At 46.2% G+C, this 142,628-nt stretch overlaps 3 protein-coding genes across 3 annotated transcripts in view; 1 reads left to right on the top strand and 2 right to left on the bottom strand.

Moving 5' to 3' along the window:
* Positions 1-31,970: 31,970 nt before the first annotated feature.
* Positions 31,971-105,931, bottom strand: LOC140362372 (mirror-image polydactyly gene 1 protein-like). Its single transcript, XM_072448469.1, has 14 exons — positions 105,669-105,931; positions 100,365-100,474; positions 73,946-74,159; positions 65,980-66,014; positions 65,727-65,904; positions 63,879-63,981; positions 63,595-63,700; positions 55,995-56,127; positions 47,091-47,130; positions 46,379-46,549; positions 42,856-42,900; positions 36,265-36,359; positions 34,039-34,197; positions 31,971-32,773 (listed from the first exon to the last, which is right to left on the bottom strand). Exons 1-14 carry the CDS (start codon positions 105,749-105,751, stop codon positions 32,707-32,709), a joined length of 1,539 nt encoding a protein of 512 aa, XP_072304570.1. The 5' UTR covers positions 105,752-105,931; the 3' UTR covers positions 31,971-32,706.
* A 1,009-nt stretch (positions 105,932-106,940) lies between these two features.
* Positions 106,941-119,314, bottom strand: LOC140362373 (glutaredoxin-like protein C5orf63 homolog). Its single transcript, XM_072448470.1, has 4 exons — positions 119,245-119,314; positions 109,175-109,250; positions 108,900-108,956; positions 106,941-107,196 (listed from the first exon to the last, which is right to left on the bottom strand). The coding sequence occupies exons 2-4, from the start codon at positions 109,244-109,246 to the stop codon at positions 107,029-107,031; spliced, it is 297 nt and encodes a 98-aa protein (XP_072304571.1). The 5' UTR covers positions 109,247-109,250; positions 119,245-119,314; the 3' UTR covers positions 106,941-107,028.
* Positions 119,315-126,518: 7,204 nt separating this feature from the next.
* The window catches only part of traf3 (TNF receptor-associated factor 3), a 63,631-nt gene continuing 47,521 nt past the window's right edge, over positions 126,519-142,628 (top strand). Inside the window, exon 1 of the mRNA XM_072448467.1 lies at positions 126,519-126,816. The gene's annotated coding sequence lies outside the window, so the exon portion shown is untranslated. The remainder of the gene's footprint in view (positions 126,817-142,628) is intronic.

Raw genomic sequence — 142,628 nt, 5'->3', positions numbered from 1 at the left:
TCCTGCTTTAGACCTGCTTTAGTCCTGCTTTAGTCCTGCTTTAGTCCTGCTTTAGACCTGCTTTAGTCCTGCTTTAGTCCTGCTTTAGTCCTGCTTTAGTCCTGCTTTAGACCTGCTTTGGTCCTGCTTTGGTCCTGCTTTAGTCCTGCTTTAGACCTGCTTTAGTCCTGCTTTAGTCCTGCTTTAGACCTGCTTTAGTCCTGCTTTAGTCCTGCTTTAGTCTTACTTTAGTCCTGCTTTAGTCTTTAGTCTTACTTTAGTCCTGCTTTAGTCTTACTTTAGACCTGCTTTAGTCCTGCTTTAGTCCTGCTTTAGACCTTCTTTAGTCCTGCTTTAGACCTGCTTTAGTCCTGCTTTAGTCCTGCTTTAGTCCTGCTTTAGTCCTGCTTTAGACCTGCTTTAGTCCTGCTTTAGTCCTGCTTTAGTCCTGCTTTAGTCCTGCTTTAGACCTTCTTTAGTCCTGCTTTAGACCTGCTTTAGTCCTGCTTTAGTCCTGCTTTAGTCCTGCTTTAGACCTTCTTTAATTCTGCTTTAGTCCTGCTTTAGTCCTGCTTTAGTCCTGCTTTAGTCCTGCTTTAGTCCTGCTTTAGTCTTACTTTAGTCCTGCTTTAGTCTTTAGTCTTACTTTAGTCCTGCTTTAGTCCTGCTTTAGACCTGCTTTAGTCCTGCTTTAGTCCTGCTTTATTCCTGCTTTGGTCCTGCTTTAGTCCTGCTTTAGACCTGCTTTAGTCCTGCTTTAGTCCTGCTTTAGTCCTGCTTTAGTCCTGCTTTAGTCCTGCTTTAGTCTTACTTTAGTCCTGCTTTAGTCTTACTTTTGACCTGCTTTAGTCCTGCTTTAGTCCTGCTTTAGTCTTACTTTAGTCCTGCTTTAGTCTTACTTTAGACCTGCTTTAGTCCTGCTTTAGTCTTACTTTAGTCCTGCTTTAGTCTTACTTTAGACCTGCTTTAGACCTGCTTTAGTCCTGCTTTAGTCCTGCTTTAGTTCTGCTTTAGTTCTGCTTTAGACCTGCTTTAGTCCTGCTTTAGTCCTGCTTTAGTCCTGCTTTAGTCCTGCTTTAGTCCTGCTTTAGTCCTGCTTTAGACCTGCTTTAGACCTGCTTTAGTCCTGCTTTAGTCCTGCTTTAGACCTGCTTTAGTCCTGCTTTAGAGCTGCTTTAGTCCTGCTTTAGGCCTGGTTTAGTCCTGCTTTAGACCTGCTTTAGACCTGCTTTAGACCTGCTTTAGTCTTACTTTAGACCTGCTTTAGGCCTGGTTTAGGCCTGGTTTAGTGCTGGTTTGAACATGGTTTAGTCCTGGTTTAGTCCTGCTTTAGTCCTGCTTTAGTCTTACTTTAGACCTGCTTTAGTCCTGCTTTAGTCCTGCTTTAGTCCTGATTTAGTCCTGCTTTAGTCCTGCTTTAGTCCTGCTTTAGTCTTACTTTAGTCCTGCTTTAGTCCTGCTTTAGTCCTGCTTTAGTCTTACTTTAGTCCTGCTTTAGTCCTGCTTTAGACCTGCTTTAGTCCTGCTTTAGTCCTGCTTTAGTCCTGCTTTAGTCCTGCTTTAGTCTTACTTTAGTCCTGCTTTAGTCTTACTTTAGTCCTGCTTTAGTCTTACTTTAGACCTGCTTTAGTCCTGCTTTAGTCCTGCTTTAGTCCTGCTTTAGTCCTGCTTTAGTCCTGCTTTAGTCTTACTTTAGTCCTGCTTTAGTCTTTAGTCTTACTTTAGTCCTGCTTTAGACCTGCTTTAGTCCTGCTTTAGTCCTGCTTTAGTCTTACTTAAGTCCTGCTTTAGTCTTTAGTCTTACTTTAGTCCTGCTTTAGTCCTGCTTTAGTCTTACTTTAGTCCTGCTTTAGTCTTACTTTAGACCTGCTTTAGTCCTGCTTTAGTCCTGCTTTAGTCCTGCTTTAGTCCTGCTTTAGTCCTGCTTTAGTCCTGCTTTAGTCTTACTTTAGTCCTGCTTTAGTCTTTAGTCTTACTTTAGTCCTGCTTTAGTCCTGCTTTAGACCTGCTTTAGTCCTGCTTTAGTCCTGCTTTAGTCCTGCTTTAGTCTTACTTAAGTCCTGCTTTAGTCTTTAGTCTTACTTTAGTCCTGCTTTAGTCCTGCTTTAGTCCTGCTTTAGTCCTGCTTTAGTCCTGCTTTAGTCCTGCTTTAGTCTTACTTTAGTCCTGCTTTAGTCTTACTTTAGACCTGCTTTAGTCCTGCTTTAGTCCTGCTTTAGTCCTGCTTTAGTTCTGCTTTAGTTCTGCTTTAGACCTGCTTTAGTCCTGCTTTAGTCCTGCTTTAGTCCTGCTTTAGTCCTGCTTTAGTCCTGCTTTAGACCTGCTTTAGACCTGCTTTAGACCTGCTTTAGTCTTACTTTAGACCTGCTTTAGGCCTGGTTTAGGCCTGGTTTAGTGCTGGTTTGGACCTGGTTTAGTCCTGGTTTGAACATGGTTTAGTCCTGGTTTAGTCCTGCTTTAGTCCTGCTTTAGTCTTACTTTAGACCTGCTTTAGTCCTGCTTTAGTCCTGCTTTAGTCCTGCTTTAGTCTTACTTTAGTCTTACTTTAGTCCTGCTTTAGTCCTGCTTTAGTCTTACTTTAGTCCTGCTTTAGTCTTTAGTCTTACTTTAGTCCTGCTTTAGTCCTGCTTTAGACCTGCTTTAGTCCTGCTTTAGACCTGCTTTAGTCCTGCTTTAGTCTTACTTTAGTCCTGCTTTAGTCTTACTTTTGACCTGCTTTAGTCCTGCTTTAGTCTTACTTTAGTCCTGCTTTAGTCTTACTTTAGACCTGCTTTAGTCCTGCTTTAGTCCTGCTTTAGACCTGCTTTAGTCCTGCTTTAGTCCTGCTTTAGTCCTGCTTTAGTCCTGCTTTAGTCTTTAGTCTTACTTTAGTCCTGCTTTAGTCCTGCTTTAGACCTGCTTTAGTCCTGCTTTAGTCCTGCTTTAGACCTGCTTTAGTCCTGCTTTAGTCCTGCTTTAGTCCTGCTTTAGTCCTGCTTTAGTCTTTAGTCTTACTTTAGTCCTGCTTTAGTCCTGCTTTAGACCTGCTTTAGTCCTGCTTTAGACCTGCTTTAGTCCTGCTTTAGTCCTGCTTTAGTCCTGCTTTGGTCCTGCTTTAGTCCTGCTTTAGTCTTACTTTTGACCTGCTTTAGTCCTGCTTTAGTCTTACTTTAGTCCTGCTTTAGTCTTACTTTAGACCTGCTTTAGTCCTGCTTTAGTCCTGCTTTAGTTCTGCTTTAGTCCTGCTTTAGTCCTGCTTTAGACCTGCTTTAGTCCTGCTTTAGTCCTGCTTTGGTCCTGCTTTAGTCCTGCTTTAGTCTTACTTTTGACCTGCTTTAGTCCTGCTTTAGTCCTGCTTTAGTCCTGCTTTGGTCCTGCTTTAGTCCTGCTTTAGTCTTACTTTTGACCTGCTTTAGTCCTGCTTTAGTCCTGCTTTAGTCTTACTTTAGTCCTGCTTTAGTCTTACTTTAGACCTGCTTTAGTCCTGCTTTAGTCCTGCTTTAGTCCTGCTTTAGTTCTGCTTTAGTTCTGCTTTAGACCTGCTTTAGTCCTGCTTTAGTCCTGCTTTAGTCCTGCTTTAGTCCTGCTTTAGTCCTGCTTTAGACCTGCTTTAGACCTGCTTTAGTCCTGCTTTAGTCCTGCTTTAGACCTGCTTTAGACCTGCTTTAGACCTGCTTTAGTCCTGGTTTAGGCCTGGTTTAGTGCTGGTTTGGACCTGGTTTAGTCCTGGTTTGAACATGGTTTAGTCCTGGTTTAGTCCTGCTTTAGTCCTGCTTTAGTCTTACTTTAGACCTGCTTTAGTCCTGGTTTAGTCCTGGTTTAGTCCTGCTTTAGTCCTGCTTTAGACCTGCTTTAGTCCTGCTTTAGACCTGCTTTAGTCCTGCTTTAGTCCTGCTTTAGTCCTGCTTTAGTCCTGGTTTAGACCTGGCTTAGTCCTGGTTTAGTCCTGGTTTAGTCCTGGTTTAGACCTGGCTTAGTCCTGGTTTAGACCTGGTTTAGTCCTGGTTTAGACCTGGCTTAGTCCTGGTTTAGTCCTGGTTTAGTCCTGGCTTAGTCCTGGCTTAGTCCTGGTTTAGTCCTGCTTTAGTCTTACTTTAGACCTGCTTTAGACCTGCTTTAGTCCTGCTTTAGTCCTGCTTTAGACCTGCTTTAGACCTGCTTTAGGCCTGGTTTAGTGCTGGTTTGGACCTGGTTTAGTCCTGGTTTGAACATGGTTTAGTCCTGGTTTAGTCCTGGTTTAGTCCTGCTTTGGACCTGCTTTAGAGCTGCTTTAGTCCTGCTTTAGTCCTGCTTTAGTCCCGCTTTAGTCCCGCTTTAGTCCTACTTTAGACCTGCTTTAGAGCTGCTTTAGTCCTGCTTTAGTCCTACTTTAGACCTGCTTTAGAGCTGCTTTAGTCCTGCTTTAGTCCTGCTTTAGTCCCGCTTTAGTCCCGCTTTAGTCCTACTTTAGACCTGCTTTAGAGCTGCTTTAGTCCTGCTTTAGTCCTACTTTAGACCTGCTTTAGAGCTGCTTTAGTCCTGCTTTAGTCCCGCTTTAGTCCTGCTTTAGTCCCGCTTTAGTCCCGCTTTAGTCCTACTTTAGACCTGCTTTAGAGCTGCTTTAGTCCTGCTTTAGTCCCGCTTTAGTCCCGCTTTAGTCCTACTTTAGACCTGCTTTAGAGCTGCTTTAGTCCTGCTTTAGTCCTACTTTAGACCTGCTTTAGAGCTGCTTTAGTCCCGCTTTAGACCTGCTTTAGTCCTGCTTTACTCCTGCTTTAGTCCTACTTTAGTCCTGCTTTAGTCCCGCTTTAGACCTGCTTTAGTCCTGCTTTAGACCTGCTTTAGTCCTGCTTTAGTCCTGCTTTAGACCTGCTTTAGAGCTGCTTTAGTCCTGCTTTAGTCCTGCTTTAGACCTGCTTTAGAGCTGCTTTAGTCCTACTTTAGACCTGCTTTAGAGCTGCTTTAGTCCTACTTTAGACCTGCTTTAGAGCTGCTTTAGTCCTGCTTTAGTCCTGCTTTAGACCTGCTTTAGTCCTGCTTTAGACCTGCTTTAGAGCTGCTTTAGTCCTACTTTAGACCTGCTTTAGTCCTGCTTTAGTCCTGCTTTAGAGCTGCTTTAGTCCTGCTTTAGTCCTGCTTTAGTCCTGCTTTGGTCCTGCTTTAGTCCTACTTTAGTCCTGCTTTAGTCCTGCTTTAGTCCTGCTTTAGTCCCGCTTTAGTCCTGCTTTAGTCCCGCTTTAGACCCGCTTTAGTCCTGCTTTAGTCCTGCTTTAGTCCTGCTTTAGACCTGCTTTAGTCCTGCTTTAGTCCTGCTTTAGTCCTGCTTTAGACCTGCTTTAGTCCTGCTTTAGACCTGCTTTAGTCCTGCTTTGGTCCTGCTTTAGTCCTGCTTTAGTCTTACTTTTGACCTGCTTTAGTCCTGCTTTAGTCCTGCTTTAGTCTTACTTTTGACCTGCTTTAGTCCTGCTTTAGTCCTGCTTTAGTCTTACTTTAGACCTGCTTTAGACCTGCTTTAGTTCTGCTTTAGTCCTGCTTTAGTCCTGCTTTAGTTCTGCTTTAGTCCTGCTTTAGTCCTGCTTTAGTCCTGCTTTAGACCTGCTTTAGTCCTGCTTTAGTTCTGCTTTAGTCCTGCTTTAGTCCTGCTTTAGTCCTGCTTTAGTTCTGCTTTAGTTCTGCTTTAGACCTGCTTTAGTCCTGCTTTAGTCCTGCTTTAGTCCTGCTTTAGTCCTGCTTTAGTCCTGCTTTAGACCTGCTTTAGACCTGCTTTAGTCCTGCTTTAGTCCTGCTTTAGACCTGCTTTAGACCTGCTTTAGACCTGCTTTAGTCCTGGTTTAGGCCTGGTTTAGTGCTGGTTTGGACCTGGTTTAGTCCTGGTTTGAACATGGTTTAGTCCTGGTTTAGTCCTGCTTTAGTCCTGCTTTAGTCTTACTTTAGACCTGCTTTAGTCCTGGTTTAGTCCTGGTTTAGTCCTGCTTTAGTCCTGCTTTAGTCCTGCTTTAGACCTGCTTTAGTCCTGCTTTAGTCCTGCTTTAGTCCTGCTTTAGTCCTGCTTTAGACCTGCTTTAGTCCTGCTTTAGTCCTGCTTTAGTCCTGCTTTAGTCCTGGTTTAGACCTGGCTTAGTCCTGGTTTAGTCCTGGTTTAGTCCTGGTTTAGACCTGGCTTAGTCCTGGTTTAGACCTGGTTTAGTCCTGGTTTAGACCTGGCTTAGTCCTGGTTTAGTCCTGGTTTAGTCCTGGTTTGGACCTGGCTTAGTCCTGGTTGAGTCCTGGCTTAGTCCTGGCTTAGTCCTGGTTTAGTCCTGCTTTAGTCTTACTTTAGACCTGCTTTAGACCTGCTTTAGTCCTGCTTTAGTCCTGCTTTAGACCTGCTTTAGACCTGCTTTAGGCCTGGTTTAGTGCTGGTTTGGACCTGGTTTAGTCCTGGTTTGAACATGGTTTAGTCCTGGTTTAGTCCTGGTTTAGTCCTGCTTTGGACCTGCTTTAGAGCTGCTTTAGTCCTGCTTTAGTCCTGCTTTAGTCCCGCTTTAGTCCCGCTTTAGTCCTACTTTAGACCTGCTTTAGAGCTGCTTTAGTCCTGCTTTAGTCCTACTTTAGACCTGCTTTAGAGCTGCTTTAGTCCTGCTTTAGTCCTGCTTTAGTCCCGCTTTAGTCCCGCTTTAGTCCTACTTTAGACCTGCTTTAGAGCTGCTTTAGTCCTGCTTTAGTCCTACTTTAGACCTGCTTTAGAGCTGCTTTAGTCCTGCTTTAGTCCCGCTTTAGTCCTGCTTTAGTCCTGCTTTAGTCCTGCTTTAGTCCTACTTTAGACCTGCTTTAGAGCTGCTTTAGTCCTGCTTTAGTCCCGCTTTAGTCCCGCTTTAGTCCTACTTTAGACCTGCTTTAGAGCTGCTTTAGTCCTGCTTTAGTCCTACTTTAGACCTGCTTTAGAGCTGCTTTAGTCCCGCTTTAGACCTGCTTTAGTCCTGCTTTACTCCTGCTTTAGTCCTACTTTAGTCCTGCTTTAGTCCCGCTTTAGACCTGCTTTAGTCCTGCTTTAGACCTGCTTTAGTCCTGCTTTAGTCCTGCTTTAGACCTGCTTTAGAGCTGCTTTAGTCCTGCTTTAGTCCTGCTTTAGACCTGCTTTAGAGCTGCTTTAGTCCTACTTTAGACCTGCTTTAGAGCTGCTTTAGTCCTACTTTAGACCTGCTTTAGAGCTGCTTTAGTCCTGCTTTAGTCCTGCTTTAGACCTGCTTTAGTCCTGCTTTAGACCTGCTTTAGAGCTGCTTTAGTCCTACTTTAGACCTGCTTTAGTCCTGCTTTAGTCCTGCTTTAGAGCTGCTTTAGTCCTGCTTTAGTCCTGCTTTAGTCCTGCTTTGGTCCTGCTTTAGTCCTACTTTAGTCCTGCTTTAGTCCTGCTTTAGTCCTGCTTTAGTCCCGCTTTAGTCCTGCTTTAGTCCCGCTTTAGACCCGCTTTAGTCCTGCTTTAGTCCTGCTTTAGTCCTGCTTTAGACCTGCTTTGGTCCTGCTTTAGTCCTGCTTTAGTCTTACTTTTGACCTGCTTTAGTCCTGCTTTAGTCCTGCTTTAGTCTTACTTTTGACCTGCTTTAGTCCTGCTTTAGTCCTGCTTTAGTCTTACTTTAGACCTGCTTTAGACCTGCTTTAGTTCTGCTTTAGTCCTGCTTTAGTCCTGCTTTAGTTCTGCTTTAGTCCTGCTTTAGTCCTGCTTTAGACCTGCTTTAGTCCTGCTTTAGTTCTGCTTTAGTCCTGCTTTAGTTCTGCTTTAGTTCTGCTTTAGACCTGCTTTAGTCCTGCTTTAGTCCTGCTTTAGTCCTGCTTTAGTCCTGCTTTAGTCCTGCTTTAGACCTGCTTTAGACCTGCTTTAGTCCTGCTTTAGTCCTGCTTTAGACCTGCTTTAGACCTGCTTTAGACCTGCTTTAGTCCTGGTTTAGGCCTGGTTTAGTGCTGGTTTGGACCTGGTTTAGTCCTGGTTTGAACATGGTTTAGTCCTGGTTTAGTCCTGCTTTAGTCCTGCTTTAGTCTTACTTTAGACCTGCTTTAGTCCTGGTTTAGTCCTGGTTTAGTGCTGGTTTGGACCTGGTTTAATCCTGCTTTAGTCCTGCTTTAGTTCTGCTTTAGTCCAGCTTTAGTTCTGCTTTAGTCCTGCTTTAGTCCTGCTTTAGTCCTGCTTTAGACCTGCTTTAGTCCTGCTTTAGTCCTGCTTTAGTCCTGTTTTAGTCCTGGTTTAGACCTGGCTTAGTCCTGGTTTAGTCCTGGTTTAGTCCTGGTTTAGACCTGGCTTAGTCCTGGTTTAGACCTGGTTTAGTCCTGGTTTAGACCTGGCTTAGTCCTGGTTTAGTCCTGGTTTAGTCCTGGTTTGGACCTGGCTTAGTCCTGGTTGAGTCCTGGCTTAGTCCTGGCTTAGTCCTGGTTTAGTCCTGCTTTAGTCTTACTTTAGACCTGCTTTAGACCTGCTTTAGTCCTGCTTTAGTCCTGCTTTAGTCCTGCTTTAGTCCTGCTTTAGACCTGCTTTAGTCCTGCTTTAGACCTCCTTTAGACCTCCTTTAGAGCTGTTTTAGACCTGCTTTAGTCCTGCTTTAGAGCTGCTTTAGTCCTGCTTTAGAGCTGCTTTAGACCTGCTTTAGTCCTGCTTTAGACCTGCTTTAGACCTGCTTTAGACCTGCTTTAGTCCTGGTTTAGACCTGCTTTAGTCCTGCTTTAGTCCTGCTCTAGACCTGCTTTAGTCCTGCTCTAGACCTCCTTTAGACCTCCTTTAGAGCTGTTTTAGACCTGCTTTAGTCCTGCTTTAGACCTGCTTTAGACCTGCTTTAGACCTGCTTTAGTCCTGGTTTAGACCTGCTTTAGTCCTGCTTTAGTCCTGCTCTAGACCTGCTTTAGTCCTGCTCTAGACCTGCTTTAGACCTGCTTTAGACCTGCTTTAGTCCTGCTTTAGTCCTGCTTTAGTCCTGCTCTAGACCTGCTTTAGTCCTGCTTTAGTCCTGCTTTAGTCCTGCTTTAGACCTGCTTTAGACCTGCTTTAAACCTGCTTTAGACCTGCTTTAGTCCTGCTTTAGTCCTGCTTTAGTCCTGCTTTAGTCCTGCTTTAGACCTGCTTTAGACCTGCTTTAAACCTGCTTTAGTCCTGCTTTAGTCCTGCTTTAGTCCTGCTTTAGTCCTGCTTTAGTCCTGCTTTAGTCCTGCATTAGTCCTGCTTTAGTCCTGCTTTAGACCTGCTTTAGACCTGCTTTAAACCTGCTTTAGACCTGCTTTAGTCCTGCTTTAGTCCTGCTTTAGTCCTGCTTTAGTCCTGCTTTAGACCTGCTTTAGACCTGCTTTAAACCTGCTTTAGTCCTGCTTTAGTCCTGCTTTAGTCCTGCTTTAGTCCTGCTTTAGTCCTGCTTTAGTCCTGCATTAGTCCTGCTTTAGTCCTGCTTTAGTCCTGCTTTAGACCTGCTTTAGTCCTGCTTTAGTCCTGCTTTAGTCCTGCTTTAGTCCTGCTTTAGTTCTGCTTTAGTCCTGCTTTAGTTCTGGTTTAGTCCTGCTTTCGACCTGCTTTAGTCCTGGTTTAGACCTGGCTTAGTCCTGGTTTAGTCCTGGTTTAGTCCTGGTTTTGACCTGGTTTAGTCCTGGTTTAGTTCTGCTTTAGTCCTGCTTTAGTTCTGGTTTAGTCCTGCTTTCGACCTGCTTTAGTCCTGGTTTAGTCCTGGTTTAGTCCTGGTTTTGACCTGCTTTAGTCCTGCTTTAGTTCTGCTTTAGTCCTGCTTTAGTTCTGGTTTAGTCCTGCTTTCGACCTGCTTTAGTCCTGGTTTAGACCTGGCTTAGTCCTGGTTTAGTCCTGGTTTAGTCCTGGTTTTGACCTGGTTTAGTCCTGGTTTAGACCTGGTTTAGTCCTGGCTTAGTCCTGGTTTAGACCTGGTTTAGACCTGGTTTAGTCCTGGTTTAGTCCTGGTTTAGTCCTGGTTTTGACCTGGTTTAGTCCTGGTTTAGACCTGGTTTAGTCCTGGTTTAGACCTGGTTTAGTCCTGGCTTAGTCCTGGTTTATTCCTGGTTTAGACCTGGTTTAGTCCTGGTTTAGTCCTGGCTTAGTCCTGGTTTTGACCTTGTTTAGTCCTGGTTTAGTCCTGGTTTTTACCTGGTTTAGTCCTGGTTTAGAACTAGTTTAGTCCTGGTTTAGTCCTGGTTTTGACCTGGTTTAGTCCTGGTTTAGACCTGGTTTAGTCCTGGCTTAGTCCTGGTTTAGTCCTGGTTTAGTCCTGGTTTAGACCTGGTTTAGTCCTGGTTTAGACCTGGTTTAGTCCTGGTTTAGTCCTAGTTCAGACCTGGTTCAGACCTGGTTTTGACCTGGTTTAGTCCTGGTTTAGTCCTGGTTTTGACCTGGTTTAGTCTTGGTTTAGACCTGGTTTAGTCCTGGCTTAGTCCTGGTTTAGTCCTGGTTTAGTCCTGGTTTTGACCTGGTTTAGTCCTGGTTTAGACCTGGTTTAGTCCTGGTTTAGTCCTGGTTTTGACCTGGTTTAGTCCTGGCTTAGTCCTGGCTTAGTCCTGGCTTAGTCCTGGTTTAGTCCTGGTTCAGACCTGGTTCGGACCTGGTTTAGACCTGGTTTAGTCCTGGTTTAGTCCTGGTTTAGTCCTGGTTTAGTCCAGGTTTAGTCCTGGTTCAGACGTGGTTTAGACCTGGTTTAGTCCTGGTTTAGTCTTGGTTTAGTCCTGGTTTAGTCCTGGTTCAGACCTGGTTTAGACCTGGTTTAGTCCTGGTTTAGACCTGGTTTAGTCCTGGTTTAGTCCTGGTTCAGACCTGGTTTAGTCCTGGTTTAGTCCTGGTTCAGACCTGGTTTAGACCTGGTTTAGACCTGGTTTAGTCCTGGTTTAGACCTGGTTTAGTCCTGGTTTAGTCCTGGTTCAGACCTGGTTTAGACCTGGTTTAGTCCTGGTTTAGTCCTGGTTTAGTCCTGGTTTAGTCCTGGTTCAGACCTGGTTTAGACCTGGTTTAGTCCTGGTTTAGTCCTGGTTTAGTCCTGGTTTAGTCCTGGTTCAGACCTGGTTTAGACCTGGTTTAGTCCTGGCTTAGTCCTGGTTTAGTCCTGGTTTAGTCCTGGTTTAGACCTGGTTTAGTCCTGGTTTAGACCTGGTTTAGTCCTGGTTTAGTCCTAGTTCAGACCTGGTTCAGACCTGGTTTTGACCTGGTTTAGTCCTGGTTTAGTCCTGGTTTTGACCTGGTTTAGTCCTGGCTTAGTCCTGGTTTAGTCCTGGTTTAGTCCTGGTTTTGACCTGGTTTAGTCCTGGTTTAGACCTGGTTTTGACCTGGCTTAGTCCTGGTTTAGTCCTGGTTTAGTCCTGGTTTTGACCTGGTTTAGTCCTGGCTTAGTCCTGGCTTAGTCCTGGCTTAGTCCTGGCTTAGTCCTGGTTTAGTCCTGGTTTTGACCTGGCTTAGTCCTGGTTTAGTCCTGGTTTAGTCCTGGTTTTGACCTGGTTTAGTCCTGGCTTAGTCCTGGCTTAGTCCTGGCTTAGTCCTGGCTTAGACCTGGTTCAGACCTGGTTTAGTCCTGGTTCAGACCTGGTTCGGACCTGGTTTAGACCTGGTTTAGTCCTGGTTTAGTCCTGGTTTAGTCCTGGTTTAGTCCAGGTTTAGTCCTGGTTCAGACCTGGTTTAGACCTGGTTTAGTCCTGGTTTAGACCTGGTTTAGTCCTGGTTTAGTCCTGGTTCAGACCTGGTTTAGTCCTGGTTTAGTCCTGGTTCAGACCTGGTTTAGACCTGGTTTAGACCTGGTTTAGTCCTGGTTTAGACCTGGTTTAGTCCTGGTTTAGTTCTGGTTCAGACCTGGTTTAGTCCTGGTTTAGTCCTGGTTCAGACCTGGTTTAGACCTGGTTTAGACCTGGTTTAGTCCTGGTTTAGTCCTGCTTTAGTCCCGCTTTAGTCCCGCTTTAGTCCTACTTTAGACCTGCTTTAGAGCTGCTTTAGTCCTGCTTTAGTCCCGCTTTAGTCCTACTTTAGACCTGCTTTAGAGCTGCTTTAGTCCTGCTTTAGTCCTACTTTAGACCTGCTTTAGAGCTGCTTTAGTCCTGCTTTAGTCCTGCTTTAGTCCCGCTTTAGTCCCGCTTTAGTCCTACTTTAGACCTGCTTTAGAGCTGCTTTAGTCCTGCTTTAGTCCTACTTTAGACCTGCTTTAGAGCTGCTTTAGTCCTGCTTTAGTCCCGCTTTAGTCCTGCTTTAGTCCTGCTTTAGTCCTGCTTTAGTCCTACTTTAGACCTGCTTTAGAGCTGCTTTAGTCCTGCTTTAGTCCCGCTTTAGTCCCGCTTTAGTCCTACTTTAGACCTGCTTTAGAGCTGCTTTAGTCCTGCTTTAGTCCTACTTTAGACCTGCTTTAGAGCTGCTTTAGTCCCGCTTTAGACCTGCTTTAGTCCTGCTTTACTCCTGCTTTAGTCCTACTTTAGTCCTGCTTTAGTCCCGCTTTAGACCTGCTTTAGTCCTGCTTTAGACCTGCTTTAGTCCTGCTTTAGTCCTGCTTTAGACCTGCTTTAGAGCTGCTTTAGTCCTGCTTTAGTCCTGCTTTAGACCTGCTTTAGAGCTGCTTTAGTCCTACTTTAGACCTGCTTTAGAGCTGCTTTAGTCCTACTTTAGACCTGCTTTAGAGCTGCTTTAGTCCTGCTTTAGTCCTGCTTTAGACCTGCTTTAGTCCTGCTTTAGACCTGCTTTAGAGCTGCTTTAGTCCTACTTTAGACCTGCTTTAGTCCTGCTTTAGTCCTGCTTTAGAGCTGCTTTAGTCCTGCTTTAGTCCTGCTTTAGTCCTGCTTTGGTCCTGCTTTAGTCCTACTTTAGTCCTGCTTTAGTCCTGCTTTAGTCCTGCTTTAGTCCCGCTTTAGTCCTGCTTTAGTCCCGCTTTAGACCCGCTTTAGTCCTGCTTTAGTCCTGCTTTAGTCCTGCTTTAGACCTGCTTTAGTCCTGCTTTAGACCTGCTTTAGTCCTGCTTTGGTCCTGCTTTAGTCCTGCTTTAGTCTTACTTTTGACCTGCTTTAGTCCTGCTTTAGTCCTGCTTTAGTCTTACTTTTGACCTGCTTTAGTCCTGCTTTAGTCCTGCTTTAGTCTTACTTTAGACCTGCTTTAGACCTGCTTTAGTTCTGCTTTAGTCCTGCTTTAGTCCTGCTTTAGTTCTGCTTTAGTCCTGCTTTAGTCCTGCTTTAGACCTGCTTTAGTCCTGCTTTAGTTCTGCTTTAGTCCTGCTTTAGTTCTGCTTTAGTTCTGCTTTAGACCTGCTTTAGTCCTGCTTTAGTCCTGCTTTAGTCCTGCTTTAGTCCTGCTTTAGTCCTGCTTTAGACCTGCTTTAGACCTGCTTTAGTCCTGCTTTAGTCCTGCTTTAGACCTGCTTTAGACCTGCTTTAGACCTGCTTTAGTCCTGGTTTAGGCCTGGTTTAGTGCTGGTTTGGACCTGGTTTAGTCCTGGTTTGAACATGGTTTAGTCCTGGTTTAGTCCTGCTTTAGTCCTGCTTTAGTCTTACTTTAGACCTGCTTTAGTCCTGGTTTAGTCCTGGTTTAGTGCTGGTTTGGACCTGGTTTAATCCTGCTTTAGTCCTGCTTTAGTTCTGCTTTAGTCCAGCTTTAGTTCTGCTTTAGTCCTGCTTTAGTCCTGCTTTAGTCCTGCTTTAGACCTGCTTTAGTCCTGCTTTAGTCCTGCTTTAGTCCTGTTTTAGTCCTGGTTTAGACCTGGCTTAGTCCTGGTTTAGTCCTGGTTTAGTCCTGGTTTAGACCTGGCTTAGTCCTGGTTTAGACCTGGTTTAGTCCTGGTTTAGACCTGGCTTAGTCCTGGTTTAGTCCTGGTTTAGTCCTGGTTTGGACCTGGCTTAGTCCTGGTTGAGTCCTGGCTTAGTCCTGGCTTAGTCCTGGTTTAGTCCTGCTTTAGTCTTACTTTAGACCTGCTTTAGACCTGCTTTAGTCCTGCTTTAGTCCTGCTTTAGTCCTGCTTTAGTCCTGCTTTAGACCTGCTTTAGTCCTGCTTTAGACCTCCTTTAGACCTCCTTTAGAGCTGTTTTAGACCTGCTTTAGTCCTGCTTTAGAGCTGCTTTAGTCCTGCTTTAGAGCTGCTTTAGACCTGCTTTAGTCCTGCTTTAGACCTGCTTTAGACCTGCTTTAGACCTGCTTTAGTCCTGGTTTAGACCTGCTTTAGTCCTGCTTTAGTCCTGCTCTAGACCTGCTTTAGTCCTGCTCTAGACCTCCTTTAGACCTCCTTTAGAGCTGTTTTAGACCTGCTTTAGTCCTGCTTTAGACCTGCTTTAGACCTGCTTTAGACCTGCTTTAGTCCTGGTTTAGACCTGCTTTAGTCCTGCTTTAGTCCTGCTCTAGACCTGCTTTAGTCCTGCTCTAGACCTGCTTTAGACCTGCTTTAGACCTGCTTTAGTCCTGCTTTAGTCCTGCTTTAGTCCTGCTCTAGACCTGCTTTAGTCCTGCTTTAGTCCTGCTTTAGTCCTGCTTTAGACCTGCTTTAGACCTGCTTTAAACCTGCTTTAGACCTGCTTTAGTCCTGCTTTAGTCCTGCTTTAGTCCTGCTTTAGTCCTGCTTTAGACCTGCTTTAGACCTGCTTTAAACCTGCTTTAGTCCTGCTTTAGTCCTGCTTTAGTCCTGCTTTAGTCCTGCTTTAGTCCTGCTTTAGTCCTGCATTAGTCCTGCTTTAGTCCTGCTTTAGTCCTGCTTTAGACCTGCTTTAGACCTGCTTTAGTCCTGCTTTAGTCCTGCTTTAGTCCTGCTTTAGTCCTGCTTTAGTTCTGCTTTAGTCCTGCTTTAGTTCTGGTTTAGTCCTGCTTTCGACCTGCTTTAGTCCTGGTTTAGACCTGGCTTAGTCCTGGTTTAGTCCTGGTTTAGTCCTGGTTTTGACCTGGTTTAGTCCTGGTTTAGTTCTGCTTTAGTCCTGCTTTAGTTCTGGTTTAGTCCTGCTTTCGACCTGCTTTAGTCCTGGTTTAGTCCTGGTTTAGTCCTGGTTTTGACCTGCTTTAGTCCTGCTTTAGTTCTGCTTTAGTCCTGCTTTAGTTCTGGTTTAGTCCTGCTTTCGACCTGCTTTAGTCCTGGTTTAGACCTGGCTTAGTCCTGGTTTAGTCCTGGTTTAGTCCTGGTTTTGACCTGGTTTAGTCCTGGTTTAGACCTGGTTTAGTCCTGGCTTAGTCCTGGTTTAGACCTGGTTTAGACCTGGTTTAGTCCTGGTTTAGTCCTGGTTTAGTCCTGGTTTTGACCTGGTTTAGTCCTGGTTTAGACCTGGTTTAGTCCTGGTTTAGACCTGGTTTAGTCCTGGCTTAGTCCTGGTTTATTCCTGGTTTAGACCTGGTTTAGTCCTGGTTTAGTCCTGGCTTAGTCCTGGTTTTGACCTTGTTTAGTCCTGGTTTAGTCCTGGTTTTTACCTGGTTTAGTCCTGGTTTAGAACTAGTTTAGTCCTGGTTTAGTCCTGGTTTTGACCTGGTTTAGTCCTGGTTTAGACCTGGTTTAGTCCTGGCTTAGTCCTGGTTTAGTCCTGGTTTAGTCCTGGTTTAGACCTGGTTTAGTCCTGGTTTAGACCTGGTTTAGTCCTGGTTTAGTCCTAGTTCAGACCTGGTTCAGACCTGGTTTTGACCTGGTTTAGTCCTGGTTTAGTCCTGGTTTTGACCTGGTTTAGTCTTGGTTTAGACCTGGTTTAGTCCTGGCTTAGTCCTGGTTTAGTCCTGGTTTAGTCCTGGTTTTGACCTGGTTTAGTCCTGGTTTAGACCTGGTTTAGTCCTGGTTTAGTCCTGGTTTTGACCTGGTTTAGTCCTGGCTTAGTCCTGGCTTAGTCCTGGCTTAGTCCTGGTTTAGTCCTGGTTCAGACCTGGTTCGGACCTGGTTTAGACCTGGTTTAGTCCTGGTTTAGTCCTGGTTTAGTCCTGGTTTAGTCCAGGTTTAGTCCTGGTTCAGACGTGGTTTAGACCTGGTTTAGTCCTGGTTTAGTCTTGGTTTAGTCCTGGTTTAGTCCTGGTTCAGACCTGGTTTAGACCTGGTTTAGTCCTGGTTTAGACCTGGTTTAGTCCTGGTTTAGTCCTGGTTCAGACCTGGTTTAGTCCTGGTTTAGTCCTGGTTCAGACCTGGTTTAGACCTGGTTTAGACCTGGTTTAGTCCTGGTTTAGACCTGGTTTAGTCCTGGTTTAGTCCTGGTTCAGACCTGGTTTAGACCTGGTTTAGTCCTGGTTTAGTCCTGGTTTAGTCCTGGTTTAGTCCTGGTTCAGACCTGGTTTAGACCTGGTTTAGTCCTGGTTTAGTCCTGGTTTAGTCCTGGTTTAGTCCTGGTTCAGACCTGGTTTAGACCTGGTTTAGTCCTGGCTTAGTCCTGGTTTAGTCCTGGTTTAGTCCTGGTTTAGACCTGGTTTAGTCCTGGTTTAGACCTGGTTTAGTCCTGGTTTAGTCCTAGTTCAGACCTGGTTCAGACCTGGTTTTGACCTGGTTTAGTCCTGGTTTAGTCCTGGTTTTGACCTGGTTTAGTCCTGGCTTAGTCCTGGTTTAGTCCTGGTTTAGTCCTGGTTTTGACCTGGTTTAGTCCTGGTTTAGACCTGGTTTTGACCTGGCTTAGTCCTGGTTTAGTCCTGGTTTAGTCCTGGTTTTGACCTGGTTTAGTCCTGGCTTAGTCCTGGCTTAGTCCTGGCTTAGTCCTGGCTTAGTCCTGGTTTAGTCCTGGTTTTGACCTGGCTTAGTCCTGGTTTAGTCCTGGTTTAGTCCTGGTTTTGACCTGGTTTAGTCCTGGCTTAGTCCTGGCTTAGTCCTGGCTTAGTCCTGGCTTAGACCTGGTTCAGACCTGGTTTAGTCCTGGTTCAGACCTGGTTCGGACCTGGTTTAGACCTGGTTTAGTCCTGGTTTAGTCCTGGTTTAGTCCTGGTTTAGTCCAGGTTTAGTCCTGGTTCAGACCTGGTTTAGACCTGGTTTAGTCCTGGTTTAGACCTGGTTTAGTCCTGGTTTAGTCCTGGTTCAGACCTGGTTTAGTCCTGGTTTAGTCCTGGTTCAGACCTGGTTTAGACCTGGTTTAGACCTGGTTTAGTCCTGGTTTAGACCTGGTTTAGTCCTGGTTTAGTTCTGGTTCAGACCTGGTTTAGTCCTGGTTTAGTCCTGGTTCAGACCTGGTTTAGACCTGGTTTAGACCTGGTTTAGTCCTGGTTTAGTCCTGGTTCAGACCTGGTTTAGACCTGGTTTAGTCCTGGTTTAGTCCTGGTTTAGTCCTGGTTTAGTCCTGGTTCAGACCTGGTTCAGACCTGGTTTAGTCCTGGTTTAGTCCTGGTTTAGTCCTGGTTTAGTCCTGGTTTTGAGGATTACTTGGGGGATTAAACTTGAACCACCCACATTGATGGAGGGGGAGGGGTTTGTCTCCATGGAAACCAAGAGTCCGGGTCCTGGACTTGGAGGAGTCCGTGGTGAGTGATGCTGATGTCCCGCCTGCTCTTCATGTCCCGCCTGCTCTTCATGTCCCGCCTGCTCTTCATGTCCCGCCTGCTCTTCATGTCCCGCCTGGTCTTCATGTCCCGCCTGCTCTTGATGTCCTGCCTGCTCTTGATGTCCCGCCTGCTCTTCGTGTCCCGCCTGCTCTTCGTGTCCTCTTGGGATGGTGTTCTCTTGGGATGGTGTTCTTGGGATGGTGTTCTCTTGGGATGGTGTTCTTGGGATGGTGTTCTCTTGGGATGGTGTTCTTGGGATGGTGTTCTCTTGGGATGGTGTTCTCTTGGGATGGTGTTCTTGGGATGGTGTTCTCTTGGGATGGTGTTCTTGGGATGGTGTTCTCTTGGGATGGTGTTCTCTTGGGATGGTGTTCTCTTGGGATGGTGTTCTTGGGATGGTGTTCTCTTGGGATGGTGTTCTTGGGATGGTGTTCTCTTGGGATGGTGTTCTCTTGGGATGGTGTTCTCTTGGGATGGTGTTCTCTTGGGATGGTGTTCTTGGGATGGTGTTCTCTTGGGATGGTGTTCTTGGGATGGTGTTCTCTTGGGATGGTGTTCTCTTGGGATGGTGTTCTTGGGATGGTGTTCTCTTGGGATGGTGTTCTCTTGGGATGGTGTTCTCTTGGGATGGTGTTCTTGGGATGGTGTTCTCTTGGGATGGTGTTCTCTTGGGATGGTGTTCTCGGGATGGTGTTCTCGGGATGGTGTTCTCGGGATAGTGTTCTCTTAGGATGGTGTTCTCTTGGGATGGTGTTCTTGGGATGGTGTTCTCTTGGGATGGTGTTCTTGGGATGGTGTTCTCGGGATGGTGTTCTCGGGGTGGTGTTCTCGGGGTGGTGTTCTCGGGATGGTGTTCTCGGGATGGTGTTCTCGGGATGGTATTCTCGGGATGGTGTTCTCGGGATGGTGTTCTCGGGATGGTATTCTCGGGATGGTGTTCTCGGGATGGTGTTCTCGGGATGGTGTTCTCGGGATGGTGTTCTCTTAGGATGGTGTTCTCTTGGGATGGTGTTCTTGGGATGGTGTTCTCTTGGGATGGTGTTCTTGGGATGGTGTTCTCGGGATGGTGTTCTCGGGATAGTGTTCTCTTAGGATGGTGTTCTCTTGGGATGGTGTTCTTGGGATGGTGTTCTCTTGGGATGGTGTTCTCGGGATAGTGTTCTCTTAGGATGGTGTTCTTGGGATGGTGTTCTCGGGATGGTGTTCTCGGGATGGTGTTCTCGGGATGGTGTTCTCGGGATGGTGTTCTCGGGATGGTGTTCTTGGGATGGTGTTCTCTTGGCATGGTGTTCTCTTGGCATGGTGTTCTCTTGGGATGGTGTTCTCTTGGGATGGTGTTCTTGGGATGGTGTTCTCTTGGGATGGTGTTATTGAGATGGTGTTCTCTCGGGATGGTGTTCTCTTGGGATGGCTTTCTTGGGATGGTGTTCTTGGGATGGTGTTCTCGGGATGGTGTTCTCGGGGTGGTGTTCTCGGGATGGCTTTCTTGGGATGGTGTTCTCTTGGGATGGTGTTCTCGGGATGGTGTTATTTGGATGGTGTTCTCTTGGGATGGTGTTCTCTTGGGATGGTGTTCTCTTGGGATGGTGTTCTTGGGATGGTGTTCTTTGGATGGTGTTCTCTTGGGATGGTGTTCTCTTGGGATGGTGTTCTCTTGGGATGGTGTTCTCGGGATGGTGTTCTTGGGATGGTGTTCTCTTGGGATGGTGTTCTCTTGGCATGGTGTTCTCTTGGGATGGTGTTCTCTTGGGATGGTGTTCTTGGGATGGTGTTCTCTTGGCATGGTGTTCTCTTGGCATGGTGTTCTCTTGGGATGGTGTTCTCTTGGGATGGTGTTCTTGGGATGGTGTTCTCTTGGGATGGTGTTATTGAGATGGTGTTCTCTCGGGATGGTGTTCTCTTGGGATGGTGTTCTCGGGATGGTGTTCTTGGGATGGTGTTCTCGGGATGGTGTTCTCGGGATGGCTTTCTTGGGATGGTGTTCTTGGGATGGTGTTCTCGGGATGGTGTTCTCGGGGTGGTGTTCTCGGGATGGCTTTCTTGGGATGGTGTTCTCTTGGGATGGTGTTCTCGGGATGGTGTTCTTTGGATGGTGTTCTCTTGGGATGGTGTTCTCTTGGGATGGTGTTCTCTTGGGATGGTGTTCTTGGGATGGTGTTCTTTGGATGGTGTTCTCTTGGGATGGTGTTCTCTTGGGATGGTGTTCTCTTGGGATGGTGTTCTCGGGATGGTGTTCTTGGGATGGTGTTCTCTTGGGATGGTGTTCTCTTGGGATGGTGTTCTCGGGATGGTGTTCTTGGGATGGTGTTCTCTTGGGATGGTGTTCTCTTGGCATGGTGTTCTCTTGGGATGGTGTTCTCTTGGGATGGTGTTCTCGGGATGGTGTTCTTGGGATGGTGTTCTCGGGGTGGTGTTCTCGGGATGGCTTTCTTGGGATGGTGTTCTCTTGGGATGGTGTTCTCTTGGGATGGTGTTCTCTTGGAATGGTGTTCTTGGGATGGTGTTCTCTTGGGATGGTGTTCTTGGGATGGTGTTCTCTTGGGATGGTGTTCTCTTGGGATGGTGTTCTTGGGATGGTGTTCTCTTGGGATGGTGTTCTTGGGATGGTGTTCTTTTGGGATGGTGTTCTCTTGGGATGGTGTTCTCTTGGGATGGTGTTCTTGGGATGGTGTTCTCTTGGGATGGTGTTCTTGGGATGGTGTTCTCGGGATGGTGTTCTCGGGGTTGTGTTCTCGGGATGGCTTTCTTGGGATGGTGTTCTCTTGGGATGGTGTTCTCGGGATGGTGTTCTTTGGATGGTGTTCTCTTGGGATGGTGTTCTCTTGGGATGGTGTTCTCTTGGGATGGTGTTCTTGGGATGGTGTTCTTTGGATGGTGTTCTCTTGGGATGGTGTTCTCTTGGGATGGTGTTCTCTTGGGATGGTGTTCTTGGGATGGTGTTCTCTTGGGATGGTGTTCTTGGGATGGTGTTCTCTTGGGATGGTGTTCTTGGGATGGTGTTCTCTTGGGATGGTGTTCTCTTGGGATGGTGTTCTCTTGGGATGGTGTTCTTGGGATGGTGTTCTTGGGATGGTGTTCTCTTGGGATGGTGTTCTCTTGGGATGGTGTTCTCTTGGGATGGTGTTCTCTTGGGATGGTGTTCTTGGGATGGTGTTCTCGGGATGGTGTTCTCGGGATGGTGTTCTTGGGATGGTGTTCTCTTGGGATGGTGTTCTCTTGGGATGGTGTTCTCTTGGGATGGTGTTCTTGGGATGGTGTTCTCTTGGGATGGTGTTCTTGGGATGGTGTTCTCTTGGGATGGTGTTCTTGGGATGGTGTTCTCTTGGGATGGTGTTCTTGGGATGGTGTTCTTTTGGGATGGTGTTCTCTTGGGATGGTGTTCTCTTGGGATGGTGTTCTTGGGATGGTGTTCTCTTGGGATGGTGTTCTCGGGATGGTGTTCTTGGGATGGTGTTCTCGGGATGGTGTTCTCGGGATGGCTTTCTTGGGATGGTGTTCTTGGGATGGTGTTCTCGGGATGGTGTTCTCGGGGTGGTGTTCTCGGGATGGCTTTCTTGGGATGGTGTTCTCTTGGGATGGTGTTCTCGGGATGGTGTTCTTTGGATGGTGTTCTCTTGGGATGGTGTTCTCTTGGGATGGTGTTCTCTTGGGATGGTGTTCTTGGGATGGTGTTCTTTGGACGGTGTTCTCTTGGGATGGTGTTCTCTTGGGATGGTGTTCTCTTGGCATGGTGTTCTCTTGGGATGGTGTTCTCTTGGGATGGTGTTCTTGGGATGGTGTTCTCTTGGCATGGTGTTCTCTTGGCATGGTGTTCTCTTGGGATGGTGTTCTCTTGGGATGGTGTTCTTGGGATGGTGTTCTCTTGGGATGGTGTTATTGAGATGGTGTTCTCTCGGGATGGTGTTCTCTTGGGATGGTGTTCTCGGGATGGTGTTCTTGGGATGGTGTTCTCGGGATGGTGTTCTCGGGATGGCTTTCTTGGGATGGTGTTCTTGGGATGGTGTTCTCGGGATGGTGTTCTCGGGGTGGTGTTCTCGGGATGGCTTTCTTGGGATGGTGTTCTCTTGGGATGGTGTTCTCGGGATGGTGTTCTTTGGATGGTGTTCTCTTGGGATGGTGTTCTCTTGGGATGGTGTTCTCTTGGGATGGTGTTCTTGGGATGGTGTTCTTTGGATGGTGTTCTCTTGGGATGGTGTTCTCTTGGGATGGTGTTCTCTTGGGATGGTGTTCTCGGGATGGTGTTCTTGGGATGGTGTTCTCTTGGGATGGTGTTCTCTTGGGATGGTGTTCTCGGGATGGTGTTCTTGGGATGGTGTTCTCTTGGGATGGTGTTCTCTTGGCATGGTGTTCTCTTGGGATGGTGTTCTCTTGGGATGGTGTTCTCGGGATGGTGTTCTTGGGATGGTGTTCTCGGGGTGGTGTTCTCGGGATGGCTTTCTTGGGATGGTGTTCTCTTGGGATGGTGTTCTCTTGGGATGGTGTTCTCTTGGGATGGTGTTCTTGGGATGGTGTTCTCTTGGGATGGTGTTCTTGGGATGGTGTTCTCTTGGGATGGTGTTCTCTTGGGATGGTGTTCTTGGGATGGTGTTCTCTTGGGATGGTGTTCTTGGGATGGTGTTCTTTTGGGATGGTGTTCTCTTGGGATGGTGTTCTCTTGGGATGGTGTTCTTGGGATGGTGTTCTCTTGGGATGGTGTTCTCGGGATGGTGTTCTTGGGATGGTGTTCTCGGGATGGTGTTCTCGGGATGGCTTTCTTGGGATGGTGTTCTTGGGATGGTGTTCTCGGGATGGTGTTCTCGGGGTTGTGTTCTCGGGATGGCTTTCTTGGGATGGTGTTCTCTTGGGATGGTGTTCTCGGGATGGTGTTCTTTGGATGGTGTTCTCTTGGGATGGTGTTCTCTTGGGATGGTGTTCTCTTGGGATGGTGTTCTTGGGATGGTGTTCTTTGGATGGTGTTCTCTTGGGATGGTGTTCTCTTGGGATGGTGTTCTCTTGGGATGGTGTTCTTGGGATGGTGTTCTCTTGGGATGGTGTTCTTGGGATGGTGTTCTCTTGGGATGGTGTTCTCTTGGGATGGTGTTCTCTTGGGATGGTGTTCTTGGGATGGTGTTCTTGGGATGGTGTTCTCTTGGGATGGTGTTCTCTTGGGATGGTGTTCTCTTGGGATGGTGTTCTTGGGATGGTGTTCTCGGGATGGTGTTCTCGGGATGGTGTTCTTGGGATGGTGTTCTCTTGGGATGGTGTTCTCTTGGGATGGTGTTCTCTTGGGATGGTGTTCTTGGGATGGTGTTCTCTTGGGATGGTGTTCTTGGGATGGTGTTCTCTTGGGATGGTGTTCTCTTGGGATGGTGTTCTCTTGGGATGGTGTTCTTGGGATGGTGTTCTTTGGATGGTGTTCTCTTGGGATGGTGTTCTCTTGGGATGGTGTTCTCTTGGGATGGTGTTCTCTTGGGATGGTGTTCTTGGGATGGTGTTCTCTTGGGATGGTGTTCTCTTGGGATGGTGTTCTCGGAATGGTGTTCTTTGGATGGTGTTCTCTTGGGATGGTGTTCTCTTGGGATGGTGTTCTCTTGGGATGGTGTTCTCTTGGGATGGTGTTCACTTGGGATGGTGTTCTCTTGGGATGGTGTTCTCGGGATGGTGTTCTCTTGGGATGGTGTTCTCGGGATGGTGTTCTTTGGATGGTGTTCTCTTGGGATGGTGTTCTCTTGGGATGGTGTTCTCTTGGGATGGTGTTCTCGGGATGGTGTTCTTTGGATGGTGTTCTCTTGGGATGGTGTTCTCTTGGGATGGTGTTCTCTTGGGATGGTGTTCTCTTGGGATGGTGTTCTCGGGATGGTGTTCTCTTGGGATGGTGTTCTCGGGATGGTGTTCTCTTGGGATGGTGTTATCGAGATTGTGTTAGGGTTAACCAAGTTCTACTTTGGTCTCCTCTGACCACATGACCATGTCTCCTCTGGACATGTGCTGGACATTGTTTTATGAACTTTGTTGAATGTGTTTTTCACTCTCGCCCTCGAGGAAACTGCTGTTGTGATTTGGGGCATTACAAATAAATAATACATTGAATTGATGTGAATGTGAAGATTCCACACAGATCAAGGTCAGGGTCAGGGTTCCCTCAGAGTGGTTCAGGGTCAGGGTTCCCTCAGAGTGGTTCAGGGTCAGGGGTCAGGGGTCAGGGGTCAGGGTCAGGCTTCCCTCAGAGTGGTTCAGGGTCAGGGTCAGGGTCAGGGTTCCCTCAGAGTGGTTCAGGGTCAGGGGTCAGAGTCAGGGTTCCCTCAGAGTGGTTCAGGGTCAGGGTCAGGGGTCAGGGTCCCCTCAGAGTGCTTTACAATAGGATGGGTGATAGCGCCCCCTGGTGGAGACATATTCCCTTTCATTTGGACATATCTGCCTCTTTATCTTTACGTTCAAAGATTTGTTCTAAATCTATTCAGTTTGAAATCAATATTTTAATTCCACTTCTGAGTTTGTATAAATGTTTCTTGGAAAAATATGTTTAGATTTTCTTTTTTCCTTTTTGTTAATATTGGTCCTCTTTGTGGTTGGAACCATTGGCTCTGGATGTGTTTGTGACAGATGAAGAGTGGGAACATGTGACCATCCCAGAGAACTTTAGAATGTACTTTAGAATGTACTTTAGAATGTACTTTAGAATGTACTTTGGGACTGTACTTTAGAATGTACTTTAGAATGTACTTTGGGACTGTACTTTGGGACTGTACTTTAGAATGTACTTTGGGACTGTACTTTGGGACTGTACTTTGGGACTGTACTTTAGAATGTACTTTAGACTGTACTTTAGAATGTACTTTAGAATGTACTTTGGAATGTACTTTAGAATGTACTTTAGAATGTACTTTAGACTGTACTTTAGAATGTACTTTAGAATGTACTTTGGAATGTACTTTAGAATGTACTTTAGACTGTACTTTAGAATGTACTTTAGACTGTACTTTAGAATGTACTTTAGAATGTACTTTAGACTGTACTTTAGACTGTACTTTGGGACTGTACTTTGGGACTGTACTTTGGAATGTACTTTAGAATGTACTTTAGAATGTACTTTAGAATGTACTTTAGACTGTACTTTAGAATGTACTTTAGACTGTACTTTAGACTGTACTTTAGAATGTACTTTAGACTGTACTTTAGAATGTACTTTAGAATGTACTTTGGAATGTACTTTGGGACTGTAATTGGGACTGTACTTTAGAATGTATTTTAGACTGTACTTTGGGACTGTACTTTGGGACTGTACTTTGGGACTGTACTTTGGAATGTACTTTAGACTGTACTTTAGACTGTACTTTAGAATGTACTTTAGACTGTACTTTAGACTGTACTTTAGAATGTACTTTGGAATGTACTTTAGAATGTACTTTAGACTGTACTTTGGAATGTACTTTGGAATGTACTTTAGAATGTACTTTAGAATGTACTTTAGAATGTACTTTAGAATGTACTTTAGACTGTACTTTAGAATGTACTTTGGAATGTACTTTAGACTGTACTTTAGACTGTACTTTGGGACTGTACTTTGGGACTGTACTTTGGGACTGTACTTTGGAATGTACTTTAGACTGTACTTTAGAATGTACTTTAGAATGTACTTTAGAATGTACTTTAGACTGTACTTTAGACTGTACTTTAGAATGTACTTTGGAATGTACTTTAGACTGTACTTTAGAATGTACTTTAGAATGTACTTTGGAATGTACTTTAGACTGTACTTTAGAATGTACTTTAGAATGTACTTTAGACTGTACTTTAGAATGTACTTTAGAATGTACTTTAGACTGTACTTTAGAATGTACTTTGGAATGTACTTTAGACTGTACTTTAGAATGTACTTTAGAATGTACTTTAGACTGTACTTTAGAATGTACTTTGGGATGTACTTTAGAATGTACTTTGGAATGTACTTTAGAATGTACTTTAGACTGTACTTTAGAATGTACTTTGGAATGTACTTTAGAATGTACTTTGGAATGTACTTTAGAATGTACTTTAGACTGTACTTTAGAATGTACTTTAGAATGTACTTTGGAATGTACTTTGGAATGTACTTTGGAATGTACTTTAGAATGTACTTTAGAATGTACTTTAGAATGTACTTTAGAATGTACTTTGGAATGTACTTTAGAATGTACTTTGGAATGTACTTTAGAATGTACTTTAGACTGTACTTTAGAATGTACTTTAGAATGTACTTTGGAATGTACTTTGGAATGTACTTTAGAATGTACTTTAGAATGTACTTTAGACTGTACTTTAGAATGTACTTTAGAATGTACTTTAGACTGTACTTTAGAATGTACTTTAGAATGTACTTTAGACTGTACTTTAGAATGTACTTTAGACTGTACTTTAGAATGTACTTTGGAATGTACTTTAGAATGTACTTTAGACTGTACTTTGGAATGTACTTTGGAATGTACTTTGGAATGTACTTTAGAATGTACTTTAGACTGTACTTTAGAATGTACTTTGGAATGTACTTTAGAATGTACTTTAGACTGTACTTTAGAATGTACTTTGGAATGTACTTTAGAATGTACTTTAGACTGTACTTTGGAATGTACTTTGGAATGTACTTTAGAATGTACTTTAGACTGTACTTTAGAATGTACTTTGGAATGTACTTTGGAATGTACTTTAGACTGTACTTTAGACTGTACTTTAGACTGTACTTTAGAATGTACTTTAGAATGTACTTTGGAATGTACTTTAAAATGTACTTTAGAATGTACTTTAGAAGGTACTTTAGAGTGTACTTTGGAATGTACTTTAGAATGTACTTTAGAATGTACTTTAGACTGTACTTTAGAATGTACTTTAGAATGTACTTTGGAATGTACTTTAGAATGTACTTTAGACTGTACTTTAGACTGTACTTTAGAATGTACTTTGGAATGTACTTTAGAATGTACTTTAGAATGTACTTTAGACTGTACTTTAGAATGTACTTTAGAATGTACTTTGGAATGTACTTTGGAATGTACTTTAGAATGTACTTTAGACTGTACTTAAGACTGTACTTTAGAATGTACTTTAGAATGTACTTTGGAATGTACTTTAGAATGTACTTTAGACTGTACTTTGGAATGTACTTTAGAATGTACTTTAGACTGTACTTTGGAATGTACTTTAGACTGTACTTTGGAATGTACTTTAGAATGTACTTTGGAATGTACTTTAGAATGTACTTTAGACTGTACTTTGGAATGTACTTTAGAATGTACTTTAGAATGTACTTTAGAATGTACTTTAGAATGTACTTTAGAATGTACTTTAGAAGGTACTTTAGAATGTACTTTAGTAACGTACTTTAGACTGTACTTTAGAACGTACTTTAGAACGTACTTTGGAATGTACTTTGGAATGTACTTTAGACTGTACTTTAGAATGTACTTTAGACTGTACTTTAGAATGTACTTTGGAATGTACTTTAGAATGTACTTTAGACTGTACTTTAGAATGTACTTTAGAATGTACTTTGGAATGTACTTTGGAATGTACTTTAGAATGTACTTTAGACTGTACTTAAGACTGTACTTTAGAATGTACTTTAGAATGTACTTTGGAATGTACTTTAGAATGTACTTTAGACTGTACTTTGGAATGTACTTTAGAATGTACTTTAGACTGTACTTTGGAATGTACTTTAGACTGTACTTTGGAATGTACTTTAGAATGTACTTTGGAATGTACTTTAGAATGTACTTTAGACTGTACTTTGGAATGTACTTTAGAATGTACTTTAGAATGTACTTTAGAAGGTACTTTAGAATGTACTTTAGAATGTACTTTAGACTGTACTTTAGAATGTACTTTAGAATGTACTTTAGAATGTACTTTAGAAGGTACTTTAGAATGTACTTTAGTAACGTACTTTAGACTGTACTTTAGAACGTACTTTAGAACGTACTTTGGAATGTACTTTGGAATGTACTTTAGACTGTACTTTAGAATGTACTTTGGAATGTACTTTGGAATGTACTTTAGACTGTACTTTAGAATGTACTTTTGTCATGGAATGAGACAAACAAGTCCTTGGGAGGAGACATGCACCGATGCTATTCCGTAACACATCGAGAACACAATTCAACTTAGAATATGAAACGACACAGAAATATCAGACATTTGTGTCAGACATTTGTGTGGCAAGCTTGGGAGAAAACGCGGGGACTGATCACGCAGGCTGTTGTAAGCAGCCTGCGTGATCCTCCTGCGTCTCGCCCCGTTTTTTCTCATGCTGGTTGGTTTTATTAGATATTCTGGAATAGGCGGGTCACATTTCTCATTGGTCAGCTTCACATCAAGGCACTTGGTATTTTTCCGTAGAGATCAAGCCTTGGGTAAACATTACCCAAACTCCTCTGGGCTGTCACACCCCCTCGGGTAAACATCATTTGGCCCATCTTTACGACCCCGTCACAAATGCAGTTTGTCACACATCCGTTCTTCTCTTATACTAATGATGCAGATAAAATATCACTATTATGCAGATAAAATACATCACAGAAATATAATCATATATTCACATTTTATCACAACTTTAGACCGTACTTTAGAATGTACTTTAGAAGGTACTTTAGGGATGTACTTTGGGATATGCTTTAGACTGTACTTTAGAATATACTTTTGAATGTACTTTAGAAGGTACTTTAGAAGGTACTTTAGAGAGTACTTTAGAAAGTACTTTAGAAGGTGTGGTGACGGTCCCTCATCTGCCTGAAGAGTGGCTCCAGCTCCAGTCTCCCTCGTGTCCGTCTGTGAGAGTGGGATCTCTCCTTCACTGGAACTCCTCCAGGTTTCTACGCTTTTTTCCCAAAGAGGTTTTTTTTGTAGTTTTTCCTGCCCGAGAAGGAGAGTCTAAGGACAGAGGACCCTGGGACATCGTCCCTCGCCACCACAGACATTGTCTGACTCCATCGCCACCACAGACATTGTTGATTCATTTCTCCCTGTGGCCCTCAGAGGCAACTGTTGTTGTGATTTTGGGCCTTACAAAAATAAATTGATTTGATTTGATTTGAAGGTACTTTAGAATGTACTTTAGAATGTACTTTTGAATATACTTTTGGAATGTACTTTTGAATATACTTTTGGAATGTACTTTAGAATGTACTTTTGGAGTGTACTGTTGGAGTGTACTTTTGGCGTGTACTTTTGGAATATACTTTTGGAGTGTACTTTGGAATGTACTTTAGAATGTACTTTTGAATATACTTTTGGAGTGTACTTTGGAATGCACTTTTGGAGTGTACTTTGGAATGTACTTTTGGAGTGTATTTTGGAATGTACTTTAGAATGTACTTTTGAATATACTTTTGGAGTGTACTTTTGGAGTGTACTTTTGGAATGTACTTTTGGAGTGTACTTTGGAATGTACTTTAGAATGTACTTTTGAATATACTTTTGGAGTGTACTTTTGGAGTGTACTTTTGGAGTGTACTTTTGGAATGTACTTTTGGAGTGTACTTTTGGAATGTACTTTTGGAATGTACTTTTGGAGTGTACTTTTGGAATGTACTTTTGGAGTGTACTTTTGGAGTGTACTTTGGAATGTACTTTTGGAGTGTACTTTTGGAATGTACTTTTGGAATGTACTTTTGGAGTGTACTTTTGGAGTGTACTTTTGGAGTGTACTTTTGGAGTGTACTTTTGGAATATACTTTAGAATGTACTTTTGAATATACCTTTGGAGTGTACTTTTGGAATGTACTTTTGGAGTGTACTTTTGGAGTGTACTTTTGGAATGTACTTTTGGAATGTACTTTTGGAGTGTACTTTGGAATGTACTTTTGGAGTGTACTTTTGGAATGTACTTTTGGAATGTACTTTTGGAATGTACTTTTGGAGTGTACTTTTGGAGTGTACTTTTGGAGTGTACTTTTGGAATATACTTTAGAATGTACTTTTGAATATACCTTTGGAGTGTACTTTTGGAATGTACTTTTGGAGTGTACTTTTGGAATGTACTTTTGGAGTGTACTTTTGGAGTGTACTTTGGAATGTACTTTTGGAGTGTACTTTGGAATGTACTTTGGAGTGTACTTTTGGAGTGTACTTTTGGAATATACTTTAGAATGTACTTTTGAATATACCTTTGGAGTGTACTTTTGGAATGTACTTTTGGAGTGTACTTTTGGAGTGTACTTTTGGAATGTACTTTTGGAATGTACTTTTGGAGTGTACTTTGGAATGTACTTTTGGAGTGTACTTTTGGAGTGTACTTTTGGAGTGTACTTTTGGAATATACTTTAGAATGTACTTTTGAATATACCTTTGGAGTGTACTTTTGGAATGTACTTTTGGAGTGTACTTTTGGAATGTACTTTTGGAGTGTACTTTTGGAGTGTACTTTTGGAGCGTACTTTTTGGAATGTACTTTTTGGAATGTACTTTTGGAGTGTACTTTTGGAATGTACTTTTGGAATGTACTTTTGGAATGTACTTTTGGAGTGTACTTTTGGAGTGTACTTTTTGGAGTGTACTTTTGGAGTGTACTTTTGGAGTGTACTTTTGGAATGTACTTTTGGAATGTACTTTTGGAGTGTACTTTTTGGAGTGTACTTTTGGAGTGTACTTTTTGAGTGTACTTTTGGAATGTACTTTTGGAATGTACTCTTGGAATGTACTTTTGGAATGTACTTTTGGAGTGTACTTTTGGAATGTACTTTTGGAGTGTACTTTTGGAGTGTACTTTTGGAGTGTACTTTGGCATGTACTTTTGGAGTGTACTTTTGGAATGTACTTTTGGAATGTACTTTTGGAGTGTACTTTTGGAGTGTACTTTTGGAGTGTACTTTTGGAGTGTACTTTTGGAATATACTTTAGAATGTACTTTTGAATATACCTTTGGAGTGTACTTTTGGAATGTACTTTTGGAGTGTACTTTTGGAGTGTACTTTTGGAATGTACTTTTGGAATGTACTTTTGGAGTGTACTTTTGGAGTGTACTTTTGGAGTGTACTTTTGGAATATACTTTAGAATGTACTTTTGAATATACCTTTGGAGTGTACTTTTGGAATGTACTTTTGGAGTGTACTTTTGGAGTGTACTTTTGGAATGTACTTTTGGAATGTACTTTTGGAGTGTACTTTTGGAACGTACTTTTGGAGTGTACTTTTGAATATACCTTTGGAGTGTACTTTTGGAATGTACTTTTGGAGTGTACTTTTGGAGTGTACTTTGGAATGTACTTTTGGAGTGTACTTTTGGAATGTACTTTTGGAATGTACTTTTGGAGTGTACCTTTGGAGTGTACTTTTGGAGTGTACTTTTGGAATATACTTTAGAATGTACTTTTGAATATACCTTTGGAGTGTACTTTTGGAATGTACTTTTGGAGTGTACTTTTGGAGTATACTTTTGGAGTGAATTTTTGGAGTGTACTTTTGGAGTGTACTTTGGAATGTACTTTTGGAGTGTACTTTGGAATGTACTTTAGAATGTACTTTTGGAGTGTACTTTTGGAGTGTACTTTTGGAGTGTACTTTTGGAATATACTTTAGAATGTACTTTTGAATATACCTTTGGAGTGTACTTTTGGAATGTACTTTTGGAGTGTACTTTTGGAGTGTACTTTTGGAGTGTACTTTTGGAATGTACTTTTGGAGTATACTTTTGGAGTGAATTTTTGGAGTGTACTTTTGGAGTGTACTTTGGAATGTACTTTTGGAGTGTACTTTGGAATGTACTTTAGAATGTACTTTTGGAGTGTACTTTTGGAGTGTACTTTTGGAGTGTACTTTTGGAATATACTTTAGAATGTACCTTTGAATATACCTTTGGAGTGTACTTTTGGAGTGTACTTTTGGAGTGTACTTTTGGAGTGTACTTTTGGAGTGTACTTTAGAATGTACTTTTGAAGTGTACTTTTGGAATGTACTTTTGGAATGTACTTTTGGAGTGTACTTTTGGAGTGTACTTTTGGAGTGTACTTTTGGAGTGTACTTTAGAATGTACTTTTGAATATACCTTTGGAGTGTACTTTTGGAATGTACTTTTGGAGTGTACTTTTGGAATGTACTTTTGGAATGTACTTTTGGAGTGTACTTTTGGAGTGTACTTTGGAATGTACTTTTGGAGTGTACTTTGGAATGTACTTTAGAATGTACTTTTGGAGTGTACTTTTGGAGTGTACTTTTGGAATGTACTTTTGGAGTGTACTTTTGGAGTATACTTTTGGAGTGTACTTTTGGAGTGTACTTTTGGAGTGTACTTTGGAATGTACTTTTGGAGTGTACTTTGGAATGTACTTTTGGAGTGTACTTTTGGAGTGTACTTTTGGAGTGTACTTTGGAATGTACTTTTGGAGTGTACTTTTGGAGTGTACTTTTGGAATGTACTTTTGGAATGTACTTTTGGAGTGTACTTTGGAATGTACTTTTGAAGTGTACTTTTGGAATGTACTTTTGGAATGTACGTTTGGAGTGTACTTTTGGAGTGTACTTTTGGAGTGTACTTTGGAACGTACTTTTGAAGTGTACTTTTGGAATGTACTTTTTGAATGTACGTTTGGAGTGTACTTTTGGAGTGTACTTTTGGAGTGTACTTTTGGAGTGTACTTCTGCAATGCAGTAGCCACTGGCTATAACTGTCCCAAAGAGAAAATTCAATTCAGTTCAAAAACAACAATCAGTTTTACAAGATTTTTTAAAGATTTATTAAAACATGATTTCTTCATTAAAACTTTTTAGTTCAAGTCTTTGGTCCAGAATCAACAAAAACAGATTACATTTGATCAAACGAAACACTGTGGGTCACATGATCAGCAGCTGAGGGGGCGGGCCATGTGTCAGACGATGGCGCATACACTTCCTGTTCTCAGGGGGCGGGCCATGTGTCAGACGATGGCGCGTACACTTCCTGTTCTCAGGGGGCGGGGCATGTGTCAGACGATGGCGCGTACACTTCCTGTTCTCAGGGGGCGGGCCATGTGTCAGATGATGGCGCGTACACTTCCTGTTCTCAGGGGGCGGGCCATGTGTCAGACGATGGCGCGTACACTTCCTGTTCTCAGGGGGCGGGCCATGTGTCAGACGATGGCGCGTACACTTCCTGTTCTCAGGGGGCGGGGCATGTGTCAGACGATGGCGCGTACACTTCCTGTTCTCAGGGGGCGGGGCATGTGTCAGACGATGGCGCGTACACTTCCTGTTCTCAGGGGGCGGGCCATGTGTCAGACGATGGCGCGTACACTTCCTGTTCTCAGGGGGCGGGCCATGTGTCAGACGATGGCGCGTACACTTCCTGTTCTCAGGGGGCGGGGCATGTGTCAGACGATGGCGCATACACTTCCTGTTCTCAGGGGGCGGGGCATGTGTCAGACGATGGCGCGTACACTTCCTGTTCTCAGGGGGCGGGGCATGTGTCAGACGATGGCGCGTACACTTCCTGTTCCCACTTTCTTCCTCAGAACTTCCACCAGACGCTCCAGCCTGAGACAGACAGAGCATAAAGAGCATAAAGTGCATAACGACATGACAAAAGTGCTATTAAAGATATTTACAGATCTGACTGAAAATGACCGACAAATTCTAATTTGGCCTAATTTTTTAGACTTAAAAGTGTGATAAATTGTCTCTGTGGGAGGAGCATGTCTCTGTGGGAGGAGCATGTCTCTGTGGGAGGAGGAGTATGTCTCTGTGGGAGGAGGAGCATGTCTCTGTGGGAGGAGGAGCATGTCTCTGTGGGAGGAGCATGTCTCTGTGGGAGGAGGAGCATGTCTCTGTGGGAGGAGCATGTCTCTGTGGGAGGAGGAGCATGTCTCTGTGGGAGGAGGAGCATGTCTCTGTGGGAGGAGGAGCATGTCTCTGTGGGAGGAGGAGCATGTCTCTGTGGGAGGAGCATGTCTCTGTGGGAGGAGGAGCATGTCTCTGTGGGAGGAGGAGCATGTCTCTGTGGGAGGAGGAGCATGTCTCTGTGGGAGGAGGAGCATGTCTCTGTGGGAGGAGCATGTCTCTGTGGGAGGAGCATGTCTCTGTGGGAGGAGGAGCATGTCTCTGTGGGAGGAGCATGTCTCTGTGGGAGGAGGAGCATGTCTCTGTGGGAGGAGGAGCATGTCTCTGTGGGAGGAGCATGTCTCTGTGGGAGGAGGAGCATGTCTCTGTGGGAGGAGGAGCATGTCTCTGTGGGAGGAGGAGCATGTCTCTGTGGGAGGAGCATGTCTCAGTGGGAGACACGCTCTAACCCTGACCTGACCCCTGACCTGACCCCTGACCTGACCCCTGACCTGACCCCTGACCTGACCCCTGACCTGACCCAGTGTCTGAAGCGTATCGAGAGCCGCCATATTGGATTCTGTAACTTCCTGTATGAACTAGAACCGACCGAGGAAAAAGTCCCAGAGAAATCGATGGATTGAAAGTGGATGAAATGGAAGAAGCAAAACATCCAGAGGAAAGTTTAAATGTGGGAGAAAAAAACTGACCAAAACACAAAAAATTAAAAAAGAAAAGGGTTTTTTTGAAGGGAAAAAGTCTGAAGATAATGTTTTAATTTATTTATACAGAGGAAAAAACCCAATGAGAGAAAATCTTTTTTACCCTGTTGAAAACAAAACATATGAATCACAGTCGACAGACGATCTCGCTAAAATGTGCAAACAAACAAACAAACAAACCGCATGGAATGAAATCATGCGAAGCAAGAGAAGTGACAGTGTGTTTAGTGTTTCATGTGGTGCTTTGGTCATGTGACTCACCTCCGGACTCTCTCATTGGCCTGTAAAAGCTCCGCCTCCACGCTCTTCTTCTGCTGTGACATCATCATAAGCTGCTGCTGCAGGGCGGTGACATCATCAGGGAGCAAGGTGGCAGTGACGTCATCGGTGGGAGACACAGGGGGCGGGGCTTCTGAGTGGCTAAAGACAGTTTTATTTGAATTAATTATTTCACGTTAACGAGACGGCTGCATTTAATGAGACAGAATCTAGAAAACTGAACAAAGTTACTAAATCAGATTCATATGTGTTGATGGAAGACTGGATTTGTTAAAGGGGTACTGGCAGGTGTTAAAGGGGTACTGGCAGGTGTTAAAGGGGTACTGGCAGGTGTTAAAGGGGTACTGGCAGGTGTTAAAGGGGAACTGGCAGGTGTTAAAGGGGTACTGGCAGGTGTTAAAGGGGTAAAGGGGTACTGGCAGGTGTTAAAGGGGAACTGGCAGGTGTTAAAGGGGTACTGGCAGGTGTCAAAGGGGTACTGGCAGGTGTTAAAGGGGTAAAGGGGTACTGGCAGGTGTTAAAGGGTAACTGGCAGGTGTTAAAGGGTAACTGGCAGGTGTCAAAGGGGTAAAGGGGTACTGGCAGGTGTTAAAGGGGAACTGGCAGGTGTTAAAGGGGTACTGGCAGGTGTCAAAGGGGTACTGGCAGGTGTCAAAGGAGTACTGGCAGGTGTCAAAGGGGTACTGGCAGGTGTCAAAGGGGTACTGGCAGGTGTTAAAGGGGTACTGGCAGGTGTCAAAGGGGAACTGGCAGGTGTCAAAGGGGAACTGGCAGGTGTTAAAGGGGAACTGGCAGGTGTTAAAGGGGTACTGGCAGGTGTTAAAGGGGAACTGGCAGGTGTTAAAGGGGAACTGGCAGGTGTTAAAGGGGAACTGGCAGGTGTCAAAGGGGTACTGGCAGGTGTTAAAGGAGTAAAGGGGTACTGGCAGGTGTTAAAGGAGTAAAGGGGTACTGGCAGGTGTTAAAGGGTAACTGGCAGGTGTTAAAGGGGTACTGGCAGGTGTCAAAGGGGATCTGGCAGGTGTTAAAGGGGTACTGGCAGGTGTTAAAGGGGAACTGGCAGGTGTTAAAGGGGTACTGGCAGGTGTTAAAGGGGAACTGGCAGGTGTTAAAGGGGAACTGGCAGGTGTCAAAGGGGTACTGGCAGGTGTTATAGGGGTAAAGGGGTACTGGCAGGTGTTAAAGGGTAACTGGCAGGTGTTAAAGGGGAACTGGCAGGTGTTAAAGGGGTAAAGGGGTTCTGGCAGGTGCTAAAGGGGAACTGGCAGGTGTTAAAGGGGAACTGGCAGGTGTCAAAGGGGTACTGGCAGGTGTTAAAGGGGAACTGGCAGGTGTCAAAGGGGTACTGGCAGGTGTTAAAGGGGTACTGGTGGGTGTCAAAGGGGTACTGGCAGGTGTTAAAGGGGAACTGGCAGGTGTTAAAGGGGTATTGGCAGGTGTTAAAGGGGTATTGGCAGGTGTTAATGGGGTACTGGCAGGTGTTAATGGGGTAATGGCAGGTGTTAAAGGGGTACTGGCAGGTGTTAAAGGGGTACTGGCAGGTGTTAAAGGGGAACTGGCAGGTGTCAAAGGGGTACTGGCAGGTGTCAAAGGGGAACTGGCAGGTGTTAAAGGGGTACTGGCAGGTGTCAAAGGGGAACTGGCAGGTGTTAAAGGGGTACTGGCAGGTGTCAAAGGGGTACTGGCAGGTGTCAAAGGGGTACTGGCAGGTGTTAAAGGGGAACTGGCAGGTGTCAAAGGGGTACTGGCGGGTGTCAAAGGGGTACTGGCGGGTGTCAAAGGGGTACTGGCAGGTGTTAAAGGGGAATTGGCAGGTGTTAAAGGGGTACTGGCAGGTGTTAATGGGGTAATGGCAGGTGTTAAAGGGGTACTGGCAGGTGTTAAAGGGGTACTGGCAGGTGTTAAAGGGGTACTGGTGGGTGTCAAAGGGGTACTGGCAGGTGTTAAAGGGGTAAAGGGGTACTGGCAGGTGTTAAAGGGGAACAGGCAGGTGTTAAAGGGGTAAAGGGGTACTGGCAGGTGTTAAAGGGGAACAGGCAGGTGTTAAAGGGGTACTGTCAGGTGTTAAAGGGGAACTGGCAGGTGTTAAAGGGGTACTGGCAGGTGTTATTATAACTCAGTGGTGGAGACTTTTGAATGCTACTTAAAAGATAACGGTTAGCATTAACGCATGCACAAACAAATACGTTACCATAGCGACAGACCGACCTGGGATTGGCTCTGAACTTCTGAAGCTCCGCCTCTAGATGTTGTTGCTCACAAACAGCAGCGTCTCGCTCTCTCTGCAGCATCAGAAGCTCCGCCTTAAAGGGGCAGAAGTCACACAGAAGCTAAAGTGTTAGGGTGTGGCACCACCACACCAGAAGGCCCCTCACCCTAACCTCTGACCCTAACCGCTGACCTCTGACCCTAACCGCTGACCCCTAACCCGAGACAGAGTAATACAATCTTGAAAAAACACACCTCAGAGCGGTATAAAGCTCTAAAGACACACCTAAGAGTGTCTAAAGCTCTAAAGACACACCTCAGAGCGGTATAAAGCTCTAAAGACACCTCAGAGTGTATAAAGCTCTAAAGACACACTTAATAAAGCTCCTCCCCTCCTAGGAGTAAGAGTCCATCATGTCCCTGAGATCAAAAGAAGGAGCTACTGGACTGTGCCTCATAGAGACTATTCTGAATGTGACTATCGTTTATTCACCTCAATTATGTCCAAAAGAACGGAACAAATATTTGAGAGCGTTGCAGAATGTTGTGCTCAATGGTCTTATACTGAGAGTCATGTGGGGCCTGAGGTTCCTGTACAGGTCTTATACTGAGAGTCATGTGGGGCCTGAGGTTCCTGTGCAGGTCTTATACTGAGAGTCATGTGGGGCCTGAGGTTCCTGTACAGGTCTTATACTGAGAGTCATGTGGTGCCGGGGGTTCCTGTACAGGTCTTATACTGAGAGTCATGTGGTGCCGGGGGTTCCTGTACAGGTCTTATACTGAGAGTCATGTGGTGCCTGAGGTTCCTGTACAGGTCTTATACTGAGAGTCATGTGGTGCCGGGGGTTCCTGTACAGGTCTTATACTGAGAGTCATGTGGTGCCGGGGGTTCCTGTACAGGTCTTATACTGAGAGTCATGTGGTGCCTGAGGTTCCTGTACAGGTCTTATACTGAGAGTCATGTGGTGCCGGGGGTTCCTGTACAGGTCTTATACTGAGAGTCATGTGGTGCCGGGGGTTCCTGTACAGGTCTTATACTGAGAGTCATGTGGTGCCGGGGGTTCCTGTACAGGTCTTATACTGAGAGTCATGTGGTGCCTGAGGTTCCTGTACAGGTCTTATACTGAGAGTCATGTGGTGCCGGGGGTTCCTGTACAGGTCTTATACTGAGAGTCATGTGGTGCCGGGGGTTCCTGTACAGGTCTTATACTGAGAGTCATGTGGTGCCTGAGGTTCCTGTACAGGTCTTATACTGAGAGTCATGTGGTGCCGGGGGTTCCTGTACAGGTCTTATACTGAGAGTCATGTGGTGCCGGGGGTTCCTGTACAGGTCTTATACTGAGAGTCATGTGGTGCCTGAGGTTCCTGTACAGGTCTTATACTGAGAGTCATGTGGTGCCGGGGGTTCCTGTACAGGTCTTATACTGAGAGTCATGTGGTGCCGGGGGTTCCTGTACAGGTCTTATACTGAGAGTCATGTGGTGCCGGGGGTTCCTGTACAGGTCTTATACTGAGAGTCATGTGGTGCCTGAGGTTCCTGTACAGGTCTTATACTGAGAGTCATGTGGTGCCGGGGGTTCCTGTACAGGCCTTATACTGAGAGTCATGTGGTGCCGGGGGTTCCTGTACAGGTCTTATACTGAGAGTAATGTGGTGCCTGAGGTTCCTGTACAGGTCTTATACTGAGAGTCATGTGGTGCCTGAGGTTCCTGTACAGGTCTTATACTGAGAGTCATGTGGTGCCTGAGGTTCCTGTACAGGTCTTATACTGAGAGTCATGTGGTGCCTGAGGTTCCTGTACAGGTCTTATACTGAGAGTCATGTGGTGCCTGAGGTTCCTGTACAGGTCTTATACTGAGAGTCATGTGGTGCCTGAGGTTCCTGTACAGGTCTTATACTGAGAGTCATGTGGTGCCGGGGGTTCCTGTACAGGTCTTATACTGAGAGTCATGTGGTGCCGGGGGTTCCTGTACAGGTCTTATACTGAGAGTAATGTGGTGCCTGAGGTTCCTGTACAGGTCTTATACTGAGAGTCATGTGGTGCCTGAGGTTCCTGTACAGGTCTTATACTGAGAGTCATGTGGTGCCGGGGGTTCCTGTACAGGTCTTATACTGAGAGTCATGTGGTGCCGGGGGTTCCTGTACAGGTCTTATACTGAGAGTCATGTGGTGCCGGGGGTTCCTGTACAGGTCTTATACTGAGAGTCATGTGGTGCCTGAGGTTCCTGTACAGGTCTTATACTGAGAGTCATGTGGTGCCGGGGGTTCCTGTACAGGTCTTATACTGAGAGTCATGTGGTGCCTGAGGTTCCTGTACAGGTCTTATACTGAGAGTCATATGGTGCCTGAGGTTCCTGTACAGGTCTTATACTGAGAGTCATGTGGTGCCGGGGGTTCCTGTACAGGTCTTATACTGAGAGTCATGTGGTGCCGGGGGTTCCTGTACAGGTCTTATACTGAGAGTCATGTGGTGCCGGGGGTTCCTGTACAGGTCTTATACTGAAAGTCATGTGGTGCCTGAGGTTCCTGTACAGGTCTTATAGTGAGAGTCATGTGGTGCCAGGGGTTCCTGTACAGGTCTTATACTGAGAGTCATGTGATGCCGGGGGTTCCTGTACAGGTCTTATAGTGAGAGTCATGTGGTGCCGGGGGTTCCTGTACAGGTCTTATACTGAGAGTCATGTGGTGCCTGAGGTTCCTGTACAGGTCTTATACTGAGAGTCATGTGGTGCCTGAGGTTCCTGTACAGGTCTTATACTGAGAGTCATGTGGTGCCTGAGGTTCCTGTATAGGTCTTATACTGAGAGTCATGTGGTGCCAGGGGTTCCTGTACAGGTCTTATACTGAGAGTCATGTGGTGCCTGAGGTTCCTGTACAGGTCTTATACCGAGAGTCATGTGGTGCCGGGGGTTCCTGTACAGGTCTTATACTGAGAGTCATGTGGTGCCTGAGGTTCCTGTACAGGTCTTATACTGAGAGTCATGTGGTGCCGGGGGTTCCTGTACAGGTCTTATACTGAGAGTCATGTGGTGCCTGAGGTTCCTGTACAGTTTTTATACTGAGAGTCATGTGGTGCCGGGGGTTCCTGTACAGGTCTTATACTGAGAGTCATGTGGTGCCTGAGGTTCCTGTACAGGTCTTATACTGAGAGTCATGTGGTGCCTGAGGTTCCTGTACAGGTCTTATACTGAGAGTCATGTGATGCCTGAGGTTCCTGTACAGTTCTTACTGCAGATGACAGACGCTTGGGTCATGAGGAGGAAGTGAAGAATCCCTGGCTCAAATCTGTTCTTACAACATGGAAGGAGCTGATCAGAACAAACTAAACACAGATGTTACAAACTTAAACTGGTAAAGTTTTATGACCAAAGGTTTTGTACAAATAGAATTGAGCTGAGACTCAAGGTCTGAGGACAAAAGGTCTGGAGGACAAAAGGTCAAAGGTTTTTCACCAGATGTAAAAGAGAATGTTGTGAAAAGCTTTGACATGTGGAAAGAAAGTATTTGGGCCTCAAACTGCTGCAATGGAGACAATAAATTGATACCTTTGGAACATAGTCCTGGCGGCAGGAAAGGCCATTACAAAAAACAAAAAAAGACTCAAAATGCACCAACAATTAAGGACTAAACCCAAATAATAACTGACATTTGAAAAATTTACTTAAGTGAACGGCATTTTAGCTTGAAAACAGAATTAGTGCAAATTCGAAGCAGAAATAGGCAAAAGTGGTCGAAATAAGGTCAATAACGGTTAAACAGTTTTTGTTTGTCTAACTCCAACCCTAACCCTAACCCTAACTCTAACCCTAACTCTAACCCAAACTCTAACCCTAACCCCAACCCCAACCCCAACCCCAACCCCAACCCTAACTCTAACTCTAACCCTAACCCTAACTCTAACCCAAACCCAAACCCTAACCCTAACTCTAACTCTAACCCCAACCCTAACCCTAACCCTAACCCTAACCCTAACTCTAACTCTAACCCCAACCCTAACCCTAACCCCAACCCCAACCCTAACCCCAACCCGAACCCTAACCCTAACTCTAACCCTAACCCTAACTCTAACCCCAACCCTAACCCCAACCCTAACCCCAACCCGAACCCCAACCCTAACCCTAACCCTAACTCTAACCCCAACTCTAACCCCAACCCAAACCCAAACCCTAACCCTAACCCTAACTCTAACCCTAACCCTAACCCTAACTCTAACCCTAACCCTAACTCTAACCCTAACTCTAACCCTAACTCTAACCCTAACCCTAACTCTAACCCCAACCCCAACCCGAACCCCAACTCTAACCCTAACCCCAACCCGAACCCCAACTCTAACCCTAACCCTAACTCTAACTCTAACTCTAACCCTAACTCTAACCCCAACCCCAACCCTAACTCTAACCCTAACCCCAACTCTAACCCTAACCCCAACTCTAACCCTAACTCTAACTCTAACCCTAACTCTAACCCCAACTCTAACCCCAACTCTAACCCTAACTCTAACTCTAACTCTAACTCTAACTCTAACCCTAACTCTAACTCTAACCCTAACTCTAACCCTAACTCTAACCCTAACCCTAACTCTAACTCTAACTCTAACTCTAACCCTAACTCTAACTCTAACCCCAACTCTAACTCTAACCCCAACTCTAACCCTAACTCTAACCCTAACCCTAACTCTAACCCTAACTCTAACTCTAACCCTAACCCTAACTCTAACTCTAACTCTAACCCTAACTCTAACTCTAACTCTAACCCTAACTCTAACCCTAACTCTAACCCTAACCCTAACTCTAACTCTAACTCTAACTCTAACCCTAACCCTAACTCTAACTCTAACTCTAACTCTAACCCCAACTCTAACCCTAACTCTAACCCTAACCCTAACCCTAACTCTAACCCTAACCCTAACCCTAACCCTAACTCTAACCCTAACTCTAACCCTAACTCTAACCCTAACTCTAACCCTAACTCTAACTCTAACTCTAACCCTAACCCTAACTCTAACCCTAACTCTAACCCTAACCCTAACTCTAACTCTAACTCTAACCCTAACCCTAACTCTAACCCTAACTCTAACTCTAACTCTAACCCTAACCCTAACTCTAATCCTAACTCTAACTCTAACTCTAACCCTAACTCTAACCCTAACTCTAACTCTAACTCTAACCCTAACTCTAACTCTAACCCCAACTCTAACCCTAACTCTAACCCTAACCCTAACTCTAACCCCAACTCTAACCCTAACTCTAACCCTAACCCTAACTCTAACCCTAACCCTAACCCTAACTCTAACTCTAACCCTAACTCTAACCCTAACTCTAACCCTAACTCTAACTCTAACCCTAACCCTAACTCTAACCCTAACTCTAACCCCAACTCTAACCCTAACTCTAACTCTAACTCTAACCCTAACTCTAACCCTAACTCTAACCCTAACTCTAACCCTAACCCTAACTCTAACTCTAACCCCAACTCTAACCCTAACTCTAACCCTAACCCTAACTCTAACTCTAACTCTAACCCTAACCCTAACTCTAACTCTAACCCTAACTCTAACTCTAACTCTAACTCTAACCCTAACCCTAACTCTAACTCTAACTCTAACTCTAACTCTAACTCTAACTCTAACTCTAACTCTAACCCTAACTCTAACCCTAACTCTAACCCTAACTCTAACTCTAACTCTAACTCTAACTCTAACCCTAACTCTAACCCTAACCCTAACTCTAACCCTAACTCTAACTCTAACTCTAACTCTAACCCTTCAGTCTCAGTAGAATATACTATAATCACACATAAAGTCACAGAGACATTGGGTCAGACTGAACAGGATGTGAAACAGGAGCTGGTCTAACCTCTGTAGTCCTGGTCCTGAACCTGGTCCTGAACCTGGTCCTGAACCTGGTCCTGAACCTGGTCCTGAACCTGGCCTGGTCTAAAGGTCTGGACCCGCTGAGTCCGGGTGTGAGTCCAGGTCTAAAACAAACTTGTGTCTGTTTGAACATCTCTAATTAAAAAGATTCATTAAAATTCATCACATTAATGTTATTAATATTATTAATATTATTAATATTCTCTCATCAGGATTCAGTGAACGCTTCTGCACTTCAGAGACTTCACACTGAGACCCAAGACCAGGACCAGGACCAGGACCAGAGCCAGGACCAGGACCAGAGCCAGGACCAGGACCAGGACCAGGACCAGAGCCAGGACCAGGACCAGGACCAGGACCAGAACCAGGACCAGGACCAGAGCCAGGACCAGGACCAGGACCAGAGCCAGGACCAGGACCAGAGCCAGGACCAGGACCAGGACCAGGACCAGAGCCAGGACCAGGACCAGGACCAGGACCAGGACCAGAGCCAGGACCAGGACCAGGACCAGGACCAGAGCCAGGACCAGGACCAGGACCAGGACCAGGACCAGAGCCAGGACCAGGACCAGGACCAGGACCAGGACCAGGACGAGGACCAGGACGAGGACCAGACCAGGACCAGGACCAGGACCAGGACCAGGACCAGGACCAGGACCAGACCAGGACCAGAGCCAGGACCAGGACCAGGACCAGTTTTTAGCAGTGAAAGTCCAGACCTGAGTGCTGTGCCGCTCTCGTAGCTCCTCCTCCAAACGTTTGACCTGAAACAAAGCAAAACTGGACTAATGTTTGTCTTCTTTTTATTCATATTATGCTTTTTATTCATATTCTTCTTTCCTTTGTTTCCAGTTCTAAAAAGACTTTGGACAGTTTGGGTCATAATCATTGATGAAAGATTAAACATTTAAAACTATAACAAAGGAATATTGAAATAAATGTTATAAATCAAAATTATTTGATTGATTAATTATTTAGAATTAATATAATATGCAATTAGTTGGAATTTAATATAATTATTTGGCAATGATGGGCTTTTATAATAGTTAATCAAACACAGTCTGCTCCTAGAACAACTGAGCACCCGAAGGATCCTAGGAGCCCTGGCGTTTCATGCCCCTGGAAGGTTGACCAAAGGCAAACAGGCCCTAGGTGTATCATTTCTACACAAGGGCCACCTGTTGTAAAGGTATATCCTCTGGTGATCCCCGCCAGAGACGGCGCTGGGCTGTGGTTGGTCCCTCAGGAGCTGCACTAGCATTAGCTTCATTAGCTTCATTAGCTTCATTAGCTTCATTAGCTTGTGGGGAAGCCGAGGTTATAGTCCTTCAGTTTTAAAAGCATCGCCTCGCTTTCCTTTTCCGGGTCTCGTCATCTTTGACAGCGTCTGGCTCCTGAGGTTAGGCTCCTGGGGTTAGGCTCCTGGGGTTAGGCTCCTGGGGTTAGGCTCCTGGGGTTAGGCTCCTGGGGTTAGGCTCCTGAGGTTAGGCTCCTGAGGTTAGGCTCCTGGGGTTAGGCTCCTGGGGTTAGGCTCCTGGGGTTAGGCTCCTGGGGTTAGGCTCCTGGGGTTAGGCTCCTGGGGTTAGGCTCCTGGGGTTAGGCTCCTGAGGTTAGGCTCCTGAGGTTAGGCTCCTGAGGTTAGGCTCCTGAGGTTAGGCTCCTGGGGTAGGCTCCAGAGGTTAGGCTCCTGAGGTTAGACTCCTGAGGTTAGGCTCCTGGGGTTAGGCTCCTGAGGTTAGGCTCCTGAGGTTAGGCTCCTGAGGTTAGGCTCCTGGGGTAGGCTCCAGAGGTTAGGCTCCTGAGGTTAGGCTCCTGAGGTTAGGCTCCTGAGGTTAGGCTCCTGGGGTTAGGCTCCTGGGGTTAGGCTCCTGGGGTTAGGCTCCTGAGGTTAGGCTCCTGAGGTTAGGCTCCTGAGGTTAGACTCCTGGGGTTAGGCTCCTGGGGTTAGGCTCCTGGGGTTAGGCTCCTGGGGTTAGGCTCCAGAGGTTAGGCTCCTGAGGTTAGGCTCCTGAGGTTAGGCTCCTGGGGTTAGGCTCCTGGGGTTAGGCTCCTGGGGTTAGGCTCCTGAGGTTAGGCTCCTGAGGTTAGGCTCCTGAGGTTAGGCTCCTGGGGTTAGGCTCCTGGGGTTAGGCTCCTGGGGTTAGGCTCCTGAGGTTAGGCTCCTGAGGTTAGGCTCCTGGGGTTAGGCTCCTGAGGTTAGGCTCCTGAGGTTAGGCTCCTGAGGTTAGGCTCCTGGGGTTAGGCTCCTGGGGTTAGGCTCCTGAGGTTAGGCTCCTGAGGTTAGGCTCCTGGGGTTAGGCTCCTGAGGTTAGGCTCCTGAGGTTAGGCTCCTGAGGTTAGGCTCCTGGGACTAGGCTCCTGGGGTTAGGCTCCTGGGGTTAGGCTCCTGGGGTTAGGCTCCTGGGACTAGGCTCCTAGGGTTAGGCTCCTGGGACTAGGCTCCTAGGGTTAGGCTCCTAGGGTTAGGCTCCTGGGGTTAGGCTCCTGAGGTTAGGCTCCTGGGGTTAGGCTCCTGAGGTTAGGCTCCTGGGTTAGGCTCCTGAGGTTAGGCTCCTGGGGTTAGGCTCCTGAGGTTAGGCTCCTGAGGTTAGGCTCCTGAGGTTAGGCTCCTGGGTTAGGCTCCTGAGGTTAGGCTCCTGGGGTTAGGCTCCTGGGTTAGGCTCCTGGGGTTAGGCTCCTGGGGTTAGGCTCCTGAGGTTAGGCTCCTGAGGTTAGGCTCCTGGGACTAGGCTCCTGGGACTAGGCTCCTGGGACTAGGCTCCTGGGGTTAGGCTCCTGGGGTTAGGCTCCTGGGACTAGGCTCCTGGGGTTAGGCTCCTGAGGTTAGGCTCCTGAGGTTAGGCTCCTGAGGTTAGGCTCCTGAGGTTAGGCTCCTGGGACTAGGCTCCTGGGGTTAGGCTCCTGGGGTTAGGCTCCTGGGACTAGGCTCCTGGGGCTAGGCTCCTGGGGCTAGGCTCCTGGGGTTAGGCTCCTGGGACTAGGCTCCTGGGGTTAGGCTCCTGGGACTAGGCTCCTAGGGTTAGGCTCCTAGGGTTAGGCTCCTGGGGTTAGGCTCCTGAGGTTAGGCTCCTGGGTTAGGCTCCTGGGGTTAGGCTCCTGGGTTAGGCTCCTGAGGTTAGGCTCCTGGGTTAGGCTCCTGGGGTTAGGCTCCTGGGGTAGGCTCCTGGGTTAGGCTCCTGGGTTAGGCTCCTGGGTTAGGCTCCTGGGGTTAGGCTCCTGGGGTAGGCTCCTGGGTTAGGCTCCTGGATTAGGCTCCTGGGGTTAGGCTCCTGGGGTAGGCTCCTGGGTTAGGCTCCTGGGTTAGGCTCCTGGGGTTAGGCTCCTGGGGTTAGGCTCCTGGGTTTGTCGGTGCAAAGGAGATTTTGAAGGCAAATATGGGCAGCAGGGCGTGGTCAGCGCCATAGTCGGACACTCTGATGACAGCATTTTGAAGGGCCCACTGCCACCACCAGGGGCCACCACCAGGGGCCACCACCAGGGGCCACCACCAGGGGCCACCACCAGGGGTCAGGAGACATTATTCTGTCATTTGATTTTAATCATTCACAGTCACCTATATTAAAAAAATAATATTATGTTGGGTTTGTGTGGGACAGTCTGTGGGACAGTCTGTGGGACAGTGGGTCTCTGTGTGTCCAGTCTGTGGGACAGTCTGTGGGACAGTCTGTGGGACAGTCTGTGGGACAGTGGGTCTCTGTGTGTCCAGTCTGTGGGACAGTCTGTGGGACAGTCTGTGGGACAGTCTGTGGGACAGTGGGTCTCTGTGTGTCCAGTCTGTGGGACAGTGGGTCTCTGTGTGTCCAGTCTGTGGGACTGTGGGACAGTCTGTGTGTCCAGTCTGTGGGACTGTGGGTCTCTGTGTGGCCAGTCTGTGGGACTGTGGGTCTCTGTGTGGCCAGTCTGTGGGACTGTGGGTCTCTGTGTGTCCAGTCTGTGGGACAGTCTGTGGGACAGTCTGTGGGACAGTGGGTCTCTGTGTGGCCAGTCTGTGGGACAGTCTGTGGGACAGTCTGTGGGACAGTCTGTGAGACTGTGGGTCTCTGTGTGGCCAGTCTGTGGGACTGTGGGTCTCTGTGTGTCCAGTCTGTGGGACAGTCTGTGGGACAGTCTGTGGGACAGTGGGTCTCTGTGTGTCCAGTCTGTGGGACAGTCTGTGGGACAGTCTGTGGGACAGTCTGTGGGACTGTGGGTCTCTGTGTGTCCAGTCTGTGGGACTGTGGGTCTCTGTGTGTCCAGCCAAACCTTGGCGGCGTTGGTGTCTCGCTCGTCCATCACGGCGCTTATTTCCTGTGCAGTGATGTCACTCCTGCGTTGCCGTGCCAACCGCACACGTTGAACCAGGATTGGACCGTATTGCTCCACCTGCTGGCTGGAGTCTGCAGCGCAGAGCTGCTCCAGCAGCTGCAGCACGTCCTGAGAACACGTGAACATGTGGGACATATGAACATGTGAACATGTGTGACATACGAACATGTGAACATGTGTGACATATGAACACGAGAACATGTGTGACATATGAACACGAGAACATGTGTGACATATGAACATGTGAACATGTGTGACATATGAACACGAGAACATGTGTGACATATGAACACGTGAACATGTGTGACATATGAACACGTGAACATGTGTGACATACGAACACGTGAACATGTGTGACATATGAACATGTGAACATGTGTGACATACGAACACGTGAACATGTGTGACATATGAAGACGAGAACATGTGTGACATATGAACACGTGAACATGTGTGACATATGAACACGTGAACATGTGTGACATATGAACACGAGAACATGTGTGACATATGAACACGAGAACATGTGTGACATATGAACACGACAACATGTGTGACATATGAACACGTGAACATGTGTGACATATGAACACGACAACATGTGAACATGTGATGACAAAGGGTGAAAAGGGGTAAAACAAACACTCACCAGATCAGAGTCTTCCACTGAGTCCAAGTCCACAGAGAACCTAAAGAGACCAAGACCAGGGTTAGACCAGGACCAGGGTTAGACCAGGACCAGGGTTAGACCAGGACCAGGGTTAGACCAGGACCAGGGTTAGACCAGGACCAGGGTTAGACCAGGACCAGGGCCAGGGTTAGACCAGGACCAGGACCAGGGTTGGACCAGGACCAGGGCCAGGGTTAGACCAGGACCAGGACCAGGGTTAGACCAGGACCAGGGCCAGGGTTAGACCAGGACCAGGGTTAGACCAGGACCAGGGTTAGACCAGGACCAGGACCAGGGTTGGACCAGGACCAGGGCCAGGGTTGGACCAGGACCAGGGCCAGGGTTAGACCAGGACCAGGGTTAGACCAGGACCAGGGTTAGACCAGGACCAGGACCAGGGTTGGACCAGGACCAGGGCCAGGGTTGGACCAGGACCAGGGCCAGGGTTAGACCAGGACCAGGACCAGGGTTAGACCAGGGCCAGGGTTAGACCAGGACTAGGACCAGGGTTGGACCAGGACCAGGGTTAGGACAAAAGGACATAAAGGTCTCTTCTTGTCTCTCTCTTTCATAAAGTGGCTCGATTGTCTGGAGCTCGGTCCAGTCTTTGGTCCAGAGTCTGGACTTGATTAAACAAAGTCCCTGAAGACCTGGACTGGATCAGTCCAGATCCTGGACCTGCAGCTCAGGGACAAAACTGTAATAAACTGTAATAAAGAGAAAAGCACAGCGCAATAAAAGCCTGTCTAAACCAGGACTAAACCAGGACTAAACCAGGTCTAAACCAGGACTAAACCAGGTCTAAACCAGGACTAAACCAGGTCTAAACCAGGACTAAACCAGGTCTAAACCAGGACTAAACCAGGACTAAACCAGGTCTAAACCAGGACTAAACCAGGACTAAACCAGGTCTAAACCAGGACTAAACCAGGTCTAAACCAGGACTAAACCAGGTCTAAACCAGGACTAAACCAGGTCTAAACCAGGACTAAACCAGGTCTAAACCAGGACTAAACCAGGTCTAAACCAGGACTAAACCAGGACTAAACCAGGACTAAACCAGGTCTAAACCAGGACTAAACCAGGACTAAACCAGGTCTAAACCAGGACTAAACCAGGACTAAACCAGGACTAAACCAGGACTAAACCAGGACTAAACCAGGACTAAAGCAGGACTAAACCAGGACTATACCAGGACTATACCAGGACTAAACCAGGACTAAACCAGGACTAAACCAGGACTAAACTAGACTAAACCAGGACTAAACCAGGACTAAACCAGGACTAAACCAGGACAAAACCAGGTCTAAACCAGGACTAAACCAGGTCTAAACCAGGACTAAACCAGGACTAAACCAGGACTAAACCAGGTCTAAACCAGGACTAAACCAGGTCTAAACCAGGACTAAACCAGGACTAAACCAGGACTAAACCAGGACTAAACCAGGACTAAACCAGGTCTAAACCAGGACTAAACCAGGTCTAAACCAGGACTAAACCAGGACTAAACCAGGACTAAACCAGGACTAAACCAGGTCTAAACCAGGACTAAACCAGGACTAAACCAGGACTAAACCAGGTCTAAACCAGGACTAAACCAGGACTAAACCAGGACTAAACCAGGACTAAACTAGACTAAACCAGGACTAAACCAGGACAAAACCAGGAATAAACCAGGACTAAACCAGACTAAACCAGGACAAAACCAGGACTAAACCAGGACAAAACCAGGTCAAAACCAGGACAAAACCAGGTCTAAACCAGGACTAAACCAGGTCTTAAGCAGGACTAAAGCAGGACTAAACCAGGACAAAACCAGGTCTAAACCAGGACTAAATCAGGACTAAACCAGGACAAAACCAGGACTAAACCAGGACAAAACCAGGTCTAAAGCAGGTCTGAACCAGGACTAAACCAGGACTAAACCAGGACAAAACTAGGACTAAACCAGGACTAAACCAGGACAAACCCAGGTCTGAACCAGGACTAAACCAGGACTAAACCAGGACAAAACCAGGTCTAAACCAGGACTAAACCAGGCCTAAACCAGGACTAAACCAGCACTAAAGCAGGTCTAAAGCAGGACTAAACCAGGACTAAACCAGGACTAAACCGGGACTAAACCAGTACTAAACCAGGTCTAAAGCAGGACTAAACCAGGACAAAACCAGGACTAAACCAGACTAAACCAGGACAAAACCAGGTCTAAACCAGGACTAAACCAGGACAAAACCAGGACTAAACCAGGACAAAACCAGGACTAAACCAGGACAAAACCAGGTCTAAACCAGGACAAAACCAGGTCTAAAGCAGGTCTGAACCAGGACTAAACCAGGAAAAAAACAGCTCTAAACCAGGTCTAAACCAGGACAAAACCAGGTCTAAAGCAGGACTAAACCAGGACTAAACCAGGACTAAACCAGGTCTAAAGCAGGTCTGAACCAGGACTAAACCAGGAAAAAAACAGCTCTAAACCAGGACTAAACCAGGACTAAACCAGGACAAAACCAGGTCTAAAGCAGGACTAAACCAGACTAAACCAGGATTAAACCAGGACTAAACCAGGACTAAACCAGGACTAAACCAGGTCTAAAGCAGGACTAAACCAGGTCTAAAGCAGGTCTAAACCAGGACTAAATCAGGACTAAACCAGGTCAAAACCAGGTCCAAACCAGGACTGAACCAGGACTAAACCAGGACTAAAGCAGGACTAAACCAGGTCTAAACCAAGACTAAACCAGGACTAAAGCAGGACTAAACCAGGTCTAAACCAAGACTAAACCAGGACAAAACCAGGTCTAAACCAGGACAAAACCAGGTCTAAAGCAGGACTAAACCAGGACTAAACCAGGACTAAACCAGGACTAAACCAGGTCTAAACCAGGACAAAATCAGGTCTAAAGTAGGTGTTAAACAGGACTAAACCAGGACAAAACCAGGTCTAAACCAGGTCTAAAGCAGGTCTAAACCAGGACTAAATCAGGACTAAACCAGGTCAAAACCAGGTCCAAACCAGGACTGAACCAGGACTAAACCAGGACTAAAGCAGGACTAAACCAGGTCTAAACCAAGACTAAACCAGGACTAAAGCAGGACTAAACCAGGTCTAAACCAAGACTAAACCAGGACAAAACCAGGTCTAAACCAGGACAAAACCAGGTCTAAAGCAGGACTAAACCAGGACTAAACCAGGACTAAACCAGGACTAAACCAGGTCTAAACCAGGACAAAATCAGGTCTAAAGTAGGTGTTAAACAGGACTAAACCAGGACAAAACCAGGTCTAAAGTAGGTCTAAAAAAGGACTAAACCAGGACTAAACAGGACTAAACCAGGTCTAATGCAGGTCCGAACCAGGACTAAACCAGGACTAAACCAGGACAAAACCAGGTCCAAAGAAGGACTAAACCAGACCAAACCAGGACTAAACCAGGACAAAACCAGGACAAAACCAGGACTAAACCAGGACTAAACCAGCACTAAACCAGCACTAAACCAGGTCTAAAGCAGGACTAAACAAGGACTAAACCAGTTCTAAAGCAGGTCTAAATCAGGACTATAACAGGTCTAAACACAGTCTAAAGCAGGACTAAAGCAGGTCTAAAGCAGGACTAAAGCAGGACTAAACCAGGGCTAAACCAGGGCTAAACCAGGGCTTAACCAGGACTAAAGCAGGTCTAAAGCAGGACTAGGAGACGAAGAGTTAGGAGACGAGGAGTTAGGAGACGAGGAGTTAGGAGACAAGGAGTTAGGAGACAAGGAGTTAGGAGATGAGGAGTTAGGAGATGAGGAGATAAAGAGTGGATATTAGGAGATAGGAGATATAGGGTGGAGTTAAGGATTTAGGAGTGAGGAGATGAGAGGATAAGGACATAAGGATCCAGGAGAGAGGGTTAGTGAAATGAGACTGAGTGAGAGGGGGGACCAAGGGGGAGGAGAGTGAGAGAGAGAGAGAGCGAGCAGGGGAGAGAGAGATACTGGAGGGGGGAGAGAGAGAGAGATTCTGCAGGAGAGAGAGAGATACTGGAGGAGAGAGAGAGATACTGGAGGAGAGAGAGAGAGAGAGAGAGGGAGAGAGAGAGAGATTCTGCAGGAGAGAGAGAGATACTGGAGGAGAGAGAGAGATACTGGAGGAGAGAGAGAGAGAGAGAGAGGGAGAGAGAGAGAGATTCTGCAGGAGAGAGAGAGATACTGGAGGAGAGAGAGAGATACTGGAGGAGAGAGAGAGAGAGAGAGAGGGAGGGAGAGAGAGAGATACTGGAGGAGAGAGAGAGAGAGGGAGAGAGAGAGAGATTCTGCAGGAGAGAGAGAGATACTGGAGGAGAGAGAGAGAGAGAGAGGGAGGGAGAGAGATACTGCAGGAGAGAGAGAGAGAGAGAGAGAGAGAGAGCGAGCAGGGGAGAGAGAGATACTGGAGGAGAGAGAGAGAGGGAGGGGGAGAGAGATACTGGAGGAGAGAGAGAGAGGGAGGGGGAGAGAGATACTGGAGGAGAGAGAGAGATACTGGAGGAGAGAGAGAGAGATACTGGAGGAGAGAGAGAGAGAGAGAGAGGGAGGGAGAGAGAGAGAGATACTGGAGGAGAGAGAGAGAGAGAGAGAGGGAGGGAGAGAGAGAGATACTGGAGGAGAGAGAGAGAGAGAGAGAGGGAGGGAGAGAGAGAGATACTGGAGGAGAGAGAGAGATACTGGAGGAGAGAGAGAGAGAGGGATAAGGGTCCAGGAGAGCGCTTCTGTGAAAAGCTTTAGTGAGATGAGAGCCAGGACTCTGTGTGAGGACTAAATATATTCATCTTATATTCCTGAAGTTTCCATGGCAACACCATTAAAGGAGGTTATGCTGACATCACAAAGTTCTGAAGTTCAGCAGCGAGAGCCAAACACCGTCAAACTTTTATTGTCGATTTGAAACACAGAAAATTGAATTTGACGCGTTTCAAACATTTACGCTGTGGTGAGAACGTTCTCCTGTAAAAGCTCAGAACACACGGCTGTTCTAACACTGTTCATCACAAACGGCTGTTCTAACACTGTTCATCACAAACGCCTGTTCTAACACTGTTCATCACAAACGCCTGTTCTAACACTGTTCATCACAAACGCCTGTTCTAACACTGTTCATCACAAACGGCTGTTCTAACACTGTTCATCACAAACGGCTGTTCTAACACTGTTCATCACAAACGGCTGTTCTAACACTGTTCATCACAAACGGCTGTTCTAACACTGTTCATCACAAACGGCTGTTTTAACACTGTTCATCACAAACGCCTGTTCTAACACTGTTCCTCACAAACGCCTGTTCTAACACTGTTCCTCACAAACGGCTGTTCTAACACTGTTCATCACAAACGCCTGTTCTAACACTGTTCATCACAAACGGCTGTTCTAACACTGTTCCTCACAAACGGCTGTTCTAACACTGTTCCTCACAAACGGCTGTTCTAACACTGTTCCTCACAAACGGCTGTTCTAACACTGTTCATCACAAACGCCTGTTCTAACACTGTTCCTCACAAACGCCTGTTCTAACACTGTTCCTCACAAACGCCTGTTCTAACACTGTTCCTCACAAACGGCTGTTCTAACACTGTTCCTCACAAACGCCTGTTCTAACACTGTTCCTCACAAACGCCTGTTCTAACACTGTTCCTCACAAACGCCTGTTCTAACACTGTTCATCACAAACGCCTGTTCTAACACTGTTCATCACAAACGCCTGTTCTAACACTGTTCATCACAAACGCCTGTTCTAACACTGTTCCTCACAAACGCCTGTTCTAACACTGTTCATCACAAACGACTGTTCTAACACTGTTCATCACAAACGCCTGTTCTAACACTGTTCATCACAAACGGCTGTTCTAACACTGTTCCTCACAAACGCCTGTTCTAACACTGTTCCTCACAAACGGCTGTTCTAACACTGTTCCTCACAAACGGCTGTTCTAACACTGTTCATCACAAACGCCTGTTCTAACACTGTTCATCACAAACGCCTGTTCTAACACTGTTCATCACAAACGCCTGTTCTAACACTGTTCCTCACAAACGGCTGTTCTAACACTGTTCATCACAAACGCCTGTTCTAACACTGTTCATCACAAACGGCTGTTCTAACACTGTTCCTCACAAACGGCTGTTCTAACACTGTTCCTCACAAACGCCTGTTCTAACACTGTTCCTCACAAACGCCTGTTCTAACACTGTTCCTCACAAACGGCTGTTCTAACACTGTTCCTCACAAACGCCTGTTCTAACACTGTTCCTCACAAACGCCTGTTCTAACACTGTTCATCACAAACGCCTGTTCTAACACTGTTCATCACAAACGCCTGTTCTAACACTGTTCCTCACAAACGCCTGTTCTAACACTGTTCCTCACAAACGCCTGTTCTAACACTGTTCATCACAAACGGCTGTTCTAACACTGTTCCTCACAAACGGCTGTTCTAACACTGTTCCTCACAAACGCCTGTTCTAACACTGTTCCTCACAAACGCCTGTTTTAACACTGTTCCTCACAAACGCCTGTTCTAACACTGTTCATCACAGACGCCTGTTTTAACACTGTTCATCACAAACGCCTGTTCTAACACTGTTCCTCACAAACGCCTGTTCCCTCACAAACGCTTGTTTTAACACTGTTCATCACAAACGCCTGTTTTAACACTGTTCATCACAAACGCCTGTTTTAACACTGTTCCTCACAAACGCCTGTTCCCTCACAAACGCTTGTTTTAACACTGTTCATCACAAACGCCTGTTTTAACACTGTTCATCACAAACGCCTGTTTTAACACTGTTCCTCACAAACGCCTGTTCTAACACTGTTCCTCACAAACGCCTGTTCTAACACTGTTCATCACAGACGCCTGTTTTAACACTGTTCATCACAAACGCCTGTTTTAACACTGTTCCTCACAAACGCCTGTTCTAACACTGTTCATCACAAACACCTGTTCTAACACTGTTCATCACAAACGCCTGTTTTAACACTGTTCATCACAAACGCCTGTTTTAACACTGTTCCTCACAAACGCCTGTTTTAACACTGTTCCTCACAAACGCCTGTTCTAACACTGTTCCTCACAAACGCCTGTTCTAACACTGTTCCTCACAAACGCTTGTTTTAACACTGTTCATCACAAACGCCTGTTTTAACACTGTTCATCACAAACGCCTGTTCTAACACTGTTCCTCACAAATGCCTGTTCTAACACTGTTCATCACAAACGCCTGTTTTAACACTGTTCATCACAAACGGCTGTTCTAACACTGTTCATCACAAACGCCTGTTCTAACACTGTTCATCACAAACGCCTGTTCTAACACTGTTCATCATCACAAACACAAAGGTAGAGGTAAAGGTAGAGCTGTTTAAAACCTGTTCCCACCCACCTGTGGCCGGCGAGCATTTTCTATATCTCAAATATTCTCTTACATCATCACTTTTATTTCCGTGGTCAATACCAGCAAGTTATACATCATTTTAAAGCTTATTTTCTCAACAAAACAAATATGTCATTGATTTACATTGAATAATTTGCCCCAAGAAGCAATTGACAATAGTTTGTGAGAAAGTCTCAACTTTTACAAACGCATGTCCTGTTTGTGTTTATGACGGACGAAACGGCTTTTTTTTTTTTCTTCGTTTCTCGCCGGACGAGAATGCGCTTGTCCGGCGCATTTCTCCGTCCATAACAAATGACCTGTTTGACCTATAAGATAATGTTGGATATCCTTCTTTTCTTCAGACTGTTTCCTACAGAATGAGACCATCCACCATTTTTTCTGTCCACGGGTTTGTTTGCTACAGCCTCCGCAAAAAACGACGCACATGGATTAGTCTGTTTACATCTAAATAGCGCCGCATGTGAGTGACGTAGAAGAATTTGATTGACATATTATTCTAGCCAATAAGATTAGCTTTAGAAAGAGGGGCGGGACAAAGGCCTTATTGACACAGAATCTTCTGTATTCTCGTGCATATCCCTGGGAAGGCTGTAAAGAGACAGATTTCTCGGCAGGATTTTGCGCATAACGTTTTCTGATTTTATTAGCCTTTTGGACGTGCATTTTGTTAGATATATGTATTATTATACCAATACAAAAATAAAATAAAAATATTATTATTATTTTTTTTAACCTCTATATGGGAAATTCATGGGTAAACTCATATTTACACATTTTCACATATATTGTTTTTAGCAGTTATAATTGCTATTAGTGGCCTACAAAACATCAAAATGTATGTTTTATGATCATAGAGGAGCTAAAATTGTAATAAAGCAGTTTGGCACAGTTGGCACATATTTGGATCACTTGAATATACTTTTTGATACAAAAAGGTCAACAGCACCAAAATGCCTGTTCTAGAGATCTGAAACTTGACACAGTTGTTGTCAACAAGATAAACATCATGTGCAGTGAACAGCATAAACACAATGAAGTATGTCATGCTCAGGACCATTACAAATGGACAATATTCAGGCGAGACTAAAACAGGATGTTTTGTTTATGTTTGGGCCTCTGTAGTGCAAGTTCTGAAGCCCTGACAGTGTGACATCTGCACATCTGCAGAAACTAGAAGGTCTAAGCTTTCTAATGATGCATCACACTCACATGTGGAACATAAGATCCTCTTTTAATAAGCAATGCCATTTGGGTCCAACCATTGTGCACAGGGCGAAAATAGGTGGATGGAAACAGGTTAAAGTCCATAAATCATCACCAGACTCTTACATTACCACGTCGAAGCAAGCTAGCTTTTGTTTATTTCCCCATGATAATTCCCTGTCAAGTGGTAAAAGTGAGCAGAACAGGGTTAATACCTAGTAAGGGAGAAAGAAAGAGGGCTCAAGTCATGTGACAGCAGCGGACTCACTGATTGGCTGCGGCCTGACTCAGCCTTTGGGCCGTGAGCAGAGCTTGATCTCGCTCCTCATTGGCCAAGAGCAGGCGTGACATCATGGCCTGCTCCCGCTCTTTCTGGGCGTCCATCAGCTGCTCCACCAGCTCTAAAACACATACAAGATCGTTTACACATGAAAATGTCTTTTCAATATGAAGGTTCTGATCTGAAAGTTTTCATAAAGCCCTGAGTCCTGTGGGAGGAGTTACAAACACTGGCCCCGCCTCCGGATTAAAGCCCAAATTTAAAAACATTTGAAATATTTCTACCATGGGCCACATTACAACTCATTTCTGACCTGTGGTCCTGGCTCACATTTACCTGTGGCCCTGGCTCACATTTACCTGTGGCCCTGGCTCACATTTACCTGTGGCCCTGGCTCACATTTACCTGTGGCCCTGGCTCACATTTACCTGTGGCCCTGGCTTACATTTACCTGTGGCCCTGGCTTACATTTACCTGTGCCCCTGGCTCACATTTACCTGTGCCCCTGGCTCACATTTACCTGGCCCACATTTCCCGCTCGCTCTGGCTCACATTTACCTGTGGTCCTGGCCCACATTTCCCGCTCGCTCTGGCTCACATTTACCTGTGGCCCTGGCTCACATTTACCTGTGGCCCTGGCTCACATTTACCTGTGGCCCTGGCTCACATTTACCTGTGGCCCTGGCTCACATTTACCTGTGGCCCTGGCTTACATTTACCTGTGGCCCTGGCTCACATTTACCTGTGCCCCTGGCTCACATTTACCTGTGCCCCTGGCTCACATTTACCTGGCCCACATTTCCCGCTCGCTCTGGCTCACATTTACCTGTGGTCCTGGCCCACATTTCCCGCTCGCTCTGGCTCACATTTACCTGTGGTCCTGGCCCACATTTCCCGCTCGCTCTGGCTCACATTTACCTGTGGTCCTGGCCCACATTTCCCGCTCGCTCTGGCTCACATTTACCTGTGGTCCTGGCCCACATTTCCCGCTCGCTCTGGCTCACATTTACCTGTGGTCCTGGCCCACATTTCCCGCTCGCTCTGGCTCACATTTACCTGTGGTCCTGGCCCACATTTCCCGCTCGCTCTGGCTCACATTTACCTGTGGTCCTGGCCCACATTTCCCGCTCGCTCTGGCTCACATTTACCTGTGGTCCTGGCCCACATTTCCCGCTCGCTCTGGCTCACATTTACCTGTGGTCCTGGCCCACATTTCCCGCTCGCTCTGGCTCACATTTACCTGTGGTCCTGGCCCACATTTCCCGCTCGCTCTGGCTCACATTTACCTGTGGTCCTGGCCCACATTTCCCGCTCGCTCTGGCTCACATTTACCTGTGGTCCTGGCCCACATTTCCCGCTCGCTCTGGCTCACATTTACCTGTGGTCCTGGCCCACATTTCCCGCTCGCTCTGGCTCACATTTACCTGTGGTCCTGGCCCACATTTCCCGCTCGCTCTGGCTCACATTTACCTGTGGTCCTGGCCCACATTTCCCGCTCGCTCTGGCTCACATTTACCTGTGGTCCTGGCCCACATTTCCCGCTCGCTCTGGCTCACATTTACCTGTGGTCCTGGCCCACATTTCCCGCTCGCTCTGGCTCACATTTACCTGTGGTCCTGGCCCACATTTCCCGCTCGCTCTGGCTCACATTTACCTGTGGTCCTGGCCCACATTTCCTGCTCGCTCTGGCTCACATTTACCTGTGGTCCTGGCCCACATTTCCCGCTCGCTCTGGCTCACATTTACCTGTTGTCCTGGCCCATATTTACCTGTGGTCCTGGCCCACATTTCCCGCTCGCTCTGGCTCACATTTACCTGTGGTCCTGGCCCACATTTCCCGCTCGCTCTGGCTCACATTTACCTGTGGTCCTGGCCCACATTTCCCGCTCGCTCTGGCTCACATTTACCTGTTGTCCTGGCCCATATTTACCTGTGGTCCTGGCCTACATTTCCCGCTCGCTCTGGCTCACATTTACCTGTGGTCCTGGCCCACATTTCCCGCTCGCTCTGGCTCACATTTACCTGTTGTCCTGGCCCATATTTACCTGTGGTCCTGGCCCACATTTCCCGCTCGCTCTGGCTCACATTTACCTGTGGTCCTGGCCTACATTTCCCGCTCGCTCTGGCTCACATTTACCTGTGGTCCTGGCCCACATTTCCCGCTCGCTCTGGCTCACATTTACCTGTTGTCCTGGCCCATATTTACCTGTGGTCCTGGCCCACATTTCCCGCTCGCTCTGGCTCACATTTACCTGTGGTCCTGGCCCACATTTCCTGCTCGCTCTGGCTCACATTTACCTGTGGTCCTGGCCCACATTTCCCGCTCGCTCTGGCTCACATTTACCTGTTGTCCTGGCCCATATTTACCTGTGGTCCTGGCCCACATTTCCCGCTCGCTCTGGCTCACATTTACCTGTGGTCCTGGCCCACATTTCCTGCTCGCTCTGGCTCACATTTACCTGTGGTCCTGGCCCACATTTCCCGCTCGCTCTGGCTCACATTTACCTGTTGTCCTGGCCCATATTTACCTGTGGTCCTGGCCTACATTTCCCGCTCGCTCTGGCTCACATTTACCTGTGGTCCTGGCCCACATTTCCCGCTCGCTCTGGCTCACATTTACCTGTTGTCCTGGCCCATATTTACCTGTGGTCCTGGCCCACATTTCCCGCTCGCTCTGGCTCACATTTACCTGTGGTCCTGGCCTACATTTCCCGCTCGCTCTGGCTCACATTTACCTGTGGTCCTGGCCCACATTTCCCGCTCGCTCTGGCTCACATTTACCTGTTGTCCTGGCCCATATTTACCTGTGGTCCTGGCCCACATTTCCCGCTCGCTCTGGCTCACATTTACCTGTGGTCCTGGCCTACATTTCCCGCTCGCTCTGGCTCACATTTACCTGTGGTCCTGGCCCACATTTCCCGCTCGCTCTGGCTCACATTTACCTGTTGTCCTGGCCCATATTTACCTGTGGTCCTGGCCCACATTTCCCGCTCGCTCTGGCTCACATTTACCTGTGGTCCTGGCCCACATTTCCTGCTCGCTCTGGCTCACATTTACCTGTGGTCCTGGCCCACATTTCCCGCTCGCTCTGGCTCACATTTACCTGTTGTCCTGGCCCATATTTACCTGTGGTCCTGGCCCACATTTCCCGCTCGCTCTGGCTCACATTTTCCTTTGGTCCTGGCCCACATTTCCCGCTCGCTCTGGCTCACATTTACCTGTGGTCCTGGCCCACATTTCCCGCTCGCTCTGGCTCACATTTACCTGTGGTCCTGGCCCACATTTCCCGCTCGCTCTGGCTCACATTTACCTGTGGTCCTGGCCCACATTTCCCGCTCGCTCTGGCTCACATTTACCTGTGGTCCTGGCCCACATTTCCCGCTCGCTCTGGCTCACATTTACCTGTGGTCCTGGCCCACATTTCCCGCTCGCTCTGGCTCACATTTACCTGTTGTCCTGGCCCATATTTACCTGTGGTCCTGGCCCACATTTCCCGCTCGCTCTGGCTCACATTTACCTGTGGTCCTGGCCCACATTTCCCGCTCGCTCTGGCTCACATTTACCTGTGGTCCTGGCCCACATTTCCCGCTCGCTCTGGCTCACATTTACCTGTTGTCCTGGCCCATATTTACCTGTGGTCCTGGCCTACATTTCCCGCTCGCTCTGGCTCACATTTACCTGTGGTCCTGGCCCACATTTCCCGCTCGCTCTGGCTCACATTTACCTGTTGTCCTGGCCCATATTTACCTGTGGTCCTGGCCCACATTTCCCGCTCGCTCTGGCTCACATTTACCTGTGGTCCTGGCCCACATTTCCCGCTCGCTCTGGCTCACATTTACCTGTGGTCCTGGCCCACATTTCCCGCTCGCTCTGGCTCACATTTACCTGTGGTCCTGGCCCACATTTCCCGCTCGCTCTGGCTCACATTTACCTGTTGTCCTGGCCCATATTTACCTGTGGTCCTGGCCCACATTTCCCGCTCGCTCTGGCTCACATTTACCTGTGGTCCTGGCCCACATTTCCCGCTCGCTCTGGCTCACATTTACCTGTGGTCCTGGCCCACATTTCCCGCTCGCTCTGGCTCACATTTACCTGTTGTCCTGGCCCATATTTACCTGTGGTCCTGGCCTACATTTCCCGCTCGCTCTGGCTCACATTTACCTGTGGTCCTGGCCCACATTTCCCGCTCGCTCTGGCTCACATTTACCTGTTGTCCTGGCCCATATTTACCTGTGGTCCTGGCCCACATTTCCCGCTCGCTCTGGCTCACATTTACCTGTGGTCCTGGCCCACATTTCCTGCTCGCTCTGGCTCACATTTACCTGTGGTCCTGGCCCACATTTCCCGCTCGCTCTGGCTCACATTTACCTGTTGTCCTGGCCCATATTTACCTGTGGTCCTGGCCTACATTTCCCGCTCGCTCTGGCTCACATTTACCTGTGGTCCTGGCCCACATTTCCCGCTCGCTCTGGCTCACATTTACCTGTTGTCCTGGCCCATATTTACCTGTGGTCCTGGCCCACATTTCCCGCTCGCTCTGGCTCACATTTACCTGTGGTCCTGGCCCACATTTCCCGCTCGCTCTGGCTCACATTTACCTGTGGTCCTGGCCCACATTTCCCGCTCGCTCTGGCTCACATTTACCTGTTGTCCTGGCCCATATTTACCTGTGGTCCTGGCCCACATTTCCCGCTCGCTCTGGCTCACATTTACCTGTGGTCCTGGCCCACATTTCCTGCTCGCTCTGGCTCACATTTACCTGTGGTCCTGGCCCACATTTCCCGCTCGCTCTGGCTCACATTTACCTGTTGTCCTGGCCCATATTTACCTGTGGTCCTGGCCCACATTTCCCGCTCGCTCTGGCTCACATTTACCTGTGGTCCTGGCCCACATTTCCCGCTCGCTCTGGCTCACATTTACCTGTGGTCCTGGCCCACATTTCCCGCTCGCTCTGGCTCACATTTACCTGTGGTCCTGGCCCACATTTCCCGCTCGCTCTGGCTCATATTTACCTGTGGTCCTGGCCCACATTTCCCGCTCGCTCTGGCTCACATTTACCTGTGGTCCTGGCCCACATTTCCCGCTCGCTCTGGCTCACATTTACCTGTGGTCCTGGCCCACATTTCCCGCTCGCTCTGGCTCACATTTACCTGTTGTCCTGGCCCATATTTACCTGTGGTCCTGGCCCACATTTCCCGCTCGCTCTGGCTCACATTTACCTGTGGTCCTGGCCCACATTTCCCGCTCGCTCTGGCTCACATTTACCTGTGGTCCTGGCCCACATTTCCCGCTCGCTCTGGCTCACATTTACCTGTTGTCCTGGCCCATATTTACCTGTGGTCCTGGCCTACATTTCCCGCTCGCTCTGGCTCACATTTACCTGTGGTCCTGGCCCACATTTCCCGCTCGCTCTGGCTCACATTTACCTGTGGTCCTGGCCCACATTTCCCGCTCGCTCTGGCTCACATTTACCTGTGGTCCTGGCCCACATTTCCCGCTCGCTCTGGCTCACATTTACCTGTGGTCCTGGCCCACATTTCCCGCTCGCTCTGGCTCACATTTACCTGTGGTCCTGGCCCACATTTCCCGCTCGCTCTGGCTCACATTTACCTGTGGTCCTGGCCCACATTTCCCGCTCGCTCTGGCTCACATTTACCTGTGGTCCTGGCCCACATTTCCCGCTCGCTCTGGCTCACATTTACCTGTGGTCCTGGCCCACATTTCCCGCTCGCTCTGGCTCACATTTACCTGTGGTCCTGGCCCACATTTCCCGCTCGCTCTGGCTCACATTTACCTGTGGTCCTGGCCCACATTTCCCGCTCGCTCTGGCTCACATTTACCTGTTGTCCTGGCCCATATTTACCTGTGGTCCTGGCTCACATTTCCCGCTCGCTCTGGCTCACATTTACCTGTGGTCCTGGCCCACATTTCCCGCTCGCTCTGGCTCACATTTACCTGTGGTCCTGGCCCACATTTCCCGCTCGCTCTGGCTCACATTTACCTGTGGTCCTGGCCCACATTTCCCGCTCGCTCTGGCTCACATTTACCTGTGGTCCTGGCCCACATTTCCCGCTCGCTCTGGCTCACATTTACCTGTTGTCCTGGCCCATATTTACCTGTGGTCCTGGCCCACATTTCCCGCTCGCTCTGGCTCACATTTACCTGTTGTCCTGGCCCATATTTACCTGTGGTCCTGGCCCACATTTCCTGCTCGCTCTGGCTCACATTTACCTGTGGTCCTGGCCCACATTTCCTGCTCGCTCTGGCTCACATTTACCTGTGGTCCTGGCCCACATTTCCCGCTCGCTCTGGCTCACATTTACCTGTGGTCCTGGCCCACATTTCCCGCTCGCTCTGGCTCACATTTACCTGTGGTCCTGGCCCACATTTCCCGCTCGCTCTGGCTCACATTTACCTGTGGTCCTGGCCCACATTTCCCGCTCGCTCTGGCTCACATTTACCTGTGGTCCTGGCCCACATTTCCCGCTCGCTCTGGCTCACATTTACCTGTGGTCCTGGCCCACATTTCCCGCTCGCTCTGGCTCACATTTACCTGTGGTCCTGGCCCACATTTCCCGCTCGCTCTGGCTCACATTTACCTGTGGTCCTGGCCCACATTTCCCGCTCGCTCTGGCTCACATTTACCTGTTGTCCTGGCCCATATTTACCTGTGGTCCTGGCCCACATTTCCCGCTCGCTCTGGCTCACATTTACCTGTGGTCCTGGCCCACATTTCCCGCTCGCTCTGGCTCACATTTACCTGTGGTCCTGGCCCACATTTCCCGCTCGCTCTGGCTCACATTTACCTGTTGTCCTGGCCCATATTTACCTGTGGTCCTGGCCTACATTTCCCGCTCGCTCTGGCTCACATTTACCTGTGGTCCTGGCCCACATTTCCCGCTCGCTCTGGCTCACATTTACCTGTTGTCCTGGCCCATATTTACCTGTGGTCCTGGCCCACATTTCCCGCTCGCTCTGGCTCACATTTACCTGTGGTCCTGGCCTACATTTCCCGCTCGCTCTGGCTCACATTTACCTGTGGTCCTGGCCCACATTTCCCGCTCGCTCTGGCTCACATTTACCTGTTGTCCTGGCCCATATTTACCTGTGGTCCTGGCCCACATTTCCCGCTCGCTCTGGCTCACATTTACCTGTGGTCCTGGCCCACATTTCCCGCTCGCTCTGGCTCACATTTACCTGTTGTCCTGGCCCATATTTACCTGTGGTCCTGGCCCACATTTCCCGCTCGCTCTGGCTCACATTTACCTGTGGTCCTGGCCCACATTTCCTGCTCGCTCTGGCTCACATTTACCTGTGGTCCTGGCCCACATTTCCCGCTCGCTCTGGCTCACATTTACCTGTTGTCCTGGCCCATATTTACCTGTGGTCCTGGCCCACATTTCCTGCTCGCTCTGGCTCACATTTACCTGTGGTCCTGGCCCACATTTCCTGCTCGCTCTGGCTCACATTTACCTGTTGTCCTGGCCCATATTTACCTGTGGTCCTGGCCCACATTTCCTGCTCGCTCTGGCTCACATTTACCTGTGGTCCTGGCCCACATTTCCTGCTCGCTCTGGCTCACATTTACCTGTGGTCCTGGCCCACATTTCCTGCTCGCTCTGGCTCACTCTCAGCTGCTCGTTCAGATCTTTTCTCTGAAGTTCCTTCTCCTTCTGCAGCAGCTGCTCCTGGAGCTGGAGGTTTAATGAAGGTCACGTGTGTTAGAATGTTCATCATGTTCATCATGTTCATCATGTTCATCATGTTCATCATGTTTAAAGTGTTTAAAGTGTTTAAAGTGTTTATAATGTTTGTAGTTTTCATAATGTTCATAATGTTCATAGTGTGTCTCGCGCGTGTCTCTCGTGTTACCTTGCTGTTGAGGTCTCGCAAAGAGTCGAGCTCCTTCAGTAAAAACGTGATGTTTTTGTCTCTGTCCTGAAACGCTGTGTTGTGATTGGTCGAGGACTCCATCCTATGACACATGGAAGAGGACCAATCAGAATCATGTCTCCGCCCCTCCCCTGCGAGCTGATGAAATGTGATATTATTTCGTTTTGCGGCTTGAACTCGGCCTGTAATAAACGGAGAAGATCTGTGCCAGAGGAAAAGGTCGCCGCGTTTCCTGAACTAAAACAAACAGTGAGAGGAGAAGGTCGCCACGGCGACAGCACAAACCACAGCAATAAAAAACAATAGTGGAAGAGAAACATTTAATAAAAAGAAACGTTTAATAATAAAGGCTTGATATGAAGCCCAGCCTGTGTCGAGATGTTCACCTCCACCTGTAAACCCACGCAGAGCTCTTTATGATGGTCGCCATGGTAACCTATGGTAACCAACACTCAGCTCCGTGCCGACTGTAAAATTCTACTGAAAAACATGATCATTTTCTCTTAAATACTATTTCATATCTGTATCTTATGTCCTTGTTCCACCAAACTAATGGTAAGTAATAAAGGCATCATAATGTGTGCAGCAGGTGTTCTGCTTTACCATCACGCTCATCATTCTGAATTATTAAGACCAAAATATACTATTGTATGTCACTTAAAACACTTTCATAGAGAATTGGCCCGGATTCTACACTAGAGCTGTTCCAGTGTTGCACCACCAGGACCTAAACCTGCTCCTCCTGAACCTGAGGTTCTATGGGTCAGATTCTCCAGGACCTGGAATAGACCTTATGGGAGGCTGAGGAGTCCAGAGACACTGACAATGTCCCCGGTCTGCCAGTCCAGAGACACTGTCCCCGGTCTGCCAGTCCAGAGACAATGTCCCCGGTCTGCCAGTCCAGAGACACTGTCCCCGGTCTGCCAGTCCAGAGACACTGTCCCCGGTCTGCCAGTCCAGAGACACTGTCCCCGGTCTGCCAGTCCAGAGACAATGTCCCCGGTCTGCCAGTCCAGAGACACTGTCCCCGGTCTGCCAGTCCAGAGACACTGTCCCCGGTCTGCCAGTCCAGAGACACTGTCCCCGGTCTGCCAGTCCAGAGACACTGTCCCAGACTTATTCTTATTTTTATCCATAACAGATTTAATGTTCTCTTTTTGACTTATTCATTGTTTTATGACAAGTTCCTCTGTTTGTGAATTATGTTCATTGACAATGATCCAGATCCTGATCCTGATCCTGATCCAGATCCAGATCCAGATCCAGATCCTGATCCAGATCCAGATCCAGATCCAGATCCTGATCCTGATCCAGATCCAGATCCTGATCCAGATCCAGATCCAGATCCAGATCCAGATCCAGATCCAGATCCTGATCCAGATCCAGATCCTGATCCTGATCCTGATCCTGATCCTGATCCTGATCCTGATGGCTCCATCAAACCCGGACCTGCAACACCGAGCCGAGTGGGAAGCGTCTGGGATGAGGTGCCTCGGGCATCTGTTCCGGAGCCTCCTGGGCCCCTGTGTTTCAGGCATGTCCCACTGGGAAGAGGCCCCGGGGAAGACCCAGGACACACTGGAGGGACTATGTCTCTCGGCGGGCCTGGGAAGGCCTCGGGATCCCCCCGGAGGAGCTGGAGGAAGTGTCTGGGGTGTGGGAAGCCCTGAAGTACATGCTTAGAATGCTGCCCCTGCGACCCGGCCCTGGATAAGCAGAAGATGGATGGATGATTCTACACTAGAATTTTGCTGTTCTTACAGTCACAAGATGGCCGCTGCAAATGCTTTGTTCATTTTGAAACAACAGATGTGGGCGGGGCATCACCTATCGCACGCAGACTTTAGCTCCGCCTCCATCACAGAGACTCCGTGATTTAGTCCAAGCTTTGGTCCAGATCTGGGTCCTGACGGAGACTTCCTGACCGGGGGAGAGGGCGGAGCTCTGGGGGGAGAGGGCGGAGCTCTGGGGGGAGAGGGCGGAGCTCTGGGGGGAGAGGGCGGGGCTGTGGACAAACATGTTATTAACTTGTTATTAATGTGTTTTTTATGAAAGATCAGACGAAGAAGCAGCGTGTTACCTGGAGAACAGGTGTGCCCCGGACTGATCCCGGATCTGTGGAGACGACACAATCATTAGACTGAAGCCACACCCACATAGCAGTCATGACAACGCAGTGACAGGACGCACAAAATCATACAACTCCGCCCAGCCAAGTGTGGAAAAGAAATGGATGAAAAAAGAAATTATCCCTATTTTGTGATTCTGATCATTAAAAGTCATGAAACAGAAATGTGATTCTTTTAAAAAAGCAGTGGCCACAGTGGTGGAAGCACAGGGAGGTGTGTTTGTTCAGCCATAAGAACATTGGTTGTGGTCACATGGTACATTTCTCTTGATTTGATGATAGTGACATGACGGGGGCGTGGTGAGCTGCTGGGGGCGTGGTGAGCTGCTGCAGGGGGCGTGGTGAGCTGCTGCAGGGGGCGTGGTGAGCTGCTGCAGGGGGCGTGGTGAGCTGCTGCAGGGGGCGTGGTGAGCCAGTTCCTTCTGAGGATCGGTGTCAGGGGAGTTTTTTTGGGGAGTTTTCATGCCACTCCCCCGTGCTCATGCCACTCCCCCGTGCTCATGCCACTCCCCCGTGCTCATGCCACTCCCCCGTGCTCATGCCACTCCCCCGTGCTCATGCCACTCCCCCGTGCTCATGCCACTCCCCCGTGCTCATGCCACTCCCCCGTGCTCATGCCACTCCCCCGTGCTCATGCCACTCCCCCGTGCTCATGCCACTCCCGTAGATTTCCGTCTCTTCTGAGCTCGAACTGTCTTTCTCCGTCTTAATTTTGCCCCGTACACTGAGGGAACTATATTATGATAGATCAATGCACTTAGACACGCGGAGCCACACGCGGCTGCAGGAATACGTGGCAGGACTAATCGGCCGTCCACGCCACGAGGAAATGAGACTCAGATTTGGGCCCAAAAAATCGTCCATTCAACCTTTAAGATTGAACTTCTCTCTCTTTTATGAGCTTATTCTGATCAGGTTTTGGGTTCTATGCCCGTTTTCAGCATGAACCCTTTTGTTTTCCCTTTGACTCTTTCAGCTGTTCAGTGTTCCTCTGGTTCTTGTGTGTTACAAGTGGCAGAACGGCTGAATCCAATCAAACAAACAAAAATGTTACCAAAGATGTAAAAAGAAAGACTATATTTAAATGTTGGATCCTGTTGTTCACACAAAGGCAAACACAGAGATCCTGCTCTACATTTGTAGATTTGGAGGAAAGATGTAAAAACACAGTTGAAGGTTCAATGCAGCAGCTTCATGACCTTTGTTTGAGGACAAAATGTCCAAACAACATTAAGACTTATCTGGAGGAACATGAGACTCCGCCTCTTTTGGGACGCTTCCAAAGCTGTCTGGAGAGGACAAATTATAGCCATAGAAACAAAGGGAGAAAAAGCTCAAAGATCTGCAAGAAAAGTTCACAGGAAGTAGCTAATGCTCTTTACCAAAGATATTATGAGAGTGGATCAAAATGTTCTAAATTATTATTTTGGAAACTTAAAAAACAACAAGCTGAAAAAAACATTTTTTAAATCCCGTATTTAAAAAAAAAAATTTCAGCTTGTTGTTTTTTAAAGGCAAAATGATGTAATCTTGTATAAAACAATGAGGAGAATGGATGAGACTGTTTTATACTGAAATGATGAAAACACCCCAAAAGAACAACCTGCGGGTCATTATTTCATCTCTAAAGACAGCACAGACTCCACCCCCTTTTTTGTTTTCTCGTGTTTCAGATTCAAACTTAAAGTTGGTGGAGCAGATTCTATCAGAACTACATTTCCTGTGTTTTTGTCAAGTCATGTTTCAGTTAAAAACATAAAATCAAGATTATAAGAAGAAATAAAATTATTAAGAGAGATTTGTTACATAAGGATCTGACATTTAGCACAGCAAGTTTCAGACTAGTTTCAGTGGGACCCAGTGCATCCTCTCTATGGTTCTATTGTGCAAACCAGACACCCTCTGACCTTTAATTGAATCTTAGATATTTAGGTGTGGTACTTCATAGAGACCGATCAACTATTATCATCATGATGAGTCGGAAGGCCGGCGGCCCGCGAGGGCCGTTGGATGCCGCTTGCGGCTTTAATTCTTCTTCTTCTTTCTTTCTTTCTTTCTTCTCGGGACCAACCCCCCTATTTTTCACCCAGTGACATTGACGAAAAGTCACAAAAATGTTCACACCTCTAAAAATCGTGCCTCTACATTCTGGCTATTTCCCTTTTCTAAAATAAAAAAATTGGCGCGTCAGCGCCCCCAAATGTACCAAAAATGCATTGAGAGATAGGAAATGACCCAAAAAAAATCTGATTGTAGAATCATGAAATTTGGCGCAGAAGTAGATGGTGACAAGAGAAGTAAAAAATATTATCACAGCAACGCCGTCCGCCCAACCAAATGTCGGCCATATTGGTTCAAAAATGGCTAATTATGACTCGGGAGTTTTTCCAAACGTCTTACATTTATGAACTCCTCCCAGGGCGTTGGCCCTAAAAAGCTGAAATTTGGTGAAAATGCTCCTGAGGAGTGGGACATCAAAAGTTATTCAAATTACATTGACCCTGTCACGGTCTCTGTGGGTTTGGGCAAAGCCGCAAACTGTAGCAAGAATTTCAGAAATCTCCCAAATTTAACATTTCTGCCGTTTGCGCAGATAAAGTCCGAATTGCGTCAAATTAGAATCAGTTGTTAAACTCTTTGCCCTAAACTTACTTGAAGTGAAATAAATTAATTTGGCGCCACAGCGCCCCCTACAGATTTTATATGGAGGTTAAATGTTTAGTTTTGCCTGAGCGGGCCCCGAGCCTGAGCGGGCCCTGAGCCTGAGTGGGCCCCTTTCTTCTCTCAGAGTTTGGGTTCATAATCCAGTAAAACACTGAGGTCACAAAGCAGATGATCTCAACCGCCATTAAAAACAACAACAACAAACAAACAAACAAACAAACAACAACAACAGCATATGTTGCCATTTCTGCAGCAAGTCTCAGACAACGGAACGGTTCTTCCTCTGGGAATTATAACAATCTCTGAATATTTGAGTCTTTGTTTGCACATGGCGTTTAGCACAAGCCGAGCACAACATTTGCATTGTAATATTTTGGCTCGTTTTTGTCTTCTTTTATTAGACTCCACTTTACTTCTGTAGCACTTTGTGTTTTAAATGTGCTTCATAAATGGAGCCACACAGCTCCATCCTCTGTCGCACATTACAATGTTTGAAGAGCAAATGAGGCTGGTCCTGGTCCCTCTGGGAGTTCTTAATGAATCCAATCTAAATCCTCCTGAATTATACTTTTCAATCATTAGGCCAATCTCAACATTTCACAAAAAGACACTTAACTGTGTGTCTGACACTCGGACCTGCAGTGTGGGGGACCTGCAGTGTGAGGGTCCTGCAGAGTGGGGGGCCTGCAGTGTGGGGACCTGCAGTGTGGGGACCTGCAGTGTGGGGTGAGGGGCCTGCAGTGTGGGGACCTGCAGTGTGAGGGGCCTGCAGTGTGAGGGGCCTGCAGTGTGGGGGGCCTGCAGTGTGAGGGGCCTGCAGTGTGGGGACCTGCAATGTGGGGGGCCTGCAGTGTGAGGGTCCTGCAGTGTGAGGGTCCTGCAGTGTGAGGGACCTGCAGTGTGAGGGACCTGCAGTGTGAGGGACCTGCAGTGTGAGGGGCCTGCAGTGTGAGGGGCCTGCAGTGTGGGGACCTGCAGTGTGGGGGGCCTGCAGTGTGAGGGTCCTGCAGTGTGAGGGACCTGCAGTGTGAGGGGCCTGCAGTGTGAGGGGCCTGCAGTGTGAGGGGCCTGCAGTGTGAGGGGCCTGCAGTGTGGGGACCTGCAGTGTGAGGGTCCTGCAGTGTGGGGGACCTGCAGTGTGAGGGTCCTGCAGTGTGAGGGGCCTGCAGTGTGAGGGGCCTGCAGTGTGGGGGACCTGCAGTGTGGGGGGCCTGCAGTGTGGGGGGCCTAAAATGTGAGGGCCTGCAGTGTGAGGGGCCTGCAGTGTGAGGGGCCTGCAGTGTGGGGGACCTGCAGTGTGAGGGACCTGCAGTGTGAGGGACCTGCAGTGTGAGGGACCTGCAGTGTGAGGGGCCTGCAGTGTGAGGGGCCTGCAGTGTGGGAACCTGCAGTGTGGGGGGCCTGCAGTGTGAGGGTCCTGCAGTGTGAGGGACCTGCAGTGTGAGGGGCCTGCAGTGTGAGGGGCCTGCAGTGTGAGGGGCCTGCAGTGTGAGGGGCCTGCAGTGTGAGGGGCCTGCAGTGTGGGGACCTGCAGTGTGAGGGTCCTGCAGTGTGGGGGACCTGCAGTGTGAGGGTCCTGCAGTGTGAGGGGCCTGCAGTGTGAGGGGCCTGCAGTGTGGGGGACCTGCAGTGTGGGGGGCCTGCAGTGTGGGGGGCCTAAAATGTGAGGGCCTGCAGTGTGAGGGGCCTGCAGTGTGAGGGGCCTGCAGTGTGGGGGACCTGCAGTGTGAGGGGCCTGCAGTGTGAGGGGCCTGCAGTGTGAGGGGCCTGCAGTGTGAGGGGCCTGCAGTGTGGGGGACCTGCAGTGTGAGGGGCCTGCAGTGTGGGGGACCTGCAGTGTGAGGGACCTGCAGTGTGGGGGCCCCCAGGGCACTGTCATACCCATGTGCAATAATGACATACCCATGTGCAATACTGTCATACTCCTGTGCAATACTTACATACTCGTGTTTAATACTGTCACACCCGTGTGCAATACTGTCATACCCGTGTGCAATACTGTCATACCCGTGTGCAATACTGTCATACCCGTGTGCAATACTGTCATACCCATGTGCAATACTGACATAATCATGTGCAATACTGTCATACCCATGTGCAAAACTGTCATACCCATGTGCAATACTGTCATACCCGTGTGCAATACTGTCATACACATGTGCAATACTGTCATACCCATGTGCAATACTGACATAATCATGTGCAATACTGACATACCCATGTGCAATACTTACATATCCATGTGCAATACTTACATACTCGTGTGTAATACGCTCATACCCATGTGCAATACTGACATACCCGTGTGCAATACTGTCATACCCATGTGCAATACTGACATAATCATGTGCAATACTGTCATACCCATGTGCAATACTGACATACCCATGTGCAATACTGTCATACCCATGTGCAATACTGTCATACCCATGTGCAATACTGACATAATCATGTGCAATACTGTCATACCCATGTGCAATACTGTCATACCCATGTGCAATACTGACATAATCATGTGCAATGCTGTCATACCCATGTGCAATACTGACATACCCATGTGCAATACTGTCATACCCATGTGCAATACTGACATACCCGTGTGCAATACTGTCATACCCATGTGCAATACTGTCATACCCATGTGCAATACTGTCATACCCATGTGCAATACTGTCCTACCCATGTGTAACACTGTCATACCCGTGTGCAATACTGTCATACCCATGTGCAATACTGACATAATCATGTGCAATGCTGTCATACCCATGTGCAATACTGACATACCCATGTGCAATACTGTCATACCCATGTGCAATACTGACATACCCGTGTGCAATACTGTCATACCCATGTGCAATACTGAAATAATCATGTGCAATACTGAAATAATCATGTGCAATACTGAAATAATCATGTGCAATACTGTGATATAATGTCAACCATCCTGGTGCAATATATTCTGTCTATATAACAGCTGAAAATAAGAGTTTTTTTTCAAGTTCTGTTTTTTATTATTATACAACAAAAACATGACTAAGTGAGGTAAAGTGATTAAAAAAGACAAAAACTAAAAGCGTCAAAAACAAGAGTAAAAGCAACAACAATGCAACAAAAGTATGACCAAACGCAACAAAAACACGGACCACAGAAAGGGCCCATAAGTGACTACAACAAGTCACAACAATATGACTAAAAGCGATAAAAAACGACTAAAAACGACAAAAATGTGTGACTAAACCCAACAAACACACAACTATAAGCAAAAAAAGTGTGACTAGAAGCTACAAAAACTTGACTAAAAGTGACAAAATGCGACTTCAATTCAATTTATTTTTGTAACAAAATCACAAAATCACAAATTGAGGGCGACAGTGAAAAACAGAGTCAACAATGTCCATAAGGCAATGTCCCAGCGTCCCGTGTCCTTAGACACATGTCCCAGCGTCCCGTGTCCTTAGACACATGTCCCAGCGTTCCGTGTCCTTAGACACATGTCCCAGCGTTCCGTGTCCTTAGATGTATGTCCCAGCATCCCATGATCTCAGACACATGTCCCAGCGTCCCGTGTCCTTAGACACATGTCCCAGCGTTCCGTGTCCTTAGATGTATGTTCCAGCATCCCATGATCTCAGACAAATGTCCCAGCGTCCTGTGTCCTTAGACAAATGTCCCAGCGTCCCGTGTCCTTAGACACATGTCCCAGCGTCCCGTGTCCTTAGACACATGTCCCAGCATCCCATGATCTCAGACAAATGTCCCAGCGTCCTGTGTCCTTAGACAAATGTCCCAGCGTCCCGTGTCCTTAGACACATGTCCCAGCATCCCATGATCTCAGACAAATGTCCCAGCGTCCCGTGTCCTTAGACACATGTCCCAGCGTCCCGTGTCCTTAGACACATGTCCCAGCATCCCAAGATCTCAGACAAATGTCCCAGCGTCCCATGATCTCAGACAAATGTCCCAGCGTCCCGTGTCCTTAGACAAATGTCCCAGCGTCCCGTGTCCTTAGACAAATGTCCCAGCGTCCCGTGTCCTTAGACAAATGTCCCAGCGTCCCGTGTCCTTAGACACATGTCCCAGCATCCCATGATCTCAGACAAATGTCCCAGCGTCCCGTGTCCTTAGACACATGTCCCAGCTTCCCGTGTCCTTAGACACATGTCCCAGCATCCCAAGATCTCAGACAAATGTCCCAGCGTCCCATGATCTCAGACAAATGTCCCAGCATCCCATGATCTCGGACAAATGTCCCAGCGTCCAGTGCCAGCTTTTGCCTCATTTATTTCACTTCTCTGCAAATCTTCTACACCGCGTTTTATCCACTCTTTATGTCATGCATTGGCTTTGGATAATGTTAGATGCATTATGGGTACTGACAAAGCCGTGAGGGTAACCCTAACCCCCTAACCCCCTGACCCTAACCCCCTGACCCTAACCCTAACCTCCTGACCCTAACCTCCTGACCCTAACCCCCTGACCCTAACCCTCTGACCCTAACCCCCTGACCCTAACCCCCAGACCCTAACCCCCTGACCCTAACCCTAACCACCTGACCCTAACAACCTGACCCTAACCACCTGACCCTAACCACCTGACCCTAACCACCTGACCCTAACCCCCTAACCCTAACCCCCAAACCCTAACCCCCTGACCCTAACCACCTGACCCTAACCACCTGACCCTAACCACCTGACCCTAACCACCTAACCCTAACCCTGACCCTAACCCCCTAACCCTGACCCTAAACACCTGACCCTAACCCTCTGACCCTAACCACCTGACCCTAACCACCTGACCCTAACCACCTGACCCTAACCACCTGACCCTAACCCTCTGACCATAACCACCTGACCATAACCACCTGACCCTAACCTCCTGACCCTAACCTCCTGACCCTAACCCCCTGACCCTAACCCCCTGACCCTAACCCTCTGACCCTAACCCCCTAACCCTAACCCCCAAACCCTAACCCCCTGACCCTAACCCCCTGACCCTAACCACCTGACCCTAACCACCTGACCCTAACCACCTAACCCTAACCCTGACCCTAACCCCCTAACCCTGACCCTAACCACCTGACCCTAACCCTCTGACCCTAACCACCTGACCCTAACCACCTGACCCTAACCACCTGACCATAACCACCTGACCATAACCACCTGACCATAACCACCTGACCCTAACCACCTGACCCTAACCCTAACCCAGTGCCGTGAGTCGATAAACTAGAAACAGCTGTTCTTTTTGGACTTACCTGAGGATTCCTGGACTGCGTGGTGGGCTGCGGGTTTGGACCAGGGCCTTTGTGGGAGTCTGAGGGCTCTTGGGGGGGCTCTTGGGGGGGCTCCTGGGGGGGCTCCTGGGGAGGCTCCTAGGGGGGCTCCTGGGTGACAGAGCGAGTGGGCCCCGAGGGCTGCGTCCGGGAGAGGGAAGTCTATGTCGCAGCTCGTCGTTCACTCGAGGATTCGCTGTAGAAAGACAGAAAGGGTCAGATATTATTGTTTGTTCACATTTCATGCAAATCTTGACTTTACAGACACTTTTGAGCTCATTGTGCTTTTGAAGACAAAGGTTTGTGTAAATAAACACTTTAAAGCTCATGTGGCCGTAATGTTCATGTGGGTTAGGGTTCGGGGGGCACCGTGACTTCACCTTATTCTTCTTTTATTGGGTATAATATTGCATAGTTTAAAATATATTCTTGTAAATCAGGGACAGAAGGCTGATGGTCGAAATGAGTTTCCTCCGCCGTGTGGCTTGGCGCTCCCTTAGAGATAAGGTGAGGAGCTCGGCCACACAGGGGGAGCTCGGAGTAGAGCCGCTGCTCCTCCAGCTGAGGTGGCTCGGGCATCTGTTCCGGAGCCTCCTGGGCTCCTGCCTGGGGAGGTGTTTCGGGCATGTCCCACCAGGAAGAGGCCCCGGGGAAGACCCAGGACACGCTGGAGAGACTATGTCTCTCGGCTGGCATGGGAACGCCTCGGGATCCCCTTGGAGGAGTTGGAGGAAGTGTCTGGGGAGGAGGAAGTCTGGGAATCCCTGGTTAGACTGCTGCCCCCGTGACCCGGCCCCGGATAATGCGGAAGAAGATGGACGGATGGACAAATGTATCATTACTCTACTGATTACGTTAAAATAAATGGGAAAGTGATTTTGTTCTGACTGACAAAGAGCTGGAAAGTATCACATCCCAGTGGAGCGCCACAAGATCACATGTTTGAAGGGAATTCTATTGGAAAGGTGTGATTTTTCGTAACACTATGTCAAAGTGGCACCAAAGAAATTCTGGCAAACCGTCCGGCGCCTCAGGAGGGGGAAGCAGTGCCTCACCAACACCGTTTACGGTGCGGGTGGAGGCCTACTGACCTCGACTGGGGATGTCGTCGGACGGTGGAAGGAATACTTTGAGGATCTCCTTAATCCCTCAGTCACGTATTCCGAAGAGGAAGTCGAGACCGGGGACTCGGAAGCTGGCTCATCCATCACCCAAGCTGAAGTCACTGAGGTTGTTCGCAAACTCCTCGGTGGCTCCGGGGGTGGATGAGATCCGCCCTGAGTACCTAAAGTATCTGGATGTTGTAGGACTGTCTTGGTTGACACGTCTCTGCAACATCGCGTGGCGTTCGGGGACCGTGCCTCTGGACTGGCAGACCGGGGTGGTGGTCCCTCTGTTCAAGAAGGGGGACCGGAGGGTGTGTTCCAAATACAGAGGGATCACACTCCTCAGCCTCCCAGGTAAGGTCTATTCCAAGGTACTGGAGAGGAGAATCCGACCGATAGTCGAACCTCGGATTCAGGAGGAGCAGAGTGGTTTTCGCCCCGGTCGTGGAACACTGGACCAGCTCTATACCCTCCATCGGGTGCTCGAGGGCTCATGGGAGTTTGCCCAACCAGTCCACATGTGCTTTGTGGATCTGGAGAAGGCTTTCGACCGTGTCCCTCGGGGTGTCCTTTGCGGGGTGCTCCGGGAGTACGGGGTCCGGGGCCCTTTGCTCAGGGCTGTCCGGTCCCTGTATGACCGGAGCAGGAGCTGTGTTCGCATTGCCGGCAGTAAGTCAGACCTGTTCCCAGTGCATGTTGGACTCCGCCAGGGCTGCCCTTTGTCACCGGTTCTGTTCATAATTTTTATGGACAGAATTTCTAGGCGCAGTCAGGGGTCGGAGGGTGTGGTCAGGGGCCGGAGGGTGTCCGGTTTGGGGACCACAGGATCTCATCTCTGCTGTTTGCAGACGATGTTGTCCTGATGGCTCCATCAAACCCGGACCTGCAACATGCACTGGGACAGTTTGCAGCCGAGTGTGAAGCGGCTGGGATGAGAATCATCAGCTCCAAATCCGAGGCCATGGTTCTCGACCGGAAAAAGGTGTCTTGCCCTCTTCAGGTGGGTGGGCAGTCCTTGCCCCAAGTGGAGGAGTTCAAGTATCTCGGGGTCTTGTTCACGAGTGAGTGAAGGATGGAGCGTGAGATCGACAGGCGGATCGGTGCAGCGGCTGCAGTGATGCAGTCGCTGCATCGGACTGTTGTGGTGAAGAGGGAGCTGAGTCGAAAGGCAAAGCTCTCTATTTACCGGTCGGTCTACGTTCTGACCTCACCTATGGTCATGAGCTTTGGGTAGTGACCGAAAGAACAAGATCGCGGATACAAGCGGTCGAAATGTGTTTCCTCCGCCGTGTGGCTGGGCGCTCCCTTAGAGATAAGGTGAGGAGCTCGGCCACACGGGGGGAGCTTGGAGTAGAGACGCTGCTCCTCCACCTGTGGGACTGCCCTGTGGGACTGCCCTGTGGGACTGCCCTGTGGGACTGCCCCGTGGGACTGCTCTGTGGGACTGCCCTGTGGGACTGCCCTGTGGGACTGCCCTGTGGGACTGCCCTGTGGGACTGCCCTGTGGGACTGCTCTGTGGGACTGCTCTGTGGGACTGCCCTGTGGGACTGCTCTGTGGGACTGCCCTGTGGGACTGCCCTGTGGGACTGCTCTGTGGGACTGCCCTGTGGGACTGCCCTGTGGGACTGCTCTGTGGGACTGCTCTGTGGGACTGCCCTGTGGGACTGCCCTGTGGGACTGCCCTGTGGGACTGCCCTGTGGGACTGCTCTGTGGGACTGCCCTGTGGGACTGTCCTGTGGGACTGCTCTGTGGGACTGCCCTGTGGGACTGCTCTGTGGGACTGCTCTGTGAGACTGCTCTGTGGGAATGCCCTGTGGGACTGCCCTGTGGGACTGCTCTGTGGGACTGCCCTGTGGGACTGCCCTGTGGGACTGCTCTGTGAGACTGCCCTGTGGGACTGCCCTGTGGGACTGCTCTGTGGGACTGCCCTGTGGGACTGCTCTGTGGGACTGCTCTGTGAGACTGCTCTGTGGGAATGCCCTGTGGGACTGCCCTGTGGGACTGCTCTGTGAGACTGCTCTGTGGGACTGCCCTGTGGGACTGCCCTGTGGGACTGCTCTGTGAGACTGCTCTGTGGGACTGCCCTGTGGGACTGCTCTGTGGGACTGCCCTGTGGGACTGCCCTGTGGGACTGCTCTGTGGGACTGCTCTGTGAGACTGCTCTGTGGGACTGCCCTGTGGGACTGCCCTGTGGGACTGCTCTGTGAGACTGCTCTGTGGGACTGCCCTGTGGGACTGCTCTGTGGGACTGCCCTGTGGGACTGCCCTGTGGGACTGCTCTGTGGGACTGCTCTGTGAGACTGCTCTGTGGGACTGCCCTGTGGGACTGCCCTGTGGGACTGCTCTGTGAGACTGCTCTGTGGGACTGCCCTGTGGGACTGCTCTGTGGGACTGCCCTGTGGGACTGCCCTGTGGGACTGCCCTGTGGGACTGTCTCCTCCCGATGGCAGAAAAAAAGGCCCTCGCTAAATATTTATGACACAAAGTTCACATTCGAAAAAATTTAAAAATGTCATTCGTAATCAATTTGAAACGGGACAAATTTGCCGGACTGTGGTCCAAGTGGGACACTCGCTCTGGTTTACATGCGCTTTAGTTTCTATCGTTTTGTTGGATGTCTGTTGATTTTGATTTGTGTCTGTTGTTCCGTTTTGTTTGATTTATTATGAATAAAAACAATGTCTGTGTGAGAGTTTACTGAGCACTTTAGGGTCAGGATGAAGAGGAAGAGAGTTTACTGAGCACTTTAGGGTCAGGATGAAGAGGAAGAGAGAGAGTTTACTGAGCACTTTAGGGTCAGGATGAAGAGGAAGAGAGTTTACTGAGCACTTTAGGGTCAGGATGAAGAGGAAGAGAGAGAGTTTACTGAGCACTTTAGGGTCAGGATGAAGAGGAAGAGAGTTTACTGAGCACTTTAGGGTCAGGATGAAGAGGAAGAGAGAGAGTTTACTGAGCACTTTAGGGTCAGGATGAAGAGGAAGAGAGTTTACTCTGCACTTTAGGGTCAGGATGAAGAGGAAGAGAGAGTTTACCGAGCACTTTAGGGTCAGGATGAAGAGGAAGAGAGTTTACTGAGCACTTTAGGGTCAGGATGAAGAGGAAGAGAGAGTTTACTGAGCACTTTAGGGTCAGGATGAAGAGGAAGAGAGAGAGTTTACTGAGCACTTTAGGGTCAGGATGAAGAGGAAGAGAGTTTACTGAGCACTTTAGGGTCAGGATGAAGAGGAAGAGAGAGAGTTTACTGAGCACTTTAGGGTCAGGATGAAGAGGAAGAGAGTTTACTGAGCACTTTAGGGTCAGGATGAAGAGGAAGAGAGAGAGTTTACTGAGCACTTTAGGGTCAGGATGAAGAGGAAGAGAGAGAGTTTACTGAGCACTTTAGGGTCAGGATGAAGAGGAAGAGAGTTTACTGAGCACTTTAGGGTCAGGATGAAGAGGAAGAGAGAGAGTTTACTGAGCACTTTAGGGTCAGGATGAAGAGGAAGAGAGTTTACTGAGCACTTTAGGGTCAGGATGAAGAGGAAGAGAGAGAGTTTACTGAGCACTTTAGGGTCAGGATGAAGAGGAAGAGAGAGAGTTTACTGAGCACTTTAGGGTCAGGATGAAGAGGAAGAGAGTTTACTGAGCACTTTAGGGTCAGGATGAAGAGGAAGAGAGAGAGTTTACTGAGCACTTTAGGGTCAGGATGAAGAGGAAGAGAGTTTACTGAGCACTTTAGGGTCAGGATGAAGAGGAAGAGAGAGAGTTTACTGAGCACTTTAGGGTCAGGATGAAGAGGAAGAGAGTTTACTGAGCACTTTAGGGTCAGGATGAAGAGGAAGAGAGAGAGTTTACTGAGCACTTTAGGGTCAGGATGAAGAGGAAGAGAGTTTACTCTGCACTTTAGGGTCAGGATGAAGAGGAAGAGAGAGTTTACCGAGCACTTTAGGGTCAGGATGAAGAGGAAGAGAGTTTACTGAGCACTTTAGGGTCAGGATGAAGAGGAAGAGAGAGTTTACTGAGCACTTTAGGGTCAGGATGAAGAGGAAGAGAGAGAGTTTACTGAGCACTTTAGGGTCAGGATGAAGAGGAAGAGAGAGAGTTTACTGAGCACTTTAGGGTCAGGATGAAGAGGAAGAGAGTTTACTGAGCACTTTAGGGTCAGGATGAAGAGGAAGAGAGAGAGTTTACTGAGCACTTTAGGGTCAGGATGAAGAGGAAGAGAGAGAGTTTACTGAGCACTTTAGGGTCAGGATGAAGAGGAAGAGAGAGAGTTTACTGAGCACTTTAGGGTCAGGATGAAGAGAGAGAGTTTACTGAGCACTTTAGGGTCAGGATGAAGAGGAAGAGAGTTTACTGAGCACTTTAGGGTCAGGATGAAGAGGAAGAGAGTTTACTGAGCACTTTAGGGTCAGGATGAAGAGGAAGAGAGAGTTTACCGAGCACTTTAGGGTCAGGATGAAGAGGAAGAGAGTTTACTGAGCACTTTAGGGTCAGGATGAAGAGGAAGAGAGAGTTTACTGAGCACTTTAGGGTCAGGATGAAGAGGAAGAGAGTTTACTGAGCACTTTAGGGTCAGGATGAAGAGGAAGAGAGAGAGTTTACTGAGCACTTTAGGGTCAGGATGAAGAGGAAGAGAGAGAGTTTACTGAGCACTTTAGGGTCAGGATGAAGAGGAAGAGAGTTTACTGAGCACTTTAGGGTCAGGATGAAGAGAGAGAGTTTACTGAGCACTTTAGGGTCAGGATGAAGAGGAAGAGAGAGAGTTTACTGAGCACTTTAGGGTCAGGATGAAGAGGAAGAGAGAGAGTTTACTGAGCACTTTAGGGTCAGGATGAAGAGAGAGAGTTTACTGAGCACTTTAGGGTCAGGATGAAGAGGAAGAGAGAGAGTTTACTGAGCACTTTAGGGTCAGGATGAAGAGAGAGAGTTTACTGAGCACTTTAGGGTCAGGATGAAGAGGAAGAGAGAGAGTTTACTGAGCACTTTAGGGTCAGGATGAAGAGGAAGAGAGAGAGTTTACTGAGCACTTTAGGGTCAGGATGAAGAGGAAGAGAGAGAGTTTACTGAGCACTTTAGGGTCAGGATGAAGAGGAAGAGAGAGAGTTTACTGAGCACTTTAGGGTCAGGATGAAGAGGAAGAGAGAGAGAGAGTTTACTGAGCACTCTGAAGCTGCACAAACAGATCAGGTTAAGCGGCACTTTGGAGCAGAGCAGTGAAGAGTGTTTACAGCTCTCATTAAGGCTCTTAATGCAGCGCGTTAATATAACGTGCTAATACAACGTGCTAATGCGGCGCTAATGTGTGTGTTAAGACGTTGTTAATGAGCTTGTGTTAAGAGCTGAGCAAAGGCAGAGCTCGGGTGAAGAACAAACAAAGACTGAGTGAGCGAACAGAAGAAGAGGCTCTGTCCAAGTGGTAGAACATGCAACGAAACTGGATTTACAACTGAGCCTAACACTTAACCCTTAACCGTAAACCCCTAACCCTAACCCTTACCTCTAACCCCTAACCCTTAACCCTTAACCCTTACCCTTACCCCTAACCCTTACCCTTAACCCCTTACCCTTAACCCTCTGTGCAAAGTGTGCTGTTCGGTGAGAGAGGTTAACACAGTGAGACCGCCTCCCACGTGTGGGGAAGCTAAGGTCCTAAAAATATATATATATTTTATTGTTAATAAAGTTGAGGCTAGTTTGGAACTCTGTTTTTAGAAATCTCTCGACCTCTGGGACTCAGAGTCAACGCTGAAGCTTCCCTGAACATTCAGACGCAGCTCAGACGTTCAGAACCTCGATAAGATATATATATATATATATATATATATATATATATATATATATATATATATATATATATATATATATATATATATATATATATATATATATATATATACACATACGTATATATATATATATGTATACATATACACGTCATAAGGCGCTGGTACAGCTGGCAGCCCGGTGTAAACGCTCTCTCTTCTTTCTCACACTTATTGTGCTTTATCTCCTATATTTTGTAAATATAGTTAGTATATTTTTTCTATTTTACTGTACGATAGGGACACGCGCTGGAATAGTTTTTTAATTCAACTGTTTTTGACTTTTTTTTGGCTGGATTTGAGCGTTTTTCGTTGCGTTCGTTGTGTTGTTGTGACGTGAGCTAGCTCCGCCCCCCGCGCCCTCCGGCCGCGCTAAAGTACGGCGTGTCGTCGGTACACGTTTATATACACGTTTATATACACGTTTATATACACGTTTATATGGAAGAGGAACTTCACGAACGATCGGGACACGCACTGGAATCGCTTTAAATTAACTTGTTTTGACTTTATTCGGCTGGATTGAGTGTTTTCGTCGTGTCGTTGCGATGTGTCTTGGCTCTGAGTCCCCCGGCTCCGGCCACGCCCCCCGGCTCCGGCCCGGCCCCCCGGCTCCGGCCCCGCCCCCCGGCTCCGGCCCGGCCCCCCGGCTCCGGCCCCGTACCGCGTTTCCACAAAGGAGGAACTCATGAAACTGCGGAGAACAGTCGTCTTACCCGGAGATCGTCACGTTATCCCGTCGCAATACTGACCTAACCTAATACTGATGTGCAATTCTGTCGTATGTGCAATTGCTGTTGGAATTCATGTGCAATTCATGTGCAATTACTGTGAAATTCATGTGCAATCTATGTGCTGTCGTGACACATATTCATGTGCAATTACTGTTGGGATCACATGCAATGGTATTTATTTATTTATTTGTCTATGGGAGTTTTTATTTATAGGAGATCTTCTACTGAAAGTGTTTTTCAGACTTCCTATAAGTGATCTGTTCTTCTGGATCTACCTCTGTATTTACCTGCGTTGCACCAATGAAATTTCCCCATGTGGGACAATAAAGGAATATCTTATCTTATCTTATCTTATCTTATCTTATCTTATCTTATCTTACATATACACACATATATATACATATATATACATACATATATATACATATATATATATATATGTATACATATACACACATATATATACATATACATATATATACATACATATATATACACATATATATATATATATATATATATATATATATATATGTATACATATACATACATATATATACATATATATATACATATATATACATATATACATATATATAATATACATATATATATATATATATAATATACATATATATATACATATATATATATATAATATGACATCCGCCTGAACACTGACACGGGCAAAGCCTCAGTCTTAATTCTGTTAGATCTGATGCTGCTTTTGACACTGTCGATCATGGGATCCTCTTACAGAGACTAGAGGACTGGGTGGGCATCACTGGCACTGCCCTAAACTGGTTAAGGTCCTATCTGGAAGACAGGAAGTACTTTGTTGAAATTGGTAGCTGTGTCTCAGACCACATGACCCTGACCTGTGGAGTGCCCCAAGGGTCAGTCCTGGGTCCCCTTCTGTTCAACCTCTACATGCTGCCGTTAGGTCAGTTGATACGCAGTGAAAATGTGTCCTATCACAATTATGCAGACGACACTCAGATCTATGTTTCACTGTCGGCAGGTGACTATGGACCAGTAGATTCACTCTGTCACTGCATCCAACAGATCAGTTTGTGGATGCAAAACAACTTTCTCCAGCTGAACTCAGACAAGACTGAAATAATCGTTTTTGGCCCACAGAAACAAAGAGAAAGTGTTAGCGGTCACCTCCAGAGTCTCGCTCTAAAACCTACAAACCAAATTAGAAATCTGGGGGTAATAATGGACTCAGACTTGAACTTTAATAGCCACGTCAAATCAATAACATCAGCAGCTTTTTACCATCTAAAAAACATTGCCAAAATCAAAAATATAGTGTCAAAACCAGATTTAGAGAGACTTATCCATGCGTTTGTCTCCAGTAGATTAGACTACTGTAACGGCCGCTCACTGGTCTCTCCAAACGAGCTGTAAAACAGCTGCAGTACATCCAGAACGCTGCTGCTCGGGTCCTGACTAGAACCAGGAAGTATGATCACATTAGTCCTGTTCTCAGGTCTCTGCACTGGCTCCCTGTGGCTCAGAGAATAGACTTTAAAGCAGCTCTGCTTGTGTACAAGTCTCTCCATGGCCTAGCACCAATGTACATCTTGGATATGTTAGTGCCATAGGAACCATCTCGGACTCTGAGGACCTCAGGGACCGGCCTCCTGCTGGTGCCCAGAGTCAGGACAAAACATGGACCGGCCTCCTGCTGGTGCCAGAGTCAGGACTAAACATGGGGAATCTGCGTTTCAGTTTTATGCAGCTCAAATCTGGAACAGTCTTCCTGAAGATGTGAGACAGGCTTCTACTCTGACAATGTTCAAATCTAAGCTAAAAACAGTTTTGTTTAGCTGCGCATATGACTGAAAGGATTTTTTCTTTGCACTCTTCTCTTTTGTTTGTGATTTTATTAGTTTAGAAAATCAGTTGGATTGATAATTTTTAATTTAGTTAATTTTATTGTATTTCTGTTTCTGTAATTTCTTTGTGAATTGAATGCATTTTTCCTGCTGTGAAGCACTTTGAATTGCCTTGTGTATGAAATGTGCTCTACAAATAAACTTGCCTATATATATATATATATATATATATATATATATATATATATATATATATATATATATATATATATATATATATATATATATATATATATATATATACTGTTAAACAAGTGTAAAAGTGACAGTAAATGTGAGATAAAAAAGGTAAAAACAGTGTGAGCCTGAGCTCGTCTCATTTGTGTGCGTCACCGCAGGGGCTCATGGGAAATGGAGTTTATTCAGATTCTGACTCCAGCGGTTTGTGGCGCCACAACAAATCCACTGTAATCAAAAAACTCACAACAAATACCACAACTACTACAGCTACACAAACTACCACTACTACAACAATACTACATCCACTACAACAGCAATACTACATCCACTACTACAGCAATACTACATCCACTACTACAGCAATACTACATCCACTACTACAGCAATACTACATCCACTACTACAGCAATACTACATCCACTACTACAGCAATACTACATCCACTACTACAGCAATACTACATCCACTACTACAGCAATACTACATCCACTACTACAGCAATACTACATCCACTACTACAGCAATACTACATCCACTACTACAGCAATACTACATCCACTACTACAGCAATACTACATCAATACTACATCCACTACTACAGCAATGCTACATCCACTACTACAGCAATGCTACATCCACTACTACAGCAATACTACATCCACTACTACAGCAATACTACATCCACTACTACAGCAATACTACATCCACTACTACAGCAATACTACATCAATACTACATCCACTACTACAGCAATGCTACATCCACTACTACAGCAATGCTACATCCACTACTACAGCAATGCTACATCCACTACTACAGCAATGCTACATCCACTACTACAGCAATGCTACATCCACTACTACAGCAATACTACATCCACTACTACAGCAATACTACATCAATACTACATCCACTACTACAGCAATGCTACATCCACTACTACAGCAATACTACATCAATGCTACATCCACTACTACAGCAATGCTACATCCACTACTACAGCAATACTACATCCAATACTACAGCAATACTACATCCACTACTACAGCAATACTACATCCACTACTACAGCAATACTACATCCACTACTACAGCAATACTACATCAATACTACATCCACTACTACAGCAATACTACATCCACTACTACAGCTACACAAACTACCACTACTACAGCAATACTACATCCACTACTACAGCAATACTACATCCACTACTACAGCAATACTACATCCACTACTACAGCAATACTACATCCACTACTACAGCAATACTACAGCAATACTACATCCACTACTACAGCAATACTACATCCACTATTACAGCAATACTACATCCACTACTATAACAATACTATATCCACCAGTGAAATTCAAGCGGCCCGCCCACTAGCCACAGACAGCACGCAGTGGTCTGATTTTGTCAGAGTTCTGCTTTTACAAGATGTAACATGAACATTAAATGTACACATTCAGAGACGCACTGGGACCCCAGCTTTAACCACTACTACAAATACTACAAGTACAACCACTACTACAAATACTACAAGTACAACCACTACTACAAATACTACAAGTACAACCACTACTACAAATACTACAAGTACAACCACTACTACAAATACTACAAGTACAACCATTACTACAAATACTACAAGTACAACCACTACTACGAATACTACAAGTACAACCACTACTACAAATACTACAAGTACAACCACTACTGCAAATACTACAAGTACAACCACTACCACAAATACTACAAATACTACAAGTACAACTACTACTACAAATACTACAAGTACAACCACTACTACAAATACTACAAATACTACAAGTACAACCACTACTACAAATACTACAAGTACAACCACTACTACAAATACTACAAGTACAACCACTACTACAAATACTACAAGTAAAACCACTATTACAAATACTACAAATACTACAAGTACAAACACTACTACAAATACTACAAGTACAACCACTACTACAAATACTACAAGTACAACCACTACTACAAATACTACAAGTACAAACACTACTACAAATACTACAAGTACAACCACTACTACAAATACTACAAGTACAACCACTACTACAAATACTACAAGTACAACCACTACTACAAATACTACAAGTACAACCACTACTACAAATACTACAAGTAAAACCACTACTACAAATACTACAAGTAAAACCACTATTACAAATACTACAAATACTACAAGTACAAACACTACTACAAATACTACAAGTACAACCACTACTACAAATACTACAAGTACAACCACTACTACAAATACTACAAATACTACAAGTACAACCACTACTACAAATACTACAAGTACAACCACTACTACAAATACTGCAAATACTACAAGTACAACCACTACCACAAATACTACAAGTACAACTACTACTACAAATACTACAAATACTACAAGTAAAACCACTACTACAAATACTACAAGTACAAACACTACTACAAATACTACAAGTACAACCACTACTACAAATACTACAAGTACAACCACTACTACAAGTACAACCACTACTACAAATACTACAAATACTACAAGTGCAACCACTACTACAAATACTACAAATATTACAAGTACAACCACTACTACAAATACTACAAGTACAACCACTACTACAAATACTACAAGTACAACCACTACTACAAATACTACAAATACTACAAGTACAACCACTACTACAAATACTACAAATACTACAAGTGCAACCACTACTACAAATACTACAAATACTACAAGTGCAACCACTACTACAAATACTGCAAATACTACAAGTACAACCACTACCACAAATACTACAAATACTACAAATCAAATCAAATCAAATCAATTTATTTTTGTAAGGCCCAAAATCACAACAACAGTTGCCTCTGAGGGCCAACAGTTGCCTCTGAGGGCCAGGTACAACTACTACTACAAATACTACAAATACTACAAGTACAACCACTACTACAAATACTGCAAATACTACAAGTACAACCACTACCACAATAACTACAAATACTACAAGCACAACTACTACTACAAATACTACAAGTACAACCACTACCCTCTGAGGCAACTGCTGTTGTGATTTTGGGCATTTGAATTGAATTACAACTACTGTCATACACGTTGTACTTTGCACCACTTTATACTTTGTACCACTTTATACTTTGTACCACTTTGTGGTTTGTGTACACATTGTACCACTTTGTGGTTTGTGTACACATTGTGGTTTGTGTACACTTTGTACTTTGTGGTTTGTACTTTGTAGTTTGTGTACACTTTGTACTTTGTGGTTTGTACTTTGTGGTTTGTGTACACTTTGTACTTTGTGGTTTGTACTTTGTGGTTTGTACTTTGTGGTTTGTACTTTGTGGTTTGTACTTTGTGGTTTGTACTTTGTGGTTTGTACTTTGTGGTTTGTACTTTGTGGTTTGTACTTTGTAGTTTATACTTTGTGGTTTGTACTTTGTGGTTTGTACTTTGTGGTTTGTACTTTGTGGTTTGTACTTTGTGGTTTGTACTTTGTGGTTTGTACTTTGTGGTTTGTACTTTGTGGTTTGTACTTTGTGGTTTGTACTTTGTGGTTTGTACTTTGTGGTTTGTACTTTGTGGTTTGTACTTTGTACTTTGTGCTGCTCTGACTCGGTCCAAACTTGGTTCTTGATAAAACTCACATTCCTGTAAATGACTATTCCTGCACATTAATATTCGTCACATTTCGCCTAAATCCTCTTAAATGTCCGTCCATGTTTCGCCGGACGGGCCGTTTGAAGTGATGACATCGCCGCGATCGGCCTGGGCCAATCACAGCGCGTCACCGCACTCTCATTAATTTTTTAAGCTGGATTTAATTCAGGCCGGTGGCTGCGGCGCCTCCAACTGGCCGCATGAATATTTATAACAGTGTCGCTCTGATTACACGGCTCTGCTGCAAATCCCACTGATCCCACTGATCCACCAAAGAGCGGGAGACGAGAGAGGAAAGGGAAGAAAGAGAGAGAAGAGACAGAAAGAGGAGAAGGAACGAAGAGGAGAGGAAGAAACCCCACTGATCCCACTGATTCAGGAAACGAGAAACGAAAGAAGAGCGCGAAGAGAGAGTGAGAAGGGAAGAGAAGTGAGGAAGAAACCCCACTGATCCAAGAAACGAAGAGCGAGAAGAGAACGGAAGGAAGGGAAGAAAGGGGAGAGCGCGGGAGACGAGGAGAAGGGAAAGGAAAGAGAGGAAGAAAGAGGAGAGCGCGGGAGACGAGGAGAAGGGAAAGGAAAGAGAGGAAGAAAGAGGAGAGTGCGGGAGACGAGGAGAAGGGAAAGGAAAGAGAGGAAGAAAGAGGAGAGCGCGGGAGACGAGGAGAAGGGAAAGGAAAGAGAGGAAGAAAGAGGAGAGCGCGGGAGACGAGGAGAAGGGAAAGGAAAGAGAGGAAGAAAGAGGAGAGCGCGGGAGACGAGGAGAAGTGAAAGGAAAGAGAGGAAAAAAGAGGAGAGCGCGGGAGACGAGGAGAAGGGAAAGGAAAGAGAGGAAGAAAGAGGAGAGCGCGGGAGACGAGGAGAAGGGAAAGGAAAGAGAGGAAGAAAGAGGAGAGTGCGGGAGACGAGGAGAAGGGAAAGGAAAGAGAGGAAGAAAGAGGAGAGCGCGGGAGACGAGGAGAAGGGAAAGGAAAGAGGAAGAAAGAGGAGAGTGCGGGAGACGAGGAGAAGGGAAAGGAAAGAGGAAGAAAGAGGAGAGCGCGGGAGACGAGGAGAAGTGAAAGGAAAGAGAGGAAGAAAGAGGAGAGCGCGGGAGACGAGGAGAAGGGAAAGGAAAGAGAGGAAGAAAGAGGAGAGCGCGGGAGACGAGGAGAAGTGAAAGGAAAGAGAGGAAAAAAGAGGAGAGCGCGGGAGACGAGGAGAAGGGAAAGGAAAGAGAGGAAGAAAGAGGAGAGCGCGGGAGACAAGGAGAAGGGAAAGGAAAGAGAGGAAGAAAGAGGAGAGCGCGGGAGACGAGAAGTGAAAGGAAAGAGAGGAAGAAAGGGAAAGAGGAGAAAGAGGGAGACGAGGAGAAGGGAAAGGAAAGAGAGGAAGAAAGAGGAGAGCGCAGGAGACAAGGAGAAGGGAAAGGAAAGAGAGGAAGAAAGAGGAGAGCGCGGGAGACGAGGAGAAGGGAAAGGAAAGAGAGGAAGAAAGAGGAGAGTGCGAGAGACGAGGGGAAGGGAAAGGAAAGAGAGGAAGAAAGGGAAAGAGTAGAAAGAGGGAGACGAGGGGAAGGGAAAGGAAAGAGAGGAAGAAAGGGAAAGAGGAGAAAGAGGGAGACGAGGAGAAGGGAAGGGAAAGGAAAGAGAGGAAGAAAGGGAGACAAGAGAGAGGAAGGGAAAAAAGGGGGAGAGAGGAGAGGAGGAAGAGGAGAGGAGGAAGAGGAAGAAGAGAGGAGGAAGAGGATGAAGAGGAGAGGTGGAGGAAGAGAGGAGGAAGAGTAGAGGAGGAAGAGGAGAGGAGGAAGAGAGGAGGAGGAAGAGGAGAGGAGGAAGAAGAGAGGAGGAAAAGAGGAGGAGGAAGAGGAGGAAGAGGAGAGGAGGAAGAAGAGAGGAGGAAGAGGAGAGGAGGAAGAAGAGAGGAAGAGGAGAGGAGAGGTGGAAGAGGAGAGGAGGAGAGGAGAGGAGGAAGAGGAGAGGAGGAAGAGGAGAGGAGGAAAGGAGGAGGAGGAAGAGGAGGAAGAGGAGAGGAGGAAGAAGAGAGGAGGAAGAGGAGAGGAGGAAGAAGAGAGGAGGAAGAGGAGTGGAGGAAGAAGAGAGGAGGAAGAAGAGAGGAGGAAGAAGAGAGGAGGAAGAGGAGAGGAGGAAGAGGAGACACAGAGGAAACGACGCCCCAACAGAGGAGACGACGCCCCCAACAGAGGAGACGAAGCCCCCTACAGAGGAGACGACGCCCCCTACAGAGGAGACGACGCCCCCAACAGAGGAGACGACGCCCCCAACAGAGGAGACGACGCCCCCTACAGAGGAGACGACGCCCCCAACAGAGGAGACGACGCCCCCAACAGAGGAGACGAAGCCCCCTACAGAGGAGACGACGCCCCCTACAGAGACGACGCCCCCAACAGAGGAGACGACGCCCCCAACAGAGGAGACGACGCCCCCAACAGAGGAGACGACGCCCCCTACAGAGGAGACGACGCCCCCAACAGAGGAGACGACGCCCCCTACAGAGGAGACGACGCCCCCTACAGAGGAGACGACGCCCCCTACAGAGGATACGACGCCCCCAACAGAGGAGACGACGCCCCCAACAGAGGAGACGACGCCCCCTACAGAGGAGACGACGCCCCCAACAGAGGAGACGACGCCCCCTACAGAGGAGACGACGCCCCCTACAGAGGAGACGACGCCCCCTACAGAGGATACGACGCCCCCAACAGAGGAGACGACGCCCCCAACAGAGGAGACGACGCCCCCAACAGAGGAGACGACGCCCCCTACAGAGGAGACGAAGCCCCCTACAGAGGAGACGACGCCCCCTACAGAGGAGACGACGCCCCCAACAGAGGAGACGACGCCCCCAACAGAGGAGACGACGCCCCCTACAGAGGAGACGACGCCCCCAACAGAGGAGACGACGCCCCCTACAGAGGAGACGACGCCCCCTACAGAGGAGACGACGCCCCCTACAGAGGATACGACGCCCCCAACAGAGGAGACGACGCCCCCAACAGAGGAGACGACGCCCCCTACAGAGGAGACGACGCCCCCAACAGAGGAGACAACGCCCCCTACAGAGGAGACGACGCCCCCTACAGTCCAACTGTAGAATCCTTCATATTTCATAACATTCTTTCATCTTTTTTCAACTTGTGTTTTTCTTCACCAGAGCCAGTTCCTAAACCTTTTCTGATTCTGGTGAATAGATCTTTTGACCTAATCATCTTATTAGAAGATCAACTCAATTATTTATTCTATTTGTCCATCGTCTCATTTATGTCTCAGTCTTTTTCTGACCTCAGCGTTTGACCCTATTGACCACAACATTCTACTGCAGAGGCCCCGCCCTCAGAGGCCCCGCCCTCTGCAGAGGTTAGAATGTGATGTAGGTGTCAGAGGCCCCGCCCTCTGCAGAGGTTAGAACGTGATGTAGGTGTCAGAGGCCCCACCCTCAGAGGCCCCGCCCTCAGCTGCCCCGCCCTCAGCTGCTTTACATCCTATTTATATGATATGTACCAGTTTGTTCATGTAAAAAGAGCTCCTCCCCCTGTTCTACAGTAACTTACGGTGTGCCACAGGGGTCAGTACTGGGTCCAGTTTTGTTTACTCTTTACATGCTGCCGTTAGGTCACATGATCAGGTCACATGATCAGATGCAGATGACACTCAGCTGTATTTATAAATGAACCTGATCAGAGCAATCAGACAGACTTAGCCTGGAGGACACTTAATGATCTGCTTCTTAACCATGAATAAACCGAGGTCAATGTGCTGGAGGTCATTGTGCTGGAGGTCATTGTGCTGGTCCTAAACATGTACGAGGCGCTCTATCTGAGCAGATAGTCTCACTGAAGCCTCCAGTTCTACTGTAAGAAACCTCAGAGTCTTATTGGACCAGGAGCTCTCATTTAAAGCTCATATAAATCAAGCTTGTAAAACAGACTCTTTCATCTGTGTAAAAAAGATCAAATCAGAAGAATCCGGCCTAAAAGTGAAGCTGAAAAACGTCTCCTGCATTTGTAACGACTAGATTCTCCTGTAACTCCTGCTCACAGCAGGTCCTAAAAGTTCCATAAAAAGCTTTAACTGGTTCAAAATGCAGCAGCAAGATTACTAACAGCAACTAAAAGAAGAGAGCACATTACGCCGGTGCTGGAGTCTCTTCACTGGCACCTGTCCAGTTTAGAATCACATTTAAACTCCTCCTCCTGATTTACAAAGCCATAAATGACATGGCCCCTCCTACCTCAAAGATGCTCTAGAACCATCTAAAAGCACAGTAGGAGGTAGAGCCTTCTGGTGGTGCCAAGAGTCTCTAAAAGCACAGTAGGAGGTAGAATATGTCGGTGTAATCCCTCATTCGTCCAGGCGTGTTCCATAGTAGAAAAAGCTTCAGTTGTAGTCATCTGGACTCAGAAAAAAATATTTTTTTATTTTTTTCTAACTGAGTCCAGATGACTACAACTGAAGCTTTTTCTAGTAGGAGGTAGAGCCTTCTGGTGGTCCCAAGAGTCTCTAAAAGCACGGTAGGAGGTAGAGCCTTCTGGTGGTCCCAAGAGTCTCTAAAAGCACAGTAGGAGGTTGAGTCCTGTCCATGTTAAAGAGGCCGACACAGTCTCTTCATTTAAGTCCAGGCTTAAAACGTTCCTCTTTGAAATGACTTCTGGCCCGCTGCCCTAGGAGCAACTCTGGGGGAAGTATGGCAGCTTGAGCTCTATCCTCTAATAAACACTACTTTTACGGTCAACAGTATTTCATATTTGAGTTCTCCTGTGTCTGGTCACTGCTGGTCACATGTTTCTCTCCTTCTGTTTCAGACGCTGCTGATGCAGATGCTGCAGATGCTGCAGATGCTCCTCCACTGAACTCAAAGAAACAGTTCCTCGTTGACAGCTCGGAGTGGAGCTCTAAAGACGTGTCTTTGTCAAAGACAACACCCAAGTTTCTAAGACTTGGTTTAGCAGACGGGCCTCGATCCCCCACTTACTGGTTCATCCCTGGAATGGCATCAGGGGCAATTATCAGTGTTTCCGTTTTGTCTAGATTTAGCTGCAGTTTTTGCTCAGCCATCGGTTTATTTGCATTGTTTATGTCTCCAAAGTGTCATTTATGTCCCAGTTATAACTCGTTTATATTTCCAGTCTTGTTTACGTCTCGTTTACATCTCCTTTACGTCTCGTTTACGTGTCTGGTTTACATGTCTGGTTTACATGTCTCGTTTACAAGTCTCGTTTACAAGTCTCGTTTACAAGTCTCGTTTACAAGTCTCGTTTACAAGTCTCGTTTACAAGTCTCGTTTACATGTCTCGTTTACATGTCTCGTTTACAAGTCTCGTTTACAAGTCTCGTTTACAAGTCTCGTTTTACATGTCTCGTTTACAAGTCTCGTTTACAAGTCTCGTTTACAAGTCTCGTTTTACATGTCTCGTTTACAAGTCTCGTTTACAAGTCTCGTTTACAAGTCTCGTTTACATGTCTCGTTTACAAGTCTCGGTTACAAGTCTCGTTTACAAGTCTCGGTTACAAGTCTCGTTTACAAGTCTCGTTTTACATGTCTCGTTTTACATGTCTCGTTTACATGTCTCGTTTTACATGTCTCGTTTTACATGTCTCGTTTTACATGTCTCGTTTTACATGTCTCGTTTACAAGTCTCGTTTACAAGTCTCGTTTTACAAGTCTTGTTTACAAGTCTCGTTTTACATGTCTCGTTTTACATGTCTCGTTTACATGTCTCGTTTACATGTTTCGTTTACAAGTCTCGTTTACATGTCTCGTTTACAAGTCTCGTTTTATATGTCTCGTTTACAAGACTCGTTTACAAGTCAACAGTATTTCATATTTGAGTTCTCCTGTGTCTGGTCACTGCTGGTCACATGTTTCTCTCCTTCTGTTTCAGACGCTGCTGATGCAGATGCTGCAGATGCTGCAGATGCTCCTCCACTGAACTCAAAGAAACAGTTCCTCGTTGACAGCTCGGAGTGGAGCTCTAAAGACGTGTCTTTGTCAAAGACAACACCCAAGTTTCTAAGACTTGGTTTAGCAGACGGGCCTCGATCCCCCACTTACTGGTTCATCCCTGGAATGGCATCAGGGGCAATTATCAGTGTTTCCGTTTTGTCTAGATTTAGCTGCAGTTTTTGCTCAGCCATCGGTTTATTTGCATTGTTTATGTCTCCAAAGTGTCATTTATGTCCCAGTTATAACTCGTTTATATTTCCAGTCTTGTTTACGTCTCGTTTACATCTCCTTTACGTCTCGTTTACATGTCTCGTTTACAAGTCTCGTTTACAAGTCTCGTTTACAAGTCTCGTTTACAAGTCTCGTTTACAAGTCTCGTTTACAAGTCTCGTTTACATGTCTCGTTTACATGTCTCGTTTACATGTCTCGTTTACAAGTCTCGGTTACAAGTCTCGTTTACAAGTCTCGTTTACAAGTCTCGTTTTACATGTCTCGTTTTACATGTCTCGTTTACAAGTCTCGTTTACATGTCTCGTTTACATGTCTCGTTTACACGTCTCGTTTACACGTCTCGTTTACACGTCTGTTTTACACGTCTGTTTTACAAGTCTCGTTTACAAGTCTCGTTTACAAGTCTCGTTTTACAAGTCTCGTTTACATGCCTCGTTTACATGCCTCGTTTTACATGTCTCGTTTTACATGTCTCGTTTTACATGTCTCGTTTACAAGTCTCGTTTACAAGTCTCGTTTACAAGTCTCGTTTACAAGTCTCGTTTACAAGTCTCGTTTTACATGTCTCGTTTACAAGTCTCGTTTTACAAGTCTCGTATACATGTCTCGTATACATGTCTCGTTTACATGTTTCGTTTACATGTCTCGTTTACATGTTTCGTTTACAAGTCTCGTTTTACATGTCTCGTTTACAAGTCTCGTTTTACATGTCTCGTTTACATGTCTCGTATACATGTCTCGTTTACATGTCTCGTTTACATGTCTCGTTTACATGTTTCGTTTACAAGTCTCGTTTACATGTCTCGTTTACATGTCTCGTTTACATGTTTCGTTTACAAGTCTCGTTTTACAAGTCTCGTTTTACAAGTCTCGTTTTACATGTCTCGTTTTACAAGTCTCGTTTACATGTCTCGTTTACAAGTCTCGTTTACATGTCTCGTTTACAAGACTCGTTTACAAGACTCGTTTACATGTCTCGTTTACATGTCTCGTTTACAAGACTCGTTTGCATGTCTCGTTTGCATGTCTCGTTTACAAGACTCGTTTACATGTCTCGTTTACATGTCTCGTTTACATGTCTCGTTTTACATGTCTCGTTTTACATGTCTCGTTTTACATGTCTCGTTTATAAGACTCGTTTACATGTCTCGTTTACAAGACTCGTTTACAAGACTCGTTTACATGTCTCGTTTACATGTTTCGTTTACAAGTCTCGTTTTACAAGTCTCGTTTTACATGTCTCGTTTTACATGTCTCGTTTACATGTCTCGTTTACAAGTCTCGTTTACATGTCTCGTTTACAAGACTCGTTTACAAGACTCGTTTACATGTCTCGTTTACATGTCTCGTTTACAAGACTCGTTTGCATGTCTCGTTTGCATGTCTCGTTTACAAGACTCGTTTACATGTCTCGTTTACATGTTTCGTTTACAAGTCTCGTTTTACAAGTCTCGTTTACAAGTCTCGTTTTACATGTCTCGTTTACAAGTCTCGTTTACATGTCTCGTTTTACAAGTCTCGTTTACATGTCTCGTTTACGACTCGTTTACATGTCTCGTTTGCATGTCTCGTTTACATGTCTCGTTTACATGTCTCGTTTACATGTCTCGTTTACATGTCTCGTTTTACATGTCTCGTTTTACATGTCTCGTTTACATGTCTCGTTTACATGTCTCGTTTACAAGACTCGTTTACATGTCTCGTTTACATGTCTCGTTTTACATGTCTCGTTTTACATGTCTCGTTTACAAGTCTCGTTTACAAGTCTCGTTTACAAGTCTCGTTTACAAGTCTCGTTTACAAGTCTCGTTTACATGTCTCGTTTTACATGTCTCGTTTACATGTCTCGTTTACATGTCTCGTTTACATGTCTCGTTTACATGTCTCGTTTACAAGTCTCGTTTACATGTCTCGTTTACATGTCTCGTTTTACATGTCTCGTTTACATGTCTCGTTTACATGTCTCGTTTTACAAGTCTCGTTTACAAGTCTCGTTTTACATGTCTCGTTTTACATGTCTCGTTTTACATGTCTCGTTTTACATGTCTCGTTTTACATGTCTCGTTTGCATGTCTCGTTTGCATGTCTCGTTTACATGTCTCGTTTACATGTCTCGTTTACATGTCTCGTTTACAAGACTCGTTTACAAGACTCGTTTACATGTCTCGTTTACATGTCTCGTTTACAAGTCTCGTTTTACAAGTCTCGTTTACAAGTCTCGTTTTACAAGTCTCGTTTACAAGTCTCGTTTTACATGTCTCGTTTACAAGTCTCGTTTACAAGTCTCGTTTACATGTCTCGTTTTACAAGTCTCGTTTACATGTCTCGTTTACGACTCGTTTACATGTCTCGTTTGCATGTCTCGTTTACATGTCTCGTTTACATGTCTCGTTTACATGTCTCGTTTACATGTCTCGTTTTACATGTCTCGTTTTACATGTCTCGTTTACATGTCTCGTTTACATGTCTCGTTTACAAGACTCGTTTACATGTCTCGTTTACATGTCTCGTTTTACATGTCTCGTTTTACATGTCTCGTTTACAAGTCTCGTTTACATGTCTCGTTTACAAGTCTCGTTTACAAGTCTCGTTTACAAGTCTCGTTTACAAGTCTCGTTTACAAGTCTCGTTTTACATGTCTCGTTTACATGTCTCGTTTTACATGTCTCGTTTTACATGTCTCGTTTTACATGTCTCGTTTACATGTCTCGTTTTACAAGTCTCGTTTTACAAGTCTCGTTTACAAGTCTCGTTTTACATGTCTCGTTTTACATGTCTCGTTTTACAAGTCTCGTTTTACATGTCTCGTTTTACATGTCTCGTTTTACATGTCTCGTTTTACAAGTCTCGTTTTACAAGTCTCGTTTTACAAGTCTCGTTTTACATGTCTCGTTTACATGTCTCGTTTGCATGTCTCGTTTACATGTCTCGTTTACATGTCTCGTTTTACATGTCTCGTTTTACATGTCTCGTTTTACATGTCTCGTTTATAAGACTCGTTTACATGTCTCGTTTACATGCCTCGTTTACATGTCTCGTTTACATGTCTCGTTTACATGTCTCGTTTACAAGTCTCGTTTACAAGTCTCGTTTACATGTCTCGTTTACATGTCTCGTTTACATGTCTCGTTTACATGTCTCGTATACAAGTCTTGTTTACATGCCTCGTTTACATGCCTCGTTTACGACTCGTTTACATGTCTTGTTTACATGTCTCGTTTACAAGTCTCGTTTAAATGCCTCGTTTTACATGTCTCGTTTACATGTCTCGTATACAAGTCTCGTTTACATACCTCGTATACAAGTCTCGTTTACATACCTCGTTTACGACTCGTTTACATGTCTCGTTTTACATGTCTCGTTTACATGTCTCGTTTACATGTCTCGTTTTACATGTCTCGTTTTACATGTCTCGTTTTACATGTCTCGTTTACATGTCTCGTTTACATGCCTCGTTTACGACTCGTTTACATGTCTTGTTTACATGTCTCGTTTACATGTCTCGTTTACAAGTCTCGTTTAAATGCCTCGTTTTACATGTCTCGTTTACATGTCTCGTTTTACATGTCTCGTTTACATGTCTCGTATACAAGTCTCGTTTACATGCCTCGTTTACATGTCTTGTTTACATGTCTCGTTTTACATGTCTCGTTTACAAGTCTCGTTTACATGTCTCGTTTTACAAGTCTCGTTTACATGTCTCGTTTACGACTCGTTTACATGTCTCGTTTGCATGTCTCGTTTACATGTCTCGTTTACATGTCTCGTTTACATGTCTCGTTTACATGTCTCGTTTTACATGTCTCGTTTTACATGTCTCGTTTACATGTCTCGTTTACATGTCTCGTTTACAAGACTCGTTTACATGTCTCGTTTACATGTCTCGTTTTACATGTCTCGTTTTACATGTCTCGTTTTACATGTCTCGTTTACAAGTCTCGTTTACAAGTCTCGTTTACAAGTCTCGTTTACAAGTCTCGTTTACAAGTCTCGTTTACATGTCTCGTTTTACATGTCTCGTTTACATGTCTCGTTTACATGTCTCGTTTACATGTCTCGTTTACATGTCTCGTTTACAAGTCTCGTTTACATGTCTCGTTTACATGTCTCGTTTTACATGTCTCGTTTACATGTCTCGTTTACATGTCTCGTTTTACAAGTCTCGTTTACAAGTCTCGTTTTACATGTCTCGTTTTACATGTCTCGTTTTACATGTCTCGTTTTACATGTCTCGTTTTACATGTCTCGTTTTACATGTCTCGTTTGCATGTCTCGTTTGCATGTCTCGTTTACATGTCTCGTTTACATGTCTCGTTTACATGTCTCGTTTACAAGACTCGTTTACAAGACTCGTTTACATGTCTCGTTTACATGTCTCGTTTACAAGTCTCGTTTTACAAGTCTCGTTTACAAGTCTCGTTTTACAAGTCTCGTTTACAAGTCTCGTTTTACATGTCTCGTTTACAAGTCTCGTTTACAAGTCTCGTTTACATGTCTCGTTTTACAAGTCTCGTTTACATGTCTCGTTTACGACTCGTTTACATGTCTCGTTTGCATGTCTCGTTTACATGTCTCGTTTACATGTCTCGTTTACATGTCTCGTTTACATGTCTCGTTTTACATGTCTCGTTTTACATGTCTCGTTTACATGTCTCGTTTACATGTCTCGTTTACAAGACTCGTTTACAAGACTCGTTTACATGTCTCGTTTACATGTCTCGTTTTACATGTCTCGTTTTACATGTCTCGTTTACAAGTCTCGTTTACATGTCTCGTTTACAAGTCTCGTTTACAAGTCTCGTTTACAAGTCTCGTTTACAAGTCTCGTTTACAAGTCTCGTTTTACATGTCTCGTTTACATGTCTCGTTTTACATGTCTCGTTTTACATGTCTCGTTTTACATGTCTCGTTTACATGTCTCGTTTTACAAGTCTCGTTTTACAAGTCTCGTTTACAAGTCTCGTTTTACATGTCTCGTTTTACATGTCTCGTTTTACAAGTCTCGTTTTACATGTCTCGTTTTACATGTCTCGTTTTACATGTCTCGTTTTACAAGTCTCGTTTTACAAGTCTCGTTTTACAAGTCTCGTTTTACATGTCTCGTTTACATGTCTCGTTTGCATGTCTCGTTTACATGTCTCGTTTACATGTCTCGTTTTACATGTCTCGTTTTACATGTCTCGTTTTACATGTCTCGTTTATAAGACTCGTTTACATGTCTCGTTTACATGCCTCGTTTACATGTCTCGTTTACATGTCTCGTTTACATGTCTCGTTTACAAGTCTCGTTTACAAGTCTCGTTTACATGTCTCGTTTACATGTCTCGTTTACATGTCTCGTTTACATGTCTCGTATACAAGTCTTGTTTACATGCCTCGTTTACATGCCTCGTTTACGACTCGTTTACATGTCTTGTTTACATGTCTCGTTTACAAGTCTCGTTTAAATGCCTCGTTTTACATGTCTCGTTTACATGTCTCGTATACAAGTCTCGTTTACATACCTCGTATACAAGTCTCGTTTACATACCTCGTTTACGACTCGTTTACATGTCTCGTTTTACATGTCTCGTTTACATGTCTCGTTTACATGTCTCGTTTTACATGTCTCGTTTTACATGTCTCGTTTTACATGTCTCGTTTACATGTCTCGTTTACATGCCTCGTTTACGACTCGTTTACATGTCTTGTTTACATGTCTCGTTTACATGTCTCGTTTACAAGTCTCGTTTAAATGCCTCGTTTTACATGTCTCGTTTACATGTCTCGTTTTACATGTCTCGTTTACATGTCTCGTATACAAGTCTCGTTTACATGCCTCGTTTACATGTCTTGTTTACATGTCTCGTTTACATGTCTCGTTTACATGTCTCGTTTAAATGCCTCGTTTTACATGTCTCGTTTACATGTCTCGTTTTACATGTCTCGTTTACATGTCTCGTATACAAGTCTCGTTTACATGCCTCGTTTACGACTCGTTTACATGTCTTGTTTACATGTCTCGTTTACATGTCTCGTTTACATGTCTCGTTTACATGTCTCGTTTTACATGTCTCGTTTACATGTCTCGTTTTACATGTCTCGTTTATAAGTCTCGTTTACGACTCGTTTACATGTCTTGTTTACATGTCTCGTTTACATGTCTCGTTTACATGTCTCGTTTTACATGTCTCGTTTTACAAGTCTCGTTTACATGTCTCGTTTTACAAGTCTCGTTTATGTCTCTGTCTCACTGGATGATAACCCTAACCCTACTTGTAATTGACATAGTAAATATTTGTAATCACTGTTGTTTTTAATCTGCAGAGACAAAATAATTCAAATATGAATTATATTAAACCCGTTTACATAGTGTAATAGTGAGACAGCACCCTCTGCTGGGCTTTTGGAGTACCTACAGGAGCAATACAAGTATTTGTAGTAGTTGCATTATTTGTGGTGGTAAAAGTATTTGTAGTCGTTGCAGTAGCAGTAAAAGTATTTGTAGCAGTTGCATTATTTGCAGTAGTAAAAGTATTTGTAGTAGTTGCATTATTTGCGGTAGTAAAAGTATTTGTAGTCGTCGCAGTAGCAGTAAAAGTATTTGTAGTAGTTCCATTATTTGCGGTAGTAAAAGTATTTGTAGTAGTTGCATTATTTGCGGTAGTAAAAGTATTTGTAGTCGTTGCAGTAGCAGTAAAAGTATTTGTAGTAGTTGCATTTTTTACGGTAGTAAATGTATTTGTAGTCGTTTCGGTATTTGCAGTTGCAGTAAAAGTAAAAGTATTTGTAAGTATCACCTTTGTACATGTCGACCAAAGAGTCCCGAAGTTCTTTGGAGATCCATGTTGAACCTGTGTCTGGACTCTGAGCTGGACCCAAGTCTGGACCGGGCACTTGACCCGGCTCTCTGAAATACATTACATTTGACCCAGTTTAGACCAGTCCCAGTTTAGTCCAGTTCAGACCTGTTTTATACCCGGTTTAGTCCAGTTCAGACGTGTTTTATACCCGGTTTAGTCCTGTTCAGACGTGTTTTATACCCGGTTTAGTCCAGTTCAGACGTGTTTTATACCCGGTTTAGTCCAGTTCAGACGTGTTTTAGACCAGGTTTATGTCCTGTTCAGACCTGTTTTATACCCGGTTTAGTCCTGTTCAGACCTGTTTTATACCCGGTTTAGTCCTGTACAGACCTGTTTTAGACCCGGTTTAGATCTATTAAGACCTGTTTTAGACCCGGTTTAGATCTATTAAGACCTGTTTTAGACCCGGTTTAGTCCTGTTCAGACCTGTTTTATACCCGGTTTAGTCCTATACAGACCTGTTTTAGACCCGGTTTAGTCCTGTTCAGACCTGTTTTAGACCCGGTTTAGTCCTGTTCAGACCTGTTTTAGACCCGGTTTAGTCCTGTACAGACCTGTTTTAGACCCGGTTTAGATCTATTAAGACCTGTTTTAGACCCGGTTTAGATCTATTAAGACCTGTTTTAGACCCGGTTTAGATCTATTAAGACCTGTTTTAGACCCGGTTTAGTCCTGTTCAGACCTGTTTTATACCCGGTTTAGTCCTGTACAGACCTGTTTTAGACCCGGTTTAGATCTATTAAGACCTGTTTTAGACCCGGTTTAGTCCTGTTCAGACCTGTTTTAGACCCGGTTTAGTCCTGTTCAGACCCAGTTTAGTCCTGTTCAGACCCAGTTTAGTCCTGTTCAGACCTGTTTTAGACCCGGTTTAGTCCTGTACAGACCTGTTTTAGACCCGGTTTAGTCCTGTACAGACCTGTTTTAGACCGGGTTTAGATCTATTAAGACCTGTTTTAGACCCGGTTTAGTCCTGTTCAGACCCAGTTTAGTCCTGTTCAGACCCAGTTTAGTCCTGTTCAGACCTGTTTTAGACCCGGTTTAGTCCTGTACAGACCTGTTTTAGACCCGGTTTAGTCCTGTACAGACCTGTTTTAGACCGGGTTTAGATCTATTAAGACCTGTTTTAGACCCGGTTTAGTCCTGTTCAGACCCAGTTTAGTCCTGTTCAGACCCAGTTTAGTCCTGTTCAGACCTGTTTTAGACCCGGTTTAGTCCTGTACAGACCTGTTTTAGACCCGGTTTAGTCCTGTACAGACCTGTTTTAGACCGGGTTTAGATCTATTAAGACCTGTTTTAGACCCGGTTTAGTCCTGTTCAGACCCAGTTTAGTCCTGTTCAGACCCAGTTTAGTCCTGTTCAGACCTGTTTTAGACCCGGTTTAGTCCTGTACAGACCTGTTTTAGACCCGGTTTAGTCCTGTACAGACCTGTTTTAGACCGGGTTTAGATCTATTAAGACCTGTTTTAGACCCGGTTTAGTCCTGTTCAGACCCAGTTTAGTCCTGTTCAGACCCAGTTTAGTCCTGTTCAGACCTGTTTTAGACCCGGTTTAGTCCTGTACAGACCTGTTTTAGACCCGGTTTAGTCCTGTACAGACCTGTTTTAGACCGGGTTTAGATCTATTAAGACCTGTTTTAGACCCGGTTTAGTCCTGTTCAGACCCAGTTTAGTCCTGTTCAGACCCAGTTTAGTCCTGTTCAGACCTGTTTTAGACCCGGTTTAGTCCTGTACAGACCTGTTTTAGACCCGGTTTAGTCCTGTACAGACCTGTTTTAGACCGGGTTTAGATCTATTAAGACCTGTTTTAGACCCGGTTTAGTCCTGTTCAGACCCAGTTTAGTCCTGTTCAGACCCAGTTTAGTCCTGTTCAGACCTGTTTTAGACCCGGTTTAGTCCTGTACAGACCTGTTTTAGACCCGGTTTAGTCCTGTACAGACCTGTTTTAGACCGGGTTTAGATCTATTAAGACCTGTTTTAGACCCGGTTTAGTCCTGTTCAGACCCAGTTTAGTCCTGTTCAGACCCAGTTTAGTCCTGTTCAGACCTGTTTTAGACCCGGTTTAGTCCTGTACAGACCTGTTTTAGACCCGGTTTAGTCCTGTACAGACCTGTTTTAGACCGGGTTTAGATCTATTAAGACCTGTTTTAGACCCGGTTTAGTCCTGTTCAGACCCAGTTTAGTCCTGTTCAGACCCAGTTTAGTCCTGTTCAGACCTGTTTTAGACCCGGTTTAGTCCTGTACAGACCTGTTTTAGACCCGGTTTAGTCCTGTACAGACCTGTTTTAGACCGGGTTTAGATCTATTAAGACCTGTTTTAGACCCGGTTTAGTCCTGTTCAGACCCAGTTTAGTCCTGTTCAGACCCAGTTTAGTCCTGTTCAGACCTGTTTTAGACCCGGTTTAGTCCTGTACAGACCTGTTTTAGACCCGGTTTAGTCCTGTACAGACCTGTTTTAGACCGGGTTTAGATCTATTAAGACCTGTTTTAGACCCGGTTTAGTCCTGTTCAGACCCAGTTTAGTCCTGTTCAGACCCAGTTTAGTCCTGTTCAGACCTGTTTTAGACCCGGTTTAGTCCTGTACAGACCTGTTTTAGACCCGGTTTAGTCCTGTACAGACCTGTTTTAGACCGGGTTTAGATCTATTAAGACCTGTTTTAGACCCGGTTTAGTCCTGTTCAGACCCAGTTTAGTCCTGTTCAGACCCAGTTTAGTCCTGTTCAGACCTGTTTTAGACCCGGTTTAGTCCTGTACAGACCTGTTTTAGACCCGGTTTAGTCCTGTACAGACCTGTTTTAGACCGGGTTTAGATCTATTAAGACCTGTTTTAGACCCGGTTTAGTCCTGTTCAGACCCAGTTTAGTCCTGTTCAGACCCAGTTTAGTCCTGTTCAGACCTGTTTTAGACCCGGTTTAGTCCTGTACAGACCTGTTTTAGACCCGGTTTAGTCCTGTACAGACCTGTTTTAGACCGGGTTTAGATCTATTAAGACCTGTTTTAGACCCGGTTTAGTCCTGTTCAGACCCAGTTTAGTCCTGTTCAGACCCAGTTTAGTCCTGTTCAGACCTGTTTTAGACCCGGTTTAGTCCTGTACAGACCTGTTTTAGACCCGGTTTAGTCCTGTACAGACCTGTTTTAGACCGGGTTTAGATCTATTAAGACCTGTTTTAGACCCGGTTTAGTCCTGTTCAGACCCAGTTTAGTCCTGTTCAGACCCAGTTTAGTCCTGTTCAGACCTGTTTTAGACCCGGTTTAGTCCTGTACAGACCTGTTTTAGACCCGGTTTAGTCCTGTACAGACCTGTTTTAGACCGGGTTTAGATCTATTAAGACCTGTTTTAGACCCGGTTTAGTCCTGTTCAGACCCAGTTTAGTCCTGTTCAGACCCAGTTTAGTCCTGTTCAGACCTGTTTTAGACCCGGTTTAGTCCTGTACAGACCTGTTTTAGACCCGGTTTAGTCCTGTACAGACCTGTTTTAGACCGGGTTTAGATCTATTAAGACCTGTTTTAGACCCGGTTTAGTCCTGTTCAGACCCAGTTTAGTCCTGTTCAGACCCAGTTTAGTCCTGTTCAGACCTGTTTTAGACCCGGTTTAGTCCTGTACAGACCTGTTTTAGACCCGGTTTAGTCCTGTACAGACCTGTTTTAGACCGGGTTTAGATCTATTAAGACCTGTTTTAGACCCGGTTTAGTCCTGTTCAGACCCAGTTTAGTCCTGTTCAGACCCAGTTTAGTCCTGTTCAGACCTGTTTTAGACCCGGTTTAGTCCTGTACAGACCTGTTTTAGACCCGGTTTAGTCCTGTACAGACCTGTTTTAGACCGGGTTTAGATCTATTAAGACCTGTTTTAGACCCGGTTTAGTCCTGTTCAGACCCAGTTTAGTCCTGTTCAGACCCAGTTTAGTCCTGTTCAGACCTGTTTTAGACCCGGTTTAGTCCTGTACAGACCTGTTTTAGACCCGGTTTAGTCCTGTACAGACCTGTTTTAGACCGGGTTTAGATCTATTAAGACCTGTTTTAGACCCGGTTTAGTCCTGTTCAGACCCAGTTTAGTCCTGTTCAGACCCAGTTTAGTCCTGTTCAGACCTGTTTTAGACCCGGTTTAGTCCTGTACAGACCTGTTTTAGACCCGGTTTAGTCCTGTACAGACCTGTTTTAGACCGGGTTTAGATCTATTAAGACCTGTTTTAGACCCGGTTTAGTCCTGTTCAGACCCAGTTTAGTCCTGTTCAGACCCAGTTTAGTCCTGTTCAGACCTGTTTTAGACCCGGTTTAGTCCTGTACAGACCTGTTTTAGACCCGGTTTAGTCCTGTACAGACCTGTTTTAGACCGGGTTTAGATCTATTAAGACCTGTTTTAGACCCGGTTTAGTCCTGTTCAGACCCAGTTTAGTCCTGTTCAGACCCAGTTTAGTCCTGTTCAGACCTGTTTTAGACCCGGTTTAGTCCTGTACAGACCTGTTTTAGACCCGGTTTAGTCCTGTACAGACCTGTTTTAGATCTATTAAGACCTGTTTTAGACCCGGTTTAGTCCTGTTCAGACCCAGTTTAGTCCTGTTCAGACCCAGTTTAGTCCTGTTCAGACCTGTTTTAGACCCGGTTTAGTCCTGTACAGACCTGTTTTAGACCCGGTTTAGTCCTGTACAGACCTGTTTTAGACCGGGTTTAGATCTATTAAGACCTGTTTTAGACCCGGTTTAGTCCTGTTCAGACCCAGTTTAGTCCTGTTCAGACCCAGTTTAGTCCTGTTCAGACCTGTTTTAGACCCGGTTTAGTCCTGTACAGACCTGTTTTAGACCCGGTTTAGTCCTGTACAGACCTGTTTTAGACCGGGTTTAGATCTATTAAGACCTGTTTTAGACCCGGTTTAGTCCTGTTCAGACCCAGTTTAGTCCTGTTCAGACCCAGTTTAGTCCTGTTCAGACCTGTTTTAGACCCGGTTTAGTCCTGTACAGACCTGTTTTAGACCCGGTTTAGTCCTGTTTTAGACCGGGTTTAGATCTATTAAGACCTGTTTTAGACCCGGTTTAGTCCTGTTCAGACCCAGTTTAGTCCTGTTCAGACCCAGTTTAGTCCTGTTCAGACCTGTTTTAGACCCGGTTTAGTCCTGTACAGACCTGTTTTAGACCCGGTTTAGTCCTGTACAGACCTGTTTTAGACCGGGTTTAGATCTATTAAGACCTGTTTTAGACCCGGTTTAGTCCTGTTCAGACCCAGTTTAGTCCAGGTTCTGACCCGGTTTTACCTGTGCACCTGCAGCTCCAGACCCCGGATTCTGACTTTAGTCCGGGTCAGAGCCAGTTTCAGGTCCTGGGCTCTGGACGCCATCAAACCCTCGGTCCCCGTGGCAACAACAGCACCTGAGTCACATGACCCCACACAGCGCTCTGATTGGCCCAAGACACGTCCATTCACTTTAATGAAGATGAGGCTCAAATTTCACCAGGACTAAACCAGGACTAAACCAGGACTAAACCAGGTCTAAACCAGGACTATACCAGGTCTAAACCAGGACTAAACCAGGACTAAACCAGTTCTAAACCAGGACTAAACCAGGTCTAAACCAGGACTAAACCAGGTCTAAACCAGAACCAAACCAAGTCTAAACCAGGTCTAACCCAGGTCTAACCCAGGTCCATACAATGTCTAAACCAGGACTAAACCAGGACTAAACCAGGACTAAACCAGGACTAAACCAGGACTAAACCAGGTCTGAACCAGGTCTGAACCAGGTCTGAATCATGTCTAAACCAGGACTGAACCAGGACTAAACCAGGACTAAACCAGGACTAAACCAGGACTAAACCAGGACTAAACCAGGTCTAAACCAGGACTAAACCAGTTCTAAACCAGGACTAAACCTGGTCTAAACCAGAAGTGAACCATGTTTGAACCAGGACTAAACCAGGACTAGACCAGGTCTAAACCAGGTCTAAACCATGTCCAAACCAGGTCTAAACTAAGGTCTAAACCAAGGTCTAAACCAGGACTAAACCAGGTCTGAACCAGGTCTAAACCAGGTCTAAACCAGGACTAAACAAGGTCTAAACCAGGTCTAAACCAGGACTAAACCAGGACTAAACCAGGACTAAACCAGGACTAAACCAGGACTAAACCAGGACTGAACCAGGACAGAACCAGGAGTGAACCATGTTTGAACCATGTTTGAACCATGTTTGAACCAGGACTAAATCAGGATTTAGCCAGTTCTGAACCGGGTCTGAACTGTGGGAGGGCATCTGAGGTAACGCTAAGGTTCAATGAAGAGTCAGAGAAAGTTCCTCAAATTAAGTTTATTCACAAAAAGACACAGAAGTCTAAAGACTGGGCATGAGTGCGACATGAGTGCGGCAAATGGAAGTCAGTGTCCTGGTTTAGTCCTGGTTTAGTCCTGGTTTAGTCCTGGTTTAGTCCTGGTTTAGTCCTGGTTTAGTCCTGGTTTAGACCTGGTTTAGACCTGGTTTAGACCTGGTTTAGACCTGGTTTAGTCCTGGTTTAGTCCTGGTTTAGACCTGGTTTAGTCCTGGTTTAGTCCTGGTTTAGACCTGGTTTAGACCTGGTTTAGACCTGGTTTAGACCTGGTTTAGTCCTGGTTTAGTCCTGGTTTAGTCCTGGGTCTCGGCACGGTCCAGGATCTGCTCCAGTTTCTCCGGGTCCAGTCGATGTCTCATGATCTCGGTTCCGTTGAAGTGGAACACTGGGATGTGGAACCGGTACAGATCCCAGAACTGTTTGTGCTCTGGTTTAGAAATGTCCACCATCTGAAGGTCAAACTGTAGACAAGAAAGCCATCAGAGGGCAGGAAACACAGAGAGGGCCAATCAGAGGGCAGGAGACACAGAGAGGGCCAATCAGAGGGCAGGAGACACAGAGAGGGCCAATCAGAGGGCAGGAGACACAGAGAGGGCCAATCAGAGGGCAGGAGACACAGAGAGGGCCAATCAGAGGGCAGGAGACACAGAGAGGGCCAATCAGAGGGCAGGAGACACAGAGAGGGCCAATCAGAGGGCAGGAGACACAGAGAGGGCCAATCAGAGGGCAGGAGACACAGGACAGTAAATGCGCAGGTCTTGTGTTGTGGTCTTTAAAGGGCAGTAATGAAATGGAGAGCGCCATGACGACGGGGAAGAAACTGGTAATGAGCAAAGAGACAAGCTGAAGTTGAGCTTTGACTTCCTCTGGGTCATTAAAAGAACCCTAAATGACAAACATTCAGAACGTAACATTCCTGAGCTGGTCCCAGAGGCTTTAAAGAGCTCAAATAGAGTAGAATGAGCCTAAATCTGATTCACTTTCTGCCTTTTAATATAACCAAAAAGTGTGTCCTGACCCGAACCCTAAACCAACCCCCGAACCCTAACCCAACCCCCGAACCCTAACCCAACCTCCGAACCCTAACCCAACCTCCGAACCCTAACCCAACCTCCGAACCCTAACTTTTGGAGCGTACTTTAGAAGTGTACTTTAGCAGCTCGACCTGCGCATCACGACCTGGCAAACCCACAGCTCGACCTGCGCATCACGACCTGCCAAACCCACAGCTCGACCTGCGCATCACGACCTGGCAAACCCACAGCTCGACCTGCGCATCACGACCTGGCAAACCCACAGCTCGACCTGCGCATCACGACCTGGCAAACCCACAGCTCGACCTGCGCATCACGACCTGCCAAACCCACAGCTCGACCTGCGCATCACGACCTGGCAAACCCACAGCTCGACCTGCGCATCACGACCTGGCAAACACACAGCTCGACCTGCGCATCACGACCTGGCAAACCCACAGCTCGACCTGCGCATCACGACCTGGCAAACCCACAGCTCGACCTGCGCATCACGACCTGCCAAACCCACAGCTCGACCTGCGCATCACGACCTGGCAAACCCACAGCTCGACCTGCGCATCACGACCTGGCAAACACACAGCTCGACCTGCGCATCACGACCTGGCAAACCCACAGCTCGACCTGCGCATCACGACCTGGCAAACCCACAGCTCGACCTGCGCATCACGACCTGCCAAACCCACAGCTCGACCTGCGCATCACGACCTGGCAAACCCACAGCTCGACCTGCGCATCACGACCTGGCAAACACACAGCTCGACCTGCGCATCACGACCTGGCAAACCCACAGCTCGACCTGCGCATCACGACCTGCCAAACCCACAGCTCGACCTGCGCATCACGACCTGGCAAACCCACAGCTCGACCTGCGCATCACGACCTGGCAAACCCACAGCTCGACCTGCGCATCACGACCTGGCAAACACACAGCTCGACCTGCGCATCACGACCTGGCAAACCCACAGCTCGACCTGCGCATCACGACCTGGCAAACCCACAGCTCGACCTGCGCATCACGACCTGCCAAACCCACAGCTCGACCTGCGCATCACGACCTGGCAAACCCACAGCTCGACCTGCGCATCACGACCTGGCAGAGTTTTGGAGAAAATAAGTTTGAAGGTTCTCACTCTGTGTCTGAACGGCTGCAGCAGCTGTTTGGCTTCGTCACACAGAGGACACGGATCCTACAGAGAAAGGACCTGGTTTAGTTTGGTCCTGGTTTGGTCCTGGTTTGGTCCTGGTTTAGACCCGGTTTGGTCCCGGTTTGGTCCCGGTTTAGACCCGGTTTAGTCCCGGTTTGGTCCCGGTTTAGTCCCGGTTTAGTCCCGGTTTGGTCCCGGTTTAGTCCCGGTTTAGTCCTGGTTTAGTCCTGGTTTAGACCCAGTTTAGACCTGGTTCAGACCTTGGTGAACAGAGTAATAACTGGCAGACGTTTGACGCTGGAGCAGAAAGTCCTGATCCGGATCAGAAACATGTTCAGTCTGATCTAAAGAAGAGACAAACTGTGTCAGATGCCCTCCCTCCACATTCAAACACTGTTCAGGGTTCAGAAAAAAGTGTGTTTGTATCGCAGCTTTTGCGATACAAAAATGTGTTCAATTGTATAAACAAAGCGCCTAAAAGTACTGATCACTCGTCAATCAATCGTCAACAACGGCATGACACATGTAGGACGCTGTGTTGTCATGACACATGTAGGACGCATGTAGGACGCTGTGTTGTCATGACACATGTAGGACGCTGTGTTGTCATGACACATGTAGGACGCTGTGTTGTCATGACACATGTAGGACGCATGTAGGACGCTGTGTTGTCATGACACATGTAGGACGCTGTGTTGTCATGACACATGTAGGACGCTGTGTTGTCATGACACATGTAGGACGCATGTAGGACGCTGTGTTGTCATGACACATGTAGGACGCTGTGTTGTCATGACACATGTAGGACGCTGTGTTGTCATGACACATGTAGGACGCATGTAGGACGCTGTGTTGTCATGACACATGTAGGACGCTGTGTTGTCATGACACATGTAGGACGCTGTGTTGTCATGACACATGTAGGACGCTGTGTTGTCATGACACATGTAGGACGCTGTGTTGTCATGACACATGTAGGACGCATGTAGGACGCTGTGTTGTCATGACACATGTAGGACGCTGTGTTGTCATGACACATGTAGGACGCATGTAGGACGCTGTGTTGTCATGACACATGTAGGACGCTGTGTTGTCATGACACATGTAGGACGCATGTAGGACGCTGTGTTGTCATGACACATGTAGGACGCATGTAGGACGCTGTGTTGTCATGACACATGTAGGACGCTGTGTTGTCATGACACATGTAGGACGCTGTGTTGTCATGACACATGTAGGACGCATGTAGGACGCTGTGTTGTCATGACACATGTAGGACGCTGTGTTGTCATGACACATGTAGGACGCATGTAGGACGCTGTGTTGTCATGACACATGTAGGACGCTGTGTTGTCATGACACATGTAGGACGCTGTGTTGTCATGACACATGTAGGACGCATGTAGGACGCTGTGTTGTCATGACACATGTAGGACGCTGTGTTGTCATGACACATGTAGGACGCTGTGTTGCCATGACACATGTAGGACGCTGTGTTGTCATGACACATGTAGGACGCATGTAGGACGCTGTGTTGTCATGACACATGTAGGACGCATGTAGGACGCTGTGTTGTCATGACACATGTAGGACGCATGTAGGACGCTGTGTTGTCATGACACATGTAGGACGCTGTGTTGTCATGACACATGTAGGACGCTGTGTTGTCATGACACATGTAGGACGCTGTGTTGTCATGACACATGTAGGACGCTGTGTTGTCATGACACATGTAGGACGCTGTGTTGTCATGACACATGTAGGACGCTGTGTTGTCATGACACATGTAGGACGCATGTAGGACGCTGTGTTGTCATGACACATGTAGGACGCTGTGTTGTCATGACACATGTAGGACGCTGTGTTGTCATGACACATGTAGGACGCATGTAGGACGCTGTGTTGTCATGACACATGTAGGACGCTGTGTTGTCATGACACATGTAGGACGCATGTAGGACGCTGTGTTGTCATGACACATGTAGGACGCTGTGTTGTCATGACACATGTAGGACGCATGTAGGACGCTGTGTTGTCATGACACATGTAGGACGCTGTGTTGTCATGACACATGTAGGACGCATGTAGGACGCTGTGTTGTCATGACACATGTAGGACGCATGTAGGACGCTGTGTTGTCATGACACATGTAGGACGCTGTGTTGTCATGACACATGTAGGACGCTGTGTTGTCATGACACATGTAGGACGCATGTAGGACGCTGTGTTGTCATGACACATGTAGGACGCTGTGTTGTCATGACACATGTAGGACGCTGTGTTGTCATGACACATGTAGGACGCATGTAGGACGCTGTGTTGTCATGACACATGTAGGACGCTGTGTTGTCATGACACATGTAGGACGCTGTGTTGTCATGACACATGTAGGACGCATGTAGGACGCTGTGTTGTCATGACACATGTAGGACGCTGTGTTGTCATGACACATGTAGGACGCTGTGTTGCCATGACACATGTAGGACGCTGTGTTGTCATGACACATGTAGGACGCATGTAGGACGCTGTGTTGTCATGACACATGTAGGACGCTGTGTTGTCATGACACATGTAGGACGCTGTGTTGTCATGACACATGTAGGACGCTGTGTTGTCATGACACATGTAGGACGCTGTGTGGACATGACACATGTAGGACACTGTGTTGTCATGACACATGTAGGACGCTGTGTTGTCATGACACATGTAGGACACTGTGTGGACATGACACATGTAGGACACTGTGTGGACATGACACATGTAGGACGCTGTGTTGTCATGACGAGTCCCGCTGCTGTCTCAGATCGCGAGTCTGAAAGTGGGAGGAGCCACGTACGCTAATGTTTGCGTCAGATTCAGACTTCCGAGGTCAAAAGCTCCTAAACACAAAAGTCTTTGCAGATCATACACTGCCAAAATATTCATATTTACACTGCAAGTGACACAACCTCGTTTTTAACAATCAGATGCGTATTTTGGGCGCAGCAAATTACCCGGCTCCGAATGTGCAGCTGGAGCTGAGACGAGTGCTTAGGGACCGTCATCAAATAGCAAAACGAAAAATGGAATGGAATGTCAAATAGAGCAGTACAATTTGAATAACACATAAAATACACCATGATGGTCGCCACAGCAACCTTTATTTTTCCATCAGAAGCTTAACACATATTTTTTGTGAGTGTAAAGACAATTAATATGTAAATGAGACTCATGCAAATAGTCATCTGATTGATGATGATGTGGAAGAAAGTTGTAAATGAGGCCATATGACTTTGTGTTGATTAATTTGTTCAACAACTAATTTTATTTGCAAGTTTTCTGTTTTATTCAAAGAAAAAATGTTTAAAAAGTGTTTAAAAGTTAATTTGTTAAGAGTTTTTTTTTTAAATAGAATGTTTACAAATACATTTTAAATAAATAATCGTGTTATATCAATGGAAAATATTGATTGTTAGTCTCTTTCGTGTTTCGCGTTCCAAAGAGAGTAGAACGGTTTCCAAAGAGAGTAGAACGGGTTCCAAAGAGAGTAGAACGGATTCCAAAGAGAGTAGAACGCGTTCCAAAGAGAGTAGAACGGATTCCAAAGAGAGTAGAACGGATTCCAAAGAGAGTAGAACGGATTCCAAAGAGAGTAGAACGCGTTCCAAAGAGAGTAGAACGGATTCCAAAGAGAGTAGAACGCGTTCCAAAGAGAGTAGAACGGATTCCAAAGAGAGTAGAACGGATTCCAAAGAGAGTAGAACGGATTCCAAAGAGAGTAGAACGCGTTCCAAAGAGAGTAGAACGGGTTCCAAAGAGAGTAGAACGGGTTCCAAAGAGAGTAGAACGGGTTCCAAAGAGAGTAGAACGGATTCCAAAGAGAGTAGAACGGATTCCAAAGAGAGTAGAACGGATTCCAAAGAGAGTAGAACGGATTCCAAAGAGAGTAGAACGGATTCCAAAGAGAGTAGAACGGATTCCAAAGAGAGTAGAACGGGTTCCAAAGAGAGTAGAACGCGTTCCAAAGAGAGTAGAACGGATTCCAAAGAGAGTAGAACGAGTTCCAAAGAGAGTAGAACGCGTTCCAAAGAGAGTAGAACGGATTCCAAAGAGAGTAGAACGCGTTCCAAAGAGAGTAGAACGGATTCCAAAGAGAGTAGAACGCGTTCCAAAGAGAGTAGAACGGATTCCAAAGAGAGTAGAACGGATTCCAAAGAGAGTAGAACGGGTTCCAAAGAGAGTAGAACGCGTTCCAAAGAGAGTAGAACGGATTCCAAAGAGAGTAGAACGCGTTCCAAAGAGAGTAGAACGGATTCCAAAGAGAGTAGAACGGATTCCAAAGAGAGTAGAACGGATTCCAAAGAGAGTAGAACGCGTTCCAAAGAGAGTAGAACGGGTTCCAAAGAGAGTAGAACGGGTTCCAAAGAGAGTAGAACGGATTCCAAAGAGAGTAGAACGGATTCCAAAGAGAGTAGAACGGATTCCAAAGAGAGTAGAACGGATTCCAAAGAGAGTAGAACGCGTTCCAAAGAGAGTAGAACGGATTCCAAAGAGAGTAGAACGCGTTCCAAAGAGAGTAGAACGGATTCCAAAGAGAGTAGAACGCGTTCCAAAGAGAGTAGAACGGATTCCAAAGAGAGTAGAACGCGTTCCAAAGAGAGTAGAACGGATTCCAAAGAGAGTAGAACGGATTCCAAAGAGAGTAGAACGGATTCCAAAGAGAGTAGAACGCGTTCCAAAGAGAGTAGAACGGGTTCCAAAGAGAGTAGAACGCGTTCCAAAGAGAGTAGAACGCGTTCCAAAGAGAGTAGAACGGATTCCAAAGAGAGTAGAACGGATTCCAAAGAGAGTAGAACGGATTCCAAAGAGAGTAGAACGGATTCCAAAGAGAGTAGAACGGATTCCAAAGAGAGTAGAACGGATTCCAAAGAGAGTAGAACGCGTTCCAAAGAGAGTAGAACGGATTCCAAAGAGAGTAGAACGAGTTCCAAAGAGAGTAGAACGCGTTCCAAAGAGAGTAGAACGGATTCCAAAGAGAGTAGAACGCGTTCCAAAGAGAGTAGAACGGATTCCAAAGAGAGTAGAACGGATTCCAAAGAGAGTAGAACGGATTCCAAAGAGAGTAGAACGGATTCCAAAGAGAGTAGAACGGGTTCCAAAGAGAGTAGAACGGTTTCCAAAGAGAGTAGAACGCGTTCCAAAGAGAGTAGAACGCGTTCCAAAGAGAGTAGAACGGATTCCAAAGAGAGTAGAACGGATTCCAAAGAGAGTAGAACGGATTCCAAAGAGAGTAGAACGGATTCCAAAGAGAGTAGAACGGATTCCAAAGAGAGTAGAACGGGTTCCAAAGAGAGTAGAACGCGTTCCAAAGAGAGTAGAACGCGTTCCAAAGAGAGTAGAACGCGTTCCAAAGAGAGTAGAACGGATTCCAAAGAGAGTAGAACGGATTCCAAAGAGAGTAGAACGGATTCCAAAGAGAGTAGAACGGATTCCAAAGAGAGTAGAACGGATTCCAAAGAGAGTAGAACGGGTTCCAAAGAGAGTAGAACGGGTTCCAAAGAGGACTCCTTGTGGTCTGTAACCCTGACCTTAGGTTATGACAGTTACAGACTCTTAAAAGATCTAAAAAAAAAGGTTTGAGACAAAAAGTCATTCAAGAAGAAGGAGCCGAAAGATAAAGCTCTGGATTTACCGGTCACTCTACGTTCTGCCCTCACCTATGGTCATGAGCTTTAATGACCCAAAGGACAAGATCCCGGATACAAGCGGTTGAAAAGAGTTTCATCCACCGGGTGGTGAGGAGCTCAGTCACACGGGAGGAGCTCGGAGTAGAGCCGCTGCTCCGGAGCCTCCTGCTATGCAGCGGTCACCTGTGTGTCTGACCACCACGTGTCCAGTCAGTGTCACTGGATTCATGTATCTGACCACATCATATTATTTTCCGATATGTCAAAAAGTGATTGAAGGGGGTTCATTAAATGTTAAGTTATAAATGTATGAATGAATATATCTGAACTTTCACCACCTGTATCGTTACATACATTTACATATATTTACATACATTTACATAAGTTTAGGGCAACAACAAGTATTTTGAATAAGGACATGCCTCCCGGAGGACGTGGACCTCCCGGAGGACGTGGACCTCCCGGAGGACGTGGACCTCCCGGAGGACGAGGACCTCCCGGAGGACGAGGACCTCCCGGAGGACGAGGACGAGGACCTCCCGGAGCAAACGTCCCGGAGCAAACGCCTCGACTGGACAAAAACATACTTCACCTTCATCCATTTTCATGAGGTTTATTACATCACAAATCTTCTGTAGTTTATAATTCATTAAAAATAGGTTATCAAATGATCTTATCCGTTATTTTCAGCATATCCGTGAAGTACTAGAATTTTCAAAAAGTTCTCCACTTTATACCGCGAATCATCACGGGAAGGTCACGTGGGCGTGACTTAGGGGGTGATTGACAGTTGTAGCACAATTTGGATTGATGGAATTGTTTGTGTCGCGAGAGGAGCAATTTCTGTAAAAGTAACAAACGCAGTCCAGCAGAAGACGGACACAGGCGGAACAGCACTCCTGCAGGACGGGAGTGGCAGTGCGCCTCGAGCGGACTCTCACATGATTATAGTGTGAAAGAGGCCATCACATCCCTGAAGGAGCGACTGTGCCTCATAGAGACTATTTCTATTCTGAATGTGGACTATCGTTTATGCAATTATGTCCAAAAGAACAGAACAAACTGAATCCACAAAGATCAGACAGGATTCCCACAATACTAAAATACTTCTCACACTCCTACAATACTACACAAGTATTCTCACACTCATACAATACTACACAAGTATTCTCACACTCCTACAATACTACACAAGTATTCTCACACTCCTACAATACTACATCAAGTATTCTCACACTCCTACAATACTACATCAAGTATTCTCACACTCCTACAATACTACATCAGGTATTCTCACACTCCTACAATACTACACAAGTATTCTCACACTCCTACAATACTACACAAGTATTCTCACACTCCTACAATACTACATCAAGTATTCTCACACTCCTACAATACTACATCAAGTATTCTCACACTCCTACAATACTACATCAGGTATTCTCACACTCCTACAATACTACACAAGTATTCTCACACTCCTACAATACTACATCAAGTATTCTCACACTCCTACAATACTACACAAGTATTCTCACACTCCTACAATACTACATCAAGTATTCTCACACTCCTACAATACTACATCAAGTATTTTCACACTCCTACAATACTACATCAAGTATTCTCACACTCCTACAATACTACACAAGTATTCTCACACTCCTACAATACTACACAAGTATTCTCACACTCCTACAATACTACACAAGTATTCTCACACTCCTACAATACTACACAAGTATTCTCACACTCCTACAATACTACATCAAGTATTCTCACACTCCTACAATAATTCTCACACTCCTACAATACTACATCAAGTATTCTCACACTCCTACAATACTACACAAGTATTCTCACACTACTACAATACTACATCAAGTATTCTCACACTCCTACAATACTACATCAAGTATTCTCACACTCCTACAATACTACATCAAGTATTCTCACACTCCTACAATACTACATCAAGTATTCTCACACTCCTACAATACTACACAAGTATTCTCACACTCCTACAATACTACATCAAGTATTCTCACACTCCTACAATACTACATCAAGTATTCTCACACTCCTACAATACTACATCAAGTATTTTCACACTCCTACAATACTACACCAAGTATTCTCACACTCCTACAATACTACACAAGTATTCTCACACTCCTACAATACTACATCAAGTATTCTCACACTCCTACAATACTACATCAAGTATTTTCACACTCCTACAATACTACATCAAGTATTCTCACACTCCTACAATACTACACAAGTATTCTCACACTACTACAATACTACACAAGTATTCTCACACTCCTACAATACTACAGAAGTATTCTCACACTCCTACAATACTACATCAAGTATTCTCACACTCCTACAATACTACATCAAGTATTCTCACACTCCTACAATACTACACCAAGTATTCTCACACTACTACAATACTACATCAAGTATTCTCACACTCCTACAATACTACATCAAGTATTCTCACACTACTACAATACTACACAAGTATTCTCACACTCCTACAATACTACATCAAGTATTCTCACACTCCTACAATACTACATCAAGTATTCTCACACTCCTACAATACTACATCAAGTATTCTCACACTCCTACAATACTACATCAGGTATTCTCACACTCCTACAATACTACACAAGTATTCTCACACTCCTACAATACTACATCAAGTATTCTCACACTCCTACAATACTACATCAAGTATTCTCACACTCCTACAATACTACATCAAGTATTCTCACACTACTACAATACTACACAAGTATTCTCACACTACTACAATACTACACAAGTATTCTCACACTACTACAATACTACATCAAGTATTCTCACAATACTACACAAGTATTCTCACACTCCTACAATACTACACAAGTATTCTCACACTCCTACAATACTACATCAAGTATTCTCACACTCCTACAATACTACATCAAGTATTCTCACACTCCTACAATACTACATCAAGTATTCTCACACTCCTACAATACTACATCAAGTATTCTCACACTACTACAATACTACACAAGTATTCTCACACTCCTACAATACTACATCAAGTATTCTCACACTACTACAATACTACATCAAGTATTCTCACACTCCTACAATACTACACCAAGTATTCTCACACTCCTACAATACTACACCAAGTATTCTCACACTCCTACAATACTACACAAGTATTCTCACACTACTACAATACTACACAAGTATTCTCACACTACTACAATACTACACAAGTATTCTCACACTCCTACAATACTACATCAAGTATTCTCACACTCTTACAATACTACACAAGTATTCTCACACTCCTACAATACTACATCAAGTATTCTCACAATACTACACAAGTATTCTCACACTCCTACAATACTACATCAAGTATTCTCACAATACTACACAAGTATTCTCACACTACTACAATACTACATACACTACTACAATACTACATCAAGTATTCTCACAATACTACACAAGTATTCTCACACTCCTACAATACTACACAAGTATTCTCACACTCCTACAATACTACATCAAGTATTCTCACACTCCTACAATACTACATCAAGTATTCTCACACTACTACAATACTACACAAGTATTCTCACACTACTACAATACTACACAAGTATTCTCACACTACTACAATACTAAACAAGTATTCTCACACTCTTACAATACTACACAAGTATTCTCACACTCCTACAATACTACATCAAGTATTCTCACAATACTACACAAGTATTCTCACACTCCTACAATACTACATCAAGTATTCTCACAATACTACACAAGTATTCTCACACTACTACAATACTACATCAAGTATTCTCACACTCCTACAATACTACATCAAGTATTCTCACACTACTACAATACTACACAAGTATTCTCACACTCCTACAATACTACATCAAGTATTCTCACAATACTACACAAGTATTCTCACACTACTACAATACTACATACACTACTACAATACTACATCAAGTATTCTCACAATACTACACAAGTATTCTCACACTCCTACAATACTACACAAGTATTCTCACACTCCTACAATACTACATCAAGTATTCTCACACTCCTACAATACTACATCAAGTATTCTCACAATACTACACAAGTATTCTCACACTACTACAATACTACATCAAGTATTCTCACACTCCTACAATACTACATCAAGTATTCTCACAATACTACACAAGTATTCTCACACTACTACAATACTACATCAAGTATTCTCACACTCCTACAATACTACATCAAGTATTCTCACAATACTACACAAGTATTCTCACACTACTACAATACTACATCAAGTATTCTCACACTCCTACAATACTACATCAAGTATTCTCACAATACTACACAAGTATTCTCACACTACTACAATACTACATACACTACTTAACTGATGCTGAAGGAATATGTTTCCTGGTGCAGTATTTATGACATCAGTAAATATTATATTTAGCTTTAGACGTTTTAATTTGTCAGGAGTCATCGGAGACTGTCCCCGCGCATGCGCAACATTCCTTTTAGCATCGTTAGCCTTGCTAGCTCCTTTAGCTCGAAAGTCCCGCAGACTGTGCTCAAAACTCACCGGTGTCAGGCTCCTGTGTCCGGGCAGAGCTGCGCTGGAGCCCACGGTGTCTGGAGGCTCTGGTTCCGCGGAAGTTCTGTTCTTCTCGTTCTTCTTCTTCTTCTACTCGTTCTTGTTCTCGTTCTTCTTCTTCTTCTTCTTCTTCTTCTTCTTGCAGCTCGTTCCTCCGGCTTTACAGGTCCCTGTGAGTGCGCATGCGCCTTTCTTCTTCGCCTGCTCTTTTCTGGTTCACGTTTGGTCTCCATGGTAATAAGGTAATATAATAGAGCCATGTCATATTCATGTGCACAAAACTGCTGTAAATAAGAGTGTTTACTTCACCACTATTAATAGTATTACTTTGTCTTATGTTGGCTTATTTTATCTTTTTATTATATATATTTTTTCCTCTCTTTTCCTTATTAAGAATATGAGAGGTTCTGTCCATAGGAGTTTTGTTTATAAGAGTTTTTCTATTAAGAGTGCTTTTTAAAGCTTCCTATAAGTTATCTGTTCGTTACTTCTGTATCTACTTGCGTTGCAACACCAAAATTTCCCCATTGTGGGACAAATACGGGCTTATCTTAGTTTATTTTATCCATTCCTTCTTCTTCTTCTTCTTCTTCTAAAAGGTGCATTACCGCCACCATCTGGAACTTGCGTTGGTAATATTGGTATTACTGTTTTGTGCTTTGTATTCACAGTGATTTAAAATGTAACGGACTCAGTAGTGTCAGTAGGGTCTGTAGGGTCAGTAGTGTCAGTAGGGTCTGTAGGGTCAGTAGGGTCTGTAGGGTCTGCAGGGTCTGTAGGGTCTGTAGGGTCAGTAGGGTCTGTAGGGTCAGTAGGGTCTGTAGGGTCTGCAGGGTCTGTAGGGTCTGTAGGGTCAGTAGGGTCTGTAGGGTCTGTAGGGTTAGTAGGGTCAGTAGTGTCAGTTGGGTCTGTAGGGTCAGTAGTGTCAGTAGGGTCTGTAGGGTCAGTAGGGTCTGTAGGGTCTGCAGGGTCTGTAGGGTCTGTAGGGTCAGTAGGGTCTGTAGGGTCTGTAGGGTTAGTAGGGTCAGTAGTGTCAGTTGGGTCTGTAGGGTCAGTAGTGTCAGTAGGGTCTGTAGGGTCAGTAGGGTCTGTAGGGTCTGTAGGGTCTGCAGGGTCTGTAGGGTCAGTAGGGTCTGTAGGGTCTGTAGGGTTAGTAGGGTCAGTAGTGTCAGTTGGGTCTGTAGGGTCAGTAGTGTCAGTAGGGTCTGTAGGGTCAGTAGGGTCTGTAGGGTCTGCAGGGTCTGTAGGGTCAGTAGTGTCAGTAGGGTCTGTAGGGTCAGTAGGGTCTGTAGGGTCTGCAGGGTCTGTAGGGTCAGTAGGGTCTGTAGGGTCTGTAGGGTTAGTAGGGTCTGCAGAATCTGTAGGGTCTGCAGGGTCTGTAGGGTCTGTAGGGTCAGTAGGGTCTGTAGGGTCTGCAGGGTCTGTAGGGTTTGTAGGGTCAGTAGGGTCTGTAGGGTCAGTAGGGTCTGTAGGGTCTGTAGGGTCTGCAGGGTCTGTAGGGTCAGTAGGGTCTGTAGGGTCTGTAGGGTTAGTAGGGTCTGCAGAATCTGTAGGGTCTGCAGGGTCTGTAGGGTCTGTAGGGTCAGTAGGGTCTGTAGGGTCTGCAGGGTATGTAGGGTTTGTAGGGTCAGTAGGGTCTGCAGGGTCTGTAGGGTCAGAAGGGTCTGTAGGGTCTGTAGGGTCTGCAGGGTCTGTAGGGTTTGTAGGGTCAGTAGGGTCAGTAGGGTCTGTAGGGTCAGTAGGGTCTGCAGGGTCTGTAGAGTCAGCAGGGTCAGTAGAGTCAGTAGGGTCTGTAGGGTCAGTAGGGTCTGTAAGGTCTGTAGGGTCAGTAGGGTCTGCAGGGTCTGCAGGGTCTGTAGGGTATGTAGGGTTTGTAGGGTCAGTAGGGTCTGTAGGGTCAGTAGGGTCAGAAGGGTCTGTAGGGTCAGTAGGGTATGCAGGGTCTGTAGGGTCAGTAGGGTCTGTATGGTCTGTAGGGTCAGTAGGGTCTGTAGGGTCAGTAGGGTCTGCAGGGTCAGTAGAGTCAGTAGGGTCTGTAGGGTCAGTAGGGTCTGTAAGGTCTGTAGGGTCAGTAGGGTCAGTAGAGTCAGTAGAGTCAGTAGAGTCAGTAGGGTCAGTAGGGTCAGTAGAGTCAGTAGAGTCAGTAGAGTCAGTAGGGTCAGTAGGGTCAGTAGGGTCTGTAAAGTCAGTAGGGTCAGTAGGGTCAGTAGGGTCTGTAAGGTCTGTAGGGTCAGTAGGGTCTGTAAGGTCTGTAGGGTCAGTAGGGTCAGTAGGGTCAGTAGAGTCAGTAGTCAGTAGGGTCAGTAGGGTCAGTAGGGTCTGTAGAGTCAGTAGGGTCAGTAGGGTCAGTAGGGTCAGTAGGGTCTGCAGCTGTACTTCAGTGACTTTGTCTCTTTTTGTTTTGTCTCCATTTGCTTCTTTACAATTTTAACAGTTTCTGCACAAGAAAACGATTCTTCCTGACTCGCTTCACGTCCTCTTCCTTTTCTGTCTCCATGTCCTCATTCACACACTGTCCACTCTTACACTCAGATCCTCCACAGCGTCCAGACTTACGCACTCCTTTACACACTTCTGCTACATGTCCACACTCCTTTACACACTTCTGCTACATGTCCACACTCCTTTACACACTTCTGCTACATGTCCACACTCCTTTACACACTTCTGCTACATGTCCACACTCCTTTACACACTTCTGCTACATGTCCACACTCCTTTACACACTTCTGCTACATGTCCACACTCCTTTACACACTTCTGCTACATGTCCACACTCCTTTACACACTTCTGCTACATGTCCACACTCCTTTACACACTTCTGCTACATGTCCACACTCCTTTACACACTTCTGCTACATGTCCACACTCCTTTACACACTTCTGCTACATGTCCACACTCCTTTACACACTTCTGCTACATGTCCACACTCCTTTACACACTTCTGCTACATGTCCACACTCCTTTACACACTTCTGCTACATGTCCACACTCCTTTACACACTTCTGTTACATGTCCACACTCCTTTACACACTTCTGCTACATGTCCACACTCCTTTACACACTTCTGCTACATGTCCACACTCCTTTACACACTTCTGCTACATGTCCACACTCCTTTACACACTTCTGCTACATGTCCACACTCCTTTATACACTTCTGCTACATGTCCACACTCCTTTACACACTTCTGCTACATGTCCACACTCCTTTACACACTTCTGCTACATGTCCACAGTCCTTTATACACTTCTGCTACATGTCCACACTCCTTTACACACTTCTGCTACATGTCCACACTCCTTTACACACTTCTGCTACATGTCCACACTCCTTTACACACTTCTGCTACATGTCCACAGTCCTTTATACACTTCTGCTACATGTCCACACTCCTTTACACACTTCTGCTACATGTCCACACTCCTTTACACACTTCTGCTACATGTCCACAGTCCTTTACACACTTCTGCTACATGTCCACACTCCTTTACACACTTCTGCTACATGTCCACACTCCTTTACACACTTCTGCTACATGTCCACACTCCTTTACACACTTCTGCTACATGTCCACACTCCTTTACACACTTCTGCTACATGTCCACACTCCTTTACACACTTCTGCTACATGTCCACACTCCTTTACACACTTCTGCTACATGTCCACACTCCTTTACACACTTCTGCTACATGTCCACACTCCTTTACACACTTCTGCTACATGTCCACAGTCCTTTATACACTTCTGCTACATGTCCACACTCCTTTACACACTTCTGCTACATGTCCACACTCCTTTACACACTTCTGCTACATGTCCACAGTCCTTTACACACTTCTGCTACATGTCCACACTCCTTTACACACTTCTGCTACATGTCCACAGTCCTTTATACACTTCTGCTACATGTCCACACTCCTTTACACACTTCTGCTACATGTCCACAGTCCTTTATACACTTCTGCTACATGTCCACACTCCTTTACACACTTCTGCTACATGTCCACACTCCTTTACACACTTCTGCTACATGTCCACAGTCCTTTATACACTTCTGCTACATGTCCACACTCCTTTACACACTTCTGCTACATGTCCACACTCCTTTACACACTTCTGCTACATGTCCACACTCCTTTACACACTTCTGCTACATGTCCACACTCCTTTACACACTTCTGCTACATGTCCACACTCCTTTACACACTTCTGCTACATGTCCACAGTCCTTTACACACTTCTTCTACATGTCCACACTCCTTTACACACTTCTGCTACATGTCCACAGTCCTTTACACACTTCTGCTACATGTCCACAGTCCTTTACACACTTCTGCTACATGTCCACACTCCTTTACACACTTCTGCTACATGTCCACACTCCTTTACACACTTCTGCTACATGTCCACACTCCTTTACACACTTCTGCTACATGTCCACACTCCTTTACACACTTCTGCTACATATCCACACTCCTTTACACACTTCTGCTACATGTCCACACTCCTTTACACACTTCTGCTACATGTCCACACCCCTTTACACACTTCTGCTACATGTCCACACTCCTTTACACACTTCTGTTACATGTCCACACTCCTTTACACACTTCTGCTACATGTCCACACTCCTTTACACACTTCTGCTACATGTCCACACTCCTTTACACACTTCTGCTACATGTCCACACTCCTTTACACACTTCTGCTACATGTCCACACTCCTTTATACACTTCTGCTACATGTCCACACTCCTTTACACACTTCTGCTACATGTCCACACTCCTTTACACACTTCTGCTACATGTCCACAGTCCTTTATACACTTCTGCTACATGTCCACACACCTTTACACACTTCTGCTACATGTCCACACTCCTTTACACACTTCTGCTACATGTCCACACTCCTTTACACACTTCTGCTACATGTCCACAGTCCTTTATACACTTCTGCTACATGTCCACACTCCTTTACACACTTCTGCTACATGTCCACACTCCTTTACACACTTCTGCTACATGTCCACAGTCCTTTACACACTTCTGCTACATGTCCACACTCCTTTACACACTTCTGCTACATGTCCACACTCCTTTACACACTTCTGCTACATGTCCACACTCCTTTACACACTTCTGCTACATGTCCACACTCCTTTACACACTTCTGCTACATGTCCACAGTCCTTTATACACTTCTGCTACATGTCCACACTCCTTTACACACTTCTGCTACATGTCCACACTCCTTTACACACTTCTGCTACATGTCCACAGTCCTTTACACACTTCTGCTACATGTCCACACTCCTTTACACACTTCTGCTACATGTCCACAGTCCTTTATACACTTCTGCTACAAGTCCACACTCCTTTACACACTTCTGCTACATGTCCACAGTCCTTTATACACTTCTGCTACATGTCCACACTCCTTTACACACTTCTGCTACATGTCCACACTCCTTTACACACTTCTGTTACATGTCCACAGTCCTTTACACACTTCTGCTACATGTCCACACTCCTTTACACACTTCTGCTACATGTCCACACTCCTTTACACACTTCTGCTACATGTCCACACTCCTTTACACACTTCTGCTACATGTCCACACTCCTTTACACACTTCTGCTACATGTCCACACTCCTTTACACACTTCTGCTACATGTCCACACTCCTTTACACACTTCTGCTACATGTCCACACTCCTTTACACACTTATGCTACATGTCCACACTCCTTTACACACTTATGCTACATGTCCACACTCCTTTACACACTTCTGCTACATGTCCACACTCCTTTACACACTTCTGCTACATGTCCACACTCCTTTACACACTTCTGCTACATGTCCACACTCCTTTACACACTTCTGCTACATGTCCACACTCCTTTACACACTTCTGCTACATGTCCACACTCCTTTACACACTTCTGCTACATGTCCACACTCCTTTACACACTTCTGCTACATGTCCACACTCCTTTACACACTTCTGCTACATGTCCACACTCCTTTACACACTTCTGCTACATGTCCACACTCCTTTACACACTTCTGTTACATATCCACACTCCTTTACACACTTCTGCTACATGTCCACAGTCCTTTACACACTTCTGCTACATGTCCACACTCCTTTACACACTTCTGCTACATGTCCACACTCCTTTACACACTTCTGCTACATGTCCACACTCCTTTACACACTTCTGCTACATGTCCACAGTCCTTTACACACTTCTGTTACATATCCACACTCCTTTACACACTTCTGCTACATGTCCACAGTCCTTTACACACTTCTGCTACATGTCCACACTCCTTTACACACTTCTGTTACATATCCACACTCCTTTACACACTTCTGCTACATGTCCACACTCCTTTACACACTTCTGCTACATGTCCACACTCCTGGCAGGAGAAGCACCTCAGGGGGGGCCTCAGGGGGCTTCAGGGGGCTTCTGGGGGCCTCAGGGGGCTTCAGGGGGCCTCAGGGGGCTTCTGGGGGCCTCAGGGGGCTTCAGGGGGCCTCAGGGGGCTTCTGGGGGCCTCAGGGGGCCTCTGGTGAAAGGTCTCACCCTGTAACAAACATTATCTTGGAATATTTTTTCTGGTAAATCTCCCTCAAAGGTTATGCACAATTATGTACTTTTTCCTGCCACAAACCGAGTCTCCGAGCGCCACGCCCGAGCACCATGCCCGAGCGCCACGCCCGAGCACCACGCCCGAGCGCCACGCCCGAGCACCACGCCCGAGCGCCACGCCCGAGCACCACGCCCGAGCGCCACGCCCGAGCACCACGCCCGAGCGCCACGCCCCAGGAACAACCAGAAAATCCTCTTCATCCTCTTCAATATCTACCTGCTCACCATTAATGACACCTTCATTCTTTGGTTCTCCTGAAAGCAGGAAACATCTAACCAAAAACAGGTTTATCTCGTTGTTTTTTAGAAACACAATCAATAACCACCATTCCACTTTCTTCAACAAACTTTTCAACACCATGTGGATCTTTAAATATGGGTTAGGGTTTGTTTGTTTGTTTGTTTGTTTGTCCACACAATGGGGAAAGGCTGTAAAGCAGATTATATTTCCCTCTCATAAAAGTCAGCATATAGCTGTAATAAGAAAAATGATCCCATGTATAGTCCGTGATAGAGCATATTTCTGTGTGTGTAGCGCCCCCTACTGCTGTCCCTCTCACATAACTCCATCATGCAAAGTGCTCTGCATCGCCCCCTGGCGGTGATGCAGAGCACGGGGGGATTTCCTGGGCGGAAGCGGCGGAGGGGGTTTCCACGGCTCCGCTCTTCCCCAGCACCGAGCACCGAGTCCGGAGAGAACCAGAGCCGGAGCCGTAGCCCGAGCCCCTGGCCGCCCGCAGCCCGCCCAGAGCAGCCCTATCCCCGCAGAGCTCCGCTGAACCCCGCGCTCTCATGAGCTCCAGCGTCGCGGGGCGTCCGTCCCCCTGAAGCCGGGACCACAGCCCGGGGAGCCGCCGCTGAGGAGCCGCCGCTGAGGAGCCGCCGGTTCATGTGAGTACCACCGGGCCCAATAGAACCGGAGCAGAACCTGGAGCAGAACCAGAACCAGATCAGAACCTGTTCACCGCAGCTAGCGTTAGCTTAGAGTCAAGAACTACAAATGCTATGCTAGTGTTAGCGCTGTGTAAAGTGTGTTGAAATGTATTTGTTCAGAGCCAGAAACTCATGGAGTTTAGTCCAGAACCGGGCCAAAGCCTCTAACCCGGGTTAGAACCTTCCACTCTAAATATCTCAACTTAACGAGCACAAGGTCCAAAACAAAACCAAAACTCCTGCTCCCGGGAAATCCCTGAGACTCCAGCTCTAAAGCAGGACTAAAGCAGGACTAAAGCAGGACTAAAGCAGGACTAAAGCAGGACTAAAGCAGGTCTAAAGCAGGTCTAAAGCAGCTCTAAAGCAGGACTAAAGCAGGACTAAAGCAGCTCTAAAGCAGGACTAAAGCAGCTCTAAAGCAGCTCTAAAGCAGGACTAAAGCAGCTCTAAAACAGCTCTAAAGCAGGACTAAAGCAGCTCTAAAGCAGGACTAAAGCAGGACTAAAGCAGCTCTAAAGCAGCTCTAAAGCAGGTCTAAAGCAGCTCTAAAGCAGCTCTAAAGCAGTTCTAAAGCAGGACTAAAGCAGGACTAAAGCAGCTCTAAAGCAGCTCTAAAGCAGGTCTAAAGCAGGACTAAAGCAGCTCTAAAGCAGGACTAAAGCAGCTCTAAAGCAGGACTAAAGCAGCTCTAAAGCAGGACTAAAGCAGGACTAAAGCAGCTCTAAAGCAGGACTAAAGCAGGACTAAAGCAGCTCTAAAGCAGGACTAAAGCAGGACTAAAGCAGGACTAAAGCAGGACTAAAGCAGCTCTAAAGCAGCTCTAAAGCAGGTCTAAAGCAGGACTAAAGCAGGACTAAAGCAGGACTAAAGCAGCTCTAAAGCAGGACTAAAGCAGCTCTAAAGCAGGACTAAAGCAGGACTAAAGCAGGTCTAAAGCAGCTCTAAAGCAGCTCTAAAGCAGCTCTAAAGCAGGACTAAAGCAGGACTAAAGCAGGTCTAAAGCAGGTCTAAAGCAGGACTAAAGCAGCTCTAAAGCAGGACTAAAGCAGCTCTAAAGCAGGACTAAAGCAGGACTAAAGCAGCTCTAAAGCAGCTCTAAAGCAGGTCTAAAGCAGGACTAAAGCAGGTCTAAAGCAGGACTAAAGCAGGTCTAAAGCAGGTCTAAAGCAGGACTAAAGCAGGTCTAAAGCAGGACTAAAGCAGGACTAAAGCAGCACTAAAGCAGCTCTAAAGCAGGTCTAAAGCAGCTCTAAAGCGGGACTAAAGCGGGACTAAAGCGGGACTAAAGCGGGACTAAAGCAGGACTAAAGCAGGACTAAAGCAGGACTAAAGCAGGACTAAAGCAGGACTAAAGCAGCTCTAAAGCAGCTCTAAAGCAGGACTAAAGCAGGTCTAAAGCAGGTCTAAAGCAGGACTAAAGCAGGTCTAAAGCAGGACTAAAGCAGGACTAAAGCAGCTCTAAAGCAGCTCTAAAGCAGGACTAAAGCAGGACTAAAGCAGCTCTAAAGCAGCTCTAAAGCAGCTCTAAAGCAGGACTAAAGCAGGACTAAAGCAGGACTAAAGCAGGACTAAAGCAGGACTAAAGCAGGACTAAAGCAGCTCTAAAGCAGGTCTAAAGCAGGTCTAAAGCAGGTCTAAAGCAGGACTAAAGCAGGACTAAAGCAGGACTAAAGCAGCTCTAAAGCAGCTCTAAAGCAGCTCTAAAGCAGCTCTAAAGCAGCTCTAAAGCAGCTCTAAAGCAGGACTAAAGCAGGACTAAAGCAGGACTAAAGCAGCTCTAAAGCAGGACTAAAGCAGGACTAAAGCAGCTCTAAAGCAGCTCTAAAGCAGGACTAAAGCAGCTCTAAAGCAGGACTAAAGCAGCTCTAAAGCAGGACTAAAGCAGGACTAAAGCAGGACTAAAGCAGGACTAAAGCAGCTATAAAGCAGGACTAAAGCAGGACTAAAGCAGCTCTAAAGCAGCTCTAAAGCAGGACTAAAGCAGGACTAAAGCAGCTCTAAAGCAGGACTAAAGCAGCTCTAAAGCAGGACTAAAGCAGGACTAAAGCAGGACTAAAGCAGCTCTAAAGCAGCTGTAAAGCAGGACTAAAGCAGCTGTAAAGCAGGACTAAAGCAGCTGTAAAGCAGGACTAAAGCAGCTCTAAAGCAGGACTAAAGCAGCTCTAAAGCAGGACTAAAGCAGGACTAAAGCAGGACTAAAGCAGCTCTAAAGCAGCTCTAAAGCAGGACTAAAGCAGGACTAAAGCGGGACTAAAGCAGCTCTAAAGCGGGACTAAAGCGGGACTAAAGCGGGACTAAAGCGGGACTAAAGCGGGACTAAAGCGGGACTAAAGCGGGACTAAAGCGGCTCTAAAGCAGGACTAAAGCAGGACTAAAGCAGCTCTAAAGCAGGACTAAAGCAGGACTAAAGCAGCTCCAAAACGGGACTAAAGCGGGACTAAAGCGGGACTAAAGCAGGTCTAAAGCAGGTCTAAAGCAGGTCTAAAGCAGGTCTAAAGCAGGTCTAAAGCAGGTCTAAAGCAGGTCTAAAGCAGGTCTAAATTAGCTCTAAAGCAGGACTAAAGCAGGTCTAAAGCAGGTCTAAAGCAGGTCTAAAGCAGCTCTAAAGCAGGACTAAAGCAGGTCTAAAGCAGGTCTAAAGCAGGTCTAAAGCAGGTCTAAATTAGCTCTAAAGCAGGTCTAAAGCAGGTCTAAAGCAGCTCTAAAGCAGGACTAAAGCAGGTCTAAAGCAGGTCTAAATTAGCTCTAAAGCAGGTCTAAAGCAGGTCTAAAGCAGCTCTAAAGCAGGACTAAAGCAGGACTAAAGCAGGTCTAAAGCAGGTCTAAAGCAGCTCTAAAGCAGGACTAAAGCAGGTCTAAAGCAGGTCTAAAGCAGGTCTAAAGCAGGTCTAAAGCAGGTCTAAAGCAGGTCTAAAGCAGGTCTAAAGCAGGTCTAAAGCAGGTCTAAAGCAGGACTAAAGCAGCTCTAAAGCAGCTCTAAAGCAGCTCTAAAGCAGCTCTAAAGCAGGACTAAAGCAGGACTAAAGCAGGACTAAAGCAGGTCTAAAGCAGGTCTAAAGCAGGACTAAAGCAGCTCTAAAGCAGGACTAAAGCAGGACTAAAGCAGGTCTAAAGCAGGTCTAAAGCAGGACTAAAGCAGGTCTAAAGCAGGACTAAAGCAGGACTAAAGCAGGACTAAAGCAGGACTAAAGCAGCTCTAAAGCAGCTGTGAAGCAGGACTAAAGCGGGACTAAAGCGGGACTAAAGCGGGTCTAAAGCGGGACTAAAGCGGGACTAAAGCGGGACTAAAGCGGGACTAAAGCGGGACTAAAGCGGGACTAAAGCGGGACTAAAGCGGGTCTAAAGCGGGACTAAAGCGGGACTAAAGCGGGACTAAAGCGGGACTAAAGCGGGACTAAAGCGGGACTAAAGCAGGTCTAAAGCAGGACTAAAGCAGGTCTAAAGCAGCTCTAAAGCAGCTCTAAAGCAGGACTAAAGCAGGTCTAAAGCAGGACTAAAGGAGCTTTAAAGCAGGACTAAAGCAGCTCTAAAGCAGGACTAAAGCAGGACTAAAGCAGCTCTAAAGCAGGACTAAAGCAGCTCTAAAGCAGGACTAAAGCAGCTCTAAAGCAGGACTAAAGCAGCTCTAAAGCAGGTCTAAAGCAGGACTAAAGCAGCTGTAAAGCAGGACTAAAGCAGCTCTAAAGCAGGACTAAAGCAGCTCTAAAGCAGCTCTAAAGCAGGACCAAAGCAGGACTAAAGCAGGACTAAAGCAGGACTAAAGCAGGACTAAAGCAGGACTAAAGCAGCTCCAAAGCAGCTCTAAAGCAGCTCTAAAGCAGGTCTAAAGCAGGACTAAAGCAGGACTAAAGCAGGACTAAAGCAGGTCTAAAGCAGCTTTAAAGCAGGACTAAAGCAGCTTTAAAGCAGCTCTAAAGCAGGACTAAAGCAGGACTAAAGCAGGACTAAAGCAGGACTAAAGCAGGACTAAAGCAGCTCTAAAGCAGGACTAAAGCAGCTCTAAAGCAGGACTAAAGCAGGACTAAAGGAGCTTTAAAGCAGGACTAAAGCAGCTCTAAAGCAGGACTAAAGCAGCTCTAAAGCAGGACTAAAGCAGCTCTAAAGCAGGACTAAAGCAGCTCTAAAGCAGGACTAAAGCAGCTCTAAAGCAGGACTAAAGCAGGACTAAAGCAGGACTAAAGCAGGTCTAAAGCAGGTCTAAATCAGCTTTAAATCAGGACTAAATCAGCTCTAAAGCAGGACTAAAGCGGCTCTAAAGCAGGACTAAAGCGGCTCTAAAGCAGGTCTAAAGCAGGACTAAAGCGGCTCTAAAGCAGGACTAAAGCAGGACTAAAGCAGGACTAAAGCAGGACTAAAGCAGGACTAAAGCAGGACTAAAGCAGAACTAAAGCAGGACTAAAGCAGGACTAAAGCAGGACTAAAGCAGGACTAAAGCAGGACTAAAGCAGGACTAAAGCAGGACTAAAGCAGGTCTAAATCAGCTTTAAATCAGGACTAAATCAGCTCTAAAGCAGGACTAAATCGGCTCTAAAGCAGGACTAAAGCGGCTCTAAAGCAGGACTAAAGCGGCTCTAAAGCAGGTCTAAAGCAGGACTAAAGCGGCTCTAAAGCAGGACTAAAGCAGGACTAAAGCAGGACTAAAGCAGGACTAAAGCAGGACTAAAGCAGGACTAAAGCAGCTCTAAAGCAGGACTAAAGCAGGACTAAAGCAGAACTAAAGCAGGACTAAAGCAGGACTAAAGCAGGTCTAAATCAGCTTTAAATCAGGACTAAATCAGCTCTAAAGCAGGACTAAATCAGCTCTAAAGCAGGACTAAAGCGGCTCTAAAGCAGGACTAAAGCGGCTCTAAAGCAGGACTAAAGCAGGTCTAAAGCAGGACTAAAGCAGGACTAAAGCAGGACTAAAGCAGGACTAAAGCAGGACTAAAGCAGGACTAAAGCAGGACTAAAGCAGCTCTAAAGCAGGACTAAAGCAGCTCTAAAGCAGGACTAAAGCAGCTCTAAAGCAGGACTAAAGCAGGACTAAAGCAGCTCTAAAGCAGGACTAAAGCAGGACTAAAGCAGCTCTAAAGCAGGTCTAAAGCAGGTCTAAAGCAGGACTAAAGCAGGACTAAAGCAGGTCTAAAGCAGGTCTAAAGCAGGTCTAAAGCAGGTCTAAAGCAGGACTAAAGCAGGTCTAAAGCAGGTCTAAAGCAGGACTAAAGCAGGACTAAAGCAGGTCTAAAGCAGGACTAAAGCAGGACTAAAGCAGGACTAAAGCAGCTCTAAAGCAGGACTAAAGCAGCTCTAAAGCAGGACTAAAGCAGCTCTAAAAAAAGACTAAAGCAGGACTAAAGCAGGACTAAAGCAGGACTAAAGCAGGACTAAAGCAGGACTAAAGCAGGACTAAAGCAGCTCTAAAGCAGGACTAAAGCAGGTCTAAAGCAGGTCTAAAGCAGGACTAAAGCAGGACTAAAGCAGGACTAAAGCAGGACTAAAGCAGGACTAAAGCAGGACTAAAGCAGCTCTAAAGCAGCTCTAAAGCAGGACTAAAGCAGGACTAAAGCAGCTCTAAAGCAGCTCTAAAGCAGGACTAAAGCAGGACTAAAGCAGGACTAAAGCAGCTCTAAAGCAGCTCTAAAGCAGGTCTAAAGCAGCTCTAAAGCAGGACTAAAGCAGGACTAAAGCAGGACTAAAGCAGGACTAAAGCAGGACTAAAGCAGGTCTAAAGCAGGACTAAAGCAGCTCTAAAGGAGGTCTAAAGGAGGTCTAAAGCAGGACTAAAGCAGCTCTAAAGCAGGACTAAAGCAGGACTAAAGCAGCTCTAAAGCAGGACTAAAGCAGGTCTAAAACAGCTCTAAAGGAGGTCTAAAGCAGGACTAAAGCAGGTCTAAAGCAGGACTAAAGCAGGTCTAAAACAGCTCTAAAGCAGGTCTAAAACAGCTCTAAAGCAGGACTAAAGCAGCTCTAAAGCAGGACTAAAGCAGGACTAAAGCAGAACTAAAGCAGGACTAAAGCAGGACTAAAGCAGCTCTAAAGCAGCTCTAAAGCAGCTCTAAAGCAGGACTAAAGCAGGACTAAAGCAGCTCTAAAGCAGGACTAAAGCAGCTCTAAAGCAGGACTAAAGCAGCTCTAAAGCAGGACTAAAGCAGGACTAAAGCAGCTCTAAAGCAGGACTAAAGCAGCTCTAAAGCAGGACTAAAGCAGCTCTAAAAAAAGACTAAAGCAGGTCTAAAGCAGCTCTAAAGCAGGACTAAAGCAGGACTAAAGCAGGACTAAAGCAGGTCTAAAGCAGGACTAAAGCAGGACTAAAGCAGGTCTAAAGCAGGACTAAAGCAGGACTAAAGCAGGACTAAAGCAGGACTAAAGCAGCTCTAAAGCAGCTCTAAAGCAGCTCTAAAGCAGGACTAAAGTAGGTCTAAAGCAGGGCTAAAGTAGGTCTAAAGCAGCTCTAAAGCGGGACTAAAGCGGGTCTAAAGCGGGACTAAAGCAGGACTAAAGCAGGACTAAAGCAGGACTAAAGCAGCTCTAAAGCAGCTCTAAAGCAGGACTAAATTGGCTCTAAAGCAGGACTAAAGCAGGACTAAAGCAGGACTAAAGCAGGTCTAAAGCAGGTCTAAAGCAGGTCTAAAGCAGGACTAAAGCGGGACTAAAGCAGCTCCAAAGCAGGACTAAAGCAGGACTAAAGCAGGACTAAAGCAGGACTAAAGCAGGACTAAAGCAGGACTAAAGCAGGACTAAAGCAGCTCTAAAGCAGGTCTAAAGCAGGTCTAAATTAGCTCTAAAGCAGGTCTAAAGCAGCTCTAAAGCAGGACTAAAGCAGGACTAAAGCAGCTCTAAAGCAGGACTAAAGCAGGTCTAAAGAAGGTCTAAAGCAGGACTAAAGCAGCTCTAAAGCAGGACTAAAGCAGGACTAAAGCAGCTCTAAAGCAGGACTAAAGCAGGACTAAAGCAGCTGTGAAGCAGGACTAAAGCAGGACTAAAGCAGGACTAAAGCAGCTGTGAAGCAGGACTAAAGCAGGACTAAAGCAGGACTAAAGCAGGTCTAAAGCAGGACTAAAGCAGGTCTAAAGCAGTACTAAAGCAGGACTAAAGCAGGACTAAAGCAGCTGTGAAGCAGGACTAAAGCAGCTGTGAAGCAGGACTAAAGCAGGACTAAAGCAGGACTAAAGCAGGACTAAAGCAGCTCTAAAGCAGGACTAAAGCAGGACTAAAGCAGGACTAAAGCAGGTCTAAAGCAGGACTAAAGCAGGACTAAAGCAGCTCTAAAGCAGGACTAAAGCAGGTCTAAAGCAGGACTAAAGCAGGACTAAAGCAGGACTAAAGCAGCTCTAAAGCAGCTCTAAAGCAGGACTAAAGCAGGACTAAAGCAGCTCTAAAGCAGGACTAAAGCAGGACTAAAGCAGGACTAAAGCAGGACTAAAGCAGGACTAAAGCAGGACTAAAGCAGCTGTGAAGCAGGACTAAAGCATTACTAAAGCAGGACTAAAGCAGGACTAAAGCAGGACTAAAGCAGGACTAAAGCAGGTCTAAAGCAGCTCTAAAGCGGGACTAAAGCGGCTCTAAAGCGGGACTAAAGCGGGACTAAAGCGGGACTAAAGCAGGACTAAAGCAGCTCTAAAGCAGGACTAAAGCAGCTCTAAAGCAGGACTAAAGCAGCTCTAAAGCAGGACTAAAGCAGCTCTAAAAAAAGACTAAAGCAGGTCTAAAGCAGCTCTAAAGCAGGACTAAAGCAGGACTAAAGCAGGTCTAAAGCAGGACTAAAGCAGGACTAAAGCAGCTCTAAAGCAGCTCTAAAGCAGGACTAAAGCAGGACTAAAGCAGGTCTAAAGCAGGACTAAAGCAGGACTAAAGCAGCTCTAAAGCAGGACTAAAGCAGGACTAAAGCAGGTCTAAAGCAGGTCTAAAGCAGGTCTAAAGCAGGTCTAAAGCAGGACTAAAGCAGGACTAAAGCAGGACTAAAGCAGGACTAAAGCAGGACTAAAGCAGCTCTAAAGCAGCTCTAAAGCAGGACTAAAGTAGGTCTAAAGCAGGGCTAAAGCAGGACTAAAGCAGCTCTAAAGCAGCTCTAAAGCGGGACTAAAGCAGGTCTAAAGCAGGACTAAAGCAGGACTAAAGCAGGACTAAAGCAGGACTAAAGCAGGACTAAAGCAGGACTAAAGCAGGACTAAAGCAGGACTAAAGCAGGTCCAAAGCAGCTCTAAAGCAGGACTAAATTAGCTCTAAAGCAGGACTAAAGCAGGACTAAAGCAGGACTAAAGCAGGACTAAAGCAGGACTAAAGCAGGTCTAAAGCAGCTCTAAAGCAGCTCTAAAGCAGCTCTAAAGCAGCTCTAAAGCAGGACTAAATTAGCTCTAAAGCAGGACTAAAGCAGGACTAAAGCAGGACTAAAGCGGGACTAAAGCAGCTCCAAAGCGGGACTAAAGCAGCTCCAAAGCGGGACTAAAGCAGCTCCAAAGCGGGACTAAAGCAGGACTAAAGCAGGACTAAAGCAGGACTAAAGCAGGACTAAAGCAGCTCTAAAGCAGGTCTAAAGCAGGTCTAAATTAGCTCTAAAGCAGGACTAAAGCAGGTCTAAATTAGCTCTAAAGCAGGTCTAAAGCAGCTCTAAAGCAGGACTAAAGCAGCTCTAAAGCAGGACTAAAGCAGCTCTAAAGCAGGACTAAAGCAGGTCTAAAGAAGGTCTAAAGCAGGACTAAAGCAGCTCTAAAGCAGGACTAAAGCAGGACTAAAGCAGCTCTAAAGCAGCTCTAAAGCAGGACTAAAGCAGGACTAAAGCAGCTGTGAAGCAGGACTAAAGCAGGACTAAAGCAGGACTAAAGCAGCTGTGAAGCAGGACTAAAGCAGGACTAAAGCAGGACTAAAGCAGGTCTAAAGCAGGACTAAAGCAGGACTAAAGCAGGACTAAAGCAGCTGTGAAGCAGGACTAAAGCAGGACTAAAGCAGGACTAAAGCAGCTGTGAAGCAGGACTAAAGCAGGACTAAAGCAGGTCTAAAGCAGGTCTAAAGCAGGTCTAAAGCAGGACTAAAGCAGGACTAAAGCAGCTCTAAAGCAGGACTAAAGCAGGTCTAAAGCAGGACTAAAGCAGGACTAAAGCAGGACTAAAGCAGCTCTAAAGCAGCTCTAAAGCAGGACTAAAGCAGCTCTAAAGCAGGACTAAAGCAGGACTAAAGCAGGACTAAAGCAGGTCTAAAGCAGGACTAAAGCAGGACTAAAGCAGCTGTGAAGCAGGACTAAAGCATTACTAAAGCAGGACTAAAGCAGGACTAAAGCAGGTCTAAAGCAGCTTTAAAGCAGGACTAAAGCAGCTTTAAAGCAGCTCTAAAGCAGGACTAAAGCAGGACTAAAGCAGGACTAAAGCAGGACTAAAGCAGGACTAAAGCAGCTCTAAAGCAGGACTAAAGCAGCTCTAAAGCAGGACTAAAGCAGGACTAAATGAGCTTTAAAGCAGGACTAAAGCAGCTCTAAAGCAGGACTAAAGCAGCTCTAAAGCAGGACTAAAGCAGCTCTAAAGCAGGACTAAAGCAGCTCTAAAGCAGGACTAAAGCAGCTCTAAAGCAGGACTAAAGCAGGACTAAAGCAGGACTAAAGCAGGTCTAAAGCAGGTCTAAATCAGCTTTAAATCAGGACTAAATCAGCTCTAAAGCAGGACTAAAGCGGCTCTAAAGCAGGACTAAAGCGGCTCTAAAGCAGGTCTAAAGCAGGACTAAAGCGGCTCTAAAGCAGGACTAAAGCAGGACTAAAGCAGGACTAAAGCAGGACTAAAGCAGGACTAAAGCAGGACTAAAGCAGAACTAAAGCAGGACTAAAGCAGGACTAAAGCAGGACTAAAGCAGGACTAAAGCAGGACTAAAGCAGGACTAAAGCAGGTCTAAATCAGCTTTAAATCAGGACTAAATCAGCTCTAAAGCAGGACTAAATCGGCTCTAAAGCAGGACTAAAGCGGCTCTAAAGCAGGACTAAAGCGGCTCTAAAGCAGGTCTAAAGCAGGACTAAAGCGGCTCTAAAGCAGGACTAAAGCAGGACTAAAGCAGGACTAAAGCAGGACTAAAGCAGGACTAAAGCAGGACTAAAGCAGCTCTAAAGCAGGACTAAAGCAGGACTAAAGCAGAACTAAAGCAGGACTAAAGCAGGACTAAAGCAGGTCTAAATCAGCTTTAAATCAGGACTAAATCAGCTCTAAAGCAGGACTAAATCAGCTCTAAAGCAGGACTAAAGCGGCTCTAAAGCAGGACTAAAGCGGCTCTAAAGCAGGACTAAAGCAGGTCTAAAGCAGGACTAAAGCAGGACTAAAGCAGGACTAAAGCAGGACTAAAGCAGGACTAAAGCAGGACTAAAGCAGGACTAAAGCAGCTCTAAAGCAGGACTAAAGCAGCTCTAAAGCAGGACTAAAGCAGCTCTAAAGCAGGACTAAAGCAGGACTAAAGCAGCTCTAAAGCAGGACTAAAGCAGGACTAAAGCAGCTCTAAAGCAGGTCTAAAGCAGGTCTAAAGCAGGACTAAAGCAGGACTAAAGCAGGTCTAAAGCAGGTCTAAAGCAGGTCTAAAGCAGGTCTAAAGCAGGTCTAAAGCAGGACTAAAGCAGGTCTAAAGCAGGTCTAAAGCAGGACTAAAGCAGGACTAAAGCAGGTCTAAAGCAGGACTAAAGCAGGACTAAAGCAGGACTAAAGCAGCTCTAAAGCAGGACTAAAGCAGCTCTAAAGCAGGACTAAAGCAGCTCTAAAAAAAGACTAAAGCAGGACTAAAGCAGGACTAAAGCAGGACTAAAGCAGGACTAAAGCAGGACTAAAGCAGGACTAAAGCAGGACTAAAGCAGGTCTAAAGCAGGTCTAAAGCAGGACTAAAGCAGGACTAAAGCAGGACTAAAGCAGGACTAAAGCAGGACTAAAGCAGGACTAAAGCAGCTCTAAAGCAGCTCTAAAGCAGGACTAAAGCAGGACTAAAGCAGCTCTAAAGCAGCTCTAAAGCAGGACTAAAGCAGGACTAAAGCAGGACTAAAGCAGCTCTAAAGCAGCTCTAAAGCAGGTCTAAAGCAGCTCTAAAGCAGGACTAAAGCAGGACTAAAGCAGGACTAAAGCAGGACTAAAGTAGGACTAAAGCAGGTCTAAAGCAGGACTAAAGCAGCTCTAAAGGAGGTCTAAAGCAGGACTAAAGCAGCTCTAAAGCAGGACTAAAGCAGGACTAAAGCAGCTCTAAAGCAGGACTAAAGCAGGTCTAAAACAGCTCTAAAGGAGGTCTAAAGCAGGACTAAAGCAGGTCTAAAGCAGGACTAAAGCAGGTCTAAAACAGCTCTAAAGCAGGTCTAAAACAGCTCTAAAGCAGGACTAAAGCAGCTCTAAAGCAGGACTAAAGCAGGACTAAAGCAGAACTAAAGCAGGACTAAAGCAGGACTAAAGCAGCTCTAAAGCAGCTCTAAAGCAGCTCTAAAGCAGGACTAAAGCAGGACTAAAGCAGCTCTAAAGCAGGACTAAAGCAGCTCTAAAGCAGGACTAAAGCAGCTCTAAAGCAGGACTAAAGCAGGACTAAAGCAGCTCTAAAGCAGGACTAAAGCAGCTCTAAAGCAGGACTAAAGCAGCTCTAAAAAAAGACTAAAGCAGGTCTAAAGCAGCTCTAAAGCAGGACTAAAGCAGGACTAAAGCAGGACTAAAGCAGGTCTAAAGCAGGACTAAAGCAGGACTAAAGCAGGTCTAAAGCAGGACTAAAGCAGGACTAAAGCAGGACTAAAGCAGGACTAAAGCAGCTCTAAAGCAGCTCTAAAGCAGCTCTAAAGCAGGACTAAAGTAGGTCTAAAGCAGGGCTAAAGTAGGTCTAAAGCAGCTCTAAAGCGGGACTAAAGCGGGTCTAAAGCGGGACTAAAGCAGGACTAAAGCAGGACTAAAGCAGGACTAAAGCAGCTCTAAAGCAGCTCTAAAGCAGGACTAAATTGGCTCTAAAGCAGGACTAAAGCAGGACTAAAGCAGGACTAAAGCAGGTCTAAAGCAGGTCTAAAGCAGGTCTAAAGCAGGACTAAAGCGGGACTAAAGCAGCTCCAAAGCAGGACTAAAGCAGGACTAAAGCAGGACTAAAGCAGGACTAAAGCAGGACTAAAGCAGGACTAAAGCAGGACTAAAGCAGCTCTAAAGCAGGTCTAAAGCAGGTCTAAATTAGCTCTAAAGCAGGTCTAAAGCAGCTCTAAAGCAGGACTAAAGCAGGACTAAAGCAGCTCTAAAGCAGGACTAAAGCAGGTCTAAAGAAGGTCTAAAGCAGCTCTAAAGCAGCTCTAAAGCAGGACTAAAGCAGGACTAAAGCAGCTCTAAAGCAGGACTAAAGCAGGACTAAAGCAGCTGTGAAGCAGGACTAAAGCAGGACTAAAGCAGGACTAAAGCAGCTGTGAAGCAGGACTAAAGCAGGACTAAAGCAGGACTAAAGCAGGTCTAAAGCAGGACTAAAGCAGGTCTAAAGCAGTACTAAAGCAGGACTAAAGCAGGACTAAAGCAGCTGTGAAGCAGGACTAAAGCAGCTGTGAAGCAGGACTAAAGCAGGACTAAAGCAGGACTAAAGCAGGACTAAAGCAGCTCTAAAGCAGGACTAAAGCAGGACTAAAGCAGGACTAAAGCAGGTCTAAAGCAGGACTAAAGCAGGACTAAAGCAGCTCTAAAGCAGGACTAAAGCAGGTCTAAAGCAGGACTAAAGCAGGACTAAAGCAGGACTAAAGCAGCTCTAAAGCAGCTCTAAAGCAGGACTAAAGCAGGACTAAAGCAGCTCTAAAGCAGGACTAAAGCAGGACTAAAGCAGGACTAAAGCAGGACTAAAGCAGGACTAAAGCAGGACTAAAGCAGGACTAAAGCAGGACTAAAGCAGCTGTGAAGCAGGACTAAAGCATTACTAAAGCAGGACTAAAGCAGGACTAAAGCAGGACTAAAGCAGGACTAAAGCAGGTCTAAAGCAGCTCTAAAGCGGGACTAAAGCGGCTCTAAAGCGGGACTAAAGCGGGACTAAAGCGGGACTAAAGCAGGACTAAAGCAGCTCTAAAGCAGGACTAAAGCAGCTCTAAAGCAGGACTAAAGCAGCTCTAAAGCAGGACTAAAGCAGCTCTAAAGCAGGACTAAAGCAGCTCTAAAAAAAGACTAAAGCAGGTCTAAAGCAGCTCTAAAGCAGGACTAAAGCAGGACTAAAGCAGGTCTAAAGCAGGACTAAAGCAGGACTAAAGCAGCTCTAAAGCAGCTCTAAAGCAGGACTAAAGCAGGACTAAAGCAGGTCTAAAGCAGGACTAAAGCAGGACTAAAGCAGCTCTAAAGCAGGACTAAAGCAGGACTAAAGCAGGTCTAAAGCAGGTCTAAAGCAGGTCTAAAGCAGGTCTAAAGCAGGACTAAAGCAGGACTAAAGCAGGACTAAAGCAGGACTAAAGCAGGACTAAAGCAGCTCTAAAGCAGCTCTAAAGCAGGACTAAAGTAGGTCTAAAGCAGGGCTAAAGCAGGACTAAAGCAGCTCTAAAGCAGCTCTAAAGCGGGACTAAAGCAGGTCTAAAGCAGGACTAAAGCAGGTCTAAAGCAGGACTAAAGCAGGACTAAAGCAGGACTAAAGCAGGACTAAAGCAGGACTAAAGCAGGACTAAAGCAGGACTAAAGCAGGTCCAAAGCAGCTCTAAAGCAGGACTAAATTAGCTCTAAAGCAGGACTAAAGCAGGACTAAAGCAGGACTAAAGCAGGACTAAAGCAGGACTAAAGCAGGTCTAAAGCAGCTCTAAAGCAGCTCTAAAGCAGCTCTAAAGCAGCTCTAAAGCAGGACTAAATTAGCTCTAAAGCAGGACTAAAGCAGGACTAAAGCAGGACTAAAGCGGGACTAAAGCAGCTCCAAAGCGGGACTAAAGCAGCTCCAAAGCGGGACTAAAGCAGCTCCAAAGCGGGACTAAAGCAGGACTAAAGCAGGACTAAAGCAGGACTAAAGCAGGACTAAAGCAGCTCTAAAGCAGGTCTAAAGCAGGTCTAAATTAGCTCTAAAGCAGGACTAAAGCAGGTCTAAATTAGCTCTAAAGCAGGTCTAAAGCAGCTCTAAAGCAGGACTAAAGCAGCTCTAAAGCAGGACTAAAGCAGCTCTAAAGCAGGACTAAAGCAGGTCTAAAGAAGGTCTAAAGCAGGACTAAAGCAGCTCTAAAGCAGGACTAAAGCAGGACTAAAGCAGCTCTAAAGCAGCTCTAAAGCAGGACTAAAGCAGGACTAAAGCAGCTGTGAAGCAGGACTAAAGCAGGACTAAAGCAGGACTAAAGCAGCTGTGAAGCAGGACTAAAGCAGGACTAAAGCAGGACTAAAGCAGGTCTAAAGCAGGACTAAAGCAGGACTAAAGCAGGACTAAAGCAGCTGTGAAGCAGGACTAAAGCAGGACTAAAGCAGGACTAAAGCAGCTGTGAAGCAGGACTAAAGCAGGACTAAAGCAGGTCTAAAGCAGGTCTAAAGCAGGTCTAAAGCAGGACTAAAGCAGGACTAAAGCAGCTCTAAAGCAGGACTAAAGCAGGTCTAAAGCAGGACTAAAGCAGGACTAAAGCAGGACTAAAGCAGCTCTAAAGCAGCTCTAAAGCAGGACTAAAGCAGCTCTAAAGCAGGACTAAAGCAGGACTAAAGCAGGTCTAAAGCAGGACTAAAGCAGGACTAAAGCAGCTGTGAAGCAGGACTAAAGCATTACTAAAGCAGGACTAAAGCAGGACTAAAGCAGGTCTAAAGCAGCTCTAAAGCGGGACTAAAGCGGCTCTAAAGCGGGACTAAAGCGGGACTAAAGCGGGACTAAAGCAGGACTAAAGCAGCTCTAAAGCAGGACTAAAGCAGCTCTAAAGCAGGACTAAAGCAGCTCTAAAAAAAGACTAAAGCAGGTCTAAAGCAGCTCTAAAGCAGGACTAAAGCAGGACTAAAGCAGGTCTAAAGCAGGACTAAAGCAGGACTAAAGCAGCTCTAAAGCAGCTCTAAAGCAGGACTAAAGCAGGACTAAAGCAGGTCTAAAGCAGGACTAAAGCAGGTCTAAAGCAGCTCTAAAGCAGGACTAAAGCAGGACTAAAGCAGGTCTAAAGCAGGTCTAAAGCAGGACTAAAGCAGGACTAAAGCAGGACTAAAGCAGGACTAAAGCAGCTCTAAAGCAGCTCTAAAGCAGGACTAAAGTAGGTCTAAAGCAGGGCTAAAGCAGGGCTAAAGCAGCTCTAAAGCAGCTCTAAAGCGGGACTAAAGCAGGTCTAAAGCAGGACTAAAGCAGGACTAAAGCAGGTCTAAAGCAGGACTAAAGCAGGACTAAAGCAGGACTAAAGCAGGTCCAAAGCAGCTCTAAAGCAGGACTAAATAGCTCTAAAGCAGGACTAAAGCAGGACTAAAGCAGGACTAAAGCAGGACTAAAGCAGGTCTAAAGCAGCTCTAAAGCAGCTCTAAAGCAGCTCTAAAGCAGCTCTAAAGCAGGACTAAATTAGCTCTAAAGCAGGACTAAAGCAGGACTAAAGCAGGACTAAAGCAGGACTAAAGCAGCTCCAAAGCGGGACTAAAGCAGCTCCAAAGCGGGACTAAAGCAGCTCCAAAGCGGGACTAAAGCAGGACTAAAGCAGGACTAAAGCAGGACTAAAGCAGGACTAAAGCAGCTCTAAAGCAGGTCTAAAGCAGGTCTAAATTAGCTCTAAAGCAGGACTAAAGCAGGTCTAAAGCAGGTCTAAAGCACCTCTAAAGCAGGACTAAAGCAGCTCTAAAGCAGGACTAAAGCAGCTCTAAAGCAGGACTAAAGAAGGTCTAAAGCAGGACTAAAGCAGCTCTAAAGCAGGACTAAAGCAGGACTAAAGCAGCTCT

The sequence above is a fragment of the Eucyclogobius newberryi genome, unplaced genomic scaffold (assembly GCF_026437365.1).
Source record: "Eucyclogobius newberryi isolate DKJ021-1_F unplaced genomic scaffold, fEucNew1.0.hap1 SCAF_166, whole genome shotgun sequence".
NCBI classification, from domain to species: domain Eukaryota; kingdom Metazoa; phylum Chordata; class Actinopteri; order Gobiiformes; family Gobiidae; genus Eucyclogobius; species Eucyclogobius newberryi.
The sequence above is the reverse complement of the archived record's forward strand: the minus strand, read 5'-3'. Positions and strand labels throughout refer to the sequence as shown.

Bases quoted from the DNA above. Each gene is read 5' to 3' on its own strand.
- LOC140362372 (XM_072448469.1), bottom strand. From the start codon at position 105,751: ATGGCGTCCAGAGCCCAGGACCTGAAACTGGCTCTGACCCGGACTAAA. The intron at 36,360-42,855 runs GTCTGGACTTTC...TGCCCCTTTAAG, and splicing joins GAGAGCGGCACAGCACTCAG to GCGGAGCTTCTGATGCTGCA. The intron at 34,198-36,264 runs GTCGGTCTGTCG...AACTGTCTTTAG, and splicing joins AAGTTCAGAGCCAATCCCAG to CCACTCAGAAGCCCCGCCCC.
- LOC140362373 (XM_072448470.1), bottom strand. From the start codon at position 109,246: ATGTTTCTGATCCGGATCAGGACTTTCTGCTCCAGCGTCAAACGTCTG. The intron at 108,957-109,174 runs GTCTGAACCAGG...CTTTCTCTGTAG, and splicing joins TTATTACTCTGTTCACCAAG to GATCCGTGTCCTCTGTGTGA. The intron at 107,197-108,899 runs GTGAGAACCTTC...TCTTGTCTACAG, and splicing joins TGCAGCCGTTCAGACACAGA to TTTGACCTTCAGATGGTGGA.